At 41.1% G+C, this 144,179-nt stretch overlaps 1 protein-coding gene across 7 annotated transcripts; it reads right to left on the bottom strand.

Annotated features, from left to right (window-relative positions):
* Nucleotides 1–74,862: 74,862 nt before the first annotated feature.
* Nucleotides 74,863–133,616, bottom strand: LOC147638918 (uncharacterized). 7 transcript variants are annotated; one of them, XM_086785560.1, is made up of 10 exons: nt 133,389–133,616; nt 132,404–132,470; nt 126,790–126,938; nt 118,858–119,044; nt 102,676–102,734; nt 101,421–102,590; nt 101,114–101,245; nt 82,569–82,835; nt 82,218–82,274; nt 74,863–75,188 (listed from the first exon to the last, which is right to left on the bottom strand). In XM_086785560.1, exons 3-10 carry the CDS (start codon nt 126,895–126,897, stop codon nt 75,027–75,029), a joined length of 2,142 nt encoding a protein of 713 aa, XP_086641686.1. In that variant the 5' UTR covers nt 126,898–126,938; nt 132,404–132,470; nt 133,389–133,616; the 3' UTR covers nt 74,863–75,026. The 7 variants fall into 7 exon arrangements, with proteins under 7 accessions (XP_086641686.1, XP_086641676.1, XP_086641695.1 ...); XM_086785550.1 differs by having other exon boundaries at nt 132,418–132,470; XM_086785569.1 differs by lacking the exon at nt 132,404–132,470 and adding an exon at nt 127,411–127,528 and having other exon boundaries at nt 133,389–133,608.
* Nucleotides 133,617–144,179: the final 10,563 nt, after the last annotated feature.

Genomic DNA, 144,179 nt, shown 5'->3' with positions numbered 1-144,179 from the left:
TCATCTTATCACCTCCTAGCTTATTTCATAAGCATCTTATCACATCTTATACACCTCTTATCACATCCTATCACATCTCATATCTATTTATAGAATACAAGAGAATTCTTATATTTGATATAAGATTTCTTTACACATTTATTTATGCATAAATTCTATTTAAGGAGATTAATACTTTCGAAGTAAAAATCAATCTTTTATGCGTCTTCCTATGCATAAATTCATTTTAAATGAAAATAACACTTTTGAATTAAATTTCAATCTTTTATGCATTTTCCTATGCATAAATTCAATTTAGATGAGAATGACCTTTTGAATTAAAAATCAATCTTTTATGCATCTTCTTATGCATAAATTCAATTTGGTAGGAATTACACTTTTAGAATAAAAAAATTTCTCTTATGCATCTAAGTTATGCATAAAATCCATTTATGATGAAAAATCACACTTTTAGTATTAAAAGAATATCTTTTATGCATACCTCTATGCATGAAATCCAAAATGATAAAAGTAACACTTTTACAATAAAATAATCAACTTTTATGCATACCTCTATGCATGAAATTCAAATATGATAAAAGTCACACTTTTATAATAAAATAATCAACTTTTATGCATACCTCTATGCATGAAATTCAATTATGATAAAAGTCACACTTTTATAATAAAATAATCATCTTTTATGCATACCTCTATGCATGAAATTCAAATATGATAAAAATAACACTTTTATAATAAAATAATCATCTTTTATGCATACCTCTTTGCATGAAATTCAAATATGATAAAAGTAACACTTTTATAATAAAATAATCAACTTTTATGCATACCTCTATGCATGAAATTCAATTGTGATAAACGTAATACTTTTGTAATAAAATAATCATCTCTTATGCATACCTCTATGCATGAAATTCAATTATGCTAAAAGTAACTCTTTTATAATAAAATATTCATCTCTTATGCATATCTCTATGCATGAATTTCAATTATGCTAAAAGTAACTCTTTTATAATAAAATATTCATCTCTTATGCATACCTCTATGCATGAATTTCAATTATGCTAAAAGTAACTCTTTTATAATAAAATATTCATCTGCATACCTCTATGCATGAAATTCAATTATGCTAAAAGTAACTCTTTTATAATTAAATATTCATCTCTTATGCATACCTCTATGCATGAAATTCAATTATGATAAAAGTCACACTTTTATAATAAAATAATCATCTTTTATGCATACCTCTATGCATGAAATCTAATTATGGTAAAAGTAACACTTTTATGTTAAAATAATAATCTTTTATGCATACCTCTATGCATGAAATCTAATTATGATAAAAGTAACACTTTTATATTAAAATAATAATCTTTTATGCATACCACTATGCATGAAAATCAATTATGCATAATATAAAAATTAATTTCTCTAGGCTTACAACAATGAATATCTTTTAATTAATCTAGGATGATAATTCCTAGAATATGGTAGGAAGTCCTCTTTTCATGCTTTGAATGAAATTATTTTATGCGTATTTTTTATAAAAATTTTACCATAGCTCTGCTGACTGATAAATCTCAATTTTTCTAAGGGATAAAGCTTATCATTAAGAAAATAATTAGAATGATCCTAATTGGATCATTATTCCATAATGGATTGAATCATCAATATTCATGAAATACATAAACTAAAAGCATAGAAAAAAGCCATTAATTTGATCTCAAGTATAGATTAATCTTGGATTAAGGAAAAGCTTTATGAAAAGCTTCATTTGGATTGAGAATGGGTCATGAGTATGACCCTTTCTTGAGTGAGAGAGAGAAATTACATAAAACCCATTAGAATTAAGCATAAATGGAAACTTATGTAATTCTTAACTATCATTAATCAATTTACTTCAATAGCATTCATCAAATTATGTAACTCTTCACTACCATTCATCAATTAACTTCAATAGCATTCAAAAAACCATTCCAATTAAGCTTCTCAAGCTTGAGAGGGGTTGAGAAGAGAGAAACATTGATAAATTATAGAAAAGAATCAAAATTCACCATTTACCTTACAAATTACTTGATTCTTTGTTCACGGTAGAGGCCCCCAACCAATCAATTGGTTTAGTATGTTGATGAAGTCACCAATGGGGATTGAAGAAAGAGGGAAGCTCCAATTTCTTCAATTTGGAGAGAATTTTAGAGAATAGTAGAAACTAGCATTATTTCAGCATAACTCTAGTATAGTAAAATTCTTTCCTTTTTTTTCAAAGGACTCATGTTCTATTTATAGGAGAGGGAAGCTCTAACCAAACTAACTGAATTCTAGAATTTTCCAGATTCAGTTTGGTTGAATTTGGACTAGATTTGGATCTAGTTTGGTTACTTTTTAATTCGGTTTGGTTCCATTTTGAGTTGGTTTGGTTCAAGAGAGAGGAGAGATAAAAATATCACATTATTTTTGAGTTTAAAACTCATTCAAGCATGTGAAACATGCACCTCCTTTAAAGAAATCCCCTTCCTTACATATGTGTCAAAATGGAATCATTATACCCAAAATATCTCATATTTTTAATATTGCTCATAGTTTTTTACTAATAAACCTTGTACATTTTCAACTCTTCATCTTGTGTGAGCATTTACTCATTTTTGGATACCCAAAATATCTCATATTTTTAATATTTCTCATAGTTTTTTACTAATAAACCTTGTACATTTTCAACTCTTCATCTTATTTGAGCATTTACTCATTTTTGGATACCCAAAATATCTCATAGTTTTGATATTACTCATAGTTTCTTACTAATAAACCTTGTACATAGTCAACTCTTCATCTTATGTGAGCATTTACTCATTTTTAGGTATCTTCTTTTACAAAATTGGATTTATCTCCTCCCTACACATGGATTGATGCTATTGGCCCATAGGAACCTTAATTGGACCATAATCCAAAAATTTCTGAAAATCTAGACCCTTAGGCTAAGGTCCTTCATACTCATTTCCAATTAATTTCAATTGCACATTGAAAAGTTCTTTTTGAATTTTTGTTTCAAGGGAACTTATTTTAATAAGATGAGAAATTTTTCTATCTACAAAGATTCAAAATCTGAATATTCTCTCTCTAGAATATTCTCTCTCTAAGTCAAAACAGTTAGAAACAAGGTCTTTTATATTTCTGAAGAGGGGATTGATTATAGGGGAAGATGCTGGACATTTTGAGAGGTAGGGGAGGAATCTTACAAAAAAGTAAGCTGAATTGACCTAAAAATGGTCAAAAATTGACCAAACTGATCTCGAAAATTCTAGAATCAGATTGCTTGGTTTGATGCTCACTTTTTCCTATAAATAGAAACCTCTCCCTTTGTAAAAGCTTAATAGTATTTATGCACAGTTACTCTCCTACCCAGAGCCAATTACATTGAATTTTATTGATAATTCAATTGTTTTTGACTTAATCCTCTCCAAAGTAATTGGTGACCACTCTTGATCCAAACAAGAGTAGATCCCTCAATCCCTCAAGCCAAAGGAAAGCTTACAAACTCCATGTAAGCTAAAATTTCTTGTAAGATCCCTATCCCCACCGTGCAACAAATTTAGGGGTGCTAGCAGCAGAAGTAGCACTTCTTGCGCGGGGTAGGGTCCCACACTCGGGGCGTCGCCCACGGATATCCGGACAAGAAACTAATCCATCGGTTCTTCCAAAACCGAACCCGAAAAAACTTCCCTTGCCTGGAAAGCTTGGGCGATTCCTCCAAGATAAATTTTTCTCTAACGTAGTCAAAAACGTTAACTAACTGAACTGATCTGACTGAACCCGTAAGTCCCATAGTCAGATCAGGAAAAAGATTGCACTTGGATCATAGAGACCAACGCTTTTTTCCTCATTGATGAGAGGCACAGCCATTGATTCTTTTCTATAGAACAATTTTTGTTCGGGATTTACTTCATCTATCGTACCATAACAGAATTGAGTCTCAATTTAATCCATCAGTCCAACCTCAGTCCCGTGGGTTAGCCAGCCGCCCAAAGCCAACCGTCCAACCACTGTAGTGATAGGATCCAATTAAGAATTTGGTTAGGTTTTGTCCCGAGGACCAGGGAAAAGAGTTCCCAAGCCCCCTAGCTGGATATTCATGCAAACTTAAAACTAGTCACACCACTTACACACCCAATATGAAATTGCCTTTTTCACAGAATCAACTATATTTAAAAAAACAATCTTTTAATGAAACCATTGTGTCACTGATCATAATCCTCAAAATCTCCGGTTGAATCCTTAATTCCAATCATTTCTTCATGGGTGTACCTATGGCATCATTGGCAACCAGAATGCTCACCACCTATCCACTCAGGGGTCTTTTCTATAGTTCCTAGCTCATAGTAACCGGCAATATATTCACATATCAAAAATGGAATCTCCGTTGAAGATCAGCAAGATCAACCAATGGATCCATATAAAAGAGCCATGGACTCATCCGTTGAGGACCAGCAAGGTCAATCAATTAGATCCATGCTCGAATTCAGAAAACAACTCTTACTCCTTGTTCCAATATCTTCCACCATGCACGTGTGGCTATCCGAGCACCGTATGATGGTCAGCACCCTCTAGGACCCTTTGCAGAGGTGACCTAGCGCTTCACTCATAGGCTGCTTCCTTGGTCCCTCATCCATCGTACCGGAAGCTCACTATTTGAATCGAATTGAGGCTGGTCAAGACCTCGGCCGACCTTGCTACGCGAGACGTCCTCCAATGACTCTCCATCTCAGCTGTTGCAACTTTATCAGATTAGGTCTCCACGACCTCATTCACAAGACGGTCAAAATGCTTCTCTAGCATTCTTGACATAAAATAGTCATTTAAAAACAAATCAAAAATACAATTTCTATAACAAACTCTCGTCTTTCAACATTGCTCCACATTAAACCACATTAATTAATTCCACAACCATTTCATAAGTATTCCTATTCTCATCAAATCACATCATTTTCATCTCATCACATCTTTCCTCAATTTATCCTCATCAGATCTCATCCACTCGCATCTACCTGTATCCACATCTCATCACATCACATTCATTCACATCTCATCCATTCAGACCACATCACATTCACTCACATCTCATCTCATTCATTTTACCTCACATCTCATTCATTCACATCTATCCCGATTCACATCACATTCATTCATATCCATCACATTCACTTTCATTCATATCCATTCACTTTCATTCATATCCCATCACATTCATTCTCAGTCACCATTATATCACATCACTTCTATCCACATCATATCTCATTCATACACATCTCATCTCATTCATCCACATCCATCCAATCATTCACATGTACGACTACTCACATCTATCCATACATTCATATCCATCACTTCACATCCACATATATTCATGTCACATCTCATCTCTTTACATCACATCACATTCTTTCACATACACATCTATATCCATTCTTTCACATACATCCACATCCATTCTTTCACATACTCATTCACATCCATTCTTCTCATACACATTCACATCCATTCTTCACATACACATCCTTATCCATTCTTTCACATACTCATTCACATCCATTCTTCACATACACATTCACTCACATCTCGTATCATTCATTTACATTCTGATTCACATGACATCACATCTCATCCATTCATTCACATTTATTTGATTCACATCACATCTCATCACATCTATTCACCTCACATCTCATCACCTCTATTCACATCACAACCATCCATCCATTCATTCCCATCTATCTGATTCACATCACATCTCATCACATCTATTCACCTCACATTCTCATCATCTCTATTCACATCACATCCATCCATTCATTCATTCCCATCTATCTGATTCACATCACATCTCACATATATTCACCTCACATCTCATCACCTCTATTCACATCACATCCATCCATCCATTCACATCTATCTAATTCACATCACATCTCATCACATCTATTTACCTCTCATCTCACATCTATCTAATTCACATCACATCTCATCACATCTATTTACCTCTCATCTCATCACCTCTATTCACATCACACTCATCCATCCATTCATTCACATCTATCTAATTCACATCACATCCATCCATTCAATCATCATCTATCTGATTTTCATCTTATCTCATCATCCATCTATCTAATTCACATCACATCCATCCATTCAATCATCATCTATCTAATTCGCATCTTATCTCATCACATCTATTCACCTCATATTCTCATCACCTCTATTCACACCACATCCATCCATCCATTCTTCTCATCTATCTAATTCCCATCACATCTCATTCACATCTATTCACCTCATATTCTCATCACTTCTATTCACATCACATCCATCCATCCATTCGCATCTATCTAATTCACATCACATCCATCCATCCAATCATCATCTATGTAATTCACATCTTATCTCATCACATCTATTCACCTCATATTCTCATCACTTCTATTCACATCAAATCTATCCAATCATCTATCTGTTTCACATCTTATCTTATCACATCTATTCACCTCATATTCTCATCACCTCTATTCACACCACATCCATCCATCCATTCTTCTCATCTATCTAATTTCCATCACATCTATTCACCTCATATTCTCATCACTTCTATTCACATCACATCCATCCATCCATTCGCATCTATCTAATTCACATCACATCCATCCATCCAATCATCATCTATCTAATTCACATCATCTATCTAATTCACATCTTATCTCATCACATCTATTCACCTCATATTCTCATCACTTCTATTCACATCACATCTATCCAATCATCTATCTGTTTCACATCTTATCTCATCAAATCTATTCACCTCACATCTCATCACCTCTATTCACATCACACCCATCCATCACCTCTATTCACCTCACATCTCATCACCTCTATTCACATCACACCCATCCATCCAATCATCTATCTGATTCACATCTTATCTCATCAAATCTATTCGCCTCACATCTCATCACCTCTATTCACATCACACCCATCCATCCAATCATCTATCTGATTCACATCTTATCTCATCATATCTATTCGCCTCATATTCTCATTTCTATTCACAAAATTTAAACATAGATTTTAAGAGGATTCTAATTTTTGATATAAAGATTCTTAACGCATCCATTTATGCATAATTCAATTTTAAGGAAAATAACACTTTTGAAATAAAAATAAATCCTTTATGCATCTTCCTATGCATAAATTCAATTTTAATGAGAATGACACTTTTGAAATAAAAATAAATCTTTTATGCATCTTCCTATGCATAAATCAATTTTAATGAGAATGACACTTTTGAAATAAAAATAAATCTTTTATGCATCCTTCTTATGCATAAATTCAATTTTAATGAGAATAGAACTTTTGATATAAAAAAATAAATCTTTTAGAATGCACAAACGGAGGGAATTACTCTTTTAGAATAACCTAATGATAAACTTTAGTTCCACAAAATTTAAGAAAATTTTGCCATAACCTCCTTTGTATGGCTGACCATTTCTCAATTTTATCATTCAATTTATGACTTGAATTAATCCAATTTGAATTCTAATATCTCTAATCTACTCCATTTTTTAAAAATCAAGAGAGTAAACAATGAAAAGAGTTTAATCAATCTTTTAATTAAACTTTCTAGGATTGAGAAGGGGTGAATTGTAAAGAAGAGAAGGGGGTGGCCTTTCCATCAAGGCATAGCATCATATTTTAGTTCAACATTTAGAAAGCATAAAATTTGAGAAAACTATAGATTTAAAAATTCACAAATTAAGCTTACATGGATCTTGTAAGCTTTCCTTTGGCTTGAGGGATTGAGGGTTCTACTCTTGTTTGCAGCAAGAGGAGTGGCCACCAAATTCACTTGGAGAGGATTAGGCCAAAAAATAATTGAATTATCAAGAAATTCAATGTTAAATGGCTCAGGACGACAGAAGCAGAGTAACAGTGCATAAACACTATTAAGGTTTTACAAAGGGGGATGCTTCTATTTATAGGAAAAAGTGAGCCTCTAACCAAGCAAACTGATTCTAGAATTTTCCAGATCAGTTTGGTCACTTTTTGACCATTTTTAGGTCAGTTTAGCTTTTTTTAAATCTAGTTGAAACAAGAGAGAGGAGAGATGAAAATATCTCATTATTTGTGAGTTTAAAGCTCATCCACACATGTGAAATAGGCGCCTCCTTCATGAGGAAAATTCCCCACACCACTGAGGTGTCAAAAATACATCATTTCCTCTAAATATCTCTTGTTTTTTAACTATAAACCTTATCCTTAGTCAAGTATTTACTTATTTATGGGGTATTTTCTTTTATTCTTCAATTGATCTCCTCCCTACATTTGGATTAATCTTATTGGTCTATAGGAATCTTAATCCAAAATTTTCAAAAAATCTGGACCCTCAGGATAAGGTCCTTTTTACCTATTTTCAATTAATTCCAATTGCACATTGGAAAGTTCTTTTTGAATTTTTGTTTCAAGGGAAATCATTTTAAACACTAAGAGAATTTTTATATCAAAAAATATCGTAATTTTGAATTACCTCCCTCTAGATATTTTCTCTCTCTAGGCCAAAACAGGGTAAAACAGGATCTTTCTTTTATTTCAGAGAGGGGAATAATTATAAGATCAAAAGGGGAGGTTCTTACACCTGTACACCTCAAAAGCTGGAGAGAGGAATCTTACATTTCTACTTTTTAAATTCAAATCTATGGTTTTCTGATTTTCTTGTTTTTTATAGTTGATTAAAGTAAATTCTAATGCTATGCCTTGATGAAAAGGCCATCCTCTTCTCTTCTTTACAATTCAGTCTTTCTTTATCCTAGAGTGATTAACAAATAGATTGATTAAACTTTTCTTATTGTTTACTCTCTTAGAAATTAAAAATTGTGTAGATTAGAGTGCTTTATATCTAATTGGGATTAATTTAAATTGAAAATAGAATGTTAAAAACTGAGAAATGGTCAGCCATACAAAGGAGGTTATAGCAAAATTTTCTAGAATTTTGTGAAAAAGAAAGTTTATTTTTTGTTATTCCAAAAGAGTATTCCCACTGTTTGTGCATTCTAAAAGAAATATTCTAATTTACTCCATGTACACTGATATTAATTATTAAAATTAATTTCTATGCATAGAAAGATGCATAATGGAAGTTTTTATTATAAAAGTGTTATTTTCATTGAACTTAATATCTATGCATAGAAAGATGCATAATGGAAAATTTTTTATTATAAAAGTGTTGTTTTCATTGAACTTAATTTCTATGCATAGAAAGATGCATAATGAGATTTTTTTTAAATTATAAAAGTGTTATTTTCATTGAATTTAATTTCTATGCATAGAAAGATGCATAATGGAATTTTTTTAATTATAATAGTGTTGTTTTTATTGAATTTAATTTCTATGCATAGAAAGATGCATAATGGAATTTTGTTTTATTATAAAAGTGTTATTTTCATTGAATTTAATTTCTATGCATAAAAAAGATGCATAATGGAAAAATTTTTATTATAAAAGTGTTATTTTCATTGAACTTAATTTCTATGCATAGAAAGATGCATAATGAAAATTTATTTTTATTATAAAAGTGTTATTTTCATTGAATTTAATTTCTATGCATAAAAAGATGCATAATAGAAATTGTTTTTTATTATAAAAGTGTTATTTTCATTGAGTTTAATTTCTATGCATAGAAAGATGCATAATGGAAATTGTTTTATTATAAAAGTGTTATTTTCATTAAAATTGATTTTTATGCATAGAAAGATGCATAAAGAATTTTTTTTAATTAAAAAGTGTTATTCCTATTGATGTTGTTTAAATAGATGCATAAAGAATTTTTATATCAAAATTAGAATTCTTTTTAATTCTATGTTTAATTTCTATGAGTATTTGATAAATGAATAAGTAAATACTCTGAGAGAGAGAAATTTCTATCGTTTTATATTCACTCAGATTGTGAAAAGAAAATTTAGAAAATCGAGATCGAAATATCCAGATAAATGATTAACTTATTCCTCATCAAAATTCATAATTAATTTAGAAATCAGTTAAGTGAATATTCAATGAATGAAATTTAGTAAAATAGTACTTGAAATATCACCCCTTTTTGAGAAAGTTCAGGAAAAATCTTATCAGACTCGAACCTTGAATCAGACTATGACTATGACCAAGACCAAACTCTTTCGTCAGTTTCGAGGAAAGAAGATGTGACCAGTTCAGGAAAATACACTCAAATCTCCCACCAAATCTGAAACTAAGTTTGAGACCCTTCGAATTGATCTGTGGATCAAGGTTACAGAATTCAAGGAATTCTGTTATAAAATTCAGAAATTCAATCAAGAAGTTTTGGGGTACTGATTTAAGATATACTCATTGTATTCAAAAGAAAATCAAACTGAAAACTTGCATAGAAACCCTATTTTCTTAAAGGATTGTCTTACGCTAGAATGCTGGAGGGAGCATTTGGTATGTGTTTTTCTAAGGGAAGTTCGGTTGTTGCAACAGCTGGTGGGGAGTGTTCAAAGGACATCTCATGCGGCAAAGCCTTGACTAGCCTCGGTACGGTTGAAATGGTGTGCTTCCGGTGTACGATGGATGAGGGCCGACGAAGCGGTCCCTAAGTGAAGTGCCAAGGAGGATCCTGGAGGGTTCTTACCAGACGATGCACGGGCTCGCGATGCCTAGGACACCCATGCGTATGTCGTGGAAGATATGTATGATGGACAAATGACTATTGTAATCTGTTATTACTGGATCTTGTTGTTGCTGACCAGCTAGTCTCAACGGAGAGTCCAGAGTGATACTGTTTTTTTTAAGAAACAAGGACTGGATGGAAATTTTGAGTTATGACATCCGTAATCAATAACTATTTGTCAATGGATTGTTTTATAAGTTAAAGTTTTAAAGAGGAGTGTGTGTGTATCTGTATATTCGAAAAGCAAAAGTTAAGAAAGGCATTCAATTATGGGTGGGTGAGTAATTGTCTGGTTCTACCAATTCCAATGGTTGGGTGGTGGCTAAACCCATGGGCCGGATGGGGTTAGGCTGGAATCAGTGGAGTTTTAATAATGAAATTGAATAATAGGAATACGCTTAGAACTCGAGTAGTTAAATAAAAACCTGAAGACTTCTCTGATGATTAGATCAATGGATGTGCCTGATTCGGTTAGGAAAAAAGCGTTGATTTCTTCAACTTAAGTTTGTAATAGTTTTCCTTCTTTCTGGTTTAATCAGGTGAAGGATAGTTTAGTTCTCTTGACCCCGTTAGAAAATTCGTTAAGAAAATCAAAAAAGGTGGAATCGTCCCCGTTTTCCAGGCAAGGAAATTTTTCCCGATTTCGGTTTCGGAATGACCACCAGATTAGTCTCGTGCCCAAACATTCAAGGGCGAGGCCCAGACATTCAAGGGCGAGGCCCCGAGTGGGAAACCCTGCCCCGCACAAGAGGAAGCTACTTCTGCTGCTACCAACCGGGAATCCAGTGCGCGGGGGGGCAGAGGGGTCTCACAGTACATATGTGGAGACCATTGAAGAAGAAGAGGAGAAAGATGAGGCAAATATGCTAGCTAACAAGAGAACAAGGTTGCAAAGATCTGAGTTAGATGGAGTTGGTAAAGAAACAAGGGCAAAAAAGAAAAGAGAAAAATGGAAGGCACCCATGGAGAAGCTGAGTCCAGTAAGCAGGGGCGAGTTAGAGCTAGGAGAAAGAAAATTGGAAAGATCTGAGTTAGATGGAGTTGGTAAAGAAACAAGGGCAAAAAAGAAAAGAGAAAAATGGAAGGCACCCACATGGAGAAGCCTGAGTCCAGTAAGTAGGGGCGAGTTAGAGCTAGGAGAAAGAAAATTAGGATGGATGACTTTGAACTGGGAGAAGGGGAACCCCCTTACAATGTTAAGAATAAGAAGGCAAACATTACTTATGGTGGCTAGCTTCTGTAGCTAAACTCAAATATAAGGAGGCAATGGCATAAGCTAGCCAGTGTCAGGAGGGTCAAAGTTAAGACACCTCAAGATAATGTAGTGCAGTTGAGCAGGGTGTTAGACATTCTGCCAATAGTGGATGTCTAGATATAGGGTAAAAAAGTAAGTAAAGTGTGTATTGATGGTGAAGCCCATGTTTGTTTTATGACAAAGGAAGCAGTTCATGACTTGGGTTTGAAAGTGACTGCTGGGAAATCCATTTTTTGTGTTAAGATGGCCAACAGTTCTAAAGTCGAATTCCTGGGTGTGATTGAGGCCATGGAGATGAATGTATTAGGGGAGAAGGTAGTGATTGACATGGATATAATGCCAGCTAGGGTTGGGGATTATCCTATCATATTAGGAAGGCCCTAGCTCATTGTAATGAGGTCCAGATAACAAGAATGGTATAGAGGGTTTATAGACATGTTTGTTGATAGACCCAAAGGTAAAAGGAAGGCCCTAGCTCATTGCAATGAGGTCCAGACAACAAGAATGGTATAGAGGGCTTATAGACATGTTTGTTGATAGACCCAAAGGTAAAAGGATAAGGTATGATCTAAAAACAGGTGAAATTTTGGAGGTTGGAGAGAATCTGGAAACAAAAAGGGAAGCTGAGTCAACTCATGCTAGCAACTATGAAGACTATTCCAAAGGATCATCTGAGATGGATGGGGAGTCAAAATTGGACCACAGTTTGTTAGAACTAGAGGTAGACATTTGTGGTGTTCAGATGACTCACCATCCAACAGAGTTAGCTTGTGCTCAGACTATAAAGCTAAATGTTCCAAAAGATGAGTTGTTTGCAGATGCTAGCAAAGGATCTAACTAAAGAAGAGAAAGAGCAATATGAAGTGCTGATAGGATAAATACCCCAAGTTGTTTGCTAAGGATTATACTCATATGAGGGGTACTCATATGAGGGGTACCACTAGTGTTGTACATGAAATTAAGTTAAAGAAAGGTACTAAACTAGTAGTTCAAAAACTGAGAAGATTAGGAACAATACAGAGACAGAGGTTACCAAGTTGGTGGAATCTATCATAGTAAATAATGCTGAGTGGGTTTCTCCCATTGTAATTGTTCCTAAAAAGGGGAATAAATGGAGAATATCTGTAGACTATAAACCATTGAATGCAGCTACCAAGAAACATCACTGCCCTCTTCCCTTTCAAGATGAGATTCAAGATCAGGTATCAGGTTATGAAAGGTACTCAATATGTGATAGATTTAGTGGATACTATCAAATAAGAATAGCTCTTTAGGACCAAAAGAAGACCAGTTTCATTACTCCTTGGGGAGTGTTCCGCTAAAAGGTTATGCCTTTTGGTTTGCTTAATGCCTATGCTAGATTTCAAAGCTAGGTTGACAAGATCCTTGCCCCATACCTAGGGACTTTTGTGAGAATATTCATGGATGGTTTCTATGTGTATAGTGATAGACTGCTGCATGTAGAGAAGCTTGATGTAGTCTTTAGAGATATGGATGACAATGGAGCTCAGTTGAACCAAGCCAAATGTAAAATAGCAAGGGCCAGAGTAGTACTACTGGGACATGAAATAAGTGAAAATGAAATAGCACCAGACTGGAGAATCTACTACAGATGGAAAGCCCCAAGTCAATAAAGAGTTGTCGAGCTTTGTCCAAAAACTCAGATATTTATCCAAGTCATTCTATATGCTGGCTGATTTTGTTGACCCTTTGCAGGCAAGTCAGCAAGACCCTTTCAAATGGAGCCAGGTTGAAGAGGATGCATTTGAGAGTCTTAAGTAGTACAAGCTGTCTACCATGTTAATAATAATGCCCCCTAATGGAACTCAACCATTTTATCTAAGTCTCAGTGTTGGGAAACATGCAATAGGGGCAATGTTGATGCAAAAGGGAACCAAGCAGTCATATATGAGATCTATATTTTACATCAATAGGGCAAAGAGTGAGGTTGAGAAGGCCTGGCATGAGGTAGAACTGCTATTTTGGACACTTGTATATTCTATCAAAGAGGTTGAAGTCCTATCTAATTTATAGACCTTTTGTTGTGCTTACTTCTTGTAACCTTCTAGCACATGTAATGAAGTACCCTCGGGATGAACCAAAAGTTCAAAAGTGGATCATGGCATTGTAGGAATTTGATATGAGCTTTATTAAGGAGGACAGTGTGAGAGCCCATATGGCTAACATGTTAACCTACAAAGAAGTACATGTGAAGCCCAAACCAGTGAAGGATATTGAGAAGCAGGTGGTTCTAGATCATAAATTACATGAAGAGCTACAAGATGTAGATGGGACTCTCTACTTTGATGGGTCTTTTAAGAGAAGTTTGGGTAAAGGGGGTGTTGGGTTTGTCTTTGTGAGCAGACAAGGCAAGGAGCTATGGTCTAGCAGCCAAGAGATTCAAGTTAGAAGCAACAATGAGGCTAAGTATGCAAGCCTTAATTTGGGTTTAGAAGAGTGCAGACAAAGGAAGATTAGAAGATTGGTTACAAGGGGGGACTCTCTATTGGTTACAGGGAACTTGGAAAGTTAACAAAGATGAAATGAAGGCTATTTTTTCAAAGTGAGGAAGCTCTTAAATTGTTTCCACACCTTCCAAATATGGCATGTATCTAGGGAAGATAACATGAGAGCTCATAAATTAGCAAAGCAGGTTTTCTCAAAGGATTTGCATGTTGTGTCAGTCCAAGAAACCTTGTATCAAGGTAGAGAGACCCTTTTGAGGAGGAGTAGGTCTTGTTGATAGGTTTTGCAAGAAGAGAGGAGAGTATTTGTTGTCACGAGAGCCTTGAAATATGTATTGATTAGAGATACATTGGATCATAAGGGGAATGATGATGCTTTAAGAAGAGTTTTGGTTCAAGAGGAAATTCTGAATTTTCTAAAAGCCTGTCATGAAGAGGGATGTGGTGGCCACTATGGGGTTGACATAACAAAGAGGAAGGTGTTGACATCAAAGGTTATGTGGCCAAGCATGAATAGATACATCCACCATTGGTGTATGTAAGATTCCTCCCCCAACCCCTTTTTGATGTCTAGCATATCCCCCTGTAATCAATTCCTTTTCTGAAATATAAGAGATCTTGTTTGTGGCTGTTTTAACCTAGAGAGAGAAAATATTCTAGAGAGAGAATATTCAGATTTTGAATATTTTTGGATAGAAAAATATCTCACCTTATTAAAATAAATCCCCCTGAAACAGAAATTTAGAAAGAATTTTCCAATGTGCAATTGGAATTAATTGGAAATAAGTATAAAGAACCTTAGTCTAAGGGTCTAGACTTTCGGAAATTTTTGGATTATGGTCCAATTAAGGTTCCTATGGGCCAATAGCATCAATCCATGTGTAGGGAGGAGATAAATCCAATTTGTAAAAGAAGATACCCAAAAATGAGTAAATGCTCACATAAGATGAAGAGTTGAAAATGTACAAGGTTTATTAGTAAAACACTATGAGCAATAAAATTTTGACACATATGTAAGGAAGGGGAGTTCTTTAAAGAAGGTGCATATTTCACATAAGATGAAGAGTTGAAAATGTACAAGGTTTATTAGTAAAAAACTATGAGCAATAAAATTTTGACACATATGTAAGGAAGGGAAGTTCTTTAAAGAAGGTGCATATTTCACATAAGATGAAGAGTTGAAAATGTACAAGGTTTATTAGTAAAAAACTATGAGCAATAAAATTTTGACACATATGTAAGGAAGGGGAGTTCTTTAAAGAAGGTGCATATTTCACATAAGATGAAGAGTTGAAAATGTACAAGGTTTATTAGTTAAAAAAACTATGAGCAATAAAATTTTGACACATATGTAAGGAAGGGGAGTTCTTTAAAGGAGGTACATATTTCACATGCTTGAATGAGTTTTAAACTAAAAAATAATGTGATATTTTTATCTCTCATCTCTCTTGAACCAAACCAAATCAAAATGGAACCAAATCGAATCAAAAAGTAACCAAACTAGGTCCAAATCTAGTCCAAATTCAACCAAACTGACTTGGAAAATTCTAGAATCAGCTTGTTTGGTTAGGAGCTCAATTTTTCCTATAAATAGAAGCCTTCTCTTGTTGAAAAAAATATAGTGTCTTATGCTTTGTTACTCTACTCCACCTAAGCCAAGAACTGTGAATTCTTTAATAATTCACTAGTTTTTGGCACTTCTCTCTTTCTTCAATCCCCATTGGTGGCTCCATCAACATACTAAACCAATTGATTGGTTGAGGGCCTCTACCGTGAACAAAGAATCAAGCAAATTATAAGATAAGTATAGTGAATTTTGATCTTTTCTATAATTTCTCAATGATTCTCTCTTCTTGATCCCTCTTAAGCTTGAGAAGCTTAATTGGTATGGTTTTTGAAATGCTATTGAAGTTAATTAATTAATGATAGTAAAGAATTACATAAATGTTCATTTATGTTTAGTTCTAATGGTTTTTCTCTCTCTCTCTCACTTAAGAAATGGTCATACTCATGACCCATTCTCAATCCAAATGAAGCTTTTCATAAAGCTTTTTCTTAATCCAAGATTAATCTATGCTTGAGAATAAATTAATAGTTTTTTTTATCTATGCTTTTGGTTTATGATTATTTTTATTTAATCCATTAAGGGTTAATGATCCAATTAGGAATCATTCTAATCATTCCCTTAAAGATAAGCCTTATCTTTAAAATAATTGAGATTTATCAGTTATAGTAGCGAAGCTATGGTAAAATTTTATAAAAATTTACACATAAAATAATTTCATTCAAAGCATGAAAAGAGGACTTCCTATCATATTCTAGGAATTATCATCCTAGATTAATTAAAAGAATTTTATTGTAATCATGGAGGTGTGGAGGTATGCATGTAGATGTAGATGTATAGATATGGATGTGAATGGAGATGTGGATGTATGCATGTAGGTGTAGATGTATAGATATGGATGTGAATGGAGATGTGGATGTATGCATGTAGATGTATAGATGTGGATGTGAATGGAGATGTGGATGTATGCATGTAGATGTAGATGTATAGATATGGATGTGAATGGAGATGTGGATGTATGCATGTAGGTGTAGATGTATAGATGGGGATGTGAATGGAGATGTGGATGTATGCATGTAGATGTATAGATGGGGATGTGAATGGAGATGTGGATGTATGCATGTAGATATATAGATGTGGAGGTGAATGGAGATGTGGATGTATGCATGTAGATATAGATGTATAGATGTGGATGTGAATGGAGATGTGGATGTATGCATGTAGATGTAGATGTATAGATGGAGATGTGAATGTAGATGTAGATGTATAGATGTGGATGTGAATGTGGAGGTGGATGTATGCATGTAGATGTAGATGTATGGATGTGAATGTGAATGTGGATGTGGATGTATGCATGTAGATATGAATGTATGCATGTAGATGTGGATGTATGGATGTGAATGTGGATGTGGATGTGGATATATGTATGGATGTGAATATATGATATGTGATGTGAAGGAATCTGAAGTGATGAGATGGAAAATGATGTGATGGGATGAGTATACATATAAATGGAATGTGGAATAAGTAATGTGGGTTGATGAGGGATAATGTGGAAAAATGAGAGTTAATATAGAAACTGTATTTGTAAACTGTTTGTAAATGCTGTTTGTAAATGATTGTTTTATGTCAAGAATGCTGGGGAAGCATTTTGGCCGTCTTGTGATTAAGGTCGTGATGATAAAGTTGCAACTGCTGATGGAGAGTCAATGAAGGACGTCTCGCATAGCAAGGTTGGCTGAGGTCTTGACCAGCCTCGGTGGTGCGATTAAAATGGTGAGCTTCCGGTACAGTGGATGAGGGGCCAAGGAAGCGGCCTATGAGTGAAGCGCTAGGTCACCTGCGAAGGATCCTAGAGGGTGCTGACCATACGGTGCTCGGGCTCTGGGTCACCTAGGATACCCACGCGTGCGTCGAGGAAGATATTGGAACAAGAGTAGGAGTTGTTTTCTGAAATCGGGCATGGATCTGGTTGATTGACCTTGCTGGTCTTCAATGGATGAGTCCATGGCTCTTTATATGGATCTGTTGGTTGATCTTGCTGATCTTCAACGAGAGTCCATCTTGATAAGTGATTATATTACCGAGTATTATGGGCTAGGAACTAGGAAACGGCCCCTGAGTGGATAGGTGGTGAGCATCCTAGTTGCCAATGATGCCATAGATACTCTGATGAAGGAATGATGGGAAAATTAAGAATCAACTGGATAAATTGGAAGATGGTGATCAGTGATACTATGGTTTTATTAAAGGATTGTTTTAAACTGGTTGAATCTGTGAAAAGGCAATTTCATATTGGGTGTGTGAGTGGTGTGACTAGTTTTATTTTTGCATGAACATCCGGCTAGGGGGCCTTGGAACTCTTTTCCTTGGTACCCGGGACAAAACCTAACCAAATTCTTAATTGGATCCCATCACTACAGTGGTTGGGCGGTTGGCTAACCCATGGGATCGGATGGGGTTAGGCTGGACTGATGGATCCGTAAATCGAGACTCAAACTTTTGTTTTTACGATAGATAAAATAAATCCCGGACAGTAACTGTTCTATGGATAGGAAAATCAACGGCTGTGCCTGTTGAATGGGAAAAGAAAGCGTTGATCCCAATGATCCAAGTGCAAGTTTCTTCCTTGATCTGACCAAGTATCTTATAGATGTAATTGGATCAGCTCGATCAGAAATGATCTTGACTACGTTAGAGTAAAAAGTTATCCTGGTGGAATCGCCCGTGCTTTCCGATAAAGGAAGTTTTTCCGGGTTTGGTTTTGGAACAACCGACGGATTAGTCTCTTATCCGGATATCCGTGGGTGAGGCCCCGAATGTGGGATCCCTGTCCAACGCGAGAAGTGCTACTTCCGCTGCTAGTATCTCGAATCTACTGCTCGGTGGGAACAGGGATCTTACAGTTGGTATCAGAGCATTGGTTAATAAAGATCAACTGAGAAGACAAATATGTCAAAAATTTATCTAGAAAGACAAAAAGGTTATAATTGTGTGATATAATTCATACAATTTGATATTCAAACTGAAACTCGCAATCATATAGAATCCATGACTTGCTTGAGGCCTAGACATGATGGTATTTACCTTATAATTCCAAGGGCCGTGACTACCGTATATACCGAGAGTATAACTGCAGCTCTTTACTGACAGTATATACGAGTAAATCTAAGACTTAAAATTATAAGCGTTAATGCTATCCAGATGATGATTTTGAATGTGATTGATATGATTTTTAATTCTATTTGAGAATTGATGAATTGATTTGGATTCTGATTGAAAACTCTAATTGAAAAATGATGATTTTTAAAAAATAGTTGAAATATAATGAAACCACAATGAGGGGGAATGGGACGAGTCCCTGTGATGATATTCATAACTAGAATGATGATAATGAATTCAGCAAATCACTATGAGATTAGTGGGTTGTGCTGTCAGATTGCTACTGTTAATACTTGACCGGTAGATCAAGTGAAGGGATGTCAAATTGAGAACTTGCTTGACTGAAATTTCCGTGGAGGAATGTTCCGAAGGAAACTTTTCGGTCTAATGGACCATTATCATGTTAAAGATATGAATGATATGATCTGAATGAATTGCTATGTAATGATGAGTTCTATATAAGGGATATTTATCCCAGTGTTCTGTTGGGTTGACCAGAATATAAGGAACCCCAGAATAAAATTGGATCTTAAGAAAAAGAGCTATCCTCTACCTTGCGAGATGAGGACATCTCGCACTTTTTAAGTGGGGTAGAATGTAAGATTCCTCCCCAGCCTTCGAGGTATACAGGAGTAAGAATCTCCCTTTCTGATCTTATAATTATTTCCTCTCTAAAATAAAAGAAAGTTTATGTTTAAAAAAAGGAAGACCCTTTCCCTAGAATACTTCTCAGGAGTTCCACCTGTTTTAAGGATTTAGAACAATGAGTTCAGAAGTGAGAATCGGTGTTTTGGATACCAAGGTTTTGGTTTTCATTCGAGTACGGCCCAAAAGAAGTTCTTTATCTCTTGGGGAGTATAAGAAGTTATCCCCCAGATATTGTGACCCTTATATCTGAATTCAATGAAAGTAGGTGACTTAGCCTACAAGCTTCTTTTACCTCCTCATCTCAAAATTCTTAATGCCTTCTATAGAAAAATGTGTCAAACACAAATCATGGAAAGACGGTAAAACTTCAGTGGCAAGTTACCGTCGGCTTCTAGGTTATGCTAGCTCCTTCCTTTATATAAGTCGTAACTTTTACTTGTCGCTCACATTACTCCCATCAATCTCCTTTCTTTCTTAATCTCCTTCATGGCTTGGCAACAGGAATTAGTTTTATCCCTGATGATTTCTCACCTTCAAGACGCAAGAGAGTCTGTGAAGAAAGACTTTATAGAACAGTATGAGCGCTCACTTTTTCCTCACCTAGGAACTTCTGTAGCTCAGACCAAATGGCGGACCTATCAAAACATAACTAGGGTAACACCTTGGGGTCAGCAGCACTTTCGTAACAATGTTCGCTTGGCCATGGTTATTGAAGCTTTGGGTTTGGGTCCCCGATACTACTGCGTCATGAGATCAAGGCATCTTGGGTTTTCTGAGCGGGTCTTCTTACTGGCGTGTTTTCTTCCTCATGAGAAGATATGCCTTTATCCCGTTTTTGGCTTGCCTCTCAGAGGTCCTTTTGTTAGATCACCTCATACCACTGAGATAGGTGCGGCAATAACCAGCAGAATCATTCCCATAGATGAGTTACCCTATACTTGTGCAGCTTGTGAGTGCTGCTTTTGTGACCATATGATGGACGGGCTTATGGAAGTGTAAAGAGTTCTTCTATCTTTACTGTATAAGTTTCGAGAATGAATAAAGTTTAAATCTTGTTCTTATCTTGCTTTCTTTAAGACTTTTCTTGGTGGTTAATCTTGATTAAAATTTTTCTCTAAGTCTCATATTCGTGCATCTTGTGAAATTATCCCACTTTGCGAGATGAGGAACTGTAAGATCCTTGTTCCCACCGAGCAGCAGATTCGAGATACTAGCAGCGGAAGTAGCACTTCTCGCGCGGGACAGGGGTCCCACATTCGGGGCCTCACCCACGGATATCCGGATAAGAGACTAATCCGTCGGTTGTTCCAAAACCGAACCCGGAAAAACTTCCTTTATCGGAAAGCACGGGCGATTCCACCAGGATAACTTTTTACTCTAACGTAGTCAAGATCATTTCTGATCGAGTTGATCCAATTACATCTATAAGATACTTGGTCAGATCAAGGAAGAAACTTGCACTTGGATCATTGGGATCAACGCTTTTTTTTCCCATTCAAGAGGCACAGCCGTTGATTTTCCTATCCTTACTGTCCGGGATTTATTTTATTTATCGTAAAAACAAAAGTTTGAGTCTCGATTTACGGATCCATCAGTCCAGCCTAACCCCATCCGATCCCATGGGTTAGGCCAACCGCCCAACCACTGTAGTGATGGGATCCAATTAAGAATTTGGTTAGGTTTTGTCCCGGGTACCAAGGAAAAGAGTTCCAAGGCCCCCTAGCCGGATGTTCATGCAAAAATAAAACTAGTCACACCACTCACACACCCAATATGAAATTGCCTTTTCACAGATTCAACCAGTTTAAAACAATCCTTTAATAAAACCATAGTATCACTGATCACCATCTTCCAATTTATCCAGTTGATTCTTAATTTTCCCATCATTCCTTCATCAGAGTATCTATGGCATCATTGGCAACTAGGATGCTCACCACCTGTCCACTTAGGGGCCGTTTCCTAGTTCCTAGCCCATAATACTCAGCAATATAATCACTTATCAAGATGGACTCTCGTTGAAGATCAGCAAGATCAACCAACAGATCCATATAAAGAGCCATGGACTCATCCATTGAAGACCAGCAAGGTCAACAATCAACCAGATCCATGTCCGATTTCAGAAAACAACTCCTACTCTTGTTCCAATATCTTCCTCGACGCACGCGTGGGTATCCTAGGCGACCCAGAGCCCGAGCACCGTATGGTCAGCACCTTCTAGGATCCTTTGCAGGTGACCTAGCGCTTCACTCATAGGCCGCTTCCTTGGCCCCTCATCCACCGTACCGGAAGCTCACCATTTTAATCGCACCAAGGCTGGTCAAGACCTCGGCCAACCTTGCTACGCGAGACGTCCTTTATTGACTCTCTGTCAGCAGTTGCAACTTTATCATCACGACCTTAATCACAAGACGGCCAAAATGCTTCCCCAGCATTCTTGACATAAAACAATCATTTACAAACAACATTTACAAACAGTTTACAAATATAGTTTCTATATTAACTCTCATTTTTCCACATTATCCCTCATCAACCCACATTACTTATTCCACATTCCATTTATATGTATACTCATCCCATCACATCATTTTCCATCTCATCACTTCAGATTCCTTCACATCACATATCATATACTCACGTCCATACATATATCCACATCCACATCCACATTCACATCCATACATCCACATCTACATGCATACATTCATATCTACATGCATATATCCACAACTCCATGCATACATCCACATCCACATTCACATTCACATCCATACATCTACATCTACATGCATACATCCACCTCCACATTCACATCCATATCTATACATCTACATCTACATTCACATCCCCATCTATACATCTACATCTACATGCATACATCCACATCTCCATTCACATCCACATCTATACATCTACATGCATACATCCACATCTCCATTCACATCCACATCTATACATCTACATCTACATGCATACATCCACATCTCCATTCACCTCCACATCTATATATCTACATGCATACATCCACATCTCCATTCACATCCCCATCTATACATCTACATCTACATGCATACATCCACATCTCCATTCACATCCATATCTATACATCTACATCTACATGCATACATCCACATCTCCATTCACATCCATATCTATACATCTACATCTACATGCATACATCCACATCTCCATTCACATCCACATCTATACATCTACATGCATACATCCACATCTCCATTCACATCCATATCTATACATCTACATCTACATGCATACATCCACATCTCCATTCACATCCATATCTATACATCTACATCTACATGCATACCTCCACACCTCGATGATTACAATAAAATTCTTTTAATTAATCTAGGATTATAATTCCTAGAATATGGTAGGAAGTCCTCTTTTCATGCTTTGAATGAAATTATTTTATGTGTAAATTTTTATAAAATTCTACCATAGCTTCGCTACTATAATTAATAAATCTCAATTATTTTAAAGATAAGGCTTATCTTTAAGGGAATGATTAGAATGATCCCTAATTGGATCATTAACCCTTAATGGATTAAATAAAAATAATCATAAACTAAAAGCATAGATAAAAAACTATTAATTTAATTTCAAGCATAGATTAATCTTGGATTAAGAAAAAGCTTTATGAAAAGCTTCATTTGGATTGAGAATGGGTCATGAGTATGACCATTTCTTAAGTGAGAGAGAGAGAAAAACCATTAGAACTAAACATAAATGAACATTTATGTAATTCTTTACTATCATTAATTAATTAACTTCAATAGCATTTCAAAAACCATACCAATTAAGCTTCTCAAGCTTGAGAGGGATCGAGAAGAGAGAATCATTGAGAAATTATAGAAAAGATCAAAATTCACTATACTTATCTTATAATTTGCTTGATTATTTGTTCACGATAGAGGCCCCCAACCAATCAATTGGTTTAGTATGTTGATGGAGCCACCACCACTGGGGATTGAAGAAAGAGAGAAGTGTCAAAAACTAGTGAATTATTAAAGAATTCACAGTTCTTGGCTTAGGTGGAGTAGAGTAACAAAGCATAAGACACTATATTTTTTTCAACAAGGGAAGGCTTCTATTTATAGGAAAAATTGAGCTCCTAACCAAACAAACTGATTCTAGAATTTTCCAAGTCAGTTTGGTTGAATTTGGACTAGATTTGGACCTAGTTTGGTTACTTTTTGATTCGATTTGGTTCCATTTTGATTTGGTTTGGTTCAAGAGAGATGAGAGATAAAAATATCACATTATTTTTTAGTTTAAAACTCATTCAAGCATGTGAAATATGTACCTCCTTTAAAGAACTCCCCTTCCTTACATATGTGTCAAAATTTTATTGCTCATAGTTTTTTTAACTAATAAACCTTGTACATTTTCAACTCTTCATCTTATGTGAAATATGCACCTTCTTTAAAGAACTCCCCTTCCTTACATATGTGTCAAAATTTTATTGCTCATAGTTTTTTACTAATAAACCTTGTACATTTTCAACTCTTCATCTTATGTGAAATATGCACCTTCTTTAAAGAACTTCCCTTCCTTACATATGTGTCAAAATTTTATTGCTCATAGTGTTTTACTAATAAACCTTGTACATTTTCAACTCTTCATCTTATGTGAAATATGCACCTTCTTTAAAGAACTCCCCTTCCTTACATATGTGTCAAAATTTTATTGCTCATAGTGTTTTACTAATAAACCTTGTACATTTTCAACTCTTCATCTTATGTGAGCATTTACTCATTTTTGGGTATCTTCTTTTACAAATTGGATTTATCTCCTCCCTACACATGGATTGATGCTATTGGTCCATAGGAACCTTAATTGGATCATAATCCAAAAATTTCTGAAAATCTAGACCCTTAGACTAAGGTTCTTTATACTTATTTCCAATTAATTCCAATTGCACATTGGAAAATTCTTTCTGAATTTCTGTTTCAGGGGGATTTATTTTAATAAGGTGAGATATTTTTCTATCCAAAAATATTCAAAATTTGAATATTCTCTCTCTAGAATATTTTCTCTCTCTAGGTTAAAACAGCCACAAACAAGATCTCTTATATTTCAGAAAAGGAATTGATTACAGGGGGATATGCTAGACATCAAAAAGGGGTTGGGGGAGGAATCTTACATTCTATCCCACTTAAAAAATGCGAGATGTCCTCATCTCGCAAAGTGGGATAATTTCACAAGATGCACGAATATGAGACTTAGAGAAAAATTTTAATCAAGATTAACCACTAAGAAAAGTCTTAAAGAAAGCAAGATAAGAACAAGATTTAAACTTTATTCATTCTCGGAACTTATACAGTAAAGATAGAAGAACTCTTTACACTTCCATAAGCCCGTCCATCATATGGTCACAAAAGCAGCACTCACAATCTGCACAAGTATAGGGTAACTCATCTATGGGAATGATTCTGCTGGTCATTGCCGCACCTATCTCAGTGGTATGAGGTGATCTAACAAAAGGACCTCTGAGAGGCAAGCCAAAAACGGGATAAAGGCATATCTTCTCATGAGGAAGAAAACACGCCAGTAAGAAGACCCGCTCAAAAAACCCAAGATGCCTTGATCTCATGACGCAGTAGTATCGGGGACCCAAACCCAAAGCTTCAATAACCATGGCCAAGCGGACATTGTTACGAAAGTGCTGCTGACCCCAGGGTGTTACGCTAGTTATGTTTTGATAGGTCCGCCATTTGGTTTGAGCTACAGAAGTTCCTAGGTGAGGAAAAAGTGAGCGCTCATACTGTTCTATAAAGTCTTTCTTCACAGACTCTCTTGCGTCTTGAAGGTGAGAAATCATCAGGGATAAAACTAATTGCTGTTGCCAAGCCATGAAGGAGATTAAGAAAGAAAGGAGATTGATGGGAGTAAGATTACTGTGAGCGACAAGTAAAAGTTACGACTTATATAAAGGAAGGAGCTAGCATAACCTAGAAGCCGACGGTAACTTGCCACTGAAGTTTTACCGTCTTTCCATGATTTGTGTTTGACACATTTTTCTATAGAAGGCATTAAGAATTTTGAGATGAGAAGGTAAAAGAAGCTTGTAGGCTAAGTCACCTACTTTCATTGAATTCAGATATAAGGGTCACAATATCTGGGGGATAACTTCTTATACTCCCCAAGAGATAAAGAACTTTTGGGCCGTACTCGAATGAAAACCAAAACCTTGGTATCCAAAACACCGATTCTCACTTCTGAACTCATTGTTCCAAATCCTTAAAACAGGTGGGACTCCTGAGAAGTATTATAGGGAAAGGGTCTTCCTTTTTTTAAACAGAAACTTTCTTTTATTTTAGAGAGGGAATAATTATAAGATCAGAAAGGGAGATTCTTACTCCTGTATACCTCGAAGGCTGGGGAGGAATCTTATAGTGTAGGAGCTGCCATGAATGTCAAGCTTTTCAGAAGAAGATTCTAGTTCTTGAGCCCATGCATCACATAATGAGCTATGAGACTTTTGAGAAGTGGGGAATAGATGTAATAGGGCCTCTTCTAGGAACTAAAAGTAGAAAGTTTTACATCATTACTATTGTGGATTATTTAACAAGGTGGCTAGAGGCTAGGGCAACTAGCAATGCTAGTGCCCCCAGCAGGTTTACAAGTTTGTGTATGAAATGATTTGTTGGGTTAGAGTTTCTTTAGAATTGGTTAGTGATTAAGGGAGGGAGTTCAAATTAGATTTGATCAAGGATCTGGCCAAGAAGTTGGGAATTAAGTATAGGTTTATCATACCATTCTATCCCCAATGCAATGGGTTGGTAGAAAACTTTAATGGAGTGTTATAGAGGTTGTTATTCAAACTTGCGGAAGATCATCTGAGTGATTGGGATATGTACCTGGACAGAGCAGTTTGGGAATTTAGGGTATCTAAAAAGAATGCTACTGGGTACACCCCATATCACTTGGTGTATGGAGAAGATTGCGTGTTGCCAGCAGTGAATGAGATGTTACCATCACTTGAGTTTTTGTTACAACATAAAATGACCCAAGAGGAGCAAGAGAAAAAGAGTTTAACCAATTTATATTCTTTACTGTTGGATAGAGAGGAAGAAACTAAGTGGTATGAAATTGTTAGTCAGAAGAGAATTGAGACTTTCAATGAGAAGCTGGGAAGCAGAGACTTGAAGAAGGGAATGTTGGTCCTAATACAATAACACTTTGGATACTACTTTTTCAGACCAAGTTTAGGGTCAGGTGGGAAGGGTCTTTTATCATTCATGAAGTTTTTTCTAATAGGTCCTATGAGTTGTAGGACCTTAATGGTCAGATGCATGCAAGTAGGGTGAATGGCCTGAGACTGAGGCCATATCATATCAGGCTAATGTGAAAGCAGAGAGGAGAGTGTGAAACATTTGAATATGTTTCATTGTAGGGTTGGGGTAATATATGAGAGATGGCCAAATCTCAAAACAAATATGGAGTGTGGAAAATAATAATAAATAAATGATTATGTGTAAAGGATCCAAGGTGGCAAGGATAGTGTGGTAGCAGAGGATAAGAACAAGTGCTAAAAAATGAAAATAGAAAGTGTATGGGTGATGGAAGGAGAAGGTGCAATTGTTCCAGAAAGGTAGCGATGGGCAAAAAGGGGGAATTGAGACAATTTATGACATAGACAAATAGATGAGGTGAAGAGACAGAGGAGGTGCAATTGTGAGTGAAGTGTGAAAGATCTATAGTGGAGAGACATGCTACTGCAAACGGGGGCATTCCAGTTTTCGAAGGGTGGCAGAAGTGAAGTGCCATGCAGTTGGGGTAGAATTGGGGAAATCAAAGTAGAATTGGGGTAGAAGAGACAGAGGAGGTGCAATTGTGAGTGAAGTGTGAAAGATCTACAATGGAGAGACATGCTACTGCAAACGGGGGTATTCCAGTTTTCGAAGGGTGGCAGAAGTGAAGTGCCATGCAGCTGGGGTAGAATTGGGGAAATCAAAGTAGAGAAGGCACAAGGTCTAAAGAATCAGCCAGGAGAAGAGTCCCCAATGATTTCTGTGAGGCGACTCTGTTAGAACTTGGTTTAGTTTAATTCATCTTCATCTATAGCTTCCATAAGTCAACTGCTGTGCTGAGAGCTTAATTGAGTATGTCTAGGGAAGGCTAACAGTTTGTATTAGTGAATTCACAATAGTTTAAATAGTAGCTAGAATCTACAAGTGGAGAATCCCCAAGTTTTAGTGTGTTCTTTTGATGAGTTTGAACCCATTGTCTCAGGGGTGTTGAGACAATCTATCGCTGTTTTGTGAAGAGAACAGTGAGTTTGAAGCTTGTATCTGTGTCATGGTCAATGGGAATTTGTGTTTTGGAGCTTGGTTTAAGTTATTCTATTTGATTTTGTTGAGATAGAGCACCTGTGAAGAAGTCAATCTAGGAGGTTTGAGCTACCTTATAATTGGGAAAGTCATCTTCTGTTGAGAGAATGCTATAAAAAAGGGTCAAAAGGATGTCAAACTATAGGCAGCTATATGTCTAGGGGATCAGCAAATGAGAAAAAAGGGTTGTTTTGATCTTTGGGAAGTTATTTTGGGTTGAGTCTGACAGTCTGAAGCCCGAGTGAAGTCAAATGGGATTGTGGGCAAACTGGTCATTATCGAGTAACTATAAGTTGATAATGATCAGCTAGGTATCTATAGGGTTATATCTTTGAGTGATTTGAGTGTTTAAAGGGTTTAGAGGTGTTAGAGGACTCAGAGCTGAGAAAGTCTGCTTCAGTTGACTCAACCACCGTTAGAGGTCAAATTAGTCACAATAGAAAGATATTTGTGGATAGTAGAGAGTATAGGAAGTCATATCCCCATGAAATTAGGGCAACCTAAAGGCTAGGAGGATTCGGCAAACATAAAAGAGAAAGTTTATGATCCAAGTAGGGCTTCTGAGTTAGTTGAATTTGTCTCAAAAAGTAGAATTGGTAACAGTTAAGACCACTTGGATTAGTGTCGGGCAGAAGGTCGCAGAGCATCAGGGGATGTTTAGTGTGATCCTCAGGTTGATAGATGAGGCTAGCTGATCAAGGAGGACAATACAAGAGTAATGAGGATGCATATTGGGGTCGGGTTCTGCATCAGACATTTGAGCTAGTCTATAGGCAGTTATGGTAGATTCGTGTCATCAAGGTGTCAGCAAAGTAGAGTTGACATGTTCTAAAAAGCTAATGTAAAGTGTTTGTGGTTGGCTATCACTGGAGGACACACTGGAGGTCAAGAGTACGTATTTTTGTCTAGAATCTGCTATAGACATCTATTTTAAACTACGGTCAGAATTTGTACATTTCTACATCAGTCCTCTGAGACCATTTTTTGTCATTTTTTCTATCAACAGGGGGGGTCAAAAGAAGATCGGCCAAGAGTTTGGTAAGCCCCTGAGGTTGTGGCTATAAGCCTAGCTAAACAGGAGGATTGAGGAAGATCCAAGTCGACTCATTTTGGGTTGGGGACAAAAAGAGGATTTTGGAAGCGATTTCGTGTCATTTCTACATTAGCTGAAGTGAATCTAGGTTAGCAAAGGAGTGCAAACGAGTTCTCTGAAGTTCTAAGATAGGTTTTTGAAGTGTGCTTTTGATCTTTGGGAAGTTCTTTTGGGTTGAGTCTAATAGTCTGAAGCCCGAGTGAAGTCAAATGGGATTGTGGGCAAACTGGTCGTTCTCGAGTAACTTTAAGTTGATAGTGATCAGCTAGGTATCTATAGGGTTATATCTTTGAGTGATTTGAGTGTTTAAAGGGTTTAGAGGTGTTAGAGGACTCAGAGCTGAGAAAGTCTACTTCAGTTGACTCAACCACTATCAGAGGTCAAATTAGTCACAATAGAAAGATATTTGTGGATAGTAGAGAGTATAGGAAGTTATATCCTCATGAAATTAGGGCAACCTAAAGGCTAGGAGGATTCGGCAAACATAAAAGAGAAAGTTTATGATCCAAGTAGGGCTTCTGAGTTGGTTGACTCTGTCTCCGAAAAAGTAGAATTGGTAACAGTTAAGACCAATTGTCGGGCAGAAGGTCGCAGAGCATCAGCAGGGGATGTTTAGTGTGATCCTCAGGTTGATAGATGAGGCTAGCTGATCAAGGAGGACAATACAATAGTAACAAGGATGCATATTGGGGTTGGGTTCTGCATCAGACATTTGAGCTAGTCTATAGGCAGTTATGGTAGATTAGTGTCATCAAGGTGTCAGCAAAGGAGAGTTGACAGGTTCTAAAAAGCTAATGTAAAGTGTTTGTGGTTGGCTATCACTGGAGACACAGTGGAGGTCAAGAGTACGTATTTTTGTCTGGAATTTGCTATAGACATCTTTTTTAAACTACGGTCAGAATTTGTACATTTCTACATCAGTCCTTTGAGACCATTTTTTGTCATTTTTTCTATCAACAAGGGGGTCAAAAGAAGATCGGCCAAGAGTTTGGTAAGCCCCTAAGGTTGTGGCTATAAGCCTAGCTAAACTAGAGGATTGAGGAAGATCCAAGTGGACTCATTTTGGGTTGGGGACAAAAAGAGGATTTTGAAGGCGATTTCGTGTCATTTCTACATTAGCTGAAGTGAATCCAGGTTAGCAAAGGAGTGCAGACGAGTTGTTTGAAGTTCTTAGATAGGTTTTTGAAGTGTGTTGATGTTGGTAGTCAGTTTTTTGCCTAGGGCCATCAGCTAGTGTCTGATTCGGTTGACAATTAATATCTGTTTGTCTGGGGTAGCTAAGAGAGATTTAGGTCAATCAGCAAAGGTCAGCTGAGGTTTTTGGGCTGAAAATATGAAGTCTTGGAGGTTTGGTTTGATTGTGGAGGACAGCTGAAGGTGACAGCCTAGTCGGACTAAAGGTGTAGAGGTGCCCAGTTGTGTCAGCTCTGGGGGTCTAAGGTTAGAGTCAAAGCTCATTGGTGCTTTTCGAGTTGGGATTCTAGAGTCCCTGAGTTCTAATCCTTACCCATTTTCCTCTTATGTGTCTACTGGTGGTGTTATAGAGGCTTTCACCTAGCCACCACACACTGTGTTGGCGAGGAGGGTAGCCTAGAGATCCTGTTGGGTTTGGATTTTATCTGCTCAGTCCAAGAGCATGCTAGATTAGGATGTTGTGACTTTCTCATGCTGGCACTACATTGTTGGGAAAAGCATAATGAGTGATAATGCAAGCTTAATGTGAGCATGGAGTGATGAAAGAGCTATGGTGGTTCAAGATAAGCCATGGTGGTCACATGAGCAAAAGTGTAATTAACTAGTACTTAATCAAAGATTAAGAGATCATAATAACAGCACAATAAGGAGCATCACATAGCATATAAATTCGTGTTTTTCTCATTAGGAGGGCCACCATTTTATAGCCAAGTGTACATGGTTGAATGACATCATTGCTTACATCTCATCAAGAGCATCCACCAAGGCCATCTCCCCCCACATGGCTTCCTAGAATATAGCCTCCAGAGAATCTTCAGGAACTCGCCAAGTGGGGTTTGACCCTTTCATTCACCTGGATTCTCTTCATATTACATGGTCCTTTTACATTTTATTGTGTGCTTTAACCTTAGACCGTGACATTGATCATATATTCCAACACCCTCCCTTGATCATGGCATGGTATATTGCCCTCCCTTGATCCAAACATTACATGAAAGAAAAAAGCTTAACTCATAAGGAGTATAGCTCTACAGTACATAAAAGAAATTAGCATCGCTCATAGGGAGCATAGCTTCTACATTGTGAAAAGAAAATGACATGACATGAAAACATTCCTACATGAAAACATTCCTCTCCCATACCCCATCATCATCATAGCATCATCATCATCATATCCATGGGCATCATCATCATCATTTGTTGGTCATGGAGACCCAACTCCCCATCAATCCCCCCTTGAGGGCTACATGGCCTACTGAGAGATATTGTGGGCATCATAACAACACATAACCTACATCATCGGTGGTTAGAGGTGTCCATACATAAACATTTGGGTAAGAGAGGGCATAAACATTGTTGGCTTTAGAAAGCCCATTCTACATCTACCGCTTCATCAAAAGAGGTAGTAACATTGTTGCATGCTTGAATTGCTTCTTCAGAATCATTCGAAATGCTTGCCATATTTGCCTGGTTGGTGTAACATTTGTCGGCGAGGTGACCTGGCTTTCCACATTTGGTGCATATTCGCTTTGGCTTGTCTTTGTGGTAGCAATTCTTGGCAAGATGTCCTGTCCTTCCACAATGTGTACATTGGAGTGATTTGCCGGTTTGCTTTTGAACAAGGTATGCCTGGTTTGAGACAAGATCAATGGCTCTACCTTTCAACTTCTTCTCTTCTTCCAAGAGAACACTCTCTATTCCCTCTAAAGTGGGATCCTACATGTACTTTAAGGTCGGCATGAGTGTATCATACTCGGATGGCATTGACTTTAGGAGGATGGCTATGGCATCACTCTCCTTGACTGGTTCATTGATGGCTTCGAGCTGGGCCATCAAGCTCTTCATGGTGTTGATGTGAGATGCAAGTGTCTCATCAATCTTGTACTCTAGACTGTAAAAGTCTACTTTGAGACTGATTTTGCTGTGGAGGCCTTGAGCACCAAAAGATTTATCCAGTGAATTCCAAGCAATTTGTGAAGATGTTCCATTACCAATGTAATGTATATAGCTATCTTCAAACTCCAAGGGCAATGAGAGCTAATGCTTTCTCATCCTTGGTTTGCCAAGAGATTTCTCCTTCTCGTGTGGCAGGTTTAGGTATAGTACCATTGACTATGCCCCAACCTCCTTCTTTCATTAGTAAAAACCTCATTTTGACTTGCCAAGTATGGAAGTCATGACCGTTGAATTTCTTGATGAAAGAGGATGATATGTAAGTTGACTCCATGATTGGAACTAAACAATGCAAAATATTAAAAGCTAGAATCCCCCATCACCATATAGATGCATGAAATTACTCAAGAATTTCCCAAACCCATAAGCCTTTGCATAGTGATAATAACTGGGCCTAGACTTGATTTTCATCCTAGGTTTTCTAGTTTTGCTTTTGGGTTTCAATGGTTTCTTGATATAATCTTCATTAGATGATTCAGCATCCGAATGCATGACTACAAAGAGATATTCAACTCAATATGCATATTAGAATGTCATCTCAATAGATAATTACTATTAATTATATGATGATTAGTGGAGATGATTAATTCAAAGAGGAAAAACTGCCCCCAAAAATAGAGTGAGCTTTGAGCAATTGAATGAAGCTCTTCCCAAATGAGAAACATAAAATGCTTTAAACCAAGTGAAAACCAAGGTATTGGCTTTAAGCTCAGCACTCAAACATGTCAAGATGTTGCTTCAATCTTTGTAAATCTTCTCTGCAACACAGCATGTACTGTCACTGATAAATTAGTTCAAACAGCAGCTACAGTGGACCATTGCTCATGAACATCAACACGTGGAAGCTTCATAGCATCAATGTTATGCTCACAAGAGGAATTAGCAAACCATTCATCGTACGGCGCCAATTTGAGGAATTTCGCAGCGCAGAGGCGGGCTATTGTGCAGAGCTGATTTCGCCGCGTGTACTTCGTGGGAGCTCAAATGGAGCTAGGTGTAGATTGCGCCGGTTGTTAGCTCTCTTTTGAATCAAAAAGCTTGAGATTTGATGGACTATAGAGCTCATATGAAGCAAAAGACCAGCAGGGGTGGATTGAAGCTTTAATGGAAAGCTTGAAAAAATAAAAAACTAATCAATGTGGTTAATTACTATGCCTAGGGATAATCATGGCTCTGATACCATGTTGGGAAAAGCATAATGAGTGATAATGCAAGCTTAATGTGAGCATGGAGTGATGAAAGAGCTATGGTGGTTCAAGATAAGCCATGGTGGTCACATGAGCAAAAGTGTAATTAACTAGTACTTAATCAAAGATTAAGAGATCATAATAACAGCACAATAAGGAGCATCACATAGCATATAAATTCGTGTTTTTCTCATTAGGAGGGCCACCATTTTATAGCCAAAGTGTACATGGTTGAATGACATCATTGCTTACATCTCATCAAGAGCATCCAAGGCCATCTCCCCCCACATGGCTTCCTAGAATATAGCCTCCAGAGAATCTTCAGGAACTCGCCTACTTCAAGTGGGGTTTGACCCTTTCATTCACCTGGATTCTCTTCATATTACATGGTCCTTTTACATTTTATTGTGTGCTTTAACCTTAGACCATGACATTGATCATATATTCCAACATACATGTAGTTCGTCATGGACAAGAGGAGCTCCTAAGAGAGGTTAGAGAACCCTTCTACAAAGTTGGGGAGGGTGCCATGAGAGGACCTGATTCCTTTTGAGAATTCCTATTGGGAGTGAAAGCAGTCGACCTACACCCATGAAAGGGTATCCATGGTGTGGCGCTGGGAGGTGGAGGGTGAGGGGGATGGCCCTTTGTCAGGGTGAGCTAGTGAGGGAGTTAAGCTATTTCTACACCATTCGATCAACCTGGACAACAAATATGGATTCCCTTCACACATTCGTAGTTTTCATTCTATTAGGATATGGATGTACAAATTTATCCACATGATTTCTTTTTTATGGTCCCCAAGCTATCTCCTAAGCTATTGGAAAACAAGATTAATGGGAAAAATCAGCTCTATAAATTCTCAACCTTAATTCATTAGGTAGAATTATGATGGAAATTCATCTTTTGACATTAGAATTTAATTCAAATCCATCTTTTCTCAATTATCATGGAAATTCATCTTTTAACTAAAATATCAATATCTTTTTTTTTAATAAACTTGAAATCCTTCTTTTTCTCATTTCAATGAGTGCAATCCAATTATCATGGGAATTCCTCTTTTCCCTAAATTAAATCTATTAAAATTCTTCTTAAAAATTACATAAAATAACCATTAATTCCTTTAAGCTAAAACTTCCACTTTTCTCATCTAAACATTTGAATTCTAATATAGTAGGAATTCCTCTTTTATCGTTTAAACTTATCTATGCAAAAAGATAAATTTAATTAATTTTTTCTCTTAAAATTTAAATAAAAATCTCCATTAATTACTTTGCACTAGGAATTACACTTTCTTCATTTAATTAATTGGATTCCAATATGGTGGGAATTCCTCTTTCATCATGAAAATTTATCTATACAAAAAGATAAATTTAACTATATTTTCTCTTAAAAAATAAATAAAAATCTTCATTAATTCCTTTGCACTAGGAATTATTCTTTCCTTATTTAAATATTTGAATTTCAATATGGGGGGAATTCCTCTTTCATCATAAAAGTTTATCTATACAAAAAGATAAATTTAACTAAAATCTTTCATAAATTATACATTATTTTAGCATTCCAATTTTATTCTCTAAATCATTGAAATACAAGGATTTCCAATGTCTTGGGGATTACTCTTTTAACATAAAAATAAATTACCAAAAATTTCTCTTTTTTCTAATTTCCTAACTATGCATAATCATAAAAATAAATTTCTTCATAATTACAATGAGAATCATTCAATTAATCTAGGATGATAATTCCTAGAATATGGTAGAAAGTCCTCTTTTCATATTATTGGAATGAAAATATTTTATGTGTTTATTTTATAAAAAAATTTACCATAGCTCTGCTACTATTACTGATAATTCTCAATTTAATTGAGAGAATGAAGTTTAATATTATTAGTATGATTAGAATGACTGCTAATTGGATCATTATCCAATTATGGATTGATTCATAATTTCTCTATGAAATAAATATCATAAAAGCATTAAAAAGCCATTATTTTGGCCTCCAATTAGACATGCATAAAAATTACTTTTGGATTAGAGAAATGCTTCATGAGAAGCTTTATTTGGATTGAGAATAGGTCATAGGAATGACCTTTCTTTGGGGGGAGAGAGAGAAATGCTTAAAAACCATTAAAATTAAGCATAAATGGAAATTTATGTGTTTCTCTATTACAATACATTAAAACATTTCAATAATACTCAAAAGCCATTCAAATTAAAGCTTCTCAAGCTTGAGAGGGGTTGAGAAGAAAGAAACATTTAGAAATTATAGAAAAAAGACCATAATCCACTCTTTACCTCCTAAAATGCTTGATTCTTTAGTCACTGTAGAGGCCCCCAACCAATCAATTGGTTTGGTATGTTGTAGGAGTCACCAAGGAAGATTGAAGAGAGAGAGAAGCTTAATTTGAAAAAAGAGGAATAATTCATTTTTATATTAAAAGATTAATCCCCATGACAATGGAAATCCATGTATTCCAATGAAGTAAGAGAAAAATTAGGATGCTAAAATAATGTATATTTTATTTAAAAATTAAAGAAGGATTTTAGTTAAATTTATCTTTCTGCATAGATAAATTTAAATGATGAAAGAGGAATTCCAACCATATTGGAGTTCAAATATTTAAATGAAGAAAGTGTAATTTTAGCATATTGAAATTAATGGGTATTTTATTTAAATTCAAATATGAATTTTAGATAAATTTATTTTATCTATGAGAAATATTTAAATGGTACAAGAGGAATTCCTATGACATTTGGAATTCCATCATTTAGATGGAAAAAGAGAAATTCCTAGCATATTGAAATAATGGATATTTTATTTTAGATGAATTTATTTTATGCGAAATATTTGATGAGATAAAAGAGGAATTCCCATGACATTGGAGTGCAAATAATTAAATGCAAAAAGAAAAATTTCCATGGTAATTGAGATCCAAGAAATTCAATGGAAAGAAGAGGAATTTTCAGTATAATTCAATTTATGATTATTTACCAAAAGTGAAAATATGGGTAGAATTGATTTCTACAAATCCCATGAATTCCTTTATTCAAAAGAGGAATATTGAAATAATTCAACTGAGGAATTGAGAAGGAATATAGAAATAGTTGTTGGAGAAAAGGAACCTTTAATTAGGCCAAGCAATTGGTAAAAATTTAGAAAAAGTCCCATTATCGGTATCAAACTAGAAAAAGATACTAAATGGGAATAGCATGTGAAATGGATGTGAGAAGATGTAAATAGGATGCGATAAGATGTAAATAGGATGCGATAAGATGTGAATGGATGTAATAAGATGAAAATAGAATGTGATAAGATATAAATGGGATGTGATAAGATGTGTATGAGATGTGATAGGATGTGAATGGATGTGGATGTGTATGTGAAAGAATGGATGTGGATGTGTATGTGGATGAATGGATGTGGATGTGTATGTGAAAGAATGGATGTGGATGTGTATGTGCAAGAATGGATGAATGGATGTGGATGTGTATGTGCAAGAATGGATGTGGATGTGTATGTGGATGAATGGATGTGGATGTGTATGTGGATGAATGGATGTGGATGTGTATGTGAAAGAATGGATGTGGATGTGTATGGATATGGATGTTTATGTGTATGTGAAAGAATGAATGTGTATGTGTATGTGAAAGAATGGATGTGGATGTGTATGTGGAAGAATGGATGTGGATGTGTATGTGGAAGAATGGATGTGGACATGTATGTGGTGAAAAGATACAAGGGAGAAGAGAGCTTGAGCTCTTGCAAGCACACACACACTTACAAAACCCTAAAAGAGAACACATAAGGTGAGAGGCTGAAAATCTTCTTCTTCTTCACTCAACACTCAACACACCATATACAAAGATAAGAGTACACACCATACGAAAAAGTACTCAACCAAATACATACTAGGGTTCTCTATAGTGTGAACCCAACTAAATGAGCTGGTGCTATAACTATGCCAGTCTCTAGAATGGCTCACACAGCCTGTCATCCCACTGGCCGCATATCACCCATGATCTCACCAACCATGCCAGTGGTGTAAGTGTGGGGCCTATCCCCCAGGCGGATCATTAGTGTTCACCGCCTCACTAGGTGAGCTCGATATCTTAACACTCCCCCCTCGAGCTCAACTCCATCTCATGTACACCAAGCGAAGCCGTGAATCTGCGGAGCTTCTCTGTACCCAATGCTTTGGTGAAGATGTCAGCGACTTGATCCTATGTGCTGACATAAACAAGGTCAACGTCTCCTGCCAAAACCTTCTCTCTGACAAAATGATAGTGGACCTCTATATGCTTTGTGCGAGCATGAAAAACTGGGTTCCTGGCCAACTGTATACTGCTAATGTTGTCACAGAAAATGACAACTTGCCTATCAACTGATAGACCCAAATCTGCAAGTAGCTTTCTCAACCAAGCTATCTCACATGCTGCCATAGAAGCACCTCTGTGCTCGGCCTCTGTAGTATTGGATAGAGCTATGGTAGGCTGCTTCTTGCTGCTCCAAGTCACAGCAGCACTCCCCAAAGAAAACATGAAGCCACTAGTAGATCTTCTATCTGAGATACTACTAGCCCAATCAGCATCTATGTACCCATGTACACATATCTCTGTCCCAGCTTCATAAAATAGTCCATAATGCAAAGTAGACCTCACATACCTCAGTATGCGTCTCAATATACATCCAAATGCGGCTTCCGAGGAACTTGCATAAACTGACTCACCAACCCAACAGCATAGCTCAAATCTGGCCTGGTGATCGTCATGTAGATGAAGCTTCCTACTATGCGCCTATACATAGTAGGATCCTCCAGAATCTCTCCTGAATCTGCACTCAAATCTAGCCTGGTGATCATCATGCAGATCAAGCTTCCTACTATGCACCTATATATAGTAGGATCCTGTAGAATCTCTCTTGAATTTGCACTCAACTTGCCATTCTGATCCAATGGCACTGAGATAGGCTTACAGCCTGTTATACCATACTTGGACAACATGTCCAAGCCATACTGTCTCTGTAGTAATCCAATACCATGTGGTGACCTAATCACCTCAATGCCCAAGAAATATCTGAGCTCCCCTAGATCCTTTATCTCAAACTTCTGTCTAAGCAAGATCTTTACATCAAAGATCTCTTCATCATGGTCCCCTGTAATGATCAGGTCATCTACATAGATGACAACAAGCACAACCCCTCTATCACTGTGTCTCACATACAGCGAGAAATCTGCATTGGCTACATGAAAGCCATTAGTGACAAGATATTCAAAAATCTTGTCAGACCATGCTCTTGGTGCTTGTTTTAAGCCATACAAGGCTTTCTTCGACCTGCACACATGCTCGGGGTGACTCACATCCTCATAACTAGGTGGCTGTAACATATACACCTCTTCCTGCAAATCCCCATGCAAGAATGCATTCTTTACATCCATCTGTTGTAAAGACCATTGCTTTGACGCAGCCACTGCTATCACAACTCTCACTATTGCCATCTTGGCAACTGGGCTGAGAGTTTCCTCATAATCAATGCCATATGTTTGCGCATATCCTTTGGCTACCAATCTAGCCTTGTACCTGCTTATGCTTCCATCACTGTTATGTTTTACTTTGTACACCCACTTGCATCCAATGGCTTTCTTGCCTTCAGGCAATTGCACTAAATCCCAAGTCTCATTTCCATATAGTGCATTCATCTCCTCATCCATAGCTTTCTCCCAACACACATTTCCAACAGCCTCGAGGATCAATGCATGTGGGCTCTACAACCTGTACAAATTTTGCCATGTATATATAGTGATGTGCCACATAACCATCATAGGTAAACCTCTGCACAAGATTCTTCACTCTCCCAGATCTTCGCAGCTTTGCATTCATGGCTTCCATAGCCTTCTTTACACCAGATGTTCTCATAGCTGGTATCCCACATCAACTCATCTCTGAGCCACTAGACTCTCCATCAACATGAGAATGCCCTACAGAAATGTCAGGCATACTAAGGGGCTCAACCACTTTCTCTTTGCCTTTATGTGATGTACTAATCACATTTCTAGGACTGGTATTATGATGCAGCCTGCCATTCCATGGTCTATCAACAGAACCACCAGAGAGGACTCTCCTGGTTCACTCAAAGACTGTGATTGCTGACTTGCATTCTGTGCAACCACATTTCCACTCACATCAGTCCCAACAACTTCTTTTTGAGCAGCATACCAACTGCTCATCTCATCAAAAACAACATCCCTGCTTACCCTCAACTCATGTGAAGTAGGGTTATAACACCTGTATCCCTTTTGCTCAAGGGAATATCCAATAAACACACATTTTTCAACTTTTGAATCCAGCTTAGTTCTCAGCTCATTTGGCACATGCACATATGCACTGCTTCCAAAGACTTTCAGATGAGACAAATCAGGTTTTCTACCAATAAACCTCTCCTCTGAAGTTATCATGTATGGCTACAGTTGGAGTCCTGTTCATGATGTAAACTGCTATAGAAACAGCCTCAGCCCAATAGCTATGCGGCATATTCTTCTCTCCCATCAATGCTCGTGCAATCTCAGCAATGTGCCTGTTTTTTCACTCAGCAACTCCATTTTGCCTGCGGAGTGTATCTACATGTAAACTGTCTCCGAATACCATTCTTCTTCAAAAATTCAGAGAACTCATTGGAGAAGTACTCTCCCCCTTCATCTAACCTTAGGCATTTTACATATTTCCGTGTTTGCTTTTTAACCATAACTCTGAAATTTTGAAAATGAGTGAACACCTCACCCTTCTCCTTCATGAAGTATACCCACACTTTCCTTGTGTGGTCATCAATAAATGTCACATAATACCTACAGCCTCCCATAGACATGGTCTTCATAGGACCCCATACATCTGAATGCACAACATCTAGTGCATTTCTCCTCACATTTTTGTCACGTGGAAATACATGCTTTGTTTGCTTTCCAAATTGGCATGCTTCATATATTTTATGCATACCTTCAACTTTAAACTTTGGCAGCCCTATCACAATTTCTTTAGTCTCCATAGCCTTCATTCTCTACACATTCACATGTCCAATTCTTTTATGCCAAATGTCTGTGTCTGCAAATATTCTTGAACAATTTGCAAACATCGCTGTACTCACTTCAGGCATGTTTACATTCAATGTAAACATTTTGCCTACTCTATTGCCTTTTGCAACCAACCTGCACTTGTCTTTAAAGTCTTCAACATAACAACCACATCAGGATTAAACCGAGCCTGCAAACCCTGCTCAATCATCTGGCCAACTGAAACCAGATTCTTTGTTATGTTCAGAACATGAAGTACATCTGCAAGGTACTTCACTTTGCCATCCTACATAGACAATGGCACATCTCCAACATGGACAATTGGATGAGCAATGTCATCCCCTGTTTCCACAAAACCTGGTCTTTCAAGGTTTTTCATCTCCTTGAACCACTCCCCACCATGACTTGTCATATGGTTCGAAGCACCTGAATCAACATACCATACATCATCTTTATGTGCTACTTCAACATTTTCAGACATGGCATTAACATGCTGCATAACAAACAACCTTTCATTATCCTCATTGTTTCTGCTCGAGGATGCATAGTTGTTTTGCTGCAATTTTCCATTTTGCATGTCAGCCTGCTTCTTATAACAATCTGCCTGCACATGTCCAGGCTTACCACTATAAAAGCATCCACGTGTATCATTATACTGTCTTTGCCAATTTCCATGACCTCTTTGACTCCCCCTGCCTTTAAATTGGCCTCTTCCACCTGCGTGTTGTTGTTGTTGTTGTGAATTATGGGACTGTTGTTGTTGCTGCCTGCTGGCCATAATTCTGATTACCTGTTCGGCCACCTCCTTGGCTGCGTCCATGGCCTTCTCTACCTCGTCCTCTTCCTGAACTTGTGTAGAAGGCTTGTTGCTCTGAACTGTTTTTGTTTTGTGAAGACTGTTGGTCTTCACCCAAGCTCTTCTCTTCTATAATCAACATAGACACCAAATCTATGAAATTGGGAATGTTTTCTCGAGTTTGAATAGACGTCTTGAACGCCTTGTATTGTGGCCCGAGACCGTAGACAGACTTCCACCTTATCATCATCATCTATTGAAACACCAATAGATGCAAGGGATTCCACAATACCCTTGATCTTCAATACATAGTCATTCACAGACATACTCTTTTTCTCCACAGTATGAAGTTCATTCTTCAACTATATCTTTCGTGCCTTGGTATTCATTTCATAGAGTTTTACCAAGGTGTCTCATGCCTCCTTGGGAGACTTGGCATCCTGAATGTGCCCAATAATGGTGTCCTGTATACTGATAGAGAGCCAATACATAACTTTTCTGGCTCCTTGGTTCCAATCCTTGAACTCTTTCACATCTGTAGCAGTCGGATTGATCTTCGATATCTCCGGTGCCTCTTCATGCTCACCTTCTATATAGTTCCACAATAACCCTTTCCCATCAGGAAATTCATCAACCTGAATCTCCAAGCATGTAAGTTGTTCTGATCAAGCTTCTCAGCAACAATCTGGTTTATGCCATCATTTGACATCTTGCCAGACACAAATTTACCAGAAACAGCACTCTGGTTTGTCCTGCATAAACTGCTGTATTTTCTGCTTCGGTATTGTACTACACTCAAATGTCACAAACAACCAGTGACATCAATGTGCATACATACACCCAATGGCAACTGTTGACCTCCTTGCAGCACACACAATGTCTGCACAACCAATCTATCTTCTTGTAGTTCTTAAAACAGAGTTCTGCAGAGGATCGATGACTTACCCATAGTGCTCGAAATCGCCTGCTTTCTGAAAAACGGAGGTCCTAACGTGCCTGAAACGCATTTTTGGCATGAAAAACGTTGTCCAATAGGATAGGGTAGTTACTCTATAGCTTTACTCTCCCGCTGTGAAGAAAGCTCCTCAATCAGAGATCATTTGCCGGTGCCTTCCCATAAAGCTCCCGATGACAAGGGTGTAGTCGCCAATACAAATGGGGAAGAGTAGTTAAAGCTCTTACCCTTGTACCGCTTCCTGTGCTTCTCTTACTTGCAGCTCAACCCTTAGCATGAACCAGGCTCTGATACCATGAAAAGATGTAGGGGAGAAGAGAGCTTGAGCTCTTGCAAGCACGCACACACTCACAAAATCCTAAAAGAGAACACACAAGGTGAGAGACTGAAAATCTTCTTCTTCTTCACTCAACACTCAACACACCATATACAAAGATAAGAGTACACACCATATGAAAAGGTACTCAACCAAATACATACTAGGGTTCTCTATAGTGTGAACCCAACTAAACGAGCTGGCGCTATAACTATGCCAGCAGTCTCTAGAATGGCTGTCACATAGGCTGTCATCCCACTGGCCGCATATCACCCATGATCTCACCAACCATGCCAGTGGTGTAAGTGTGGGGCCTATCTCCCAGGCAGATCATCAGTGTCCACCGCCTCACTAGGTGAGCTCAATATCTCAACATGTGGAAGAATGGATGTGAATGTGTATGTGAAAGAATGGATGTGAATGTGTATGTGAAAGAATGGATGTGGATGTGTATGTGAAAGGATGTGATGTCGATGTGAGTGAATGGATGAGATGTAATGTGATGTGAATCAGGATGTGAATGAATGAGATATGATGTCATATAAATTGGATGTCAATGAATGATATGGGATGTGAATGGATGAGATGCGATGTGATGTGAATCAGGATAAGAATGAATGAGATGAGATGTGAAATGAATGTGATGAGATGTGATGTAAATTGAGATAGATGTGAATGAATGATATGTGATGTAAATGAATGAGGTGTGATAGGATGTGAATCATGATAAGAATGAATGAGATGAGATGTGAAATGAATGAGATGAGATGTGAAATGAATGTGATGTAAATTGAGATAGATGTGAATGAATGATATGTGATGTAAATGAATGAGGTGTGATGGGATGTGAATATGGGTAGATATGCAAGTGAATGAGATGTGATGAAGATAAATGAGGAAAGATGTGATGAGATGAAAAATGATGCGATTCAATGAGAGGAATACATATGAATTGGATATGGATTAAGTAATGTGGAGATAGATGTGGAACCATGTGAAAGACGAGAGTTCATTATAGAAACTGTATTTATGACCTGTTTTTAAATGACTGTTTTATGTCAATAATGTTGGGGAAGCATTTTGACCGTCTTAAGAATGAGGTAGTTGAGACCTAACTGTTGTGATAAAGTTGCAACAACAGCTGATGGAGAGTCAACAGAGGACGTCTCACGTAGCAAGGTTGGCCGAGGTCTCGGTTGGATTTAAATGGTGAGCTTCCGGTACGGTGGATGAGGGACCAAGGAAGTGGCCTATGAGTGAAGCGTTAGGTGACCTATGAAGGATCCTAGAGGGTGCTGACCATACAGTGCTCGGGCTCTGGGTCACCAAAGGTACCCACACATGCATCGTGAAGATATTAGAACAAGGAGTAAGAGTTGTTTTCTGAATTCGGGCATGGATCTGGTTAATTGACCTTGCTGGTCCTCAACGGATGAGTCCATGGCTCTTTTATATGGATCTGTTGGTTGATCATGCTGATCTTCAACGGAGATTCCATCTTCATTTTTATAAGTGAATATATTGTCGAGTACTATGAGCTAGGAACTATCGAAAAGGCCCCTCAAGAATAGATGGTGAGCGTTCTGGTTGCCAATGATGCCATAGGTACACCGATGAAGGAATGATTGGAAATTAGGATTCAACCGGATATTTTGGAGGATTATGATCAGTGACACTATGGTTTCATTAAATGATTGTTTTAAAGATAGCTGAATCTGTGAAAAAGGCAATTTCATATTGGGTGTGTAAGTGGTGGGACTGGCATTAAATTTGCATGAATATTCGGCTAGGGGGCCTGGGAACTCTTTTCCCTGGTACCTGAGACAAAACCTATCCAAATTCCTAATTGGATCCTATCACTACAGTGGTTGGGCAATTAGCTAACCCATGGGTCTCGATGGGGTTAGGCTAGACTGATGGATCCGTAAAATGAGACTAAATTCTATTATAGTACAATAGATGAAGTAAATCCCGAAAAGAAATTGTTCTATGGAAAAAGAATCAACGGCTGTCTCTCTCGATGGGAAAAAAAGCGTTGGTTTCTATGATCCAAGTGCAAGTTTCTTCCTTGATCTGACAAGTGACTCATAGGTTTGGTCGGATTAGTTTGACCCTGACTACGTTAGAGTAAAAATATCCTGGAGGAATTGCCCGTGCTTTCTGGCCGAGGGAAGTTTTTTCGGGTTCGGTTTTGGAAGAATTGGGGGATTAGTCTCTTATCCGGATATCTGTGGGGACGAGGCCCCGACTGAGAGGCCCTGCCCCACGCAAGAAGTTCTACTTCCACTACTAGCACCCCTGAATTCATTGCGCGAAGGAGGCAGGGATCTTTCAGCTGGTATCAGAGCGAATTGCCTAAAGTGGATCAACTGAAAAACCAAAAATGTCAAAAGTTTGTCAAGTAACAGTAAAAGGTTATAATTGTGTGATAAAATCCATACAAATTGATATTCAGAATGAAGATTCATAAAATTGAAAATAGGTCTTTAGATGAAGTACCACAATTGTATGGAAATCCTTGACTTGCTTGAGGCCTAGTCATGATGGTATTTACCTTATAATTCCAAGGACGGTGAGACTACCCGTATATACCGAGGGTATAACTGCTGCTCTTTATTGGCAGTATATATAAGTAAATCTAAGACCTGGAAATTATAAGTAAAAATGCTATCGAGATGATGAATTCAAATGTGGTTGATACATTCTGGTTGAGAATTGATGAGGAAATTTGGATTCTGATTGAAAAAGATGATTCCTGAATTTTGGTTGAAAAGCGATCAGTTGAACAAACCCACAATAAGGATGAATGGGACGAGACCTTGTGATGATGTTCGTTAACTAGAATGACGATAATGACTTCATAGCAAATCACTATGAGATTAGTGGATTGTGTTGATAGATTGCTACTATTAACACTTGACCTAGCGGATCCAGTTATTAAGAAATGATAAATTAAAAACCTGCATAACTCAAACTTCCATGGAGGAATGTTCAGATGGAATTTTTGGTCTGATGGACCATTATTGTGTTGAGAATATGAATGATATGTTCTGAATGAATTGTTATCTAATAATTAGTTCTATATAAGGGATCTTTATCCCATGATTCTGTGGAGCGCTGACGAATCTAAAGAACCCCAGAATCAGTTGGATCTAAAGTCGGATTTGAATTGTAAATAAAAGGACTTAACAAGAATTTTCGTATTGATAGGATCGTGGATTGAGGTCGTCATGGTAGGAATGATAACCTTCAACTCGATAAAGAAGAGCTCGACTTGGATGTTCGTAAAACCACTGCGAGACAAACCATGTGGATCGAAACACTCAGACATGGAATTATCTCAAAATTTACCTAAGAAAGAGATTATGTCCTCCTGGCTTTTTAGAAACAAAGATGAACGAATTCTTAAAGTTAACCCAGGGGAGCAGAATTATTAAAGTATATCACTAAGAGTTTGCTCTTCTCCTCAAATGCTCGCCACCGATGGATGAAGAATAGCTAATGGCCAGGTTCATTCGGGGGCTGAACGAACCTTTGAATATCCTAGTGAAGAACGAACCTTTGAATATCCTAGTGAAGAATGCCAAGCCAGTTTCCATGGCCGAAGCAGTGCAGATGGCTTAGGATTTCGCTAAGGCCTTTGATGTCAAGGTCCCATCAAAGCCAGCACCATCACCTTTCAAAAGGTTTTTAGCTCCAGACGGTGATTCCAACCTTCCATCATCTAAGAGATAGTAAGGGTCAAGCCCAGGATATGGGAAGTTCCAGAATGGAAGAAATGTCCTTTTCTCGAAACTCAATCCCTTGGAATTCAACTTCATAAGTTCCACCCTTGAACAAGGGAGTGAAATGCTATGACTGTCAAGGATTTGGACATCGCAGTATGGATTGCCCAACTCCTTTTAGAACAAGGTTTTCAGGGCGGGAAAATCAAGGATCAAGATTCCAGACTCTAGCTCCTTCCTTCCAGAGTAATCAGGGATCAAGATTCCAGACTCTAGCTCCTTCCTTCCAGAGTAATCAAGTTTCTTTCCGACAAAATCAGAGAAATCCCAGAGGTAGGCCCTCTAACCAACCCGTAGTTTTAATCCAAAGTAATGCAAGACCTCTGCCTCAGAATAGGGGAAGTCAAAGAGAGATGTTCCCAAATCGGCCATCCACTTCCAAGACAGTAACGCTAGAAGTGATTGAAGAAGAAGAAGAAGAAGATGAAAGAGATCATACTCCACCTATGAGATGAGGACATCTTGCGTTTTTTAAGTGGGGTAAGATGTAAGATTCCTCCCTCTAGCTTTTGAGGTGTACAGGTGTAAGAACCTCCCCTTCTGATCTTGTAATTATTTCCCTCTTTGAAATAAAAGAAAGATTCTGTTTTACCCTATTTTGACCTAGAGAGAGAAAATGTCTAGAGAGAGATAATCCAAAATTGAGACATTTTTGGATATAAAAATCCTCCTAGTGTCTAAAATGGTTTCCTCTGAAACAAAAATTCAAAAAGAACTTTCCAATGTGCATTTGGAATTAATTGAAAATAAGTATAAAGGACCTTAGCCTAAGGGTCTAGATTTTCAGAAATTTTTGAATTATGGTCCAATTAAGGTTCCTATGGACCAGTAGGATCAATCCAAGTGTGGGGAGGAGATAAATCCAATTTATAAAAGAAAAATACCCAAAAATGAGTAAATGCGCACTTAAGATGAAGAGTTGACTAAGTACAAGGTTTATTAGTAAAAAACTATGTATATTACTAAAAAAATGAGATATTTTAGGTATAATGATTCAATTTTGACACCTTGGTAAGGAGAAGGAGGCTCTTCAAGGAGGCACCTATTTCAAATGTGTGGTGGAGTTTTAAACTCAAAAATATTGTGATATTTTAAACTCCCCTCTCTCCTGGATCAAACCAAATCAAAAGGGAGCCAAACTAGGTCCAAATCTTGTCCAAATTCAGCCAAACTAAACCTGGAAAATTCTAGACACTAGTTGGACTTGGTTAGAGGCCTCCCTCACCTATAAATAGATCCTTAGCCCTTTGTAAAAAAATATGAGAACTATACCATGCCAGTATTATACTGAAATAATGATATTTTCTACAAATTGAAGAGATTGGAGCTTCTCTCTCTCTTCAATCTTCCTTGGAGTCTTCGTCAACATACCAAACCAATTGATTGGTTGGGGGCCTCTACTTTGATTAAAGAGTCAAGCAATCTAGGAGGTAAAGTGTGGTTTATGGTCTTTTTTTTAAAATCTCCAAATGTTTCTCTCTTCTCAACCCGTCTCAAGCTTGAGAAGCATTCAATTGAATGGCTTTTTAATACAATTGAAGTTCTTTAATGAATTGTAGTGATAAAACACATAAATTGTCATTTATGCTTAAATTAAATGTTTTTTTTAAAGCATGTCTCTCTCTCCCCCGAAGAATGGTCATTCCTATGACCTATTCTATATTCAAATGAAACTTCTCATGAAGCAATTCTCTAATCTAAAAGTAATTTCTATGCTTGTCAAATTGAGGTCAAATAAGTGGCTTTTTAATGCCTTTATGCTATTTAATTCATGGAAAAATTAGGAATCAAGTCCATAATTGGATATTGATCCAATTAATGGTTATTCTATCATATGATATTACTTAACTTTATGTTTTCAAAATTATTGAGAATTATCAGTAATAGCAGTGAAGCTATGGTAAAATTTTTGAAAAATTAACACATAAATCATTTTCATTCATAATATGAAAAGAGGACTTCCTACCATATTCTAGGATTAATCATCCTAGATTAATTGAATGATTCTCATTATAATCATGAAAAAAATGATTTTTATGTTTATGCATAAATAGTTAATTAGAAAAAAGAGAAATTTTTAGTAATTCATTTTTATGTTAAAATAGTAATCCCCATGACAATGGAAATCCATGTATTCCAATGAAGTAAGAGAAGAATTGGGATTCTAAAATAATGTATATTATATTTAAAAATTAAAGAAGAATTTTAGGTAAATTAATCTTTTTGTATAGATAAATTTAAATGATAAAAGAGGAATTTCCACCATATTGGAATTCAAATATTTAAATGAGAAAAGTGTAATTTTTAGTATATTGAAATTAATGGGTATTTTATTTAAATTCAAAGATAAATTTTAGATAAATTTATTTTATCTATGAGAAATATTTATATGGTAAAAGAGGAATTCTTATGACATTTGGAATTCCATCACTTAGATGGGAAAAGAGAAATTACTAGCATATTGAAATTAATGAGTATTTTATTTAAATTCAAAGATGAATTTTAGATCAATTTATTTTATCTATGAGAAATATTTAAATGTTAAAAGAGGAATTCCTATGACATTTGGAATTCCATCATTTAGATGGAAAAAGAGAAATTCCTAGCATATTGAAATAATGGATATTTTATTTTAGATGAATTTATTTTATGAGAAATATTTGATGATAAAAGAGGAATTCCCATGACATTGGAGTGCAAATAATTAAATGCAAAAAGAGGAATTCCCATGGTAATTGAGATCCAAGAAATTCAATGGAAAAAGGAGAAATTTTTAGTATAATTCAATTTATGATTATTTACCAAAAGTGGAAATATGGGTAGAATTGATTTCTATGAATTCTTTTATTCAAAAGAGGAATATTGAATATAATTCAATTGAGGAATTGAGAAGGAATATAGAAATAGTCGTTCGAGAAAAGGAACCTTTAATTAGGCCAAGCAATTGGTAGAAATTTAGAAAAAGTCCCATTATCGGTATCAAACTAGAAAAAGCTACTAAATGGGAATAGCATGTGAAATGGATGTGATAAGATGTAAATAGGATCCGATAAGATGTGAATGGATGTAATAAGATGAAAATAGAATGTGATAAGATGTAAATGGGATGCGATAAGATGTGTATGAGATGTGAATGGATGTGATAAGATGAAAATAAGATGTGATAAGATGTGATGTAATGGAAATGAATGTGGATGTGTATGTGAAAGAATGGATGTGGATATGTATGTGAAAGAATGGATGTGGATAAATGGATGTGGATGTGTATGTGAAAGAATGGATGTGGATGTGTATGTGGATGAATGGATGTGGATATGTATGTAAAAGAAGGGATGTGGATGTGTATGTGAAAGAATGGATGTGGATGTGGATGTGTATGTGAAAGAATGCATGTGGATGTGTATGTGAAAGAATGGATGTGGATGTAGATGTGAAAGAATGGATGTGGATGTGTATGTGTATGTGAAAGAATAAATGTGGATAAATGGATGTGCATGTGTATGTGAAAGAACGGATGTAGATGTGTATGTGGAAGAATAGATGTGGATGTGTATGTGGAAGAATGGATGTGGACGTGGAAGAATGGATGTGGACGTGTATGTGGAAGAACGGATGTAGATGTGTATGTGGAAGAATAGATGTGGATGTGTATGTGGAAGAATGGATGTGGATGTGTATGTGGAAGAATGGATGTGGACGTGTATGTGGAAGAACGGATGTGAATGTGTATGTAAAAGAATGGATGTGGATGTGTATGTGAAAGAATGTGTTGTCGACGTAAGTGAAAGGATGAGATGTAATGTGATGTGAATCAGGATGTGAATGAATGAGATGTGATGTCATGTAAATCATATGTAAATGAATGATATGGGATGTGAATAGATGAGATGCGATGTGATTTGAATCGGGATAAGAATGAATGAGATGAGATGTGAAATGAATGTGATGAGATGTGATGTAAATTGAGATGGATGTGAATGAATGATATGTGATGTAAATGAATGAGGTGTGATGTAAATGAATGATATGTGATGTAAATGAATGAGGTGTGATGGGATGTGAATATGGGTAGATGCGAGTGGATGAGATGTGATGAGGATAAATAAGGAAAGATGTGATGAGATGAAAAATGATGTGATTGGATGAGAATAGGAATACATATGAATTGGATATGGATGTGGACAGATGTGGAACAATGTGAAAGACGAGAGTTCATTATAGAAACTCTATTTATGACCTATTTTTAAATGACTGTTTTATGTCAATAATGCTGGGGAAGCATTTTGACCGTCTTGAGAATGAGGTTGTGGAGACCTAACTGATAAAGTTGCAATAGCTGACGGCAAGTCAACGGAGGATCTCATGTAGCAAGGTCGGCCGAGGTCTTGACCAACCTCGATTCGATTTAAATGGTGAGCTTCTGGTACGGTGGATGAGGGATCAAGGAAGCGGTCTATGAGTGAAGTGCTAGGTGACCTGCAAAGGATCCTAGAGGGTGCTGACCATACAGTGCTCGGGCTTTGGGTCGCCGAAGGTACCCACACGTGCGTGGTGGAAGATATTGGAACAAGGAGTAAGAGTTGTTTTTTGAATTCGGGCATGGATCTAGTTGATTGACCTTGCTGGTCCTCAACGGATGAGTCCATGGCTCTTTTATATGGATCTGTTGGTTGATCTTGCTGCTCTTCAACGGAGATTCCATCTTGATTTTTATAAGTGAATATATTGTCAGGTATTATGAGCTAGGAACTATCAAAAAGGCCCCTGAGGAAAGTGGTGCGCATTCTGGTTGCCAATTATGCCACAGATACACCGATGAAGGAATGATTGAAAATTAGGATTCAACCAAATATTTTGGAGAGGATTATGATCAGTGACACTATGGTTTCATTAAATGATTGTTTTAAAGATAGTTGAATCTGTGAAAAAGGCAATTTCATATTGGGTGTGTAAGTGGTGGGACTGGCGTTAAATTTGCATTAATATACGGGTAGGGGCCCTAGGAACTCTTTTCCCTAGTACCCGAGACAAAACCTGACCAAATTTCTAATTGTACTAATGGATCAGTACAATGAGACTCAATTCTGTTATAGTACGATAGATGAAGTAAATCCCAGATAGTAATTGTTCTATGGAAAAAGAATCAACGGCTGTGCCTCTCGATGGGGAAAAAAACGTTGGTTTCTATGATCCAGGTGCAAGTTTCTTCCTTGATCTGACCAAGTGACTCACAGGTTCAGTCGGATCACTTTGGTCATTAATGACCCTGACTACCTTAGAGTAAAAATATCCTAGAAAAATCGCCCGTGCTTTCTGGGCAAGGGAAGTTTTTTCGGGTTTTCGGTTTTGGAAGAGCCTCTTGGGGATCCTGTTCCAAAAGAACCAAAAAAGAAACAACTTAAACCACCAACTCCAAAACAAGCCACAAACAATGTAGAAGCATCAACTTCCAAAGTTTTATCAATAAGAAACAAGCCCAAACAAATGAAAAACCAGCTAACGGTGGTAAAAAGAAAATCCGCTCTTATCACACGGAGAAGGGGGATGACAAGGTGACAATCCAAGCAAATCCGATAGCGACAATTGCCTCATCTGAAACCTCCTTAGTGGATCATATCCTGAACTACTGACCCCTAATCAAGTACTTATCTCATTGCAAGCTCCTCAAAAAACAAAAGATTTGAACAAAACCAATGAGAACCCATCCAACCCAACGAGGAAGCTTGCATTCGATGGATAAAATGAAACTAAAAAAGCTCATAAAACCATATCCATAGGGGAATACATCTTTTCCTCTAAGGAGGAGATGAATGTTCTTGCTAGGAAACTGAAAACATAGGCATCGTTAACACTTTCTTGAAGAATTAGAGGAAGACCATGAATCTAAGTCATGTAATGACTCTGATAATGAGCAAGACCTTATTGGAGGAGGACTAGGAACCTTACCTCCTTTGAGATTAAAAAAACAATAGCCGTAGAGGACCAAGTGAGAGTGGCTATGAGACTTGAGATAAGCTAGGTTGACCTCATTTCTATCCTCACAAATTAACGTACCGTGTGCTTTTACAATCAAATCCTCACACCTATGGTGGAAGGTGACCCAACAAAAAGATTTGATATCATTAATATGCAAACGGCGTTGCAAAACATGTCCAAAATAGATATTTGCAAAAGTTATTGTAGTGCCAATGGTTTCTATCCATACTCTAAGTTCTCACTTTGACCCTTCAAATCAAAATGAAATAGAAACTCAACCCTTTACAGGTATGGCTAGAACTTCAAACCAAGAATAATTTTAATGAGACGAACCTTAATTAATAAGCTTGAGGCTATCCATACCATCATTTCTTAGCTTACACAAGCTTAAATCCATCTAGGGCCTAAAAATAACCTTCTGGCTGTAGAGATATGGGAATATCTAGGCAAACCTCCATTGTAGAAATCCCCCCCAAAAAAAACTTGCATTCACCCCGTGAGCTAAGTGTACTGACTATATGGGTTACTTGGACTACAAAATCTGCACTGGCCATGGTTTGTAGGCTCTTTGTTCTGGATGCAGTGTTAGATGCAAATGTTGTTTGAGGATGGGAGTGGATCAAAACAACATAATGAAACCTATTCTTTTCAAAAAGGTTGCTCACAATGAAAATCGGTGTGGAAAAGATATGAAAGTACCATTATGTGACACAAAGGAGCTAACTCTGAAGGATTTACATGATGCTCTCCATAAAATAAACCAAACCTCAACACCAAGAGCCCCTCTTGCTCAAGACCAATCCTCATCATCAACTGCTATTTCCAAAGAAAAAGCCTCTCAAAGTGAAACATATCAAAAAGTCTTGCAATCTCAAGTCACAACCTCATTGTCAACATTGTTCAAACCTATAAAACCGAAAGATGCAATTCAACAATGCACCACCATGGGTGCCACAACCTTTGCATCTCAAAAGAAGGTATGCAAACCCTAGAAAATATTTTCTTGGTACCTCAATAGCATCCAAAGGTGGGTGCAAAAGCAATGTGCTACTAGCACAAGTGGCTACTACCAAGGCACCTTGCCACAAGGCTACTACTAAGGCACCTTCTCAATCTGGCTACCTCAATAGCCATCCAAGCCTCATTCTCAATGCATTTTCAACAAAGACCTAGAAATAATGTTACCCCACCTAAGAAAGCCCCCATGCTTGCTTAGAAAATGCTACAACAGAGAGGCACTAACAGAAGACTCAATTGAAACCCCACAAGCCACATGTTGTCCATCAAAGAGCTGCGACCAAGAGGCTACTGCAAGCACAAGGTTTTTATGAGGGGAACTTACAATTGTGGCTACCTAAAATGCCAACAAATCCTAAAAGACCACAAGGTTTTTATGAGGGGAACTTACAATTGTGACTACCTAAAAGGCCAACCAATCTTAAAAGGCCACAAGGTTTTTATGAGGGAACTTACAATTGTGGCTACCTAAAATGCCAACCAATCCTTGCCCTTAGAAGACCCCAACGATACATAAGAAAGAAAAAAGACCACAACACCAACCCCCCACACTTCAGAGTCATCAAAGATGGGTGCCCAAGCACCTACTCTTTGCCCAAGGGTATTATAATGGCAATTTATCATTTGGGTGCCCAAAGTAGAAAGAAAAAAAGAAAATCTCACCATAATCTACCACCCCAAGCTATAAGTTAATGACCCAATCTCAAGTTTTTGGCAGGCAAGAACAAGTAGTCCTCTCTAAACACCGGCGGAGAAGACACAAGAACCTATTTGCATGCAAAATGACAAGGGCTGTTGGAATTAGGGTTGCAAGAATGCACACACAACTTCAAGAAGATGAGGAAGCTTGAGCACAACACTGTAGTGTATTATGAGTGCCAAAAATGAAAGATAACCAACCCTAAAAGATAATGGGTGTATATACAATGCACGGGGGAAAAAACCTCCTAGTGAGGGAAAAAGTGCCCCGGCGGTCCTAAGTGTGTTCACACACATCACTACTATAATATGGTAACAAATCCCCCCTGGAGTGATGCGGTGAACAAGAGCTAGCACTCATGTATAGGGAAGTGTCTAGCTATGTGGACGAATCCACAAAAGGGAGTAAGCCCAAAGCTTTGCGAAAAGCTTCGAACTTTTCACGAGGCAGAGCCTTTGTGAAAAGGTCTGCAAGGTTATCCTGTGTTGGCACATAAGCCAAACTGATCTCTCCTGCAGAGAGTCTCTCCCTGACATAATGGTAGTGCACCTCAATGTGCTTCGTACGAGCATGGAACACTGGGTTCCGCGCAACTGCCAATGCGCTTTGACTGTCAGTGAAGATGGTGGTGGCAGATGGCTGCCCAACACCCAAATCAGCCATAAGGCGTCTGAGCCACACACACTCAACCGTAGCTGTGAAAGCTGCCCTGTACTCAGCTTCACAACTAGAAGTGGCCACAGTAGGCTGCTTCTTGCTCAACCATGATATGCATGAGCTTCCAAGCATGAAGCAAAAACCACTCGTGGACATGCGTGTGTCATAACAACCAGCCCAGTCAGAATCTGAAAAAACATGTAAATCTGGCGGCAATGATCCCCCCTTGGGATAAAACAACCCAAGATGCCGAGTACCACTCAAATAGCGAAAGATACGCTTCACTGCCTGCCAATGCTTAATGCCTGGGCTATGCATAAATCTGCTCACCTGTGAGACTGCAAACTGAATGTCTGGCCTCGTAATGCATACATAAATGAGGCAACCAACAGCTGTCTGATAGAGTGTGACATCAAAGTGATCTCCAGCATCATGAAGACTCAACTTCAAACCTGTCTCCATTGGAGTAGCAATAGGCTTGCAGTCTTCAAGGCCAAATCTCCGCAACAATGTTTCAATATACTTTGTCTGACACAAAGCAATACCTCCATCACACTGCTTAAATTGTATCCCCAAATAATGATGCAAATGCCCCAAATCTGACATCTCAAAAGAGGCATTCAAATCAGCCTTAAAATCAGCAATATGACTCTCATTTGGTCCTGTGAGCAGCATGTCATCGACATAGAGAGCAATGATTAGATGTACACCATCCACACGTTTAACATACAAAGTGCTTTCTGTTGGACTATTCTGAAACCCATGTGCAGTCAAATATGCATGTATTTTTTCATACCAAGCTCGTGGAGCTTGCTTTAAACCATATAAAGCCTTTTTTAACCTGCACACTTTGTTTTCCTGCCCTCTTTGAACAAAACCACGAGGCTGCGATACATACACCTCCTCATGCAAATCTCCATTTAAGAACGCAATCTTTATGTCCAGCTGATGTACATTCCAACCATTATGAGCTGCTAATGCACAGATGCTACGAACAGTGGTCATACGACATGTGGGAGCAAAAGTCTCATCAAAATCAATGCCCTTCTCTTGAGCATAACCTTTTGCAACAAGCCTAGCCTTATGGTGATCCACTGTGCCATCAGGCTTACGCTTCAATTTGTATACCCACTTAGTGCCAATGGCCTTCTTGCCAGGGGGCAAGTCACATAAAGACCATGTACCATTCTTCATAATAGCATCGTATTCTGCTTGCATAGCAGCCATCCAATTTTCTGAACTTTGTGCCTCATCAAATGAAACAGGCTCACTTTCATCGCACATACTAGAAACAGCCAATGCATAACAATCTGACGCATAAGAGGCACCATGAGAGCCAGAACGAGTGCGACTAGACAAAGGGGCATCCAACTTGCTGTCACGCAAAGTCTGCACCAGCCATCTAGGCATATTCCTAGAGCCCTCAATCTCTTGTCTCTCATCCTCAAGTGCATCATGCACATCTGCATCAGATATAGGCTGATCTGTGCCATCATTTAAAACCTGCATAGGCTGAAAAACTGCCTCATGAGGTATTGCACTTGACTGTGCACCACTGAAAAGAGGCAACAATGTATCATAGACATCACGTGAGCTGATATCTGTCTCCTTAGTACATGAAACCAAGGGCTGAACTGCATCTTCCACAAATACAACATCACGGCTAACCAAAATGCGCTTTGTCTGTGGATGATACAAACGATAGCCTTTGCTCTCAGCACTATATCCAACAAAAATACATTTGACAGCTTTGTCATCCAATTTTCTGCGATGTTGCACAGGCACTAATGCATATGCCAGGCAACCAAAAACACATAAATGGCCAACAGATGGCTTGCGGCTATGCCAAGCCTCATATGGAGTGACAACCTGTAATGCTTTGGTGGGACACCTGTTTAGTACATAAGTGGCACACATGACAGCCTCAAGCCAAAAACCATGTGGTAGACTTTGACTCTTAACCATACATCTTGCCATTTCCATGAGAGACCTGTTTTTTCTCTCAGCCACACCATTTTGCTGTGGTGTATACGGCACTGTACATTGGTGTTTTATCCCACGCTCAGCCAGAAATGCATTAAATTCTGAAGACATATACTCCCCCCCTCGATCTGAACGGAGGGTGCCCATCTTACTTTCTGACACATTTTCAGCCATAACCAAAAACTGTTTGAAGCACAAAAACACTTCGGACTTTGCCTTCAAAGGATATACCCATGCATGCCTGGTAAAATCATCAATGAAAGTCACGAAGTAAAGGTAGTTTCCAAATGATGGAGTTTGCATGGGACCACAAACATCACTGTGAACAAGCTGCAATCTGCGTTCAGCTCTCACTGATCCATCTTTGGGAAAGGAAGCACGCTGCATTTTACCCAATATGCAGCCCTCACAAACATGCTTGACAGGTGCCTCAAGCTTAGGCAAAGAAGACACCATTTCAGATTTCTGCAGGCGCAGCAAACTTGCAAAATTCAGATGACCAAAACGTGCATGCCACAGTTTTGCATCTGAAATAGCCTGCGTATCCATAATAGCACATGCTGAATCCTCTACACATTTGCCATCCATATTGAGCTTATACAGCCCTCGACATAGTGAACCAGATGCTACAATGATGTCACCACAAGAGAGATCATGAACAGTACATCTGTCATCCACAAATTTTACAACCAAACCTGTTTTGGCAAATGCGGAGACTGACAGCAGATTCTTTTTGATCCCTGGCACATACAATGCATCAAAAAGTGTAAAGGTGTTGCCATTTGCAACATTCAGCACAATCTGTCCAACTCCTTCAACGGGATAAGAGGAGTTATTGGCACAAGTGACAGTATTCCCTGTGGGAGCAGACTCAAGGAAAGTGAATAAACTGCGCTGCGAGGTGATATGCTTAGTGGCACCACTGTCAAAGTACCATACATCTGAATCTACTGCAGACATACATGTGTCATGCAAAGATGGGTCATAACTGCACTGCGCATTGAATGCCCATTCTGTATCTAGCACAACATTAGCAGATTCATTGTTAGAAGGAGAGGCATCTGCAACAGCCATACCAGCCTCTTTCTTCTTAGCCTCTTTCGCAGCCAGCTTAGGACACGCTTTGATGACATGATCATTTCCCTTACAGTACTTGCAAAATGTCTTCTGTTTGTCACCCTTCTTCTCATCTTTGTCTTCCTTCTTTGGTTGCGCAGCATTTGCAGATTTCTGCTTACTAGAAGAAAAGCCAGCTTTACCTTTCCCGCTTCTCTGACTAGCAACGAAAGCTTGATCTGCGACACGCATAATATTCCTGTTTTGCCTTGACTGGTCTTCTTGCAGCAAAATAGAAACTAACTCCTCAAATGATAAGGCATTGGGATTGCCTTTCATCATCAAGCGAAGAGTGGAAGCAAAACCCTGATAAGAATCTGGTAGACCATTCAAAACAGTCTGCACAAGTGAACTGTCTGACAGGATTTCATCTGCAGAAATGAGCTGCTCTTTGAAATCCTTGATCTTTGTCAAAAAGCTATCCATAGAATCACCTTCGTTCATATGCTCACTCTCCAACTGTTTTCGGAGATAAGCAACACGAGCCTCATTTCTTGCCTGATACAATGTGGCAAGTACATCCCAAGCATCCTTAGAAGTCCTGCAGGAGCGAATATGTGGGATAATGGTACGTTTGACAGACAGCGCAATCAAGGCATGAGCCTGCGCATCTCTACCATCCCAACGAATCTGCTCTGCTAAAAGTGGTGGTTCTCGAACAGCTGCTACAGCACTTGTGCCTGCACCATCATCAACAGTACCTGTTTCTGATGTGTTTGCAGCATTCCCAGCCACAATAGGACGTGCATCAATACCCTGCACAATGTTCCATAACCCCTTTGCTACCAATACATGTCGCATCATATATGCCCACAATGGATAGTTGGTGCCATCCAACTTATCCTCAGCAGCCAACATGCGGAATACATCATTGTTGTCAGCCATGGCCAATGACTGTACTACTAGATGTAAATGTTGTCTGTAAGAGGTAAACCTGTATAAAATCGACCTGTGCTATGTAGCACAGCCCAAAACAGACGAATGGGCACCTGTCCTGCAGATTTTAATCTTGACAGAAAATCTGCACAGTAGGACGATTTTGCCTGCGCAGTACTTGGAATGCAAAAACGGAGGGCGAAATGACTTCAGATCAAAATTCTGAAACGAACGAGCCGTACGGGCTCTCCCACGGCATATACTAACTTGCAGACGCTCGTGAAACCTCGTTGCAATCGGAGGAGATGAAGCGGCAGGTGCCGGTGATGCTGCCCGGGAGGAGGAAGCCTGCTCTGATACCAATTGTTGGAATTAGGGTTGCAGGAATGCACACACAACTTCAAGAAGATGAGGAAGCTTGAGCACAACACTGTAGTGTATTATGAGTGCCAAAAATGAAAGATAACCAACCCTAAAAGATAATGGGCGTATATACAATGCACGGGGAAAAAACCTCCTAGTGAGGGAAAAAGTGCCCCGGCGGTCCTAAGTGTGTTCACACACATCACTACTATAATATGGTAACAAAGGCAAGCAAAAGATAAATCTTACCTTGACTTTTGAAAGTGAATTCTACTTGTCCTATGAATCTTCAACTCCATCCTTCAACAAGTGGTATCACAAAAACCCATCTCACTACCAAGCAACAAATTATCTTCATTGACATCTTCCTCTAGTCTGCCAAATTACTTCCAACTTGCAAGTAATAAATGCCTCCACAATCTCATCCCTGCGGGCTACAACCTTTGGAATTATTAAGTGGTTATTAAGGTAAGAATTATTCACAAAATGCACCAAATATTTTCCATTGATAATCCCTATGGCGGGTGAAAGCCTAGCCCATGGTATGACCCATCACCTAGAATAGTGTGCAACCTTAAGGTGTTCTTCTAATGGTGATTTCTTAAGGTCACCATTGAGCTTAACTTCTTTTTAACAACCCTTGCCTCACTTCCCAATAATATGGGGACACTTTGACAAACACCACTTCACATTAATGTACCCCACCAAGTCCACCACAATGGACTTTTGCCACCACTTCACATGAATGTACTCCACAAAGTCCACCATAATGGGAATTTTGCTATCACCTTCTCCATGTGAATAAATTGGTTGGAACCCGACCTCGATGCCATAACCTTGCAAAATAACATATTTTTTAAGCCTTTCCAAATGGTTTGACTAAAGTAATAGGGGCCTTTGCCAACGAAGAGGTAAGTAACTAATGATATTAGTGGAATTGTATTTACATTGATGGAGGGTGTGTATTCCTTTTTGATGCATGGATGTGAAGGGAGAAAAAGAAGATATATATAATAGAGTGATGGGGCTAAGGCATCATAATTTTCCATCATCCATTGCTCTACCTCTTGCTTTTGGATAATCCAAGGTCCACCAATAATTGAATAGAGAATACTATGATCATCATGCCGTTGTAGGGTTACTCCTACAAGGAATTGAACAATTCTAGTCCCATACCTTGTAAAGTAGGTTCTACACTACCAAACAACAAAGGTAGGACGTAGGTGAGAGCATGCGATGCTCACAATCACGACATGATTCAAGGGGTAGAATTGTAAACAAAATAAGTCAACAAATGCACTCTCACAAACCTCACCCAAGGATGCATATATTAACACACAAGTAGACACACACATATTCATATATATGCTCATGTTTTCTTATATAAATAAGTCAACAAATGCACTCTCACAAACCTCACCCAAGGATGCATATATTAACACACAAGTAGACACACACATATTCATATATATGCTCATGTTTTCTTATATAAATATGTAATACATATAGTATGGAAGTATATATATAAGTTTGGAAGTATATATACGTACATATAGGAACTTAAGATTTAAGAAGATACATTATGGTATGAAAGTATATGTGGTATGGAAGTATATATATAAGTACATATAGGAACTTAAGATTTGGGGAGATACATTTCCGTACATATGTCTGTGTGTGTGTGTGTTATTGCATTGGAGAAGGATGGCAAGGGGAAAGAAAACAACAAACACATCTAAAAGAGGTGCTTCCTCAAATAGAGGAAGAGTATATAGGGCAATAAGAGGTTGAGGAAAGGGAAAGAAAGTGGAATCATCTTCAAAAAGTGAGAAGGAGGAAACTAGCTTAGTTGTGATGAAATTGTACCATTTCAGGATGAAGAAGGGCAAACAAACTTGGATACCGAGAATTCTCCACAAGAAGAGGAATAAAGAGTAGATCCTGACCAAGTGGAAGAGGAACTAGATCAAGTTGTGCGAGTAGTGATTGCAGATGATTTTGTTGTCAACCTTCTTGGGAGGCTCTCTATGTTTGGCACCAAATGATGTGCCCTTATGTAGATGCATCAACAACACAAAGGTGTGATAAGATCTCAAGGAAAATTTTACAGAAGATGGTTATTTGAAAGAAAAAGGGATCCTTATTCTATCAGTAACTATTTCAATAGACATTACACAAGACATGAAAGTAACATGGGATCCAATATGAAATGAAGTCAATGAAGAGTTTGAAAGACATCTTGAGAGTAATCCTGAATTTCATGGTTTGAGAAATAAGACCTTTCATGTATGGGAAGGGAATCATCGTACCAAGGCATGGTTGGAGGTGATTAAGGAAGAGTCTAGGCATGACAGATCCCGTCATATCCCATGGTTTTTCCTACCTTCATTTTACCCAATGTTGAAATAGAGATTTCACTGGTTTCCACTCTGCAAAGAATGAATTTGTAAGTCATCATCTTTCTATTTATTATTACATTATGATGTGTTAATATAAACCTAGAGTGTTTATTTCTTTGTGCAATACATGTTATTTTATTGAAGGATGAATGAGGATGCAATTGTGAAGACGGATTTGAAGGATTATCTTTTCAATACAAGGATAGTATGCCTTTGTGATGATGTAAGATTTGTAGAGTCCTTTAGTGAGCGAAGAGAAGAAATGTTCTTTAGAGAGGCAAAGGAGGAAAGAGGCCAAGGCAAGTAGAAAACCATGGTATCCTCTCACACGAATGTTGCTTACCCGCCTTGTGTATGTGGTAAGATGAATGTACTACATTCATATGGAGCAATTCTTCGTCTATGGTTTGTAAAGAAAAGTAGTTTGATCTTGTTTTACATTTATAGAATCAATTCAAGATTGAGCTTTGAATATTCAAAATGCAACTTCTAGGAGGGTTGTCTGATGACCAAAAGAAAGACAAAATGGCAAAGGTGCAATGAGAAATGTAAGCTAGATATTGCCGTAAGATGTGGCAGGTATGGTGACTATCCCAAATGTGTGAAGATTTCTCTAATTTCATTGCCCATGCTAATGCGGAATTATTAGAACCATGTAGGTTCTTTTTTATTCTTAACCCAAAACTCAAGGATTAATGGTTTGATGTGTTGTGGGGACTACCATTTGATGGAAAGCATAGTTGTGTGACAATTGAAAATATTTATCAATTGTTCATAGTTGCCTTTCCAAACACTATGAGAATGAAATGGCTATCCTTATTTGAGAGGAGAAGAAAGAATCCAAAAAATCTATGACATGATGACGTGGTGATAAGAAGTTTACTCTATGGCTAGGCATGGAGGTTTGGTTGTACAACCAGCTACACATAGAGATTGAGTCCATTTTTGGGTTTGCAAATGTTACCCACCATTAGTGATCCTATCCAGTTGCTTGAGCATCCTTCCTTGAAAGAGTTTCTTAATGGGATGATGTCTCTCAATCACAAGACGTTTTACAGCCCATTCCAAAAATGGATTAAGATGGACAATCTAATAGAACTCAACAAGTTGATATTGTGTGTGCATCGAGAAGGGTGATAAACAAGTGGGTATAATCTATGCAAGTAGAATTAACCTTACAATGTTTATGTTGGGGCTTTTATGTCTTGAAATTCTTTGATATCACAAAGCAGGTATTTTATATCCTTACATGCCATGGTTAAACTTGAGTGAGTGCATCCAATAGCTAGAGCATGGTTCTCTTTCAATAGTGATGCATGCATGTACTCCAAACTACTTCTAGATTTGCGTGATAGTATGGCTAGCATTATGGAATGGGAGAAAAGAAATCTCCCATGGTGGATTAAGATGACCTTGTGGAGCTACATAGAGGAGGAGAAATAATTGTATGAGAAAAATGCAAAGGAAAAGCTCTCGACTAGTAGATCTTCTTCAGATCATGAGAGTCACAATAGAGAGGACTTGCAGACTGCCATGGATGCAATGAGGTGAGGGATGCCTCAAACATAGATGTGGAAGGTGCAAATATCGGTGGTCTTGGTAGGCCAAAGGATAATGTACCATCTGCCCACCACCAAAACACAAGGAGGTAATGTACTAAATAATCTCTCCTTTGTTTTTATCTGAGAATTTATGCCTAGTTTTATGAATAATTAGATATTTGACCTTTGGATATATGGGTTTTGGTTTTTTTACTAGAGGTGGGAATTCTCCCAAAGATGCATATGCCAAAAATCGCAACATTGAGGGAGAATTTGTTAGCCATACAAAGATACAATACCCTCAACGTCTTCTTTCCTTCTTTTCTTATGATATCAATGTTATTTGGGGAGATGTGCTTGAGATGGGGAAGGATCTTAAAGCTAAAAATTTTGACACACCACATTTAGTTAAGGTTTGTGTGTTCTTTCACAAGAACGCTAGGGGTATGAAACGTATGGGTGGAGAAATAGTTTCTTGGTTGGTTGATCTTGTAGTGATAGATCTACCCATAGGAGAGGTGTTGGATCTTAAGGATATCAATGTTATTTGGGGAGATGTGATTGAGACGGGGAAGGATCTTAAAGCTAACAAGTTTGACTCACCAGATTTAGTTAGGATCCTGAGTTCTTCCACAAGAACACTAGGGGGATGAAACATAGGTGTGTCAAGCAATAGTTTCTTAGTCGATTGATCTTGTAGTGATAGATCTCCCCATAGGAGAGGTTTTGGATCTTGAGAGGGGTGTCATTCCTACATGGAATGTACACAGTCATGACCTTGTGAGGCACTCCTTGGGAGTTGCAGCTTCATTTTTAGATGACAATTGTTGGGTATTATGTATCTTTCCCATGAGTCATATTAGAGAGGTCAAGCGTCTCTCTCACTCCATTGGATTTGAGGTGGAGGGTCGCTTTGTCATTCTATCCATCAACCCCATTGGAGTCACATGCATTGGGCTATATGATATATTGGTAAGATGCCTACTCTATTATAAATAATCACATAAATTTGGTTGATATTTTTATTGTCATGGATATATAATTTATTTTAGGTGGATTCACAATTTGCTTTCATATTGAGAAAGAGAATTGGGCTTGGAGTGCTACATGTGGGACAGGTAAATAAGGTTAGGAAGGCATTGAATTTATCTTTTACTTCACAAACATTCCATCATTATATGCCTCTTTTAAAAAGGAGTATATGTCAGGCAAAGAAGGAGGAACGACATGGCCCATCAAAAAAGGTTGTTTCATTCATGGCCTTCTTCTTGGAGCTTTTGTGTCCTCAAGGGGCCTTAGTGATGGAGTTATGTTGTGGTACGACTCCTATTGCAAGTACTTGTGCCACTTCTCATCGCGCATGCTTGTTTGTGGATAATGACAAGGAGCTTCTCAAAGGATGTGTGCACCCCATGATCAAGGTAAAAGAATTTTGACATGTGTTTAATTAGGAATAATGCTAAAACGAATGCATTATACTTAGTTTTTACCATTGATGCCCGCACCCACGTCATCCTCAATTATGTCCCTTAATGATGATGATGTCATTGATGTTTATCAATTCACAACCATGATTGACTGGTATGTCACATTTTTTGGTATTGATTTTCTTTCTTAATATTAACAGGGTTAAATATCAACATGGCGTTTACATAACATAGCTTGGCAATGGTTTGAAATATCTTTAATGTAAGTCATTACCTAGGTATACAAAGGTTGCTGCTTATAGGTTGGCAAAAAGTCCAAATGTCATTCCATCTAGGAGGCAAAATAAGAGGTGGCGCCCTCTAGTGGATGATGAGGCACACGATGTTGAGATTGGCAATGCCATGCTGGGGGTGAGAGATGAGTTGGTCAAATTGAGAGATGGTTAGTTCACACACCTAAGTTTACATTAAGGAGGGGTGTTGAAATGTGCAATGTAAAATGAATGGGTTATTTGGTTGAGTATGCGAATGCGAATGCACCCTAGAGGTGCAAGGTATTATGGTAAGATAAGAATGCCACATATGATATTGTATGGTGTGTGAGTGTTGACCAAAAGAGTGGAAAAGAGTGTGCTACATGGATGCACACATGTTATCTATATTAGAAGCCTCATTGTATGGTTCATTGTGATATGTAATAGAGTTGTTACTCTCTCTCTCTCTCTCTCTCTCTCTCTCTCTCTCTCTCATGGAGTTCTTGGTGTGTTATAACCCACCTTAGTTATGCTTAATCTATGTTGCTAATCACCATGATCAATCCCATAGTAGGATTTTTAACATGGTATCAGAGCTAGGATGGGCTCTTGATCATGGTGCATATCTATGTATAGTTTTCTTGTTTATGGGGTTATTTGATTAAGCATTATTTTCATTTTATTATGAAAAAAAAAATTAAGCACACTCATTGTCATTAGTATTGCATTTGGAGAGAGATTATGAAGCAGCCTAGAATTCTGGAAATGAAGATTTCAACAATACGAAGACCTTTGGAGTCTACATCGTCAACAATGTGTTACCTAGGAGACAATGTGTTACCTAGGAGACAATGGTGTCTCAAGATAAGGTTGGTTTTGCAGTTTTGACTTAAAGTTTTTGGTTTGAGCATGAGAAAATGCTCAATGTTCAAAATGAAGGGTTGCTTAGTGGTGGGATATGTGGATCCCATGGTTCTTTGCTTGCGGGCAAAGATGGAAGAGGTGCGTACTTGTAAGCATTGGTGTGGCAAGCTAATATAGATTTAGACTTATTTATTTACAATCAATTATATCTATTGTTTATTTACAATCTCACACCCTCTCAAACAGCTTTCCAACTCCGTGTCAAAAGTGTGCATGAATTCTCTTTAAACAAAGAGTCATTATCATGTACTTTTAAGCATCATAGATTCCTTCAAAAAGATAATTCCCTTCATGGGTTGTTTCCTATGACTTTTGAAAAAAAAGCCCTTTTATATGTAGAAAAAGAAAATTAAGATTCATAAAATGACAGCCATGGGAAGTTTCCCTTGTGCGCCTGCCAACCAAACCAAATATATGGGCATCAGTCACACCACAAGGTGTGGACATCACACACCACAAAGGCAAAAGGTCATAGTGCATAGCTATGGGACACTTAGGCTCGTCTCACATACATTCATTTGATTGGTTCATTGCATATGCATTATGTGTTGATATAGTCTGTCACACCAATCATGAAGCAATCCTCTCATGGATTTACGCAACTAAGGACAGTTGCAATCCCAACAAGAGGAATGATATGAGAATTAACTCTTGTGTATTGGAAATTATATTATCGGGGAAGCATGTGTCGTGCATGTTGACTGTGTGTGCTTGGTACTATATTTTGATTTTATGGTTACCTATATGTCATGAAGACGTTGGGATTAATTGATCTATTCAATTAACTGTTTAACTATGAGTATAGGTATCCACACCATCGAGGGTACCGATTGAGGTGTCGTATGGATGGTGGATTGAGCAATGGCATGCAGACGAAGATCATTTTGTTAATCATGTATTAGCATTTTATGGCATTTTGTGTGTATGATTTGTGATTTGATGAGGATGAGTGTGAAGATCACCAATTTAGGTGTCGCACGAGTTTTATTATTGCAATCTATGTTCACCCGACCTCCGAGCCATGCCTTTGTGCCTCTGAGCCATGCTTGGTCGATGAACCTCTAAGTCTGTTTGTGGTATCCAATATCCATAGGGACCTCTGAGTTTACTTTGCAGGTTATGACATCGATAGCTACAAGCATGATGTGGTTGTTGAGCATTTTCTTCTACACAACTAAGGACAGTTGCTTCCTCTCAAAGGGAGGACTGTTACATGTATATATTCTATCATAATTTTGATGCTTAATAATCTCGTAGAAGAATATGTTTGATTTATTGTGCACAAGAATCGGGTTAATGGAATGTGCGAATGTGCACAAGGTTATTAAATGTGCGAATGCGCACAAGATTATTATATATCAAATGTGCACAAAGTTATTTCATGTGTAAAGGCCCATTAGCATTTATATTTGGGCAAAGGTTTTTATATGTACAAACCTTAGGAACTTTGATATGGTTAATAATATGTAAAACAAACCCCACAAGTGAAAAAAACAAGCCCAAATTGTACGTACAACTATTATTAGCTCCTTGGGCTATTTTTATGGAATACAATTCTCTAAATACTCATGTCATGGAAGTGGAGCTACATGCATGAGGAGGGAGATTGCACCCAATGTTGTCTTGTGTGGTGCCTTATCTCTATCTCTTGTTGCAAAATTATTTCATCTTTACTTTTATTTAAATTTGTATTCAATTGAATGGTCATAATCTTTGTATTATTTGAGTTTTGTATTATTCTTCATCAAGTATTTTTCTAGATCCCTTAATAAGATTGCACTAATTCTGTAGGTCGGTTGTTGACAGAAAAGACTCATAATACCTAAGCTTCCTCATGGAATGGTTATTATACCCTTGGTGGATGCACCCCACACCTATCAACATCCCAAGCCTCGCCCACCACCTGCAAGCCATCACTAACACTGTTAGCCATACCTCCCTCCCTAATCACCATTACATCCTTAGAAATCGAAAGCTCCATGGGAGGCTAGTGGTAGAAGCCACTCAAGAATTTGTCACATGTGGAGTAATGTTAGCCAATGTGGTTAACATACCTCCCTCCCACCCCCTCAAACCATTATATGAAGATCCAAAACCTCGCCAACAGTGATGAAGACAAAGATCACCCCCCAAACCTCAACCTCAACAACCCCATCAGGGAGGTCACCAAGAAGGAATGGGTATTCAAGAGTACCCTAACTAGTGTTGTGCATACACTTCAGTGACACTTTGAGCAACCCCAAGGTTCAAAACGATCACCACAACACTCGTGTGTGCTATGGCGCAACACACAACCTTGCCAGTTAGAACTTTAAATACAAAGCTCAATCAAGTGCACCAGCAATACCAATAGCATTGACATTAAGGCAAGTGACTCTTTACCTTGACTCAGTGTGAGTAGCTGAAACCTTAAAACGCCATTGTACGTATGTAACATAGTACTTCCTATTAATTGTACATATACATATACTCGAAAATGATTAAAAACTTGAAACCCAAAACAAAACTAAAAATTATCAAAAAATAAAAACTCGCACATACACCTAAGTGCATTTCATGTGTACACTCTCTATTAATGATAACATACACACATACAACCCTCCTCCCTTGAAAAGTCACACCTCATAAGCCCTTTAAATTTCTTCCCTCTAAGTTTTGAAACACCCCCTCCCTTGGATAAAATTTACACACACACATTCTCAAAACTTGAGGGAAAAAAGCAAAAAATAAAATAAAATTAAAATATAGGTGCCACATCACGATGTAGGATCACATGTGCCACATCATCACCCAAAAAAAAAAACAAAACATAAAGTATCACACACGATGACCAAGCCTCACATGTGCCATGTGGTAACGTGGACTCACGCGTGCCATTTCATCACCAAAAAATAAAAAAAAAGTACCACATGGAAACATAGGCTCATAGGTGCCACGTTATCACACAAAAAAAACTAGGAAAAAAAGTGCTATGTGGCGAGGTAGGCTCACACGTGCCACATCATCACCCAAAAATATTGGTTCACGTGTGCTACGTGATGACGTAGGCTCATATGTGCTTTGTCATTAAAAAAAACGAAAAAAAAATATTGGCTTGTGTGTCTCGTGGCAACGTAGGCACACGTGCCACCCAAAAAAATGAGAAACTCCTTTTTAATTAATTATCTACTATTTAAAAACAAAACAACAAACAAAGAGATAGAGGAGAGAGAGAGAGAGAGAGAGAGAGAGAAGAGAAAATGAGAGAAAGAAAGAGAGAAAGAGAAAAGAAGAGAGAGAGAGAGAGAGAGAGGGGGGGCACAAGACGGCACATGAAAACCCAGAAAGTGTGAATCGAGAAGAGAACCTAAATAAGGAGAAAGCCGCAACGCAACCAAAACCAAAAAAAGTCTAAGAATCAACCAGGTTTTGCATCTCCTCCAATGTGCAAAAGATTCCTCCAACCAGGCTAAAATCAAGTAAGGTAGAGATGCCCCACAGGTTACATACCACAGTCGTCATTGTCCAACAATCCGATATTTCACCTCAAAACCATGCAAACTTTGTCATGCTTCACTCCTTTCTATCACCATTTCCATGCTTCAAGTAAACAGGCCAAGTAGCCACCAACTTTTCAGAGAGTCTCAAGCAACACTCAACATATCCATTTGGCCATGCCCAACAAGCCACCATCCCTCATAGTTTACCAATGTAAATGCCTTATTGGGTGTCCTAAATTCTTCCATACTAGATATTCTACATTCTTTCATTCTCATAAACGACCCAACCTCATTCACACCCACCTTATCGACCATTTTCGATACACGGGAACACTCAATTCGCTATCTCAAACCATGTGTGAGAGTCAAAGAAAGCATACAAATAAGTGTCGAAGAAAGTGATGTGTCAAAGAAAGCGATCTGTTGGAGATTTCATTAGAAGGAGCTACTATAAGGGCCCACCTTTTGCCGAATGGCCATAAATGACACCTGCAATATATACACAGGCTCTACATCTAGTAAACACATCAATATGCATTGATATCTGAAGCACTCACATCCACACCTTTCCACACTGACAACTTCACCATTGACCTAGGTGACGCGAGAATGCGGTCATCATTAGGAAGGGAGGTATGTCAAACCACTCCATAAATTAACATGGTTTCACTCGTTCAACCTATCACAAGGCGCTTTGCCATCTTACACGCTCGAATAGGCACTTATCTTTTGTGAGACAATGCATGAATATATAAAGCCTTACCTTGTGCCTAATATCAAATAGGAAAAGTCTAAGGACTTCATGTACATACTTGCAATAGTTTACTAGTGAACTCTTCTTTTCCCTCTTCTTGCTTGCATGTATATTATTGAATCTTGCATGTTTGATGAATGCATGCTAGATATTATTGTAAGTTTTTTACTTGCATTAGCTTCCTCTTCTTCCCCTGCCTTTTTGTGTAAGAGAGAACCATTGCGAAGGATCATATCTATTTACCTCCATCTAGGCGAAGAGAGCTCTCTCTTCACCCGATCAAAAAGAGCATTTCGGTGTGAGAATGGACCGAGGATGCGACAAACGAGCTAGTACAACCACAACGAGAAGTTGCATTTCTGGCTCGAAAGCAAGACCCAATGACACATGCTTCAGCGAGGCTAAGGTAAGCTCTTGACTTAAACAGTAGGCTTGTCCACACAATGAAGAGTATTCCACATCAGGTCGATGCAATAGCATAGTGCGACTCTTCATCAACTTTTAGTGAGTTGACAATGATGATAGATGTTGCAGTCATCTTAGCCTCCATCTTAATTATTTCTTGGATCTACTTCACTCTTTCTATTAAGTCATCTTAGCCTCCGTCTTAATTATTTATTGGATCTGCTTCACTCTTTCTATTAAGTAAAATAAATCATATAAAGGGAGATCTCAACCAATGGGGGACCCTGCTGCCATAAGACACCCGTAGGAGTGCAGGAGAAGAAAACACATGGTTCTACTCTCTCATAAATCTATTGCATTTTGTTTGCACAACTCTAAGATCCATGTATGTGGGGCTAGCTGGCCAAAGAGTGTTTAGGATGTCTCATAAACATGAATACCCTCGAAGGCCTCTGAGCATCTAGTCTTCCAAATATGCTAGGCCGTGATACTAGCAAAACTCTCCCAAGTGGTGTCAATACTCAATAGAGGTGGTGTGTGTCATAATTGAGAGATATCCTGAAGCAAACATCTGTAAGCTATGCTCCTACAAACAAGTATAGTAGGATTCGCTCCCCTACCCCCTAAAAAAGAAGCCACATGCGAGACTAAGTCAACCATGCAATAACACCCTGGATCACTCCTCAATCTACCCAAGAGTTGGGCTATAGATACCCAAATCCTCTGTGCTCCTTTTCACTCTCATAATAATAAGCAATGATACACAGTCTCCGACGAAGTTGAGCATCTAGGACAAGATGGGTCCATGCCAAAAACAGATATCCATTGGTTGGTCGACAACCCACCGTGTAGAAACAACCAAAAGAAGTACAATATCTTGCTCCTCCTGTAGGAGTGCAAGAGTCTCTATTGAAATCTCCTCTGAATGGAGCTTGTAATGTCATACGCCTCCCAATGAGACCTAGGGGTGGAAACTCACTGGGTTTGTCCAAGCATGAGCAACCTATGTTACACATTATGTAGCTAAAGAAAGATTTTCTCCTCATGGGGTTAGTCACATCAATCTGTTCCCACCCCATGGTTCCAATGTAAATAAATGATAGGGCGTCCACCATATAGCCATAGGCACCACGAAGCACGAGTAACCATCAATGGGGAGGGGTTAGTATTCCAATGCTTCCCAGAGCGACACACTACTCTCACTGAATGGATTACAAAGGCAGGCGTGATCACATGTACATCACATCTCTCCATCCCATCTAGACTGAATGGAGTAGAAGGCAACAACCTCCTCCTCCTTTGGCTTTGAGAATCCCAACACCTAAAGGGGCACACCTATCCTAGAAAAAAACCCCAACCACAAGTGATGATACTCATCTAAAGTACCAGTGATCTAGTGGTTAGGTATAGTTGCATCAATTTGTGCAACCCGTCTGTGACCCTCTAAGATGCTCGATAGATGCGTCTCTGATCATCTGGAAGACTCTTAAAATTCTTCTAGTCACGTGCGCATCTCTCCCGACCTGGCCACTACATATACCTTGCTACACCCAAGGGTCTCCTAGAAAAAACCCCAAACCACAAGTGATGATACTCATCTAAAGTACAGGTGATCCAGTTGTTAGGTATAGTTGCATCAATCTGTGCAACCCGTCTATGCCTCCCTCTGAGATGCTCGCTCTCTCTAATCATATGGAAGACACTCAAAATTCTTGGAGTCAAGTAATGTCGCTGCACACCTCTCCCGACTTGGCCACTACATATACCTTGCTACACCCAAGGGTCTGCTAAGATCATCTCTGACAGGGCCATTCCACATAATGGGCTTCCTATCAACCTCATCTACTGAGTTTTGGAGCCTATAACATTAAAATATCTGCATGTTGTCCTAACCTTGGATGATGGAAGAAACCAATGGGGAGGACGGGGGGCAATAATCTGCCTCAGAGAAAATGAAAAACGTGATGTGCCTCCAACCACCATCCCATCCCTCCATAGTGGTTGAGTACTTTAGGTACAGTGCGGTATGGTACGTGTACGATACAAGTACGTAAAGTACGCATCAAGATAAGTACTTTAAGTACGTTCACGTTTTTTACTATATATATATGTATGTATGTATGTATGTACATCTAGCATCCATATTGAGCAATGACCACTGACTTAAATAATTAAAAAACGGGCCAAATAAGTGTTGTACATTGAACCTCATATTCGTTTCCAAAGACCTTATCCGTACGAGTTACATTACGTATGGAGTGGTATGGTACGTACTAAAGGTACTCGTCGGATGAGTACAGGTACAAGTGCAACTATGCATCCCTCTCAAGGACACATCTAAGAATATGGTACTTGAAGATATCCTTCTAGGGCTTAGTACCAGGAAGGAGTGCTCTAACCACCAACCGGATCTCTGGATGTTCAATACCCCTTTGTGGTTGGGAAGGAAAATAGTTTCCCAAGCAACTCTAGCCCTGGTATCAGATGTGCCACCAAGCCCTAACCATAAGAAGTTGCAGATCACCCTCCGCATTGATCTAATGCCTCTACGGTTAACACCAACAAGAACCAAGTTGTGGAAGCAACACCTAGTTTACAGTGGCTAGATCATGCTTCCTAGAGCTCTAATGAAGGAGCTTTTTCTTTATGCTCATGAGCACAAGCGCAAACTGTTGCGGTGGTGTAATGTCTATCATGATTTGGCATCCAAGATATCTGGCAGTGTGTCTGCTCTCAATCCATGTGAAGCTAGTTATCGAACCATTCCCTATTATGGGAGAGGCCAAGGGTAACAAAGAAATGCATGCTATATCTACATGCCACCTAAATCCAAAATGATAACGAAATGTTGCACACTACTCACAAGAGTCCTACAACTCAGCCCTAACAGCGCATAATCCATATGAGATCCACTAGGCATCAAGGTGTTTCTCAAGTTCCTTTGCAAAGCACACAATCTACACGTAATGGCTCTCTCTCTATACAAGATCTCTTGCTTCATGGCTAGGGCCATTCTTTGATAAAGATCACTAACACTCTCTAAGGCAAGAGCAACTCTTGCTTAGAGTCAAGAGTATCACAAGCTCTCCAAACATCCATCACTTGCCATGATAACTCTATATCTGAGTAAAGAGACCCTAATATGCATACTCGGGGAATAGAGTTCTAGCTCCTCCAATCTCATTGACACTCTCTAAGGCAAGAGTAACTGTTGCCTGCTTAGAGCCAAGAGTATCACAAGCTCTCCAAACATCCATCACTACCATGATAACTCTATATCTGAGTAAAGAGACTCTAGTACGCATACTCGGGGAGTATAGTTCTGGCTCCTCAAATCTCTGATGCACAAACTAAATGACAATGGTTTGACTTTGAGGTGCATGCGGCAATGAAGTTAGTGCTGCATCTATGGAGTGCCCAATCATCAACATGGTAGCGATGCAATCTACACCATTGTTGCCCTTACTCGAAGAAAAGAGGAGTGAATCTGACTTCTTGTGCAAGTCATCCTCTAACCAACAGTCCTTGCCATGTTGAAGTCACTTCCAATGATCCAATGACCTGCCTAAAGGAGAGAGTTCATGATGGCATAAAAGAATTCTCTCCTCTAAGGTTAGGAAAATATACTAGTACACCAATTTTCAATCCACCCTGCGTAAGCATAATCCACTGTGCTCTGCCAGGGATAGTAACTCCATAGCCAACCATATAAGAAATAATTGTGGTTGTTACTAAAGTACATACTCCACCTTTAGTTTTATCTGCAACGGACCAAAAAGTGTGCCAAGATTAAAGCTTACCAAATCTAGTGCACTAGCCGGCATCAAGCTTATGCTCCTGCACAAGTAAAATTTCCATGGACCATTCATAACTGTAGGGTGAAATTGGTTCCTAACGACCTGCTTCCGGCCGCAAGGAAAGACACCACCAAGGCCCTACACATTCCATGACACAACCACCAAGCTGCCAAGCAATGCACATAGCAAATGTCAAGGAAGCATGGGGTACGCTTGCACAAATTTATCATTTCTGAGGTGCACAAAGAAAGAAATATAGATTGAAAAAGTATTATTTAAGTCAAGCTAAGCTACTTACTTGAAAAATAGGTAATAAAGTATTACCAAAGCCTAGGAACACCACACTAAGCTGCTTACTTGGTTTCACAGATTAAAGGAAAATTTGAAACACTTTGCTAGGGGCAAATAAAAAGCTACGTAAAATAGTATATGTAAAGTGCATCACTAAGTATAAAATGTCAAGTTCTAGCTTTGCTTGAAGACTTCAAATTTTTAATATATGAATTTGATTAGTGGTTCAAGGCAAACCAAAGTGACTATTAAATGCAGCTGTGCCATATGCCAAAATTAGAATATAAGTCAAATTTTCTAATGAGACAGACCATTAGTGCTTAAATAATGGAAGTTCTCCAAGTATATACTACCGAGGGCTAGATTTAAAAACAAAATTCTAGACGCTCCTTTGTGACAATATATATTCCAGAAAAAAAAATCATTTACACTGATTACAAATTTGTCAATACTTCCAATGTTTTTGGTTCCAACACAAAGGCTTAAGCACTGCAGGGGGTACTAGTGGTTGTTCAGGCATTGAAGTGTCGTATATATGTACAATAAAAACACCCTCAAATTAGATGCCTTTTAGGTACAGTACGCCCACTTCTGCTGATCCCACTGTCAGGATACACACATGAAGGCTGACCTCTCTGTGCTGCTAGTTCATAAACTTGTATTAGAATGGGACCAGGGACAGGAGAAGCCGAATGCTTCCGTCGATGCTCCCCCTGCTACACATCACAGCAATTAAGTCAGAAGATTTTTAGCTGAATTGAGACTCGACTACCAGGAACGTCATTGCAATCGTAGAATTTCAGGTTGCCCAGCACATCTTCCTCTAAGATGAACAAGATAATATTATTGATTACTGAGTCTAGCACCATATCTGAAAACAGTTATGAAAAAAGATAGAAAATGAAGTATAGCCTCCTCCAGAGAGCCATGCCCTTTTTCAATATTGATTCGTACAGATGTATTGCAAACTCATTGACTGCATCTCGAGGCCAAGTGTTGATCCCGAGTGGCTAAAAAAAAGAATACCAGACTCAATGTTTGTTGACACATATCCAACTTGCAGTCACCATTCCAGGATTGTAAAAGTGTTTTGGATGACCAAGGCATGCAAGGGCTAACTCAGGAGTTCTGTAATGTTGGGTACAGAAGACCTGAAGGGTCTATGAGACCCAAAAAAGTGTTGCAGTAGTTCCATGAAGTAATTGAGTCATGGAAAACAAAAAAAACAAAACTTGCTACCTACACAATGGTATTCACGCAAGGGTACAAGATAATCATGTGCTTACAAGGTGATCATGTGCAAGTACAAGCTAATAGCTGGCAAATAAAAGAAACGCCATATCACCAATTAGCAATTTATATTGTCGTCTTACAGAAGACCACATCCAAAGTGTCTCTATTGTGCACAATAGTATTAAAGAAGAAAACTTATTAGAAATTGAAAAACTGACTCATTGAAACTTAATTTTACAGTGCCTGGCTAAGAAGGCGACGAATCATGGGAAGCATGTTACAGGCCACCTATTGCAGGTGTGAAAAGAACACACCTGTCCCTATCTGCCCGTCTTCCTCGGAAATGAGAACTCCGGATCGGCAATGAATCATTGCACATCTGGATTGCTACGTATGATAAGAGCCACTACCTACCTCTGTCTGCCTGTTTGAGGACATAAAGTGCGAGTTCTCAAACATCAAGTCTCTAGTATCTGACAACATCATCATCGCTGACCCCTAAGATGGGGATGCAGCTTTGGTGAAGGTCTCCACAGGGTGCACCCTTACTGTCTCATGAGACGCGTTAGGGCTTGTCCGTTTCCCCAGGCTAGAAGCTTCCCAGCCTTCTATTCAAAACCTCAGTAACATGGTGTTTATGTGGCTGCTTAGTATTTCTTTTGGCTTTCAACAAACTACCCCAACACACTCTCATTTACAGAAGAAAGAGGCCCAAGCATCGCTGGTCTTTATATTATATAAAATTATGGAGATTGTGACTCCCGTTACACAGTTGAGTTGGTTGAGACTTCCAAGTCCCAAGGTGGAAGTGCCGGGTTCGAGTCCCACTTCCTACAGCCGGGGGAGGGGGCAGGGACAGAACCCACCTATGGGTGTGCGTAAGATTGTTATAACGCTAGGGAAATGATAGGACAGCAAGTTTAGGCTGTAGACGCCTTTTTTGTTTGATAAGGGGTTAGGTTGTAGGTAGTTTTCATTTACAGTGCGTTTACTGTTGTGTTTTCTTAGTGGTTGTGGGATTTAATGAGAGCATGCCTTGTGTATTGGAACTGCTCATTTATCCCTTAACCAATAGGGTTGATGTATGTACATAAACAGGACCTCAGTTGTACATCAGGACATTTGTTAATTAATATCACACATTTCCATGTTGGACTCTTCATTTGTACATTTCCACTTCTCTGTGCATAAATACAAAGGACGATTCTAACTCTACTAACCAGCTTACTCATGTGCTGATCTGAACAAATTCTCTAAGAAAGATTCTTTTTCCTTTTTTTCTCTGCTCTGCTTGCGTTGTTTCTGTTAATTTGGTTGTTTCTGCTCTTTTTAGTAGTAGTTACAGTTATTAGTAGAAATAACCTTACAGTTATTAGTAGAAATAACCTTGGCCCCACATAGAGCCACTCCCCCTGCTTCTTCAATGATATCAGCCACCTCATCATTGTGTTAAGATAGCCCTGCTTTTCCCCCATGTTGTTGAAGTATTCCCTCCTGGAGTTGTAACTCATCCAATGACCCGCTTATTGCAGTCCAAATAGGATCCGGAGGAGAACCCAATTTTCAAAGCCTGTCAAAAAGCTTTCGATGTGGGACTGTATACAAATCCTTCCCAAAATCCACAAACAAAGAGAGAATATGATTCAAAGTGAATAGCTGCATCTGAAGCTAGCTTGGCTTGTACCTTGCATATTGTGTCCCTCTATGAAAGTGCTGAACCAAGATTCGAGAACAGAAGCATAGATTTTGGTGATAGTATGACTTACTATGATTTCCTTGTAATCACAGGTCCTTGCTTTGTGGATAGGGTAACGGTATTGCCCTTAAATCATACTTGCATGCAATGGAAATGACAACGAAACAGATGATGTCTTTGCAACGGAAATGGCTTGGAACTAGGAAATGGAAACGGCCAGGAAACGGCATGCCTTTAACATTATATAGTAGATGTAAATAGAAATGATGAAAAACGCTAAGAGAAATAGAGGAGAAAGTTGGGATACATCGTAATCTAAAAGAGAGAACAAGAAAAATCAAAACTTACCAAGGGAAAATTGTCTGGGAAATTCTCTAGTGAGACTAGGAAATAGAAAATGGAAATGGAACTCCTCAAAAACAATTTTGAAGACACCATCGATCGGGGGATATCTCTACTTTGTGACTTTTATTGATGACTTCTCCAAACATACCTGGGTATATCTGTTGAAAGAAAAGTCAAACGTTTTTACATGCTTTAGATACTTTGTTTCTATGGCTGAAAATGTGTTTCCATGTAAAGTTGACACACCCTTTGAACAGATCAAAGGGGGGAGTATATGTCAAAGGAGCTTCATGCAAATATGGCTGAAAGCCACATAAAGCATCAATGCATAGTGCCTTCTTACACACCTCAGCGAAATGGTGTGGCTGAGAGGAAGAACAAATCTCTCATGGAGATGACACATTGCATGGTTAAAGGCTAAGATTTGCCTCATGTTTTTTGGTTGGAGGTATATATGTGTGTCACTTATGTGCTAAACAAATGCCCTACCAAGACCTTGCAGACAATTACCCCTTGTGAAGCTTCGAATGATAGGAAGCCCGCAGCGGTTCATTTGTGTGTTTTTGTTTGTCTTTCTTATGCACTTGTGCCTGAGTAACAACGCAATAAGCTAAATGATATGGTGGCAAAATGCATTTTTGTGGGATACAACTAGAAAGCAAAGAGTATAGACTCTCCCATCCAGCCACAAGGCGGATTTTGGTGAGTAGAGATGTTGTCTTTGTTGAGAATTGACATCTTTGATACACTCCTACCTTTGTACAATGCCGGGCAGCCATATGTGGAGCAAATGAATGCTCAACAAGGTGCTGCAAATCAACCCATACATGCTGAAAATCAGCTCGAATTTCAATCCACAGATCAAACTATTGATGAGCAAAGGACAACCATACATGCATCCAAACGTATGCCAAAGTGGCTAGTGCAAACATTGCGGGATAGCAAACTAGCTACTCCTTTTCCTACCAAAACAAGTGCAGCTTCTTATTATGCATCTTATTCTTTTGTGAATCATGCTCTCATTGCCAGTATATGGAATGAAGAGAAACCTGTTTTCTTTGAGAAAGCACAGGAAAATAATCATTGGATGCAGGCCATGCACAATGAGTATGACACAATCCTAAAAAACGACACTTAGTACTTGGTAGATTTGCCTTACTAAAAAAAGGCCATTGGTACAAAGTGGGTTTATAAGCTTAAGTAATGGTAGTGTTGACCGCTACAAGGCAAGGCTTGTTACAAAGGGTTAAGCTCAGAAGAAGGTATAGATTATGTTGAGACCTTTGCACTTACATCTCGTATGACTACAATCAAGTGTATTATTGCATTGGCAGCACATCAAGGTTGGAATGTACATCAGTTGGATATGAAGACTACCTTCTTGAATGGTGATTTACATGAAGTTTATGAATCTTAGCCTCGTGGTTTTGTTGAGAAGGGACATGAATCTAAAGTATGCTAGTTAAAAAAAGCTTTCTATAGCCTTAAGCAAGCTCCAAAAGCATGGTATAAGAAGATAAATGCATACTTGGTTGCAAATAGTTTTTGCAATAGTCCAACTCAGAGTCCTCTCTATGTAAAGAGGAGTAAAGATTGTTTTTTGGTCATTGTTTTCGGCATGTTGCTCAAAGGCCCTAATGAGGAGAAAATTTCAAACTTCAAGGTTGAATTACATGTGTCATTTGAGATGACATATTTAGGCTTGTTGCTTCTTAAAAGTTATCTGCAACTTTAAGCTTCAAGCTATATATCCAAGATATAATCATGTCTTATCAAGTGGACGAGACCAGACAATCAAAAATCCTGAAGGATCGTCCATGGGTGCCATAGGTGAAGGGACTGAGGGATTTGGGGATGTTGTCTCTTTGGGTGTTATGTACCTAGCACTAACCCTTGTAGTTAGGAACTAATCAATAGGATTAGAGAGCCCTGGGATTAGGGAAAGCAGGCGAATTCAAGATGCTAGGGTTTAGATTTAATAAAACCAAGGTTATTGGCTATTTATGATTGGATTGGTATTTATAGCAGCAATAAGCACTATATAAGTGAGTCTTGGATTATTATCGATTCGTCATGGTCTAGACCTATACCAAGAGGCTTACTCTTGCCATGGAGGATCAAAGTAGGCTATACTAATCATGTTTAAGAGACATAACCAAAAGATTAAACAAGTGATTGACACCACGTGAGCATTAAGCATAAATAAGATGTGGTTATATCTTAAAGTCCCAAAGAACTCTAAGACGGTGAGGATTGGCAAGCATTACAAGTTATCTTCTCGATGTTGTGGTCCTTACCAAATCGCAAAGAAGATTAGTGATGTAGCTTACCGGTTAGCACTACCTCTTACAATCAAGATTCACAATATGTTTCATTAAGTCATTTAAAGGAACATCTAGTTCAACGGGATGAGATTGTACCAATAGAGGAGATCACTAATCTCAAGGACATGACAAGGTATATTACAATGGGACCTGAGTTGGTTCTAGATCAATGTACTAGATGGTCTCGGCATACCATCTATTCAGAGTACTTAATCATGGTCTAAGGTTGAGGCTACATGGGAATCAGTGCGTAGTCTAAAGAGTCACTTTCCCAGATTTATTGCTCAGGACATCAACGGTTCTTGAGGAGGGAAGTATGTTATGTCCCAAGGCTAACCAAGGTTAAGACCGTCATGTTAGGTTAACCATAGCCTATGGGTAAGGCAACCGCCCACACAAGCCTCTTGCCCAAGAGCAACCACAACAGCTCCCTCCAGAAGACACAATCCCTAATCCCCAATCCACCCAAGAAGAATCAGTCACATGGGACACGAAATGGGAACGGGGAACGGGGACTAAAAAGATTGAGAATGGCCATTCCCTGTGACTATAGAGTGACATGGGACGGGAATGGGAACGGGAAGATGCTGCCATCCCCAACATTCCCAAGTCTAAAAATGCCCATTCCCTGTGACTATGGGAAGAATATCTTATCAGCTTTGGAAGTGATATGTTTGAGCCACAGGACTTATTTCAACTTCTTGTCAAGATATCCACCATCGGCTCTCAACAAGATGAAGAGAATAACCTTTTGCTTCTGCCACGACTCCAAAGCCCCCTCCAAAAGAAGCCCGCATGACTCTAGAACTAAGGTGATTCATGGGGTATCTTCATGAGGACACAATTCGAAGCACTATGCTGTATCAATCGACCAACCTTGATTGCGTAATCAAAGGAAAGAGTGGCCTGTAAAGGCCTCTGCCTATCAATCCAACCCCACTCACACAAAGCTTCTCTCTCTTTCACCTGCTCAGCCTCTCAATCCTCTAATCTGCTGTCTATGGGCATATGAATAAGGCATGCTTGTAATTTAGCATCATAATTCCGATTCTTGAAGTATTTGAATAGAAACTAACTAAATAATTGCATGACATTCCAATTCTACCAATTTTGGAGCACTTGAATTAAAGAGATGGAGAGGTCATTATTTGTTTATGTTCTAGAGTCATCCAGAACCTATTTGTTTATAGACCTATTACAGGAGGAATGGCCTACTATGGCAGTTGATAATGCAACTACTACCACTAATGATGAAGGAGATTGCTGATGTTATATCCTTGGCATAGACCGGCTAAGGGGTAGGGTTGATACTCCATGGGTCATGCAAGGTGTAACATGTGTTGCCCTAATGAAGAGTGAGTTAATAGTCCCATAAAAGCAAGGTTATTTATAGGGACAGTGGCCTGTATACGTGAGTGGGCGTGCACATGTTGAACCAACAATGTGTAGGTCTCGATCCACTCTAGCCCACAAGGAAAATATAGAACTTATGGTCATCTGAATGATCTGGAGAAGTCACGCTCAGATGTAACTCTCCTATGCTCAACAGGCCCATGGTTGGGTTCATAAGTCCAGGAGCTTCTTTCCTTGAGTTCTTTGTGCATAAGTGCACATGTTTTTGGTGCTCTACATGCAGATCGGACCTGGTTGTTTACATAAGGGTGTTAGGCTGAATCATGAGAAGATGTTTAAAAGGCCATGCTTCTCAAAAAGTGAACAAGAAATGGAGGTAATAATTCGAGTGGCCTCCAGGCATATCCAGTTCGTCAAACATATGGTTCAAGCAAAGATAGAGCCATTCTTTCTTTTGTACAACAAACTGAAGTGGCCTTTGGTGATAGTCAAGCAAAAATAGAGCCATTCTTTCATCTGCTGAAAAATTGAAGCCAAACTCCAAGTGTAGCCACACAAATGAAGGTTGTGCCCAGTTATTGGTAGATGGCAGAGAAACTAGAAGGTAGAACTGCCCTAGATCTAAAAAACATTTCAGCTCTCATTTGTGACTTTCAATTTTGAAGGAGATCTTCATTGATTTTTTTATTTTTATTTGCGTCCATCAACAAGACCATACCACCAAGTTCTTAAAAATATACTAAAGATGAGACTTTCCAATAAAGGCAAGGAAAAAGGTTGAAATTTTAGACTACCTGTGACATCATCTTATAATGTGTGTTACTAGCTCTTACAAGATTCCGCCATTTATCCTACACATACAACAGTACATACATCAATGTCAATGAACACCTGCCAACAAGAGCATTGCAGCAAGAGCAAGTAGTGCTGAGACTTAGAAAAATGGTTCCCCACTTCAAAAATAAGCTGAAATTGTACAATTGATAAGGCAAAAGAAATATGAGAGATGCCAATAATAGCATTTAAGACAAGCCAACAGAAGCTGAAGATTTAAAAAGAGTCTGGGGCAGCATGCAAACTAAAACATATGTGCTTGCGTGCCTGGACGCGTGCACACACACACACACACACACACACACACAGACCTTTAGATCAGTAGATGAACGATAAACACAATTTGAGAAGGAAAACTTCTTGATATCTGCCCACTTTCCTACTCCACAGTGAGTTACACCCTCCAAAAGCTTCATCACTTCCCGAAGCGTCCAAGGATGATGATGCTTTTTTTGACTTCCACCTTTCCCACTAAGGATTGTATCTGTGTCAGCTTCTGAAGACTTCAAATCAGGAAGGTTGGAAATCGGCTCATCATTATGTTTTGGAGGTGGTATCGATGATTCTGATGCAACATCCTGGTAAAAAAATGTGGCATTATCAGTCAAGTGCAAATCTCTCTCTCTCTCTCTCTCTCTCTCTCTCTCTCTCTCTATATATATATATATATATATATATATATATATATATATATATAATGATGATGATGATGATGATGATGATGATGATGATGATGGTCCCACTTTGTATCATATGGCTTGGATTTGACATTCCCAGCTCATAGCTCTCGTCTTTGTTTTCTTTTGTACCATGATGAGATTACATGGACACTATTGTATCACTTTTGCTCTCATAGACCCACTGGGCCTTTTGAAGACGTTTAATATAACTCTCTCTCTCTCTCTCTCTCTCTCTCTCTCTCTCTCTCTCTCACACACATCATTTGGCACAGAGAAAGAAGTGCAAGCCACACATCTTGGAGGCACAGAACGCCGGAAAATGGGCAGTATACAGGGACGGGAGGCTTATTATCACAGAGAGACGTGCCAAATGATGGCACGCGGACCTATGATACCAGTCTTCAAATTGCAATCTGGAATTGCAATGGGGGCCTGAGACTAGATGCAGGATTATTTGAGCAGACTTTCACGGACTGGGATATAGTCTTGTATACAGAGACAGACCAGTGCCAGGGGAGTATGCTACCCGGAGTAGCAGGATACAAGTGGGAATCGGTCCATTGCCCCCAGCCACACATCACTGGAGGGACCAGGGGATCTAGAGGTCTAGCTATGCTCTACAGACAGGAGCTCCGTAATATGATACAGATGCTTAGACGGGATGAGAAGGCACAGTACATGTGGATCAGGGTCAGGACAGAGGATGCCTGTGACATATATTGCAGTTTGTTACTTCAGCCAAATCCCTACATGCATCCCGAGAACACTAACCATACCAGGCCCTTTACAGTGACATACCTGAGTTCTCCAGGATAGGAGACATCCTTCTTACAGGGGACTCAATGCTCAGACTGCCAGTGTTCAGGTGCCCTTTTGTGTGACAAAGGACCCCATGTACCAGGAGGTTGATATTGAGGAAACTGATCTTAGCCGAACTTCAGCACATATGGCACCATGCACAACATATGGAGATTAGTAGATTACCTACTCGAGTTGGGGGGAGCTCATGCCATATTTAATAGCATGGCTCCTTGGCCACACTCAAGAGCATTCAAATGTTACCCTAAGAGACATGGATCTAGTACGGTGGACTATCTCATGGGCTCAATCTCACTAATACCTCTCATTTGGAGTTGCAGCTGCTCATGCATACCTGGCCTTCCCTCTCACCTGCAGATACACCACTCAGCCATCCACCATACCCTATCCCCGCTACCCAAAGTACCACTTCAACAAAGAAACCTCACCCGTGTATTCCGATCACCTCTACCGCAGCCTCTTCGACCTAGATCCACATGGTCCCATGGATGACTTTACAACCCAACTAACCGACAAACTCCTCCAGCATCCATAGCTTTCCCTCATACCTGAGCCACCTCCAAGCCACCCTGCAGAAACGTCCCAACAAAATAATTTGTACGATGAGGAATGCTGAGAGACCCGAACCTACCTCCACCGCTAGGTAGCCCAAGGCTCCACCACACCAACAGGCCCCCATTGCTTCCCGTCGCCTCGTGCGAAAGAAAAAGCGAGCCTACCTAGCCAAGCTTGAACACATTATATCAATTGTAATGCAAGGGCATGTGAAAGTGACAAAATTGAAAAACTACTTGTAGCAAACCCACTTAATCAACAATCACAAATAATGAAAGAAAGTAGGTTTCAGAGAAAAGAGAAATGAGACCTCACTAAGAGGGGAACAGGCCCCTCTCCCTTTGCAGGAATTTATCGGATCAAACCACGGGCACAAAGTGCCTGAATCTTTACAATAGATGAGAAATGCCTTATCCAAATGAAGAGAGAGTGCTCCAATTTATAGGTTTGAGACTTCAATGCTCTAGAATGGAAAGAGTAAGCTCCAAATGACAAGTGGCTACTTCAATTGACAAGTGTTAAGCTAATTTGACACGTGTTAAGCTAAATTGACAAGTGTAAGGTGAAATGACGAGTGTAGGGACACTTGTCTCATTCTAGATGCCACATGTCTTTAATTTAAGAGGTGATTCTTCCATAACCTTCTATGCTAAAAATATTCCAACTCATAAAGAATTTGACAAAGGTGCTTTAGTAACTCCTGAACCTTGCAAAAATCCAAAGGTTTTGATGTGAACAAAATTTCCATCAAAGTCTACCAAAAATAGCAACTCCTGGATTCTAGGAGCTGCATGCTTTAGGTCTAGGAAGGCTTCGTTGTAAAGATAGGCTTCGTTGTAAAGATTCACGTATTCATGGTCTGTTCAAATGATTTGAGCATCTGGTTTCACCTTCAAAACCACTCATCACTCATCTAGGCATTCTGGTCAATTTGACCACCCGAGTGCCAAACCAATCATCTCGGCATCTGGTCTATGACCACCCGACTGGAAACTTTGGGCGTTCTAGCCAAATGGCCACCTGTAAATAGAAATAAGCATTCTAGCTTAATTAGCCACTCAAAAGATATACAAATCACAATTCATGCTCCATGAGTATCTGATAATTACCCACTCACATATGGAATAGTTTTAAGTAAGACAATGATCATTTTGAAGAACAAAGTAAGAGGCTGGTTACACCAACTGTTCCTGGGACATGACTCTAAGGAGGCTTGGAGGCTTTTCCAAGATCCTTGCCAACAGACCTCGATTACTTTGTCGGATACCTCAACATGGTGAGCGATGCCATTGACAGGTTGCAGAATGGCAAGGCAAAGGATCATGATGGTCTATAGCTGAGCACTTTTCACAGTGCCAAGGACATTTTGGCACCCATACTAGTCCATGTATTTATCAGGGCTCTTTGTGAGGGCTTTCCTCACAGCTGGTCATGTAACACTATCGTACCTATCCTGAAGGCAAGAGATGCTATGGATCCAAATAACTATATAACTACCATGATTGGTCACACACTGGCCAAGCTTTATGGATCTAGTTTGGAACACGAGCTGAGTCCCACAAGCCCAGCTGATGAGAAGACTACATGACATGGGAGTCCCACCGGACATGTCATGGACGATTCTCTCCCTATACAAGTCAGTGAGACGGGCTGAGTGCACGCCCCAAGGGGAGACTCAAAGATCATACACAGCACAATTGGAGTAAAGCAGGACTGCCCATTGTCCCCTACCCTCTTTGGACTCTACATTGATGTGGTGTCAGATTGGCTGGACAGACAAGGAGAGCAGGGAGCACCACTAGCAAGAGTTCTGATACCAATCCTCTTGTATGTAGATGACATAGTCCTCATCTTGGATTCACCGGAAGGGCCACACAGACATTTGGATGCTTTGCACGCCTTCTGTGAGGCATGGGACCTTACTATGAACCTTGGCAAGACCAAGGTTATGATCTTTAAGACCACACCACAGTGACCCCACTACAGCAAGCGTACGTCCGTGCGAAATTTGCCACGCCTGTACCATCTCCTTTCAGAAGAGTATGCCCGTGGCAACCTTGCCACGCCCGTACCATCTGCTTGCCATGCCCGTGTCATTTTCGCCACGCCCGTACCTTCATCATTCACAAGCGCACGTCCGTTCCTTCCTAAAGCCACGTCCGTATCTACCCCATAGTTTACATACAGAGGAGAGACAGTGGAGTATGTCACTTCATATGTGTACTTGGAATTCACTTTTGCCGATCCAGCATTCTCTATGAGGAGGGCAGCAGAAGCTAGATTGACACAAGGGTATGCAGGCCTGGGATCATTAGAGAAGAAGTGTGCTCATGTACAGTTCCAAGAACCTAGAACAAAGCTATGGCGATTTGACATAGTCGTCACTCCTACACTATTATATGGGGATGCCATTTGGGGGCCAAGCTCATATCACAAGAGAAGGAAGAAGGAAAAATAACCCAATGACATAGAAATAGAGGGTGAGGAGGAGCTCACAGAAACAGAAATGGAGGGTGGGGAAGAGCCCACATTCCTAGAGACTGAGGATGTATGGAGACACCTCTTGTGATGATGATCTCACGGATGATCAGAACAAGCCATCTGTGCCACATGAGATAGATTATGGGACCTCCCTCTACACAAATATCCTCGCTTAGCTTTTGTGTCCTCTAGACACGAATACACAGTGTTGGTATGCACAAGTGGTTACATGGTTTGGACTTCATGGCATGCAGACGGATGCTTTGCCGCCATTTCAGTATATTATAGAGGCCCCCACCTATGACCTCAGCCACACAAAGCGGAACAGAGCGATTTGGCCGGATATTGACACTTGGCAGTCACCCACACAACCACTGGCGCTATGCTGGCCCACCTACATGTCCGGTAGGCCCTGCACCCGCCTTTCCACACCCACCATTGCTCAGGCCCCCAAGGCAGCAACATAACTCTCTCTCTCTCTCCTCAATCTCGAGGAATGGCCCCGATGCACCCGCCTTTCCACACCCACCATTGCTCAGGCCCCCAAGGCAGCAACATAACTCTCTCTCTCTCTCCTCAATCTGAGGAATGGCCCCGAGTCTCCAAGAGAAACTCGAGGCCCTCGAGACGGCAATGAAGGCACTAATCAAGGAGAATAAGAAGACATCCGATTCCAACCTCAATGAGGTGGAGAACAAACTACACCGGCACATCATGGCCCTCGAAGCACGGGTCACGGACCTTGAACAAGAGAACACAGCACTCAAGGAGGAGGTGAGTGCATTGAAAGTGGAACTGGTAGCCGTCAAGAACACCGAGAAGGAAGAAGGGGAGATCAATGAGAACACTCTCATGGCCATCAAAGAAGAGATCTCCAAGGAGATCACAAAGGACATGGAGGGAAAACTCGAAGCCATGCAGAGCCCTATACTCACGGCTCCGCATACAGAGAGCCTTGGGAGCCATCACAGAGCAGAAGTCGAGGAGAGAGATGAGGAGACTTACTCGCCGCAGAAGGCGGGCCTTCGCAGAGATACAGGAGCTAGAGATCTTAGAGATAGCCCTATCTCATGGCGGCACTTCAGAGAGCCCCGGACACCGACACCCATGGCAGACCCACAGACATGGCACACATATGCAGAGGGCATACCACGCCCCACAGCAGCCACCTATACCTCAGCCACAGGAGCCTCGACCTACCACAGCTAGCTTCTTTACCCACTCGATGGTAAAGGAAGCTATCCGCCGCCTACAGCATGGACGGGCCGCCGACCATATGGGCCTACAGGGTGAGCATCTCATATATGCGATAGATTCTTTGGCTCCTTTTCTTGCACACCTGTTTCACAGGGCACTAGCAGAGGGTTTGCCTGCAGAGTGGACGATGCACACCATTGTGCCGATCCACAAAACAGGGGATATGCTCGATCCGAGCAACTACAGGACGGTTATGATTGGCCACGTGTTGGCCACTCTATGGTGCAGTGTTGGAGCAAGAGCTTAGCTTATATGCTGAGCGAGCAGGTTTACGCTCATCAGGGCAGGCAGGCTTAAGGAGAGCTTTCGTTATCCCCATTGAGCTTGTCCTCTTGAGATAGCATTCCAGAGAGGTCATTATTACTGTTGGCCATGATAACACAGCAAATCTGGCACAAGTCACCACGAGTAGGCAATGCCCAACAAAATCGTTAGAATGCGGGAGATAAATAGCAAGATAATCAATGGACTGAAAGGGAACTCCTCCACCACTATACATATGCATGTCTCAAATCTACAAGTGTGCTGCATGATGATGCAAATCTGTCAAAGTGTCCACAATGGCATACATATACTGCAGCAAACCACAAATGTATACATGTGCCGTGACAAACATGATCAACTGACACCTTTAAAAGCTGCAAGTGCGCAAATCCTGGCAAAATCAAAGGTAAATTGGTCGAATGCTCCAAAAATGGGCTCAATGTAGAAAAGCCCTAACTTTTATGTAGCCAATAAGACCAAATCTGAACCGGATCTGCACCTGTAAAGTTGCTAAAGCAATTGTCACCTGTACCAAATGCTGTAATGCCCAAAAATTGGGGCAAATGTCCCAATGCCAAGCAAATGTGCCTCTAATACCAAAAAAATTCCCCTTCAATATAGTTTGGACTCCCCTTTTCTCTAGCTATCTCACAAGGATACCAACCGGGTTATCCGGTTAAATCTTCTCAGCCTCTACACCCATTGCACATGGATCACACCTCCGGAGCTCCCCACGAAGATGCACTTCTTCCTCACAATCACTGAGGATGGATTCATCCAGCAGCCGGGCTACTTGAGTGTTCACATGTCCCATGCCATGCAGATTGCGATTGGCTAGATACAGGTTTCATCCCACCGCCTCAGAGTGGAGACAGGTAGAGCTGAGCGCATCTTCAAAGCCGGGAAGCTCATATGGAGACCCAGAGAGGAGAGGATCTGCTGATTATGCCACACAGAGGTTGAGACGGAGTAGCATTACATATGCCGCTGCCCACTATACTACGAGATCCGTGGGAGGTTTCATTGTCTATTTCATGAGGGATTTGATCCACTCTCCAAGATCATTGACTTCCAGGACCAGCGTTGCCCAGGCCTCTTTCTGCTTGAGCTTTCGCAGATACAGGGACACCTTCTTGAGAGAGCTTCGTCCCCAGCCACCCCACCCCCTCCCTCGCCAGCCAACCATCACCATTTTCTTCCGGACCCAGGAGGTGGAGGACACCGATATAGTGGATCTTGTGGACCCTCCACGAGCTGCCGCGGACCTAGGAGTTACCTCAAACCGAGCCTGCGCACTCCAGCGTGCCCGACGCCCCCAGCCACGATCACCTCATCAGCTCGAGATCCAGGAAATGCTCCACTGCCATCGAGCTACCTTTGCACGTGGCATAGCTGAGGGAAACCTCTCGGCCATACTCATTAGCCCGATGCTTGATATTTTTGAGAGTGGTATACCATCTACTCGGAGCTGATGCTACTCATGTTTCTAGTATTCCATGATGAGTTTCCATGGACAGTTTTGTATCACCCCAGTGAGATAGCTATGTTTATGTTTTCTTTTTGTTTTGTTTTCCATTCCATGATGAGATATGCCATGGACATTATTGTATCACTTTAGTCTCATAGGCCTATTGGGTCTTTAGTAGACACTTAATATATCTTTCTTTCTTTCTACAGCATTGTTACAGATGGCATGAGCACCTTTGTGCCCCTTTCTATCCGTGTTGCGCACTGGTGCCCCCACCCCCCCTTGTTCGCGCCATCCACCCTTGTTGCGCCTGTTTGTGCCCACCAACCCGCGCTGCTATGGTGCACGCACTACGTACCCCCACTCTCGTTTCCCCGCATAAGGTGATATTCCGTGTTGATCAGGAGGCGAACATGGAGCACATTGAGCTTCCGTATTCCCCATTTTCCTACAATGCTCCCAACGTTTCTGTGGGAGATCTTCCCTCCGATTTCCCAACCCTCCAGAACAGCTCTCCTTGCCACATCCTCATCGAGCTCGCCGTATCGTTCGGGGTCTCTACAACCTCTGAGCTGATCTTCGCATCTACTCCACATAACTCACCGACTACATTTTTGAGCTCTCTAGTGATCGCCGCCGCCAGAGGGATCACACCCGCCAGGCCGTCGACACCATATGCAGCCTTCAGGTTCAGGTGTCCACATTAGAGCAGCGCCTACAGGACAGAGTCCAAGCTCACTCACCTCCGCTCTTCATCTTCCCATGGCACTAAGGTGGTGGTGGTATTACGCGATCCGGTGGAGCAGCAGAATCGAGAGTTGGTCTCTTTACGGGCCCAAGCAACCGAGTTGGATACCCTCCAAGCATCCCTCCGCTCTCTCCAGTTCCTTCTCTGGTGTTCCCACGTCTTCAGCCCCGCTGGTGCTAGCACTACTTCTGGAGCACCTAGCACTACTTCTGGCAGCACTTAGAAACCATACTATCATGATGGACATTTTCAGTTATTTATCTCCTTGTAAATACCATCTTTATATGATGTCATTTTTTCTGCACCATCAGCATAATGTAATCAGTGCATGCATGCATCTTTCCATAATGTAATAACCACATCGTGCATACTTTCCATATACGTAATCCTTCTCCATGCAACATACTTCTATCTTCCTCACCAACTACGGTGAGCACTCTAGTGGTGGGCGACCTGTAGCCACCAAGGGTGCCCACACAGACTATCCACCGCAACGGCATGACACTGAAACTCGCGGCAGTGCCCGGGGGCTAGGGCCTTTGACACACTTGTTGATACCATCAATGCATAATAAAACATTTAAACATAGCCACAGCCTTAACACATATCCATCATCACTTTGCATAAAACATAAAAGCGATAAAACATCCACAAATGCTGAAAATGGAGCTTGCACACGTGACACCACATAGAGGCCGGAATGGGCCGACCCCCCCCTTGGAGTATTTTATTACCCAAGGAGAATAATATCATGTACAAGCTTTGAGGGCCTTACTCTCCCCACAGGAGATGCCGGATTATCCATATACAAATGCCATAACATAGCCCAACACGAGGCAACCAAGCCAGAACATAGGCTATAGAAATGCTGAGCCAACAACATAATCCATATAACTCCGTGTGGGTACTGATTCTTCTCCAAAAACCACGGGTCTTCATGCAATAGAGCTGGTACAACTCTCCATTCAGCCCGTACAACAGGTACAATGGCCGGTACAGCCAGTACAGTGGCTGGTACAGCAGGTACAGTGGCTGATACAATCGGTACAATGGTTGGTACAGCAGGTACAGAAAGTACAAATGCTGGTTCAGCATGTATAGTGACTAGTACAGCAGGTACAGTGGTTGGTACAACAAGTTCAGAAGCTGGTACAGCCGGTACAATGGGTGGTACAGTAGGTACAAAGGCTAGTACAACAAGTACAATGGCTAGAAATCATAATAAATGATTAAATACCCTTGCCTTCAGTATTTCTTCGCGATGGAAGCCTCCAAAACAGTCCTCAACAGCCGGTATTCTTCTTGGGTAGCCTTCAAGAGAGAGAGAAAGAGAGTAGCCATCATTAGGGCAGCCTGTAACGGTGGTAGAGGCTAGTGTGCACCAAGAGAGCCTCTATTAATGAAGAGAGAGGGCTCCAATTTATAGATTTGGGCCTCCCATGAGCTAAAATGGCAAGAGAAGGCTAGAATGATAAGTGGAGAGCCACACAATAGCTGAAGTGACAAGTGTGAGGCCACTTGTCTCACTTTGATCCACTTTCTAACAAGTGTCAAGCCACTTGTCTCACTTTGGTCCACTTTCTTGCCACATGTCCCAATCTAAGAGATGGGTTCTTCCATAAACTTTATCTCTAAAAATATCTCAACTGGTAGACATTCTGTCATAGGCACTTTGCCAACTCTTGGTATCTGCTCAATTCCAAATGTAATGACGCGAACAGAATTTCCATCGGAGTTGGGCCAAAAATAGGAACTCTCCTAAATTTTAGGAGTGTGGTCCTTTGTATTCTAGGATAATCCCCCATTCCCAAAGCTTGTACTTTCCAAATATTTAGACATCCTGGAGTCCACCAGACCCCTTTCATACTGGGAAATGTCTAGGCTGGTGACATCCTCCCCAACTTCTTAAAAGTTGTCCGCAACTTTAAGCTTCAAGCCATATATTCAAGATATAATCATGTCCCATCGAGTGGGCGAGACGAGACAGTCTCAAAAATCCAATATAACTGAAGAATCCCATGTCCCAAAGAAATCGGTAAGACTAAACAAGTCTCCATAATACCAATATCAAAATCATGTCCCAAAATAAATGGACGAGAATTCTATGGAAGATATGCTAGACACATGCAAAAGAGCCAATTGTGTCTCAATCACCAATATCAATGAGATAATCATATGCCAATGAAAATCACCAACCAGGTGCTAAGACACTTAAATAAGTGCCATGCACAAGAAACTAGTGGCTCGCACAGAAACATGTGCTATGCACACAAACTTGTACCATTCAAGAGCACAAACCATGGTGACAGAAAAGCTGGTTCTCCATAGTTCTAGCAATCCTTTCTCCTAATCCCAACAGTTCCCATGTTCTCCCATACAATCCCAACTCTGATCAACAAGCATGGTGTGGAAACAATGAAACACTCACTCCACAATCGCAATACGAATCCACGTGTATGGTGGAGTGTTCATTGAATTGCCCTCTCACAATCCCAACATGAATCCACATGCATGGTAAGATGAACAATGAACAATGTGGCCTCTGTATGGGGAGATAGTGATTCTAATATGGCATAAAGATAAATAAATCCATGTCCCAAATAAATGGGCGAGACAAAACAGTCCCATAAGTCGAGATACCATAATCATGTCCCAAGTAAATGGGTGAGACAAAATAAGTCTCCTGCCAACAAGGCATCAGTCCACATGATCCTTGGCATAGACATAAGTTGCGTGCCAACCAGGCATCATGTTCACTTTACCACTTGCACTCCGTGTTGGTACTCTGACCACACACCTTGGATGAGAGGTGGGCTCAAGTAACAAGATAAAACAATCACTCACATGCATAGATAACCTGGTGTTCCATAAGCATTTCTACTACACATAGTTTATAGGCATTTCGGCCACCAACTCACACTACCCTCTCAAGTGCCCATGTTCCCTTCCATCTGCTCTCTATTGTTCCACCCACACATGGTAGAAACAATCTTCAAGAGAGCACGTAGGACAAGAGAACAATACACAAGGTATGTTGTGCTTGTCACTATCCTTTGATGTCCATGTTCCCTTCCATGTGCTCTCTATTGTTCCACCCACACATGGTAGAAACAATCTTCAAGAGAGCACGTAGGACAAGAGAACACTACACAAGGTATATGAACAATGAGTTTCATAAGTCCAATGCATCCCAAATAAAGGGAGCCAAAAAGAATAATCCATCCTAGTAAAAGGGAGTCATAAACATAATCCATAAACCTAAGGATGGATCCAAATCCCTAGAAAAGAAGTCCAGGAATCCATAGACCTGTATACCATAACTCTTACCACATACTCCGTGCTAACCACACACCTTGGTGTAGAGGTGGACTTTATCCATAAAAGCATCATATCCATGAGATATCCAAAGATTTCTTCTCTATAAACTCGGACACATTCGTCCATAGAAATTGCTTGTGAAGCCCAATATCTATATAAATCTCGTCCAAGAAAGAAATCTCCAAAGATATAATCCATCCCAATAAAGGGAGCCATAAATAATGTTTCCCTAAAACTATCTCAAGGCAAACAACACCACCTTTCTCCTTGCATGGCTATACAAGGGTTAGTGAACATCAAAAATACTTCATAGTAAATAGCCAAAGCACCAACTTTGCAAACTCAAAGTATACTTAGCTTTTCTTTGCCAGGTTGGTCATGAAGCCAAAAGAAATATCTCCTCACCATATCCTTAAGATATCCCGAGATATATATCCATATAGCTTGCTTGTAAGCTTGATAATATAATCCACAATATCCATATGGAAAGAGTGCTAAACGTGTGCACATAAAGCCAACTCCATACTCACAAGATAAATTTTGTGAATTTATGAACCCTTAGACCAAGCTGTCTATTGCTCATGCTCTTGCTTCATAGGCTCTGAAGTGGCTGACCATGCTTAATAGCAATGATGGTAAGTGTGGTCCCCACTTGAGATCTTTTCTCTTCCTTATTGATAGAAGAAAGCCTCCACTTCCAAGAAAGCCTATGCTCTGATACCAATGAAACTCGCGGCGGTGCCCGGGAGACTAGGGCCTTTGACACACTTGTTGTTACCATCAATGCATAATAAAACATTTAAACATAGCCACAGCCTTAACACATATCCATCATCACTTTGCATAAAACATAAAAGCGATAAAACATCCACAAATGCTGGAAATGGAGCTTGCACACATGACACCACATAGAGGCCGGAATGGGCCGACCCCCCCCCTTGGAGTATTTTATTACCCAAGGACAATAATATCATGTACAAGCTTTGAGGGCCTTACTCTCCCCACGGGAGATGCTGGATTATCCATATACAAATGCCATAACACAGCCCAACACGAGGCAACCAAGCCAAAACATAGGCTGTAGAAATGCCGAGCCAACAACATAATCCATATACCTCCGTGTGGGTACTGATTCTTTCCCAAAAACCATGGATCTTCATGCAATAGAGCTGGTACAGCAAGTACAACTCTCCATTCAGCCGGTACAACAGGTACAATGGCTGGTACAGCTGGTACAATGGTTGGTACAGTCGGTACGGTGGTAAGTACAGCAAGTACAAATGTTGGTACAGCATGTATAGTGACTAGTATAGCAAGTACAGTGGCTGGTACAGCAAGTACAAAAGCTGGTACAACCGGTACAATGGGTGGTACAGTAGATACAAAGGCTGGTACAACAAGTACAATGGCTAGAAATCATAATAAATGATTAAATACCCTTGCCTTCAGTATTTCTTCAAGATGGAAGCCTCCAAAACAGTCCCCAACAGCCGGTTTTCTTCTTGGGCAGCCTTCAAGAGAGAGAGAAAGAGAGTAGCCATCATTAGGGCAGCCTATAACGGTGGTAGAGGCTAGTGTGCAGCAAGAGAGCCTCTATTAATGAAGAGAGAGGGCTCCAATTTATAGATTTGGGCCTCCCATGAGCTAAAATGGCAAGAGAAGGCTACAATGACAAGTGGAGAGCCACACAATAGCTGAAGTGACAAGTGTGAGGCCACTTGTCTCACTTTGATCCACTTTCTAACAAGTGTCAGGCCACTTGTCTGACTTTGCTCCACTTTCTTGCCACATGTCCCGATCTAAGAGATGGATTCTTCCATAAACTTTATCTCTAAAAATATCTCAACTGGAAGACATTCTGTCATCGGCACTTTGCCAACTCTTGGTATCTGCTCAATTCCAGATGTAATTACGTGAACAAAATTTCCATCGGAGTCGGGCCAAAAATAGGAACTCTCCTAAATTTTAGGAGTGTGTATTCTAGGATAATCCCCCATTCCCAAAGCTTGTACTTTCCAAATATTTAGACATCCTGGAGTCCACCAGACCCCTTTCATACTAGGAAATGTCCAGGCTGGTGACAGACAGTGTCACACTGCCACACCATCAGAGTGAGTCAACGGAGGAACTAAGCATTTGGGATCATCTAAAGCAGAGACGCACCACCACAACCGACACAAAGAGGTGCACGCAACATTGAAGGCTCCAACAGCACTTACGGTACTGACTGACACTCAAACGGTATCTCCTAGAGATAGGAGATTCTTCCAAAGGCTACACTACCACCTCAAGGCATCCACCAAAGCTAGGAGATGCCACCGACTCAGCCTCAAGCATATATGGCCTCTCGACCCATCTTGGAGGACATCCTTTATCCATCATCCCTCACCATCATCCTGAAGGAAATCCTTCATATACCACTTGTACCCTGTGTTTTGTCATCAGCTTGAGCTGTGTCATCCTCTTCATTGTGACCTCTGTTGAGTGTGCACGGTACAGTGAAGGACATGTATCAGTGTTCTCTGAGTAGTGCAAGTGTGTTCTCGTTCCTTCCGTAGTCTCATGTATTCTTGTGTCGTGTTTCTCTCCATAGTGTCTGATGTGTTGCGCTGTGAGCATCGAGGACTCCAGACATACTGTCCAAAGAAGAGCCACCACAGTGTGTGCAGCTTTGCTACAAGGTCCACATGGAGGATACATGCCCACCTGGCACACATTCACCCCAGGACTAACAGTGACCACTCTCCATCGAGACCCACGCCCAAGACTCTTTGAGTGGAGGGCAATTCCGACAATTTCAGTTCCCACCACTCTTAGCTATGCGGATTGTCTCATGGAACAGAGTACTCCCAGAGACGTGGTGTTCTTAGAGAGAAGCTCCAGAGAGCAGTAGTTGGTGGACCCATTGACATTCTCCTTACCGGAGTACCATCTTTCAGAGGCATGGACCGGCAACTGCAGGAAGATCTTGTAGGGCAAGAGTTAGACCTTCTGGTTCCACTCTTTTGGCCCCTTTGGGACACAGGATGGAGTCTGCATTTCCGTCAGTAAGCAGCTTTTGCCAGCGGTGGTCGACTCATGCACCATTATCACTAGATAGGCTCAGTGGGTGACCATCAGGATAGGAGAGGACTGTGTCGGTTCCTAAATGTCTATGTGCCGAACACGGCAGCAAGCTGAGCCACCTTCAGGAGTACAGTTCGTCAATCCCTACCGCATGGAGATTTCTGGTGTATGGGAGGAAACTTCAACATGCTACAGTCGACCGATGAGAGATTCGGAGGTGGCATGGCTACTATATCATGTGGAGAGAGTACTTGGCATGGGAGGAGTTGCTTTTGGCTCTCAGGGGACAGGACCCTTGGCATCTTCCAGAGTTTGGACGTAGTCCCCAGAGTCTATGTTTCTCCAAATCTTGGGCCAAACCTATCCAGACTCCATCGGTTTTATGTTGATGAGTGGGCTTGTGGACGTGGCAACATGATTGGTATTTTGGCTGGTACTACTTTTTCTGACCATGCACCGGTTATTCTCTCCTTGGATGACCCCTGGAGACAGGACAGCCAAGTGAGTACCCGGATTCCAGATAGCCTCATTCAAGACCAAGAGACCTACAGCAAGATAGAGGGGATTTGGGAGAGGCTTAATTTTCACTCAGGAGAAGCCGTAGGAGCCCTGGATGCAGATCTTGGCGAGATTAGCAATCTTTTACGAGAGGCAACGTAGAGCAAATTGGTTGGCTTCCGAGAACTGAAGAGGAGTATTCATGTGGGGTCCTGCCTCTCTACAACGGCTTCAAGAGAGTGCACTAGATAGCCCATGGATCGAAAGTCAGCTAGCTACCGCTTGTACAAAGCTCAGATCCATAGAGGAGCCACGGGTGGAGTATAGATACCATGCCAGAGCCTCTTTTTGGGCGCAAGCGGGAGAAAAGCATAGTCACATGGGACGGGAAATGGGGACAGGGAACGGGGACGGAAAAGATTGAGAATGGCCATTCCCTATAACTAGAGAGTGACATGGGACGGGAATGGGAACGGGAAGATGCTGCCATCCCCAACATTCCCAAGTCCAAAAATGCCCATTCCCTGTGGACTGGAGAAAAGGTCACTGGAGGTTTCTTTGAGATTGCAAACCCACACAAACACAGAGAGGGTATCCGCAGGTTGCGTGGCCTGGATGGATCCATTGTTACACACCCCCCTCATGTGAGAGCCATCGCCACAGATTTCTTCAACACTCCTCACAAGTGCCCCCATTTCCTCACAAGTGCTAGATGCACGTGAGCGGGTGTGGCAACACACAAGAGAGGTGGTCCCTCATGCTCTCCGGACTTTCCTCCTCCTGACCCCCTTCACATCTGAGGAGTTGGTAGAGCCTATGATGTCAAATAACATTACCTAGGGGTAAATGCCCAAGAGAGGATGGTCTTCCAGCCCGGCATTGGGATCTCATGGAAGGTGGCCTCAAGGCTGCCTTCAATGAGATAATGGTTATGGAAGCCATGCCGGATAGTTTGTCGGAGGGTTTGATCCACTTGATTCCCAAGGAGGGTGGTGACAGATTGGAGATCCGGCAGTGGAGACCCATCGCCCTCCTAGGGACTACCTACAAAATTATGGCTAAGGCCAACAGCCGGAGATTGCAGCCCTTTCTCCCCAACTTGATTAATGGTCCACAAACAAGTTTCGTTTAGGATGGGAGTATTCTCGACAACGTCTTCACCTTCTGGGAGGCAACTGCGTCGGTTAGGATGCAGCAGCAAGATCTGATTGTGCTCCTCCTCGATTTCAAGAAAGCCTATGACAAAGTAGATTGGACTTTCTAGAGGGGACGATGTGCAGGATGGGTTTCCTGGAGGAGTGGGTCCGAGGTGTATCGGGACTCTACTCGGCTTCTCATAGCCAGGTTCTTATTCAGGGTGCTAGAGGTGACAGATTTCCGCTTTCACGCTCAATTCGGCAAGGGTGCCCTCTAGCACTTTATCTTTTCATGTTCCTCTCACTAAGGCCATGAGCACTTTTCTCTCCGTCCAGGAGATCGGGCTGCAGGAACTGCGTCTCCCCATCGAAGTGCAAGAGGAGCTTCTTGATTCCAAGTTCACCAATGACACAACAGCCTACTTGTCAAGAGCCGAGGGGAACCTCCAGAGATTCGCCAAGGCGATTGAGATTTTTTGTCATGCATCCAGAGCACAAATCAAGTGGCACGAGTCATGTGCATTGTGGATTTTGGGTTGGCTCATCGCATGCCCCAACTTGGCGTGCAATCGAGGCTTTTCAATGGGTCCCGAGAAGAGCTCCAGATCGTTATCTTGGATGCCAGATTGGCATTGACATCTCCCCTCAACAGCAGCTCGCCCTCGTTCTTCTGAACATTCAAAAGAAGTTGTTATACTGGAGTTTGGCCAGGCTTTCCCTAGCTGGTCGGGTAGCAGTGGTGAACCAAGTTCTTCTCTGGAGAGTGATCATTCAGCCGCCGTGACGTAGAGGGGGCCTGGGCATTATCGACCCCTCCATTCAAAGCCGTGTAGTGTTGGGAAAGTTGATTGTTCGAGGTTTCTTCCTGGCAGTGAGCCTTGGAAGGACGTCCTCTTGGCTAGGATCTCCACCCGCTCGCCAATCTTGGGGCACCCTTGTCCTCAAAGCAAAAGATGGATTTCACAGAGATGCGGCCACGTGGCTTTAACCCAGCATTTGAGGAAGGATTTGCAGCCAGTCTCTTGCGTGCTTGGGATCATCTCAGGTTGCCTTGCAGCAATCAACTCCAATAGCCTCTGAGGAGCGCCTCCGCCGACAGCCTTTGACCTAAAATCCTATGGTCTGTCTGCCTAGTGGTCACATGCTCAGGGCTCGCCCACACATATCATGGGAGCCTTGAATACCGGCCCCGCTAGGTCACTTGGAGATTGACTTTCATTCATATAGCTACCCCCAGAGGCTGAGGAGAGAGGCCTTTTGGGGGATGCGGGGCAGAGACCAACTTAGCCTCCACATGGACTCTTCCATCCCTCCGGAGTGGCTGGCCCCGATACCTGATCCTTCTCCTCTGCATTGGTTGGGAGTGTTCACCAAGTATGATATACCCCGGCAGTTCATGGCGCGGACGAGTTCTCCACTTTACTCACCTTCTCTATTGGGCTTCATGGCAAATTGGAGAGATCAGAGACCCCCTTAGAGGACCTCACGGGATGCACCTTGCAAAGGGTGAGGGTGATTGGTTTTCATACACATGAGTGGCACATCAACCCTCCACCAGCCAACGTGGCGAGAGAGAGTATGGCGGCTATGGATGTGGGAGGGCTGGCCTATTACTGGAACAGCACAAGTGTGGGCATGGTGGTTGCAGAGTCAAAATATTGAATGATTCACGTGGGGGGTGCCCGGACAAAGTTAATGATGTGTGGACATCCCTAGGTGTGAAGGGGGGGAACTAGAACATTAAACCTTTAATGTTTAGTGTACTGTAACCGGAAAGCACAAATACCGGACCAAAAGAGAAACACTTCAAGTGCAAACAGAGAATAACAGCAAAAAGCCACAATATATATATATATAGACAGCACACTGAGCCAGAACAGCCCAGCGCCCCCCCCCCCCCCCCCCCCCCCCCCCATAGGTACTTTCTTTATTGCATAGAAGCTTTTACAAGAAATCTAGGGTGAGGGTGCAATTTGCACTGGATTTTCCAAAGCGCCTGGGTAACTTTTTACAAAGCTCGTATGAGACTATGATCCAGCTCTCTTTGCAAAACCAAGCCAAATCAGTTCCACAAAACAGCTTCAAACAGTCCTCAAATCTGACCCAAAGCAGCCCATTGTTTACAGCCTGTTCTGAGGGGTAAAAGAGGGAAGAAAACTCTGTAGTCTGCCTGTACCGACCACCACTGAAGGAAACAGCCCGACTAGAGGAGTGAAAACAGCCACTGTACGGCCCGTTCACAGGAGAAAACAACACAGCTGCTGTACGGACAGCACTGGTGTGTCCAGACTAGGGAGAGTGGACACAGCTATACAATCCATCTGAGAGCAGCCAGTAGGAAGAGGATATGCCACCAACCTAAGAACCCCAAGTTTGGAGCCAAATGTACCCAGGCACTCTTTGAGGTCCTCAACTAGCCATCCAGATATCTCTCTCACCCCCCCTTTACCCTCTTTGTTTTACTAATGACTCGAAAACTCAGCATTTCTAACAGGCATACTATAGCAGCCACCTGTGCTTAAAAAAATTGTAACATCATACATTACAAGAACCGGAAGAATGTTACCATTGTGTCATTAGGAAGTGGCTTTATCTTGACTCTGGGTTCAGTCAAGGTTGATTTCCCTGATAGTCGTGAAGTGCGTACAGAAATGGCCTTGCGCACTAGCTGTGCTGCCCTTTCAGATGAGTTGGAAGTCTGTTCATCAACAGAGCTTAACATAAACCTCAAAAAAAAAAAAAGTTCCAATAATATTGATCCTCAAACAATGATAAACAAATCTAGAGCTACACCATATGCATCCATCTGCTTCAAACATTCAAGCTTGTACCATTTTTAACTAGCACTAAGATCACACAACCACCCAGCTTACCGGAAACATGTTGCCACTCTTTCTGGGACGTCCACGGCGCCTTCTGTAACCAGTCCTGAACCTTACCTCAGAGATCCCCATGTTACCAGCAGCAGTCTGCTTCCCTTGGTCTTTGAAGTGAGCTTTGTTGACAATGTCCAGTTCAGTCTTTTCTTGGTTAGAGTCTTTGATAGCAGCAGCAGCAGCCACCTTTCCAATCACTTCCCTTGTGTCAGACGCTGCAAGCTCTTCAATATATCTCTTTGTTGGTTTGCGTTTCCTTTTTCCTTCATCTCTAGATAACTGTACCTGATCCTTCTCAAAATTTTCAGACTCTCCTGTGATAGTGAACTGATGTGCCACCCGAGGAGATCGTTTCTTGTGCTCAAGAAACTTAGGATCCACAAGTGATGAAAAGGCTTCTTCGGGTGACCTGTTTCCAGATATTTTCTTGTGCTCGAGGGGCTTCGAATCCGCAAGCAATGAAAAGGCTGCTTCAGGTGATCTGTTTCCAGCTACTTGCCTTGTTTCTGGAACACACAATGCCTGATCTTCAGGTGGACTGGTCCCAGGCTTTACAAAACCAGGGGCATCATCTGCAGTGACAAATATCGGACTTGCATCCGGAGCTCCTTCAGCACTTGTGGTCTCAAGTGAGCCTCCTAAACCCATTGAAATTCTTCGTTTCAACCACTGTTTGTCTTTGACAGATGTTTGCCGCCCAAAAGTTGTTCGGAATGCTTCATGCAGCTCCCGAATGGACAACTTATCTAAGCTAACGTTTCCCTTAAACAAATCACAGTCCGAATCCTTTGAAGCCTCTCTTTTATCATCTGCAAAACTTATCTGCACAAGATTCTCTCTAAATGAGCTCATGTTTGTCCAGGTATGCTTACTTGTACTTGAAGGGCTCTCAAGCTCCCTTAGATTTGCTCTGCTGTTAGTGGTTTGCTCCACTGATACAGTCTGCTTCTGGCAAGGGTCCTCAGAGATATCAGATGACATGATGTTTGTATCTGATTTGCGCTCCCACTTACCATCCAGGTCCATGAAAGTAAAGATTTGCTGCTCGGCATGATCATCCCCATGACTTTTGGTAAGCTCGGAGTAACCAGCAATAGCATCAACCCCTTCTGAACATGCTCTCTCCTGTTCTTCGTCCTTCAGTTTCTGTAGCAATGCATCGAGAAACTACACCCAAAAGTTCCACAGTGAATGTGTAACTTCCAATAAAAGCTGCTCCTTAACTAAAATTCATATTTTTCATTTTGCTTACCGCCAACTGAGCAAGAAGTTTCTTCCTTTCAGCTTCAAGGCCATCTAAATGTTGTGAACCTGCAACATATAAAATGAGAACACACATTAGCAAAAGCTTTCCCAACACATGGAGAAAAGAAAATTGCAACCTTCTTCTGTGTCGCACGCAGAGGGTGCATAGGGAAAGGCTCAAGTAGCTCTTACTTCTTTGAAATCAGTTTTATAGAAAGTGCAAACAGAAGAAGATTCCTTCAAGAGCATGAAAAGACAATGCATCATGTCAGCACTTTCAAATTTCAAGCTACTTTCCAGATGCAGGCAAATCCAGTGCCAAGCTTTCAAAAGCAGAAACAAGACGATGGCCACTATTGCTGCATAAAAATAAACAGTCTGCCCTCACTCCACGTGTTTTATCTCAGCAACACCATTTGGCATCCCAAGACATTCCCAATGGACCAAAAGTGATACAATAGTGTCCATGTAATCTCATCATGGTTCAAAAGAAAAAAAAGACTAGAGCTATGAGCTGGGAATGTCAAATCCAAGCCATATGATACAAAATGGGACCATCATCATCATAGAGCTTATGGAGCTAACCCCCTGGTAGGAGGAGGAGGACATCACAGATATCAAGCATGGGGTTGGCCTGTAGAAGGCTCTGCAGATCCGCTGAGAGAGAGAGAGAGAGAAAGAAAGAAGGTTATATTAATGTCTACAAAAGACCCAAAAGGTCTATGAGACTAAAATGATGTGTACATAGTATCCATGAAATCTCATCATGGATGAAATAAGAAAAAGCAATAGTGAACTCAAAAATGAAAACTTAAAGCTAAAATCTCAGACTCCAAGATTATACAAGATGAAAAATCTAGATCCTAGTATGCCGAGTATAGGGCACAATAAGTAATAGGATATAAAAACAGTCAATTAACCCTGTATGTCAGGCAAGGGCCCATCCAAGAGGGTGATACAAGAAGGCTAGAGATGTTGATAGTCTACTATGAGAAGGAGGCTGCTCGATGACGGGCCAGGATCTCCTGAATCCGGTACTGATGAGCGGGGTGGGGGGGGTCAAGGTCCGATGGGACGACGGCATTTAGCTCCCTCTGGAGTGTGCGTGCCCAATCTGATGTGACTTCCGTGGGCCTGCTATATGAGGGGGCACTGTGGTGTAGGCTCCCGTCTCCACTACGGTGGGCTCTAGTGCCTCCCTATCCACCCCTCTAGGCTGGAAAAAACTAGTGATGGGAAGCTGAGAGGAGAGTTGTTGGTCTCTGAGTAGTGAATCTCTGTGTCGGCTGAGCTTCAGTAGGAAGAGTCCAAGGCACCTCTGATCTGGGTACTCCATGATCCAGGATAAGGGTCTAAAGTCCTCTCTGAATAGATAGTGAAATCTCCCTCTGATCTCATAGTAGACTAGGCCCCGGAAAACATAGTGCTCCTCCGACTCAGAGTCTACATGTCCTGTCCTCTCTGGGTATCCACTCAACTCTACCAGCCTCTATCCTCAGTCTATGGGATGATACCCTAAGCTGGCCAATGGCTATCATCGATCTGTTGTGAATCTCAAGAAATGATTGTTGTAGTACATCTTAGTGGGCCTACTGGTGTGATCCATGTGTTACGTGTGTATAGCCCAAGTAGATTGTATCGGATCACCACCGGGCTGTCCTCATGTGTAAGACTAATCTATGTGGAATTTAGATCATACTGAAATGGAGGGAGCGGGTCCATCTGTAGTCCATGTGCTCTGAAACCAGGTGAGTACTATGCCATAGCAAGATGAATGCTCTCCTCCGGCCGCCATCTCCTGTGATGAATGTCACCATTCGGCCACCCAATTGGTCCACCCGTGCTTTCTCATCATGTATGTACACTGGACTGGTGTCCATGGCAGTTGTATATGCCAGGGATTGATGCCACTCATGTGATACTGTGGACTTGGCTTTCCGTTGGGACTTGTGCCTCCGTGTACATGCCCGGAAATGCTTGGTGGATTGGTGTTCCATTGGCTCTGGTACTTCGTGTACTTTGCCTGGAGCACGTCTATTTTGGTATAGTCTCATGAACAGGGGTTGTCCATACCAATGTTGCATTGCATAGCATCTTTATGTGCTTGCTTGCAATTGAAATTGCATGCTGTTTTCATGCTTGCTTGACCAATGTGTAGTTCCGCATAAGCGGACGCCCGCCCGCGAACCGTGCGTGTGAAACTGTCTGCTGACATGGTTGTGGCATGTGACAGGTGGTAAGTATTGGTCATAAACCTAGCCTTAGGAGTTAGCACTAATTTATGCGTGAGTGTGTACACACTTCATTAAGTTTTGGGCAACCAAAACTCAATTATAAATTATGACCAGCCCGGTGTTCACACACTGATGTCCCAAGGTGGACAAAACCTAATGTCCACCGCCCAGACCTTATCCCTTTGTACAAAGGGAGTAACCAGCCATGTGTCCACTCTAGCTTGCCCCACAAAGCACCTGTCTGCCACCTACACTGGACAACTCACCACCTCACTCCTCCTCCTCGCTCTAGAGATTGGCGCCTCCTTCATGAGGACTGTTGGGCTGCATTTTCTGCACTTTCTCCTTCCCAGCTCCATTTCCAAGCTTGCTAAGGTATTTCTCAAACTTCCAAGAGTGTTTCTAGATGCTAATCACTCTCCTACACACTCCCAATGACTGAAATTCAGCAAAACAACTCTCTTTATTGCTGTAATTTCTGGTCTTTTTGCTTAAAACCCTAATTTCAGCCCTCCTTTCTCAAGTTGAACCATAGGGGAAGCTTTCTCAAGGTTCCCTTCATCCTCTTGAAGACTTTTGTCGCGAAGAAATGCGGCAAATCGACGATCTCATCACTCTAAGGACTTCCATCGCGAAGACTTCCGCTGTCATTGACTCTACTTGCAATTGGTAAGCTTTTATGCTTAAATATGGAGCAAGTAGCAGGAGGGAGGAACCGGATTACAAGATCACATACCCTACGTAGTGTTCTCTTATCCTACGTACTCTCTTGCAGATTGTTGCTACGATGTGTTGGTGGAACAATAGAGAGCAGATGGTAGGGAACATGGGCACTTGAGAGGGTAGTGTGGATTGCAAGTCTACATCGACAACCACTTGTTTGCAATACTGAATTCATATGCATTGGTATGGAAATTTGGTCAGAAATGCCCATGACACTATGTACTTGATTCTCCCAAGATCAATATACTTTATTTGAGGGAGGGGTTGGCCGTTCCGGCTCATTGTGTGTCTCTTGTCAATTCAACAAATCACTTCTTGTATTTGCGCAAGTGTCCATCAAATCTTAGTGTATTTAAGTGTATTGATTAGCATTGTGTTCAACCAAGTTACAATGACTGTAGTGCAAGTCAGGGGAGTCGAAGTGGATCTATCTCCCTCACCCTCTATATATAAGTGATTGTCTAGAACAGAGCCTCCATCAACATAAGAGCTGCAACAAACTCTGCCTTGATGATCTTGTGGAGAATAGGTGGCTAGTTGCATATCATCCATGATAGCATCATGATTTGAGGACGCTCTATGCACTGCCAATCTACCGCGGATAAATTTGGTGCCCAGAAGAGAGGTCTGCAACTTCAGAGAGGATCGAGTGACTGATTTCTCCTCCTCCTTGCAATCCTGTATTTCTCCATTCAGCCTAGCAATCTCTTTCTCCATTCAATTTACCTGTCTAGCACATTGTTCTTTCATCTTGGCCATCTCCTCTTGTATTTCTTCCATCTCCCGTTCGCAGTGATCTTCTTGGATAGTTAAAATTTCTTTCAGCAACCATAGGCACTCTCTAGTAAGCACACCGTGTCCATTTGGTTCTCATGCATTGACCTGGGCATCAATCTTGTCGAGCACTTTTTTCAATTTCCCTTGCAATCCATCCCACCTGCTCAATCTGATCTCTTTTGGCTTGGGCTACTTCTTGCCTTTCTTGAATTAGGCTCAAGGACACGAGTGAAGATGAGAGTTGGCCCAATGCATGATAAAGTAAGGGTGGGAGTGGCTTCAAGTTGATGGTTCAACCATTAGTCCAAGGTCGAGACAGACAATATACTAGGAGTAGAGGATGACAGCAGAGGCACGAATAGGCCACAACGGCCTGTTGTGTGGGTGGCAACAGAGGCGAGAGAGAGAGAGAGAGAGAGAGAGAGAGGGAATAGAGGGCGGCCTGCAGGCAACGGTAATGGCGGGAACAGGACACGATGGCCTGATGTGTGGGCGACGACAGACAAGCAAAGATACAGTAGAGGCAAGAGAGAAGGAGAAAAGGGCCACCCGTGGGGGATGGCAGAGGCACGAACAAGCCATGACGGCCTACTATGTAGGCGACAGCAAAGACAAGAGCAGACATATGGCAAAGGCGAGAGAAAGAGGGAATAGAGGGCGGCCTATGGGCAAAACTAGAGAGAGAAAGAAAGAAAGAAAAAAAGCTGTATTAATGTCTACTAGAGGCCGAACTCGACCTATGAGACAAATCAATGTACAACTGTCAATATCTTCTGGATGTCCAGAAAAAAAAGGACAAAATGAACATGAAATAAACTATGAAAGTACTGAGCTAGTGGGTGGGGGGGGGGGGGGGGGTGATGGATGGAGCACTACTGCTAGAGGCTCAGTATGCAACCTATATGCGTAGGGTATACAAGAATGCAATGCAGATCTGTCTAGCTCCAACCAGTATCATAATGGGGGTGTAATATGTGATACATAGGCGATGGCGAGGCAAAAACACCTCGGAGCATGATCTCCGTGTGTGAGTGTAAGTGAGCTAGCCGCTCCTGGATATGGTGCTGATGTCGAGCCCGTATCTCTGTGATCTCCCTCTGATGTAATCTGGGAGTCTGGTAGCCTGGTGCTCTCGGTCTCCGTCTGGCTCGGTGGTCCGCAACGCGCTGAAGTGTAACCCCCTCCTGTGTCAGGGTAGGCACTAGGATAGATCTCTGGAAGAAATCAGTGAGCTAGAGCTGTCGCCCACCTCTCCTTGTGGTATGAGTCCGTATCAGTCTCTCTCTGTGGCGCTGTGTCTCTAACAAGAACTGGCCAAATCTGCACTGGTCTGCGGACTCAATGATCTGGCAGAGTGAGGGATGTCCACTGAAGATGGTGGTGTATCTCTCTCTAATGACACTCTATGCTCTGCATCTGCATACATAATTAGAGAGAGAGAGAGAGAGAGAGAGAGAGAGAGAGAGAGAGAGAGATTAGGCGTCTACTAAAGACCCAATGGGCCTATGAGACCAAACAAATACAATAATGTCCATGGCATAGCTCATCATGGAATGGAAAATAAAATAAAAACAAAACATAGCTATCTCACTGGGGGTGATACAAAACTATCCATGGAAACTCATCATGGAATACCAGGAACACGGAACATGAGAGAAGCATCAGCCCCGAGCACATGGTATACCACTCTCTAGCATGGGGCTAATGAGTATGGCTGAGAGGTTTTCCTCACCTACGTCACGTGGAAAGGTAGCTTGATGGCCATGAAGCATGTCCTGGATCTCGAGCCGATGAGGAAATCATGGCCGATGTCCAGGGGACCGGGGGCGTTGGGCACGCTAAAATACGGAGGCTTGGTCCAAGGTCACTCCTCTCGAGCGAGGTGGGTCCACAAGATCCACTCTATGGGTGTCCTCCACCTCCTCGGTCTTGATAAAATTAGTGATGGTTGGCTAGCGAGGGAGGGGTCGGGGTGGCTGGGGTTAAAGCTCTCTCAAGAAAGTGTCCCTATGTATATGGAGCTCAAGCAGGAAGAGCCCTAGGCAACAATGATCCAGGAAGTCAATGATCCTGGAGAGTGGATCAAATCCCTCACGAAATAGACAGTGAAACCTCCCACGGATCTCATAGTATACTGGGCAACGGCATATGTACTTCTCCTTTGTCTCAAGTCATTGTGGCATAATCAGCAAATCCTCGGCCTCATGAATTGTCACCATTGCCTCACGCTAGTGTGCCACCCGTGCTGGGGTGAGATCATCTCGTGTACACAAGTGCGCCTTGAGGACAGCCCGTCTGTCTAAGAAAGCCTGTCAACTGGTGGCATCATGGAATATGATGATGAGGGACCGCTCTCGTGTCATATCCTTGTCTGCTCTCCATGTATCTCCAAAGGGGCGGGGTGATCCCGTCGACTCCTATCATCTGGCAAAGCGTCATGGCATCCGCCTTGAGGGAAGCCCCTACACTCACACATGGAGGTCCCTATCCTTCCTGTGTTTCTCCTCCTCAAGAGTCTCGTGTATGATACTTTGGTGGGGGTTTGTGGATCTTCACCGTCTCCACCCAAAATGTCTTGAAAGAGAAAGAAAGAACGAAAGATATATTAAGCGTCTACTAAAGACCCAATGGACCTATGAGACCAAAGTGATACAATAATGTCCATGGCATATCTCATCATGGAATGGAAAATAAAACAGAAAGAAAACATAAACATAGCTATCTCACTGGGGTGATACAAAACTGTCCATGGAAACTCATCATGGAATACTAAGAACATAGAAACATGAGAGCAACATCAGCTCCGAGTAGATGGTATACCATTCTCCAAAATATCAAGCATGGGGCTAATGAGTATGGCCGAGAGGTCTCCCTCAGCTATGTCACGTGGAAAGGTAGCTCGATGATGGCAGTGGAGCATGTCCTGGATCTAGAGCTGATGAGGTGATGATGGCCGACCGGGGCGGGGCGGGGCGGGGGGGGGGGGGGGGGGGGGGGGGGGGATTTGAGGACGTCGGGCACGCTGGAGTGCAGAGGCTCACTCCAAGGTAACTCCTCTCGGGCGAGGTAGATCCAGAGCAGTTCGTGGAGGGTCCTTAAGATCCACTATGTTTGTGTCCTCCACCTCCTGGGTCCGAAAGAATCTGGTGATGGTTGGCTGGTGAGAGAGGGGGCGGGGTGGCTAGGCCCGAAGCTCTCTCAAGAAGGTGTCCCTATGTCTGCGGAGCTCAAGCAAGAAGAGGCCTAGGCAACGCTAGTCCTGGAAGTCAATGATCATGGAGAGTGGACCGAATCCCTCACGAAATAGACACTGAAACCTCCCGCGGATCTCATAGTATACTCGGCACCGGCATATGTAATGCTCCATAAGAGAGAGAGAGAGAGAGAGAGAGAGAGAGAGAGAGAGAGAGAGTTATATTGATGTCTTCAAAAGACCCAAAGGGTCTATGAGACCAAAATGATGAGTACATAGTGTCCATGAGATCTTGTCATGGATGAAATAAGAAAAAGTAACAGTAAACTAAAACTAAAAACTGAAAGCTAAGATCTCAAACTCTTAGATTATACAAGATAAAAAATCTAGATCCTACAATGCCAAGTATAGGGTACAATAAGTGATGGAATATGGGAGAGCTGAATAAAAACAGTCAATCAAACCTATATGTCAGGCAAGGGCCCATCCAGGATGTTCACCATGGGTGATACAAAAAGGCTAGAGAGGTGTTGTGAGGATGAGGCTGCTCGATTGCAGGTCACGATCTCGTGAGAAAGAAAGAAAGAAAGATATATTAAGCATCTACTAAAGACCCAATGGGCCTATGAAACCAATGTGGTACAATAATGTCCATGGCATATCTCATCATGGAATGGAAAATAAAATAGAAACAAAAACATAGCTCTCTCACAGGGGTGATACAAAACTCTCTATGGAGAGAGAGAGAGAGAGAGAGAGAGAGTTATATTACTGTCTACGGAAGACCCAAGGGCCTATGAGACCAAAAATAATACAATGGTACCATGGATATACTGAGCCATGCAAAACTGAAAGAAAAAGTAAAATGAAAACATCTGACAGTACATGTGATCAACAAATGATCTTGTGTGGAGTGAGAAATGTTGTGATCAACTAATGACGATACCCACCTCGGCCAGAACTGATCTGATGGTGGAGTGAATGCCAGGCCTCTGTGATGGGAGCGAGTCATGTCAGCGGAGAACCTCACGGATCTGTCTCTATGTGGTGGAGAGTCCTAATGCTCTGGGTTGGAGATTGTGTGGCTCTCCACTTGTCATTATAGCCTTCTCTTGCCATTTTAGGTACGAGGGCTGGTACAACAGGTGCAATGGTTGGTACAGCAAGTGTAAGGGCTGGTACAGCAAGTATAGTGGTTGAAATACAATGATTAAATACCCTTGCCTTCAGTATTTCTTCGTGATGGAAGCCTTCAAAACAGTTCCCAACAGCCGGTCTACTTCATGGGCAGCCTGAGCGAGAGAGAAAGAGAGAGAAAGAGAGCATCTAGCATTAGGGCAGCCTGTAATGGTGGTAGAGAGCCATAAACTTGGAGTAGCGAGCCACCAAGAATAGAGAGGAGTTGCCAACATGGTAGAGCCTACTTTGCAGCAGTAGAGCCTCTTCCAAATGAAGAAAGAGGGCTCCAATTTATAGATTTGGGCCTCCCACAAGCTGTTGTACTAGCCATTGTACTTCTTGTACCAACCCATGTACTTGTTGTACCAACTGAATGGAGAGTTGTATGTGCTGTACCAGCCCATGTACTTGCTATACCGGCTGAATGGAGGGCTGTATTTGCTGTTTCAGATTCTGTACATGTTGTACCAGCCTATGTTAGTGCTGTACCGTCTGAATGGAGAGCTGTACTGCTGTACCAGCTCTATTGCATGAAGACCCATGGTTTTTGGGGAAGAATCGGTACCCACATGGAGGCATATGGATTATAGTGTTGGCTCGACATTTCTATAGTACCCACATGGAGGTATATGGAATATACTGGTGACTCAACATTTCTACAGCCTATGTACCAGCTGAATTTTATGGTTGCGTTGTGTTGGGCTATGTTATGACATATGTATATGGATAATCAAGGCCCTCAAAGCTTGTACATGATATTTTCTCCTTGGGTAATAAAACACTTAGGGGGGCGGGGGCTGGGCCCCCCGGGGGGGGGGATGGGGGTTCGGCCCATTCCGGCCTCTATGCGATGCACCTCTCTTTTACAGTTTTGTGGATTAATAATCGTAAGTGCTTAATTGTTTTGTGACACCCCCTTCCGCGCTACGCCCAGGAAATTACATTGTACCTTCTGTTTGCTGGTCGATTTTTGTCGTGGAGGCTCCCTCTTCCCTTTTTATTTTGGTTTTGAAATGCTTGCTTGGCGATGTGCCCTTTTATAAGGTTATTGAAAACCTTTGAAGGCGGTGGGTAGCACTTGACTAGGTAGCGAACAGCGATGTTGATTGGAGAAGTCAGCAAACAAGCGGCTGAGAGTTATGCATGTGAAGTTGCCGACTTGAAGGCGGGTGGCTGCGCTTATGTGCAGGTCATGGTGGCATTTAGTTGCGCACAATGGTAATGCTGCACTTATGGGCAGGTGCTCTGCATTGAGAAGCTGGTGGAGTCGACGTAGACAGGTGGGCAGCTATTGGCGATGCTGACTAGGGCGGCTGTGTGAGAGAAACTGCTCGCGTCAGGCAGAGGTGTTGGCAGGTAGTGCTGAGCAGAATGGGCATGTGGGTGGGCAGCTACTCATATAGCAGGAAGAACCCATACTAATACCAAATGTAGAACAGGAGGATAGAGAGAGAAGAGAGGGAACAAAGCTCTTAGAGAGAAATTGAAGTACAGGACTGAATGATTGGATAGTTTGCTTGATTAATTCAATGAAGCACAAGTACCTTTAAAAGGTTACAAAGATTGACCTTCTGACATCATTGCTTATGTCAAAGTACACACAAATATCTAGATATTATTGATACCCCTCTAAGAGGTGATTCACACACAAACATACTATCACACTCATAAGAGTGGGTTCACACACAAGACCTTGGTTCCCAACAATGTTGTCAATAATGAATTGGAGTAGGCCATCAGTACCACACGACATTATATGTGCAGAGTTTGGGGTTTTGCCCAATTGGTTACATATGCTCTCTTTCACACCGTCACTTTCGTTGAGCATGTACACACTCTTGATAGAGACCACCTCCCGTGCCTAGCACTGGAGTCCTCTATGCGGTTACATCATGAGAGGGAGAGGGACTAGGTCAAACGGGCTCGATTGGCCTCCTCGTTGACACAACCACCAGTCACACTCGATTATTAATGTGATTAAACACTTAAAACAAAGGCACAGAGATTATCTACTTAAAACCACGGGCACAATTAATATTGGACACCACATTGGGCTGGCCTCCCTCTTGGATTTTTTGTCATATTACCAACAAGTATTTATTTGTTGGGCCTCTTATGTTCCCAGACATGGGGTAGGCAGATTATCTCGATTACCATGTACAATGCCCCAAAAGATGTGCATGTATCCACGGATTCTTGTACACCACTTGGTTTCAGGCACATGGACTGGCTCCCTCCATTTCAGTATGATCCATGTCCATTCAAGAGGGGTCTTTGGACCCTTATTCTGGATCATGGAGTACCCAGATTAGAGGTTCCTTGGACTCTTACTATTGGAGCTCAGCCAACACAGAGAGTCACTACTTCATGTCCACGGGCCCGAGGTCCACGGCAGCTCTCCAAGCGCAGATCCAGATTGGGGAGATTCTCCAATGATATAAAGACAGCCCCCCACCGAGAGTGGATTCGGTGATTCTCTCAGCAGTCAGACTCATCTATACTGGATTTTCTGGATGGATAAGGATGATGATATCACAGCGACAGAAGCCCCCCACTGAAAGTGGATTCGGCGATTCTCTCAGCAGTCATAGACTCAGCTATCTTGGATTTTTTGGATGGATAAGGATGATGATATCACAGCAACAAGAGCCCTCCTTTTCTTGTATTGATTTGGAGACGTATCTTTCACATGTATTGCTCACCATAGTGCACACCATGCTGATGATGATGAGACAGACATACAGCTACTCTATCCTTCAGTATGAGTTTTCTCAGTTTTGTTAGTCTTCTTCCATGGCCCAGTACCACATGGAACTCTTGTATCACTTTTGATCTCATAGATCCATTGGGTCTTTTGACGACGTTTAATATAGCTTTCTTTCTTTCTCTCTCTCTTCTCCACCTCTCTCTTGTTTTGAGATCTCTGCATGTTTATCAAGTAAAATGTTCCTCCAAGCTTCCGCATGTGACATCTAGGAAAGGGGAATCCAGGCTATACTCAAAGGGGAGACAATTCATCTGAACACCTTGTCACTCGGACCAACTGGTGGTGTGTGCATACCAGCAACTACTATGGCCCTCCTATGCCAACTATCTAGAGAACTCTAGAGCCAATCATGGCAGGCGATCTCTGTTCAATGTGTAGGCATGTTTTGTGTGTGTGTGTGTGTGTGTGTGTGTGTGCACTGTGCGCACGTGTGTGTAAGAGAGAAAGAAAGAAAGAAAGCTAGAGGCCGAACTCGACCTATGAGACAAATCAATGTACAACTATCAATGTCTTCTGGATGTCCAGAAAAAAAAAAGGACAAAATGAACATGAAATAAACTATGAAAGTACTGAGCTAGTGGGGGGGTGTGATGGATGGAGCACTACTGCTAGAGGCTCAGTATGCAACCTATATGCGTAGGGTATACAAGAATCCAATGCAGATCTGTCTAGCTCCAACCAGTACCATAATGGGGGTGTAATATGTGATACATAGGCGATGGCGAGGCAAAAATACCTCGGAGCATGATCTCCGGGTGTGAGTGTAAGTGAGCTAGCCGCTCTTGGATATGGTGCTGATGTCGAGCCCGTATCTCTGTGATCTCCCTCTGATGTAGTTTGGGAGTCTGGTAGCCTGGTGCTCTCGGTCTCCGTCTGGCTCGGAGGTCCGCAACGCACTGAAGTGTAACCCCCTCTTGTGTCAGGGTAGGCACTGGGATAGATCTCTGGAAGAAATCAGTGAGCTGGAGCTGTCGCCCACCTCTCCTTGTGGTATGAGTCCGTAGCAGTGTCTCTCTGTGGCGTCGTGTCTCTAACAAGAACTGGCCAAATCTGCGCTGGTCTGCGGACTCCATGATCTGGCGGAGTGAGGGATGTCCACTAAAGATGGTGGTGTATCTCTCTCTAATGACACTATATGCTCTGCATCTGCATACATATAATGTTCCTCACTCTCAAACCTCCGACTGGTATAGTCTGCATATCCTCTCTGCTCTGGGGATCCGTGCTGCCCTACCTGCCTCAATCTCAAGCTGGTGTGATGACACTCTGAGCTGGGCAATCACCACTCGGGCACTGTGAGGCATGTACACATCCATGTATCCAGGTCTTTGTAGTATGAATCCATCCGCTGAGATACGCATAAACTGATCTCTGTAGTATAGCATCTTTGGCGGTAGAGGCTGACTGGGTGTAATCCAAGTCTCTTGAGTGTGTCGCTGCCATAAATCCTACCAAAGGACTCTGTTCCTCTCACTGTGAGAGAGCTGGATGTGTGGTGCATGTATATCATACTGGAAAGGTGGCAGGTGCTCTATGTCAAGACCATGCTGAGTGAGCCACTATATCATCTGTGAATACCATGATCTCCTATCTCCACTCTCTGCGAGCTGCCTGGACGCCTCAAAAGCTCTATGTGAGAGTCGATCTGATGGCATATCTTTGATCCTCTGTATGAAGCAGATCGTCTAGAAGAGGGCCTCTCCTAGCATAGGAGGTGCAGCAAACTCCGTCCGGACAATGTCATGTGGAACGGAGGGTTTGCTGCGGATCATCCGTGAGAGCATGAGAATCTGAGGCCTCTCTATCTGAGACCATGTGGAGGTGGCGAGCCCGGGTGCCCATACTGCTGCAGCATACATCAAAGCAGGGGTGACTAGTGTGTCAAACAACCACCCCTTCGTGCATGGCTCCTGGAAGTGTGCCTGGTGACACTGTCTCTCTAGCATGGCCAGAGCTGCATACCCTCGTGTGAGTCTATCCCTGGCTGCCTGTGCCATAGTAAATCTTCTTGGCGGAGTCGTAAATGTAATCCCCAGGTACACATATGAGTCTACCACCTCTACCTATCCTCCTGCTAGTGTGAAGATGGCCTGTCGTCGAACCGGCCCTGAGGTGTGGAAAATCATGGCCTTGGTTTTCCCAAGGTTCACTGTAAGCCCCCTCTATGTGCAGAAGTCATCGAGTGTGGAGACGGTGCTGTAGTCCCATCCGCGACTCAGAGACCAGAATAATATCATCTGCGTATAGCATAATGTGGACTGTGGTACCTGAGATGTCTACCCCGTCCCCATCACCGTGACCAATGAAGTCAGCCACCTCATCGATGTATAGCCCAAATAGTGTAGGAGAGAGTGGGCATCCTTGCTTCACACCTATGGTGCTAGCAATAACACCAGATAGCCCCTCGGGGCATCGTATGCGCCTGAGAACCTGCTCATATAAAGCATAGATGCCCCAAACCATCTCTGATGGGATCCCCAATGACTGTAGGCGCTGGAAGAGTCTCTCTCGTGGCACCGTGTCAAATGCTTTGCGGAAATCCACAAAGCAGCAGTATAATCTCTTCTCCCGCGCCCTAGCCTGGTCAATCAAACATCTCAAAGTGAATATGTGGTCAATAGTGGAGAAAACTCGTCAGAATCCAGCCTGCCCTGGTGCTCGCAGTCCCTCCTCTGCATATGAGCTCAACTCTGCCTTGAGCACTGCGCTATAAAGTTTGGCCAATGTATGACCAATCATGATAGTCCTGTAGTTGTTGGGGTCTAGCATGTCTCCCGCTTTGCGGAGAGGCACGATGGTGTGCATAGTCCACTCAGCTGGTAGGCCCTCCACTAGTGCCCTATTAAAGAGGTGAGCAACAAAGGGTCCCAGTGTGTCAACTGCATAAATAAGATGCTCACTCTGTATACCTGTGTGGTCAGCCGATCTCCCATGCTGTAACCGGCGGATAGCTCTCTCTACCATCCAAGCGGTAAAGAAAGTAGAGCTGGTAGGGCGGGATTCCTGTGGCTGTGGTATGGGCGACTGCCGAGGGATATGGTAGAGGCTCTTTGCATATGTGTGCCATGTGTATGGATCCTCAATCGGGGTACGAGGGCGAGGCTCTCTCATCCTGCGCCATGCAGTGGCTGCATCTGTGTTCATGAGTAGGTGGTAATATCCCAGTACTGTGCCTCCTCATATGCATGCCTCTTACGGCATGTGAGGATCCTCATCTGTTGGCTCGCCTGTCTCTGTGTAATGGTCCCCAGTGCTCTCTAGGCACGGAGGTGTCTATATAGCTCTCTGCACTCATCATCATACCACCGATTCTGGGGCATGCTCCCAAATCTATGTGTGTGTGCAATGTGTGTATGATGGGGGAAGCTGCGGGTGGCAGCCGTATGTAGTAGAGATGACAGCTGGGTGGTGAGTGTGTCTAGAGGTGACAGGGGATCCATCTGGAATAGCCCGTCATATACATGATGCTCATATATGTCTGCCAAGTCATGGGTGAAGTAGAAAGTTGTATGCGATGCCTGTGTGGGCTGTGGGTGCTGGTGTGGAGCTCACCAGTGACAGTAAGAGGTACGTGTGATCCGCACCAATAGGACGGGGGGATGGTGAAAGATGTCACTACCCGTGTGGTCTCCATGGACCCCATGATGTAGTCCACTGTGCTACCCCCCCCCCATCGTGGAAAGCATGTCAGTGCTCCTGAATCCTGCCACTGTCTCATCCCGTTATAAATAACGAGATGGTGTCGCGCTCCCAGCTCAAGTAAGTGATGACCATATTTGGTGTTATCTGGCCCCATGTCCTCTGACACCCTGCAAGCTCCCGTGTCCTCCACCTCTAGTGTGTGCATCACCTCGGGGTGCTCGAAATCATAAATGTCGCACTGTCAGCTCTGTGTCCGTGCATTGAAGTCCCCCATAAGGAGGACTTCCCCCAGTTGGAGTAGCGTATGATCTCATCTGAAAGGGCTACATATGGTGACTCTCCCAATGGCCCTGTGTCCTCCTCCTCGCCTCTACTCTCATCCTCTGCTGTCATGGCATATCTCGATCCTCTAGGAGAGAAGTAGCATTGAGCAATGTATAACACCCTGTCTGCTGAGAGCTGCAGTCTAATCCACATGTATCTAGCCTCCTGGTCACGTGCTACCACCTGTAGGCGCTCCTGTAGCTCTCGCTTGAAGAGTACCGCTATACCTCCAGATCCTCTCGATGTGCTCTGCCGTGTGGTCCCCCTGTATGTAAACTCCCACTGAGAGCCCTCTACTTTGGGTAGCCCCCTCTCTGGGCTCTGGTGCGCCTCTGTAAGTAGTGAGAGAGAGAGAGAGAGAGAGAGAGAGAGAGAGAGAGAGAGAGAGAGAGAGAAAAGCTATACAAGAAGTTTGCATTAGACCCAAGGGGTCTATGAGACCAAAAAAATTACAATAGCTTCATGAGGTAACTGGATCATGGAAAAGAAAATGAAAATGGAATGACTACCTACATATACAATAGTGATCGTGATCATGTGAGAAGAGAAGAATACAAAGTACTCTATTGAAAAATGCTTTGGCATGAACTCAACTCCACTGGCGACAATCTAGCTCAAGAAACTGATCAGAAACAGAAACACCCCTTCACTCCAACAGTTTCGAGTTGATATAAAAACTTTGAGCCCTTTGGTGGCGCACATACACAGACCAAAACCTTAGTAATACACTTAAAATAGCTTTAAACTATATTGGCTCTTGCAGATATACATGTACAAGATGGCAACTATTTTGGATAAGCCTATGGGTGAAAGCACTTCTCAAAAGACGCCTCGAGCATAGTAAAGACAGGTGAACCAAGTTACACTTGTTGCAATCAGGCCAGAATCAAAACAAGCAACCCTGAAGATTGACATTTGTACATTTCTATGATGCTCGCTAGAGGGAGATCTGTCAGCACTCTACAAATTTTTATTATCTCAACCTAAGAAAGCATCAGACCAACAACATCAACCCAATCTTGCTAACTAGAATTTTGTTTTTGGATGACATTTTTTCAACATTAAAACAATTAGTTCATTTTAGCTTTTAAAGCCCTAGTTAGAGCATGTGCAGCACTTTTAAAATACTATGCAACCCCACATGCCTTTAAAACGGAGCTTTCTACAAAATCAACTTAAAAACCTATGTCCTTCCCTTTTCAAATCACACTTTAAATGGTCAAACATGTAAATTCACTGTTATCCTAGGTGTTTACAGAACCCCCCAAAAAAAAAAAGTCTAGAAAAACAGCCATGTAAGCCCCTTGAGTTAATGCATGTGTTGGGAAGGGGGGAGGGGTGAAAGCATACCCACTGAGCTTTTGTCCTTCGAACCAAAACTGTCTTCCCGTTCACATACAATTCCCTCCCCCACCTTCATGTCCATTCGAGTTCCTTTCGCATCAGAGACTTGTACAGCTGTTCCCCCTTCCAAAAATGACTCCATCTCTATCACTTCATCCTCAGAAGCAGGAACGACTGTCCCATCCTCTTCAACCTGGTAGCCAAATATCCGACAAGAACCCATAGTAAGTGCAAATTCCAGATAACCACGAACCCAGAGAAAATGAAGCTTCCCATTCCCATTTCTTGTGTTAGCATCAGCACATTGCTCCACAATTTCAAGAGAAATACGCACATGCATAGACAACAGGGTGCAACATCCGCGTCAAGTCCCCCCAAACCTTCCCAATTGATCCCTAGCAGATTTTTCCACTACTACTGTGGTAAGAAACTCGTCTGTTCCCTAAATGCTCATACATGCCTGCAAGGAGGTACTTAACACTCCTTTTGTTTAGACAATTTTGTGTCACATGCATCAACTCCGACACTCAAATGTATGTGTTGTACTAGGCTAATTGTGAAAATTAGCCTTAAGCATAGAAATCAGCCCATATTGTCAAACCTCATTTACAAAGGGATAAAAACTACAAGGACAACCCAAAACAGGAAGCAATAGTCTACATACCAAAATAAGAGGTGTGAATGCAAAAGACTAAAAGTAGATCCCCACTCGCCCCATTACATCCATCTTTTGAAGTTTGGACCAGCCACACAATTTGATTGGAAGACCTCTACAAACTCAATCAAATCGCTGAACTGTGTGTACATGCATGTTTGCATGTGTGTGTGTGTGTGTGTGCGCGCGCGTTTAAACAGCTACTTGACAATGCAAATCTCTCCAGCAAGGCCCCTCCCACTAGCAAAGACATAGGATGATGTCACTTAAGAGCTCCGGATGCTGAAGTACTAAATGAATAAGATGAGGGTCAAGGTTTCCTTTTCACAGTTTTCTGGAGTAAAGACTAGTGACAAGTCAGCCAGCCCTAATCCCCCCGCTCTAAGATTGCAGCTGTCCTAAGATGGATAGCATCCACAAAGGAACTGACAGGCTCAAGTCTTCTCTGATCCAAAACACTGAACACCCTCACACATGCACTGAAGCTCGGACTCCATGTCCACTCTATCCTTGCATGGTCAACACAAGAACTCACAAATATGACTATTGGCAACCCACCTCCTCAAGCACCTCCTTATGAAGCACACCTGTTACTAATAAAGTATTCCTGTGACAGCACTTGTGGAGAAACACCTTGCCTAGAACTCTCTTGTGCATGCTCTTAATGAGAACTCCCTAGATAGACTACACTCTATTTACCAGCCCTTATTTTCCCACTTTTCACCACCTTAGGCTAATAAATAGAGCCCCATCTCATGGCCAGCCATGTAAATTATGTGAAGGCCCACTTCAAGCACCTTAACCACTGTTGGTTTCCCTTGCTTACTTCTCAGAACCTATTGGTCCAGCCGGTGTTGCACTACTTTGCTTCCATTGACTCTGGGATTGTTACCCTCTTTCTTTGAGATCGGGACAGCAGCAGCACATGGGCGCAGAAAACAGGCCACTGTTTTTTAAGGAAAAACTGCAATCATTTTTTTTTTTTCGTGGGTGGGGGGGGGAGTGAAAAAACAAGTGTTTTTCGCTAAAGATGTTCGATGGTTTTTTTTAAAACCTGGGGAAAGCTCCGAGCAAATCAAAAGCACACTAGTTTTTAGAAAAAAAACAAAACAAGAAACAAAAGCATGGGGAGGGCCTTACTCGGTGGTTCTCCACACAAGAAATGTGCAACACTCGGCACACGAGATTTTCCTTGAGAAGCAGCACTTCAGCTTGGGATTTATCATGGCTGATGAAGCACATGGCGATTTTGCCATGGACGAGAATGTTCATCTCGACGTCGATAACTAAAGTGGAAGGATGGCCTTGCTTGAGTGGCAGATTTAGAACCTTACCAACACCATTGTTGTTATGCAAGTGACATCGGGACGCTTAGTACCTACAGGGGGAGCTGGCACAACATTAGTAGTACCTTCTTTACTCAAGAGCCCTATACGAGGGAGAAAAAGCAAAGGACTCCAGAGACAATTGACTCCTGACACCACAAGTGGGATACACATTAGTAGTACCTTCTTTACTCATTAGTAGTACCTTCTTTACTCAAGAGCCCTATGCGAGGGAGAAAAAGCAGAGGACTCCAGAGACAATTGACTCTTGACACCACAAGTGGGATACACATTTTGAGTTCCATCCATTCCCTGAGGATAAATTGATACAAATGGTAAGGGGGTTTCCTGATAAGAAAAGCCCTCACATGGTGGAAAGACTTATACATGAAACCCATGTTGCGGGTAGATATTGAGGGAGTTCTCTAAGCAGAGTTCCAACTTCCTGCACGCAACGACATAGTGCCCAAGTTTAAAACCTTGGACACCTATCTACATAAATTTAGAGAGTTGCAGGCTTGAGCAACTCATATGGATCCTATCACCATTTTGGGATTTTTTGTGGATGGATTGCTTGATGGATATCAACTCCAGATCCAGGACAATCGAAGCAAAACATTGGATGATGCCATCCGATACGCTAAGATTTATGGCGAGACCGTGGCGAAGAAACAACCAAAGAAACCCCAACAACCCTCTTCGTCAAACCAGGCAGGATCCCAAAGACCCAAAGTCAATCACAAACTATGGGGATCCCAATTCGAAGAAATCAAAGACACTTCAATACATTAAAGAGGGTTGGTGCTTCACTTGTTGTCAGAAGGGCACATGAGGATGAACTACCCACAGTCGAAGGGCAAGTCAAAGTTGAAGGAAGCCCATGCAACTGAGGCTAAAGGTAAATTACTGATCATAGTTCTCGCAAGGGTTGTAGCAAAAACATTAAAGTTTTGTCTCGTTTAGGGTTAGGGTTTACACAAGCCAAGGTGAATGGAAGTTCTCAATGGTGCGAGAGAGATGATGAAGTTCAGAGTTGCACAACTCAATGAAGTTAAGAGTTGCACAACTCAATGATGAAGTTAAAAGAGTTGCACAACTCAATGATGATTAGATTAATGATGTGTAAATCCTTCAACAAGTACAAGCTTTTAAAGGCCAAGAGCCTTATCTTTTGACTTAAGTCACAGACACAGAGGTAATGACACATGGCATGGGCTATGACATCATTGCTTACATATGCACACATAGAATCTAGCCTTAAGAGGCTATTCACACACACAAGCACACACTAGAGGTGGTTCACACACACACACACACACACACATACAAAGGGTTGTTTCAAACACATGAAGCTCTCATTCCCATCAATTTTCAGCCCCACAGACCTAATAAGGCTGTACAGGTCAGTTGTGAGAAAAACTGTACACATTCTTTTTGACCCTAGGAGTACTCACAACTTCGTGAATGTCAAGCTAGTGCAGAAGTTGGGAGTGGAGAACCAGCCAAGTGATCATCACTATCATGTTGACATGCATCGGGCGGCACACAGTTCCTCATATTACCTTTTGGGCTCGCGAATACTTTTGCTATTTTTAAACAAATGATGAATGAGGGAAATTCATGGTAGTGTTTCTAAATGGTATCTTGATATGCAGTCGTGGAGCACATCGAACATCTCCAGATCATCTTGAGGATTTTGAGATGAGAGAAGTTGTATGCCAAATATACGAACTGTGAGTTCTTCAAACGAGAACTCGTATTATCTAGAGGTATGTTACATCCTCTAGAGCTCTCAGAAGGTACATGTGAGAGTACTTCTGTGGACTTCATTGTTGCAGGTTTGCCAATGACTAAAAAGGGCACGATGCTATCTCAGTGATGGTAGACTGGCTAACGAAGATGGAACGATTTTTACCTACAAAAGGCAACCGAATTGGTGCAACAGTTTGTTGAGCAGCTTTTCGAGTAGTTTGGACTACCCTTTGATATAGTCAGTGACAAGGACTGAAAATTTTCTTGACACTTTAGAAGTTAGTTTTCCACAGATTGGAGACTACGCTAAGTATGAGTTCCTCTAGATAGGCTAACAAAGAGAGGGAATCAAGTTTTGGAGAATATGCTTTGTGCGTGCGTCTCCAAGAGACCATCAAAATGTGAGAAGAACATCCCAATGGTCAAGTTTGCCTATAATAGTGCTAAACATGCGGCTATTGGTTACAGTCTGTTTATGCTAATGTGCGGATACCAACCTAGATCTCTAGTAACAGTTGGACTTAAGGGTATTCAGATTGATGCAACTAGAGATTTCTTAGCAAGAGATTTCTTAGCAGATATGTAGGAAATGCTAGCTAATGCACAAGAGGTAAGCAGGAGTGCACGAGAGGTAATCATGGGTTTATGTTGATAGGCCCTATTCATTGAGGGAGTTCACCGAGGGAATGCTAGTTTATTTGAGAGTCCTCAAGAGTTTTGAGACATAACGTACGGGGAAGGTTGAAAAGTTATCCCCTAGGTATTGTGGACCTTACACGATCTTGAAAAAGATTGCGAGGTTACTTATAGACTAGAGTTGTGTCCAAAAATGAAAGTTTATCCATTCTTTCATGTAAGTCGACTATGTAAGTCGACTAAAAGAGATGTTGGGAGCTGAGGATAACCTTGTTACCCCTCAAGAACTTGTCAAGGTTGAGGACTTGTCCTATGTTCCACAAGAACCCAAGAGGGTGATAGATTTTAGTGAAAGGAAACTTAGGAACAAGTTGATCCTTGAATATGAGTTTAAGTGGAAAGATAGGGCGAAGGAGGATTCAACTTGGGAGTCAACAACTAGTTTGAGTAAGCACTTTCCTAATTTCATTTAAGAGTAAATGCTTGAAGAGGGGAAGTATGTTATGTACCTCAACAATAATCTACGGATTAGGGACCTAATCCAACAGGGTTAAGGGGCCCTAGGGTTAGGGATTAGCAAGCAGATACTTGGCTAGGGTTCATGTCACGTGCACACCAGTCAAGTGTACAGTGACATGGCATCATTCTATGGCATCATTAGCATCATCAGGTTTATCAGGTATTTTTACAGGCATTTAAGGCATTTTTCAGGTATTTTTGGGGCAGCCGACTAGCATTATTGGTATTTTATGGGAGATATGTACTGGCCGACTGCAGCCAATCTGGCCGACCAACACTCTCACCCATGTATATTCAGGCGCCTCTCCATTCAGTCATTCAGACTCATCATAGTACCATTCAGCCCATTGTGCTCCAACACATCTCCTCCAGGAAGCATTGGGAGGAGCATAATCAGCAAACGCATCATCCTCAGCATCATAATCAGCAAACGCATCATCCTCAGCATCATCATCAGCAAACGCATTCAGTTCAGCCCATCAGATCTGCAAACGCATCTGCGTTTCATCATCAGGTCAGCATTCAGCATCTGTTCCAAAGCCTCCCTTCAGCGTTTCCTTCCCAGGAGACAAGGGAAAGATAGCGGACAGCAGTTCATTCAGTTCATTCAGCATATTCAGCATATAGGCAGCATATTCAGCAGTACAGATCCATTTGGATCTCATTGTAACCGCATTCTTCATATAATATAGCTGCATTGCATTGACACATATCTGTTTATCTCTTGAACATCATTAAGTGCAGTTTAGTCAGACTAAGGTTGTGATTACTACGGTCATAAGCTCCCACATGTCACAGTTCATAAATTAATAAAACACACTTAATGGCTGTTTATAGCAAGTTAGCTATTCATGGCGTTGTTATCACTATGTAAGTGACAGCCTAGGTTATTATGAGACATAGTTGTGCAGATGAAGGTCTTAGACTAGGAGATTAGGCATGCTCATGCCGTGCACATGGCAAGTGCATAGGTCGGTGTGTCGAAGACCTTCGGGCAGGTTTCGGTGGTACGGGACGCCGGAGTTAGACATGGGTCGATAGGATTATGGAGTTGTCCTAGCCTTCACTTGGAAAAGATCAGTAGATGTTCCTGGTTGGGAGGCGAGCTAGCCTGCTACCTCATGATTTGGTTTGGTACTAACCATGTTTTTAGCTATAATTAGGGCAAATCTTGTGGAGGACTTTATAGGTTAGGTCACTTACTCAAGACCAAGATTCAAGTCCCATCTGGTGTCCCTCCCCAATGCTTTATTATGACAGGATACCGTTTTCTATTTGTTGTAATATCAAGTTTCCTTTGCCTTTAAGCTTTCGACACATCTAAGTGCCCTCTCATGTTAATTCCTATAAAATTTCAAGCTTATAAATTATTTTAGGATGAAACAATAAAAATAAACTTCTACTTCATCGCAATAAAGAAATATGCCTTTAGAAGTATACATAACATGACATGTCCAAGACAAACATCTGTGTCTATTACTATAAAAGACACATTGTGAATTTGGGTACCATTTCAATTGAGGAGTCAACAAAAGAGACGATATGAGATATCTATAATGGAGTAATAGTGTTTGTAATGGAGACAAAGAGAAACGAATGAAGGCGCAAGGAAAATATAAATAAAAACGGCTCGCCTCCCGGTGGGTACACGTGATGCATCTAGACGCGGAGGGGAAAAAAATAACTACTACCCGGACAAAAAAAGAAGGTTACAAAGGTTCCACAATAAGTTTGAATCAAGAGCGTCCGCTTTTTTATGATAATAGACGCCCAGAGCTTAGAGAGCACAAAGCCTAGGCTCTGAGCTCACTGCACTTGTGAATGAGGGGCCTATCAAAGCAACTCGAGCATTTTTCATTTATGATAATAGACAATCACAGCTTAGAGAGCACAAAGCTTAGGCTCCGAGCTCACTCATGAATAAGGTATCAAACCAAAAATTCAGATGTACAGTTCACGTGTAGAACACCAACGGCAAATGAGCAGCCCACACACTCAAAAGGGTGACTTTGCAGTCAGAATCAGCGATGATACACATAAAAAGTAGCACTCAGCAGATCCTTCAGTGTTAGACAACAGTACCTCTTGTTTGTATGCTCTATGAAAATCCTTTACACGGCCCCTTCTTTAACCTTTCAAATTTTGGCTTCTGATGCCATGGTCATTAATCTGCCTTACAACGTCCTCCTATTTCAGAATGCATGGATTTGATGACAAAATCCATCTAAATTGCAATGTAATTGATGTGATTAAGAATTGTGTACAGTTCATGTGATGGAACACCAACGGCAAATGAGCAACCCACACGCTCAAAAGAGTGACTTTGCAGTCAGAATCAGCGATGATACACATAAAAAAAGTAGCACTCAGCAGATCCTTCAGTGTTAGACAACAGTAACTCTTGTTTGTATGCTCTATGAAAATCCTTTACGCGGCCCCTCCTTTAACCTTTCAAATTTTGGCTTCTGACGACATGGTCATTAACTCTGCCTTACAACGTCCTCCTATTTCAGAATGCATGGATTTGATGACAAAATCCATCTAAATTGCAATGCAATTGATGAGATTACGAATTGTGTATTGGCCTTCAATTTGCATTCATATAATTAAGGGGCCTACGCCTTGCATGTTTGCATCCATTTGTGCCCCCAGGCCTAAGCGCCTCCTGCCTCCTCTGCTTCCCCCTTCTCTTCTGCATTCCCCTCAACATGAATACGTACATACATAATATACATACAAACACACATGCATACATAAATTTTACATACATACATTAGTTAAGTTTCAAATCAAGAGAAATTGAACAGAAAAGACCATTCTCCAGCTGATTGAGAGACCATTAAAGAACTTTTCATCAAAATTGTAATTCAGTTGAACCATTAATCACACAGACATAACAAAAATAAAAGATAGCGTACTTAATGTGACCTTCTGAAGTTCCAAGTAAACAAACCAACGAAGAGGGTGGTTGGTTAGCCAAACAGACCTTCCATAATGTTAGAAACGTAAGGCAAGCTTAAAGCGAAAGGATGAAAGAAAGCTCAAACACACCCGAACCAACTGATACACAAGCTGATCTGTCGCATCTCCTTCATGGAACGAGTCTGGTTTTTCTACCAGCTTTGGTGAAACTTCTTCTTCATGCTCCAAAAGAGCCATACGCCAAAAGGAAATTCTTTCAGCTTAGATATGCACATGTACTACACAGCTCCAAAAACAACAAACAAAAGCTGTGCATGAGTCCAAGGGGCCAAGTTTTCTCGTATTGTAGATTGCAATCATGTGGCACTTAAAGTGTTCCCAAAAAAAAATCTCAAAATATAATGCTGGATTTGTTCTTAAGATGTACAATATACTGCTGCTCTGCGTTATGATATGCAGACAAAAATAGATAGCATATGGCCGCATACTCAAGAGGTGGGCGTGCTTCACTTAACCCTCCTTAAATAAGGTCCCATATACTTGGTAGCAAGAGCTTACCCAAATGCAAATGGATGCCCTATATAAGAACTTAGGAGGACACAATTACGTCCAGGTTAACAGCTATGTGAAATTTTCTTGATTGTGATTGGTAACTTGAACCTTTTATGTTATTTCAAAAAAAAGAAAAAAATGCAAAGACCAAATAGACCAAGAATTTCAATCTTTAAGTATACGCTTACTCAGTCTTACCATGAACTGTTTCCTCAGCTTTTGAAGTCATAACAGCCCCCCTTGTTTGTGTTTTTTGCGAAATCCAAACAAACAAAAACAAACATGTGCTGGCATATTCATTCTTTACCCCATGGTTCTGCATTCAATTAAATCTTCTATTTTTGGCCAAACATCTTGGCTTTTTATGTGTTGGCCCCTCTCTCTCTCTCTCTCTCTCTCTCTCTCTCTCTCTCTCTCATGAGGACAGGAACCGGTGATCCAATATGATCTATTGGGGCTATACACACGTAACACATGGATCACACCAGTAGGCCCATTGCCTACCAAGATGTAGTACTACAAAGATCATTTCCTAAGACTCACAGAACATTGTTTCATATAGAGACCAAGTTACCTCGATGCCTTCATGTCCCATGCTATGAGGATAGCCATTGGCCAGCTTAGGATATCAATGTTTGCCCATCAGAATGAGGATGATCGGAGGGACTCGTACTCAACGTAGTCTCCAATCTTTGGAAAATTACCTCCCAAAAATGTCCAGAAAACTTTGAGTCCCTATCACTGACTATATCAAAAGGCAGTCCATACAACCTGAAAAACTGCTCAACAAACTATTGCGCCAATTCAATTGCCTTCACTATCACTTTTGTAGGTAAAGATTGTGCCATCTTCGTCAATCTATCCACTACCACCCACATCATGCCCTCTGCTGGTCCGTGGCAAACCCACAATGAAAACCATGGAAATGCTCTCCCATTTACCCCTTGGGATCTCTATAGAGGATGAAACATACCTCCACCTTAAGGCGTTCAGCCTTATTCACTTGACATTGACAACACTTTACCACATAATCCTAAACATAAGCCTTCATCTTAGGTTAGTAAATCGTCCGTTTTACTAAATCATAGGTTCGTTGTACCCCTGGATAACTCGTTGTTCCGGTCATGACATTCATACACGATCCTTTCTCTAGGGAGGGGGGAGACAAGCCTAACCCAATTTTATTGGCTAAGGTTGAGGCAACCGCTTCTTTTGTGGATGACCTCAAGTCCGAAAAACTAAGTTGCTCTACACGGAGATGACCACGCGACAAAGAGTTGGCTGGAAGGGAACATGAAGCAAGAGTCACATACAAGGCTCTTGCTAAGGAAGACGACAATGATGACCCTCAACAGGTGCCTAACAATTTCAAAAGCTACTCAATAGGAAAACGAGTCATTAAGCTTGAAAGGGCAAAATGATCACTGGGGAGCGATCCAAAACAAAGTTTGGATGGACCTGTAGAGACTAAGGAAATAGATCTCACTAAGCCGGGGAGGACCGTAAACCAGTGAACATTGCACTAGACCTCTTAGGATGAGGAGCGGCTTATCCAGTACACAAATCTTCTCATTCCACTAAAGCAATCCATTCCGGATAAGGAAATGACCACCTGCCACACTCCCTAGATGGCATAACTTCTAAGTCTCAGTCTAAATCTATGGAAATTCCTACCGGGACTGACTGCCAATACCGACCAAAATGATTGTTGGTCTCACACAGCCCCCTCAAAGAGTCATAAAGGCCAGCCCTAATCTCGATGAAGCTCAAAGAGTTCACCTCCCAATTCTACTCAATGCACCCGCCACTCGATTGAGGCTACCCTTCTGATACTTTATTTCCATATCAAAGTCTTGCATCAACTCAGCCCACTGTGCCTTCCCCCCCTCAACTCGGGTCTATCACAAATGTACTTAATCGACTCATGGTCATTCAACACAACAAAATTGGTTCCATGAGGATTTTTTAGAGCGTGTATAACCGCATATAGCTCCTTCTCGTAAGTGTGCCATCTAACTTGCGTATCCTCAAGCTTCTTGCTTTCAATTGCCACAGGTCGGCCATCTTGGACCAATGCCACGCCTATCGCAATATCACTAGCATCTGTCTCGACCACAAATGGTCTACTAGGATCCGACAAGGCCAATACAATGCTTGCTTCACCTTAAGCTTGAGAGCTCGAAAAACCTCATCAAGCTTCTCGTTCCAATTGTTGGACTTACGTCCACTTCCCCGAAGGAGGTCCGTGAAAGGTTACAGTTAACTATGAGCAATCCCTCACCGACTTCTTAAGAAAGACAAAAGTGCCTGAAGTTGCCTTACAATCTGAGGAACCATCCGATCTAGAACCCTTTGTATCCGCTAAAGATTTATGCACATCCCATCTCGAGAAATCTGATGTCCTAGATATATGAGTTCTCTTTTGAAGAACTCACACTTCGGAGATCTCATAAGCAAGCCCCCCCTTCTATATCAAAAGGTCAAGAGGTTTACTTGCTTTTGGTTTTTTTCTAAATAACAAATGTGTTTTTAGTAGTTTTTTTTTTTAACCGTGTGCTTTTAAATTGACTTATAGCTCTCCCTCTCTCTCTCTCTCTCTTAAAAGAAAAGCCATCGATGAAAAAAACCATCAGCTTTTCCCATTTAAAAAAGCGATACTGCTTTTCCTAAAACTAATGGCCTGTTTTTCTGCTTGCACATGCTTTTCCTGGCTTTTTCCAGCACATACAGCCATGTGTTCCTCTGCACATCCAATCTGCAGCCCACCTTCCTTTGTGCGCTCTGCTGGTTGGCTGCCCAGGCTGCACTGGCAGCCTTGCTGCTCTTCCTTGGCTGGCTGGCTGGCCTCTTGGTCTGGCTGCTGCGCACAACAGCCTCCTTTCTTGGCTGCCCTAAGGCTGGTCACCATAGGCCTTGGCCATGTTGCCCTTTGTGCAGTCTAATCCTGCAGCCAATTCTGGCCTTAATCTGCTACTTGCTTCAAGTCAAACACATACAGTCAGCACTTTTCTCTCATCTCCCTGACACACGACAGACATGAAATCTTTGACACCAACAGATCCTTGTACAACTTCAGTAGAGCAATTCATTTTTTGATATAAAGAGAAAACGATGAGACATACCTGGGAGCTCGCGACATCTATGACACCTAGACAAGCATACACCTTCAGCCTGTGTGTTAGAGATTGCTCCAATACCGACTGTGACATCCTTTCCAAAATCTGCCCTAAACACAGCTGCAAACCAAGGTTAGTCCTAAACCAAATCATTAGGTAGCAAGCTAGCTCACCTGCCACGGGACTCGCATCCACCGATCTCCCCCGAGCCAAGGCTAGGACTTCCTCCTCTACAATCACATAGGCTCGTGTCTAACGCCAGCCTCTCATACCACCAAAGCCTGCTCAACAGCCTTCGACACACCAACCTACATACTCGCCATGTGCGTGGCCTGAGCATGTATGCTCTCCTGATCCAAGCCAAACCTTCACTGGTGCATCCACACAACTATGTCGCATAATAACCCAAGCTCTCACTTGTATAGTGATACCTAATCCCAGGGGCCCCTAATCCGTAGATTAGTGTCCAAGCACATAACAGCGAGGCAGCTTGGAAAAGTAGTGCCATACGAGATTGTTCTAGTAGAGGCTAGAGAAACCCCTTTAGTTCTTTCAGACCATCACTTACATTCACCATGGATACACACTTCTAACGACCGGATATCAGTGAGGCAGCTTGGAAAAATATAGAGACTCCAGGTGATGATGCTTTCACGTATGATCACGATTAAGCCATTATGCCACACCAGATTGTGCTACCAGAGTCTAGAGCAACCCCTTTTGGTCATAGATGCCCTCTTTCGGACCATCTTTTACATTCATCGTGGATACACACTTTTAAAACGACCAGATCTCAGTGAGGCAGCTTGGAAGAGTATAGAGAGACTCTAGGTAATGATGCTTTCACGTATGATCAAAAGTAAGCCATCTGTGCCACACGAGATTGTGGTAGCAGAGTATAGAGCAATGCCTTTGGTCATAGATGCCCTCTTTCGAATCATCCGCTACATTCATCATGTATACACCTTGACAATTATCATTTTCTGAGATTGTCATCGATACACATCAAGAGGGATATGATAGATTGTGGTACTTCAAGATGGTTGATTGATTTGACAGACAAAACCTCCAATTGGACCGCCTCCTTCCCCCCTTCCAATTCAGCCTGGATTCTCCATTTTTGGATCTCTCTTGGCAAGAGATCAACCGTCTTATTCAGCTAGACCTGCTAGGGAGTCCCTATCAGAATTCACCACAAAACTTTCTAAGAATCTCAGAGGACGGATTCATTGAGAGCCCAAGAGACAGAGCCAATGAGCTTTTCTCGGTCCTTCATTACAGATTTTTTTGGTGCACATGAGGATCAGAGATGTTTGGGCATGTACTCACTAGAGCTTCGTCATCACGGAGAGGTCAAGCGGAGGTAGCAATCCAAGAGACACAGCTGGGGAGACTCTTCTCAGACCTTCAATACAGATTTTTTTTGGTGCACACCAGTCCACTTCAGAGGTTGCCATCTAGACATGTTACCTCTAGCCCCACGCACCTGGGGGGGGGGGGGGGATCACCAAAGAGAGGGCTAGATCCAACCTTCTACCCCTCATCTGCAGATCCGGGACATTCTTTGATGACATGGAGAGCTCCCATTCCAGGCGCGAGAGATATTTCTACAGCCCTTCGATCTGTATTGGAGGAGGATGGCGGCGTCTTGCTATACTCTCTCCCCCACATAGTGACATATTGTGTCAGCCATCTGGCTCTCATGGCTCTATTAACAAGTTCTTTTTTCACTTTTGTCCATGACTCAGTATTCTCCTGGATTCATTGTAATATTTTTTGGTCTTATACCCCTCTTGCAGGAGACACACACACACTCACACTCTCACACAAACAAAGCTTTCCCCAAATGTTACTCCAGAAACTTTCTAAAGAACTCCCAAACACTTCTTACTCAAAGCAAAACTCCTATCAGTGTGAGTGCGCTCACACACGCACATGCGCGTGCGTGTACACACACACACACACACACAAAACTGAATTGCGTGCAGACATACACATCTGAAGGACACAGGAAAGAAAAGGAGGAGGGAGGGCGGGGGGGGGGGGGGGGGTATGTTGTGACATGTATTCCATACAGATTGGAGTCTACCACAATCGATCAACCTCATTTGCCATGCTCAGACAAAACAGTCTGAATAGTCCCTGCACAAAAGTCACATCTCACGCCAATAAACTCTCAAACAAGCACCTATAAAAATAACTTAAATATCTGAGCATACCTCATAAATAACTTAAATAACAATTTAATACAAGATTCTAATTTAAGGGAATTTCAAACCCCGGCCATTGAATGCACTGATAAGACCATAGTATATGTTCATCATCAAATGGCACAGATCAGCCACGACTGTCGGTTTTTTGCATCCAAAAATCAAATGGGCTTAAAGCAGCCTGCTGAAAACATTCCACTTCCCAGTATAATAGCCAAAACCTCAATAAATCTCTCCTGTACTGGCCATGTCACAGCTCCCAAGTCTCGCAGGATTGCATGAGACAGAACAAATCTGCACTCTCCGCATCATTCTATATAGAAATAATAAGCATGCATGCCTTGCCACTTAACAAACTGCATGCAGTTATGGGTAGCTTGTTTTTCTTTTTTTTCTAGCTTTTTTTTCCTGTGAGAATTGTACATTTTGTAGTGAGATGTTTTTTTTTCCTTCTATGAATAATCCCGGGAAAAAAAATTCTCTATGAAAAACGCAGAAGATAACATCTTTAATTATCTTTTAAAATACTGCATGTAAAAGTCTCAAAATAATTAGACACGAAAATAACTGCAAGGTAAAAGACCTAGATTAATTGCATTGTATAAAAGGAAGACCTTAAAAAATTTAGCTTTTCTTGTGACCCAAAACCCCAAAAAAAAAGTGAATTTTCGAGGAACGGTTAAACTAAAGAATCGATCAGGATGTGTGATTAATAAGCGAGATAAAATTTTCTTTCCTTTTTTTAAAATTGTAGGTGGGGGGGCGAGGGAGAAAAGGGGAGGGCAAAAACACAAACAAAACGCAAGGAGCGGGGAAAAAAAACAGAAAGCGAAAAAAAGCAGGGAAGAACCTGTCTGGAGTCGAAAAATTTAGCGCGAATTTGAAGAGCGCAGCAGCAGCACCACCGGAAATGCGCAGCGAGGAGAAGTCCGCGAATTTTTCAGCAGAGATACACTGGCTAGATTTTTCAGCACACACACACAGAGAGAGAGAGAGAGAGAGAGAGAGAGAGAGGCAGACAGGAGAAGAATCTCCGATGGCACACTTTACCCGACAACAAAGCTTCCACAAAGAAATAAGTCAAGAGTCCAAAATGAGACACCATTTATGTATTTTTGGTTGATTAATTAGTGTATGAAAATATATATCACACCTTAGAGGGAATGAATTTTAAACACACCATATCTGTACACATATATACTGCTCATGGTACTTATTCACCCACATTTTTATCATGGGCAGTCAATTGATGCACATTTTTATCATGGGCATTCAATTGATGCATAAGGTGGAGGATCTTATTCTTCCGAAGGTCCTCAACCTTGGGGCATGCCAACCACGTGACTAAAGGTCCCACTCGCCCCTTTGTCTTCTCTCTCTCTCTCTCTCTCTCTCTCTCTCTCTCTCTCTCTCTCTCTCTCCCCCCTTGCTCATCCTCCTCCGATGATTATGCCTCTCCTCGATAAGTAGGGAAGAACCTGTTTAATTGGGCGTGAAATTGAAGAGCATAGGCCCATCAGCAGAAATGTGCAATGAGGAGGAGCCCACGATTTTTTATTAAGCTACACTAGCTGTATATTTCAACAGAGAGAGAGGGGAGGGGGGGAGAGAAGAGAGGGAGAGAATCTTTGATGGCACACTTTGCGACATCAAACTTCCAGAAAGAAATAAGTCGAGTCCAAAATGAGGCACCATTTCAACATTCACATGCTTCATCATTTTCTCCATCCTCCCAGGTGAAGGTAAATGCAGCATATTCATTCATTCCCCTTGCATATTCACAGCCTAGAATAGTCCCAATTCAACCCATCTCTCAGCCAGTTTGCAGCCTTCCAACAACCCCTTGGAAGAGTGCATTAGCATTGAGATTGGACATCATTGGTGCTTCTACATCAGTGTACGACTTCAGCCTCTTGGTCTTCTACAGGTCTTGTGTTTGGCTTATCTACAGTCCAAAGTTAGTCATTCTCTTCAAAGTAATAAAGCAAATACTCCTAGCAATAGGAGGGGGCCCTTCATTGGGTAATTTGGGACCCAATAAGGTGTACAATCTGGTACTCTATGGCCAAGCACCCCCTAGGCTCTAGGTACAGGCTGAAATCCAAGCCAAGAGGAAGTCCTTCCATGGCTCACCACTCGGAAGGAGTCCTCTAGCAATCAACTTGCCCAACAAGGCACAGCTCTAAATAGCAGGGTCAACGATACATAGGCCCCCTTTGCGATGTGGCTGAATGATCACTCTCCATGCCACCTTGGCCCGCCGGGCAAGAGGCCCCCCATCCCTGCGCCGGCCCATAAGAAGTTTTGGATCAACCGATGTACCTAGCCAATGTATGCTTGGGAGAAGGCCCAACAAGAAGTAATGTACCACATGGTGGCAAGAAGGACCTAAATGTCCATCCCAAATGGAGACCAAAAGAAGGCATCTAGAAGAAGGTGAGAAAAGGCCCAAGTGGGTGCTCAATTTAACGGAGGTGGTCCTCAAATCTAGGTAGGGTTAGGGGAGGGTTAGGGGATGGCTTATCAACTTTAGGAGTCACAATTAGTGGCTAATGGAGATGTGCTCAATTTAACGGAGGTGGTCCTCAAATCTAGGTAGGGTTAGGGGAGGGTTAGGGGATGGCTTATCAACTTTAGGAGTCACAATTAGTGGCTAATGGAGATGTACGTAAGCCTATATAAAGTCCCTCTATCTAATGGAAAATTATATGAGCTTTTTGCTAAATTTCTTATCTTGTCATTATGCCCTAGTATTTTCATTAGTCCTAACCATTTTCTTGCATTCTTATTATGTCAAGATGTTGATGCTATTCCATTTCTACACATCCTAATCATCTCTATTAGAGCCAATTGTCATCCCTTGATCATCTATGTATCTTAGGAAAACCCTAGTTAGCAAAATAATTAGCATCCAAATTAGCCATTAATCCAGATTTTTCCTCTTTTCCCAAGCTCACAAATCATTAAAAATCAAGGTGCTCGTTATCTTGTGCATCTACATCACTTGAGAGGCTCCATGGCATCTAAGAAGGGAAGCATTGATCAAGGTGCTCGTTATCTTGTGCATCTACATCACTTGAGAAGCTCCATGGCATCTAAGAAGGGAAGCATTGATCAGTTTGAAGCTTCCAAAAGCATCCCAGATGGCGACAAAAACTGGTAGGAAAGGGTAAAGGTTGCTTTTCTCCATCAATTTTAGCAAGATCTCTTTATCATATAGCTAATGTAGGAAGTGTATGACACAAACAACAAATATTTGAGCTTTAATCTTCACATCATTCTCAGGTTTGTTAATAAAAATTTATTTATGTTAACACAATGATTAGTACTAATCACAATCAATTTGAGCTTTAATCCTCAAATCATTCTCGGGTTTGTTAATAAAAAAATATCTATGTTAACAAAATGTTTAATACTAATCACAATCATTTTTTGAGCCATTAAGTGTTCAACTCTACCATTGGGGTGTTTCTAAGAAGCCTTGGCATCATCAAATCCATTTTCCCCCACTTTGATTTGCTCTCCCATGGCAGTAATAACTGAACAAGCATTATATGCCGATCTCTCATACGTGTCTAACTTGTAACTGAACAAGCATTATATGCCGATCTCTCATACGTGTCTAACTTGTAAAGCCTACGACTTAGAGTACCAAATATAAGTGTGGAAGAGTTAATCGTAGCGTCCAAATCAAGAGCTATCTGAATTAGAACTGGTCAGAGCAAAAAGTGTTGGATTGGAAGCGCCTGAATCAGGAGTTGTTTGAATCAAAGCTAGTCAGAGTAGGAAAGTGTCAGGATCAGAAGCGTTTGGATCAAGAGCTATCTAGATCAAGAAGTGTCCAGAGTTGCATTTAAGCAACAAGGACCATTGAGCTGAAGAGAGGAAAGGCAAGACCAGTATATGTGGTCGTTTCATGGGGTTTAGGGGTGTGTCTCATGTTAGTTTTGCTTGATCAAGCCAATGCTAGCTAGTTGTAGCTACTGTGGGAGTTGTAAACAACTCTCATAAACTGGCTCCCCCACTAAGGTGGGCTCTAGATCAGGTATACCTTGTGTCAAGAAGTAGCTACTATGGAGCATAGGTTTATGCCTACCTATTTGGGGATTCCTTTGTTTTTTTGGAGAGGAAGGGGAAGATGCACATACTTTTTTAGAAAATGTAGCTACTTCATGAGTTTTGAACAACAAAGATACACTAGAAGATAGGAGGACTACCTTGGTTTTGGGACTGAGGAAAGAGGCTAAGGAGTGGTATAATAATTTTGATAAACAGGTACAATAGGCCCTTGATCAACTGAAAATAGCTTTCAAAGCTCAATTTTACAAGGGAAGAGATGCAGTAACCTTATGGCAGAAGATTCTTGACTTCGAACAAAGGAAATTGGAGGAGTATGTTGAATAGGACCTTGATCAATTGAAAATAGCTTTCAAAGCTCAATTTTACAAGGGAAGAGATGCAGTAACCTTATGGCAGAAGATTCTTGACTTCAAACAAAGGAAATTGGAGGAGTATGTTGAATATAGATCCAATTTTCTGAGGCTATAGGACATGTGGATCAGTGCCTTAACTAATCCTAGAGAGGTGGTGGAGTTTTTTAAAAAGGGCAGGTTCATAGCACGTTTGCATCCTTTGCTAAAGGTTAAAGTAGAAGAGGTCAAACCTACTGGTTTTAAAGAACCAAAAGCCAATGCTTCATACAAGGCAAAGAAGTACAAGCATAGGAAATAAATGCAAGGGGCATCGGAGGATGAAGAACCATCAATAGCAAAAGGGGGAGAACTAGAAATAGAAAGCAAGGAAGAGCAAGTTATGCAAGGAGGTCATTCACACAAGAAATTCAAACAATTACTCTAAAGGTGGTTGATAGGTTGAAGGAGAATATGTAGAACTTGGCACATGGCATAAGAAAGAGAGAAGGTGAACACAGAGAAGAAGGTGGAGTAGGTAGAGGTAGAGGAGTAGGCATGGGAAGAGGTAGAGGAAGGATCCCTAATTTACAGCGTTGGAATTGTGGGAAGCTAGAACATGGTATGTATAGTTGCCCTTAGCCTAGAATGGAGCCTAGCCTTCCCTGCTTATCCACATGTTGTTTCACAAGCATCACAGGTTTTAGCAAGGGGAAATCAGCAATTGCAAGGAGGAAATGAACAAAGGGGTAATGGTCAAGGTATTGCTACAGCCCAAGATCCTAATCCACGAGCTCAAGAACTACCACAAGAAATAGGAGAGAGAATAATACACTTGGTTGAGTTGGAGACGCCAAATGAAGCAATGGACTTGGATACTTTAACTTCCGAAAGAACTAGGAGTAAAGGGAAAGAGCCTATGGATGAAGTTGGACCATCAGAAGGTGCTAGAAAGAAAAGCAAACCAAGTGAAGGGGGACCAACAACGAGGAGGAGAAATAGAATTTCTTTGAGGAGTTTTCCATTGGGAGAAGGAGTAGAACCATATATTTTCAGACAGGATCTGTAACAATTTAAGCCTTGTTGAAATATACAAGTGAATAGGGTGTGTGTGGGAACAAGCTCTTGGTTAGAGTCTGTAAAAGAGGAGATGTAATTGTGAAAGAACCTGTGAAAAGGTTAGAAGAATCTACTGGGAGAGAATAATGGGTAGCATGAGGGAATTTAGGAGTGTGGAGATATTCTGGGAGATATTCAGGGAAAAGAGAAGAGGTGGAGAGAATCAGGCAAAAGGTGGAGATATTCAGGGAGTGAATCATGGAGAAATCAATGGGATTTGATGCTTGATGTAAACTCTATAAATTGAGGCATAGCCCTAATGAGAATTTGCTGGTTTTTGAGTATCCATGCCTACATTAATCTATGTTCTAATTTTTCACTAATTACGTCTTAATCACTTGCTAATCACTTTGTTAATTATGTTGATTCTAGTGTTTGATCCACCATAGCTCATCATTCAGCTCAAATTTCAACATGGTATCAGAGCCATGCCTAGAATCAACTAGATTTATGAGCCCATTAGTGAATTAATCAGGATTAGTAAGATAATTAGCAAAAAAATCAGTTTTTAGTGAGTTTTCACTCTTCCCCTTCACCCCCAGCCAGTGGAGGGTCTCTAGCATCCAGCACAGTTAAAATTAGGTCATGAGCTTCTAGCTTAAGCTAGCTAAGCTCATTAGCTTCAAGCTCATCCACTCCACGCTGCAAACCGCGCAGAAATGATGCAGAAATCAACGTTTGAACCGGCGCCGTTTTTCTGAAGTGGAATGAAGATTGCTCTTTGCTCAGGTCAAAACTCTCTAATTCCTCTTAGCAAAAAGGGTAATCAAGCATGCTCTACAAGCTGGTGAAGACAGAAATCAATTTCATCAAGTCTACAGAGAGATCAAAGCTCTTCATCAAATCTGCAGGTGACTTTGGTAAAACAGAGATTAAGCTTTCATTATTTGCTCAAATCTTATGTTTCTTGGCTTAATCCTCTACTAGACTCATTGCTATTGATGCCTTTAAAAGCATTTGAGCTCATTTGAAGTGGAAGGCATCAGATCTGGGCTCCCCGCATACTCTGTTTTCTGCACACAAACCAGAGCATTAATTTGCTAATCAGTGATTAATCAGTGCTAATCACTGTACTTTGGTGCAATTGAGGGTTCAAATTAACCATTAGGTATCTGATACAGATCCCTAAAGCTTCAGATTGCAAATCGGAGTTGGTTTGATACTCCAACCATCCCGTACAAATTGGTTACTCTCAATTTAATGTAATTTCTGGTGATTTTATGCTGATAAAATTGTTGTAATCATCTATTAAACACCAGATTGAGTTGTAAAAGGGTAGACACTGCCCTTGAATCTTGATTTTGGATCAAGAGGTAAGACCCCCTTCACTTCACCATGAATTCAGCACAGGAAATAGCCAAATTTAATGGAGAACAGTTCTATACATGGCAAACAAAAACCATGTATTTGCTGATGAGGAAAAATCTGTGGGGATTAGTTGAAGGGAGAGATGAATGCCCAGAGAGAGGGGAAAATGAGTGGAAGAGTAGGAATGAAAAAGCATTGGGGCTTATTGCACTCAGTTTAAATGATGAGATCATTCACCATATCACAGGGATACAGTGGGCAAAAGATGCATGGGATGAACTCAATAAATTATTTGGTACACAAGCAAAAAATTCCAAGATAAATCTATTAATGCAGTTTTACAAATTGGACATGAAGGAAAGTGAACCCTTAATCACACACTTGAACAAATATAAAAGCATTAAGCAACAGCTGGCAGCTATTGGCAAAAAGGTAGAAGATGATGAAGCATTAGCTGTACTTTTGAAGAGTGTGGATAAAGGAGATTATGAAAACATTGTAGCAACACTAAAGAATGTGCCTGAACTGAAGATACACGAGATAGAAGCAGCTCTACTGGAGCAAGAGAGCAGAGGCAAAGAGAAGAAAGAGCTCGACTCAACAGCAGGAGAGGAAAAAGCATTCTTCACCCGAGGAGGATTCTCTCGAGGACGAGGACGAGGAAGAGGCAGAGTAGGAGGGAGGACCTTCACTTGCCACAAATGTGGAAAGCCAGGACACATGGCGAGAGACTGCTACAGCAAACCCAGTGAAGAAGGAACGACATCGGCAAACTTCATGGAGGCTCCAAGAGAAGTGGAGTCGGATCATCTTTTCTGAGAGAGAGAGAGAGAGAGAACCCACAACCCAATGTAACCTGCCCCAATAAAGTAAAACCACCTCTGAGCCACCGATGATGTAGGCCAAGTGGTAGATGTATGTGTGAGCACTTTAGTCAAGGTCACGGGCACTTATAGTAGCCTTGGACACATTGAGAGAGAGAGTGTCAAGGACTATGGAGTTTAGGGACTTGAGGCACTGGTCGCGGGCTATCAAGTAAGAGGGAAACTTGATACAGGGTCCAGGTGTGTTAGGATTATTCACTTGAGGGGAGGTGTTGAAATATACAAGTGAATAGGGTGTGTGTGGGAACAAGCTCTTGGTTAGAGTCTGTAAAAGAGGAGATGTAATTGTGAAAGAACCTGTGAAAAGGTTAGAAGAATCTACTGGGAGAGAATAATGGGTAGCATGAGGGAATTTAGGAGTGTGGAGATATTCTGGGAGATATTCAGGGAAAAGAGAAGAGGTGGAGAGAATCAGGCAAAAGGTGGAGATATTCAGGGAGTGAATCATGGAGAAATCAATGGGATTTGATGCTTGATGTAAACTCTATAAATTGAGGCATAGCCCTAATGAGAATTTGCTGGTTTTTGAGTATCCATGCCTACATTAATCTATGTTCTAATTTTTCACTAATTACGTCTTAATCACTTACTAATCACTTTGTTAATTATGTTGATTCTAGTGTTTGATCCACCATAGCTCATCATTCAGCTCAAATTTCAACAAGCCTAATATCCCCTTACCTCAATTACTTGCTATGGTGCTAGCCTTAAGGAAAGGATTTGCCAGGTGTGTACGTGTGAGGTCTCATAAGTTAAATCCTCAACCTATGGTTGAGGTAAATGTAGAAGTGGATGAAGATGTGGCTGCTATTGTAGATTGTGCAATTAAAGGTTAGATTGTACCCAAAACCTTGGTGGATGGAGAAGCACAAATATGCATTATGTCTGAGATTCTTATGCATCCATGAGATTCCCTACATCAAGGAAAATATGGTGAACAACAACAAGGCTAAATGTCTAGGTGTGATCAGACAAGTAGAAGTGGATATGTGTGGAATCAAAAGAAAAGTGGATATCTATGTTATGACCATCAAGGGGGATGGCTATGCACTCATTTTAGGTAGACCTTGGCTCCGTGGAGTGGGAGCTACACAAGGGGGATGGTCACCGAGGGAGCTTGGTGCAGGAAGATTTTCTTGGATACCCTCTCTCTCCTACTTGAACAATCTCTCTCTAACTATTGCCACCACCATCTCCGCCCACCATCGCTCAGCCCACACCACCAACTTTGTTCCTTCCTTTCTCTCTCTATCTACTACCACCATCTCTTCCTCTCCCTCCCTTCCTTTCACTCTCCCACCCTCCCTCTCTCTCCTTTTCCCACCCTCTTCCCTCCCCCTCTCTCTCTCTCACCTTCATCTCCCTCTACCTCCCTCCCTTTCACCCTCCCCCTCTCACTCTCTCTATCCTTCTCTTTACTCACTCTCTCTATCCCCCCCTCTCTCACTCTCTCTATCCTTCTCTTTACTCTCTCTATCCTCCCCTCTCGCTCTCTCCTTCATTTCCCTCTCCCTCCTTCCCTTTCACTCTCCCACCCTCCTCTCTCTCTCTCTCTCTCTCTCCCTCTCCATCCTTGTCTTAGCTCTTATTCTCCTTCCCTCTCTCACTCTCTATATCCTCCTCTCTCTCTCTATCCATCTCTTTACTCACTCTCTCTATCCTTCTCTTTACTCTCTCTCTCTCTCTATATATATATATATATCCTCCTCCCTCTCTATCCTTCTCTCTCTCTCTCTCTCTCTATCCTTGTCTTTGCTCACTCTCTATCCTTCTCTCTCTTTTGTAGTTCTCTCTGTCCTCTCCCTATGTCACTCTTTCTATCATTCTTTTTACTCACTCTTTCTATCATTCTTTTTACTCACTCTCTCTACCCTCTCCCTATCTCTCTCTATACCCTTCTCTTTGCTCTCTCTCTTTCTCACCCTTTCTATCATTCTCTTTGCTCTCTCTCTCTCTCTCTCTCTCTCTCTCTCTCTCTCTCTCTCTATATATATATATATATATATATATATATATATATATATATATATATATATATATATATATATATATATATATATATATATATATATATATATATATCTTTCTCTCTCTCTCTCTCACATACACACACACTCTTTCAGTCCTTTTCTTTGCTCACTCTCTCTATCCTTCCTCTCTCTCTCTACCCTTCTCTTTGCTCTCGCTCACTCTCTCTCTCTCTCTCTCTCTCTCTCTCTCACTCACTCACTCTTTCAGTCCTTTTCTTTGCTCACTCTCTCTATCCTCCCTCTCTCTCTACCTTTCTCTTTGCTCTCTCTCTCTCTCTCTCTCTCTCTCTCTCTCTCTCTCCACTCACTCACTCACTTACTCTTTCTATCCTTGTCTTTACTCAATCTCTTTATATTTCCTTTTCATTTCTCAACACGACATACTTAACTCATATTTTGCGTATAGATCCTCAAGTCTACAAACGCTTCACTACTTTATTCATCCTCCACACAATAAAGAAAATGTCGATTCTTTATTGGTTTGTACGACATGTACATAAACATCATTGCAAAGGGGAATGATATCTTTGCAAAATCCCAACATGCATTGCTCTCACCCTCTTTCTCTCTTTTTTAATATGAAAAATAAGATCATGACATAATCATAAACAATTGCTAAACCCTGTCACTTGAATATTCACAAATAAATATGTTTATTGCACTACAATGAAATCTTCATCAAGACACCCTCCACTACATCCTCTTGGGGATCAATACAAACAATGTTCATGCCTAATTTTTGTGTTACCATAGCAAAATCTCCACATCCAGCATAAAGCTCTACTATCACTTGCCCTTGCTTTACATGACGCTTTAACAAGCTATCCCAAAAGTCATATCCATGCTGAGATCCACCTGCAAAGAAAACATCTCTCTTTAATTCCACCAAAAAATGTAACGCCCTTATTTTGGAGTACAAAAATGTTAACTCCATACCTCGCCATGCTATCCCATCTGGGCATCTTCCCTAGTGTATCATGTTGCAAGGGTTAATGATATGATCAGGTGAGCAAGGTTGTGTATGGTTTTGTCCAACTATGCTCATGAAGGTAGCAGCGATGAGGGTATGTATCTGCACAAGAGTATGAGACGATTTTTTGTAGTAAAAAGTGATGCTCAATGGCAACCTCTATGGTTAGTGTTGATTACCTCTTGTCCAAAGACCTTTCCATTCTGCGTTGTACATCGCACACTCACCAGAGTCTCTAAGGAAAAGCCAAAGCGCTCGGCCTGAGCTATAATGGTTGCCACTTGGTACACTGTACCGATGACAATAATAGAGCCATTGTCATCTAAGATGGTCTCACAAATCTGAAGCAATGTTTCTCCTCTCCATCTACGTGGCATCAGAATGACATACACAAACGTAAGGAGACATACACGCAACATATGCACAACAACACATAAGGTCTTAATGAAGGGAAAAACATCTCATCACTCACATGTCATCGGGGTAGCCATAAGCACAACCTCTTGTGGTGGGCAACCTCACTACAATACAATCACACGTTGTGCTTGTATCAACACCTTTAACAATAAAGGTCATGTTTCCCATGTTGACCTTCTGTAACATATCAAAGATGTGTTCTAGCTCCTATGGACACTCCTGGTTCAGAAGTGCATCGCCTATATTTAAAGGATCCCCAACAAATGCCTTCATCTTTGTAGAATGATGTCCTGCCACACCATGTTCAGTAGAGTTATACATCAATTGTCATTACATGATATAAAAGACACACCTTTACAATCCTTTTACATGTGGTCACAATTGATTATTACACCTATTAACGCTGAGGCTTCTATAATGGTAGAGAAACTAGCACTTTGATGTTCGCTTAGAACTCCAAGGACTACAGTGGTCGTGGTACAATGAGACACTCCTACAAAGCGT

The sequence above is a fragment of the Cibotium barometz genome, chromosome 4 (assembly GCF_041138505.1).
Source record: "Cibotium barometz isolate CiBa-2024 chromosome 4, ASM4113850v1, whole genome shotgun sequence".
NCBI lineage: Eukaryota > Viridiplantae > Streptophyta > Polypodiopsida > Cyatheales > Cibotiaceae > Cibotium > Cibotium barometz.
This window is presented reverse-complemented; position numbering and strand designations above follow the sequence as displayed.

Excerpts from the sequence above, each read along its gene's own strand:
- LOC147638918 (XM_086785560.1), bottom strand. The coding sequence starts at position 126,897 with ATGGCTCTTTTGGAGCATGAAGAAGAAGTTTCACCAAAGCTGGTAGAA. Across the intron at positions 101,246-101,420 it reads AGAGTGGCAACATGTTTCCG|ACTTCCAACTCATCTGAAAG; the intron begins GTAAGCTGGGTG and ends GTTGATGAACAG. Across the intron at positions 82,836-101,113 it reads CACTTCCTAATGACACAATG|GATGTTGCATCAGAATCATC; the intron begins GTAACATTCTTC and ends TTTTTTTACCAG.